This window comes from Medicago sativa, chromosome 5, assembly GCF_051527215.1.
Source record: "Medicago sativa cultivar Bolivia chromosome 5, Bolivia_mono, whole genome shotgun sequence".
In the NCBI taxonomy this organism is placed as follows: Eukaryota; Viridiplantae; Streptophyta; class Magnoliopsida; order Fabales; family Fabaceae; genus Medicago; species Medicago sativa.
The window spans coordinates 17,091,436-17,216,776 of NC_140753.1; the positions used below are offsets into that span (position 1 = coordinate 17,091,436).

The 125,341-nt window shown below is 32.5% G+C and overlaps 7 protein-coding genes, 1 long non-coding RNA gene and 2 pseudogenes across 13 annotated transcripts; 6 read left to right on the forward strand and 4 right to left on the reverse strand.

The window, feature by feature from the left end:
- Positions 1-6,479: 6,479 nt before the first annotated feature.
- Positions 6,480-12,174, reverse strand: LOC146920612 (DEAD-box ATP-dependent RNA helicase 5-like). Its single transcript, XM_085714035.1, has 12 exons — positions 11,619-12,174; positions 10,514-10,641; positions 9,239-9,346; positions 8,994-9,074; positions 8,604-8,682; positions 8,365-8,450; positions 8,170-8,294; positions 8,010-8,078; positions 7,776-7,869; positions 7,153-7,317; positions 6,932-7,024; positions 6,480-6,812 (listed from the first exon to the last, which is right to left on the reverse strand). Exons 1-12 carry the CDS (start codon positions 12,067-12,069, stop codon positions 6,717-6,719), a joined length of 1,575 nt encoding a protein of 524 aa, XP_085570161.1. The 5' UTR covers positions 12,070-12,174; the 3' UTR covers positions 6,480-6,716.
- A 3,692-nt stretch (positions 12,175-15,866) lies between these two features.
- LOC146920613 (DEAD-box ATP-dependent RNA helicase 5-like) lies at positions 15,867-21,561 on the reverse strand. The gene is made up of 12 exons (XM_085714011.1): positions 21,006-21,561; positions 19,901-20,028; positions 18,626-18,733; positions 18,381-18,461; positions 17,991-18,069; positions 17,752-17,837; positions 17,557-17,681; positions 17,397-17,465; positions 17,163-17,256; positions 16,540-16,704; positions 16,319-16,411; positions 15,867-16,199 (listed from the first exon to the last, which is right to left on the reverse strand). Exons 1-12 carry the CDS (start codon positions 21,454-21,456, stop codon positions 16,104-16,106), a joined length of 1,575 nt encoding a protein of 524 aa, XP_085570137.1. The 5' UTR covers positions 21,457-21,561; the 3' UTR covers positions 15,867-16,103.
- Positions 21,562-21,844: 283 nt separating this feature from the next.
- Positions 21,845-22,841, forward strand: LOC146920614 (uncharacterized). Its single transcript, XR_015010727.1, has 2 exons — positions 21,845-21,978; positions 22,414-22,841. It is a non-coding gene; the product is annotated as an uncharacterized LOC146920614 (long non-coding RNA).
- A 16,422-nt stretch (positions 22,842-39,263) lies between these two features.
- On the forward strand, positions 39,264-44,441 carry LOC146920615 (disease resistance protein RPM1-like; annotated as a pseudogene). Its single transcript, XR_015011101.1, has 4 exons — positions 39,264-39,856; positions 40,293-41,242; positions 42,591-44,008; positions 44,399-44,441. The product of XR_015011101.1 is annotated as a disease resistance protein RPM1-like (transcript).
- Positions 44,442-54,787: 10,346 nt separating this feature from the next.
- LOC146920616 (disease resistance protein RPM1-like) lies at positions 54,788-58,415 on the forward strand. 2 transcript variants are annotated; one of them, XM_085714012.1, is made up of 2 exons: positions 54,788-55,304; positions 55,831-58,415. In XM_085714012.1, the coding sequence occupies exons 1-2, from the start codon at positions 54,875-54,877 to the stop codon at positions 58,242-58,244; spliced, it is 2,844 nt and encodes a 947-aa protein (XP_085570138.1). In that variant the 5' UTR covers positions 54,788-54,874; the 3' UTR covers positions 58,245-58,415. The 2 variants fall into 2 exon arrangements, with proteins under 2 accessions (XP_085570138.1, XP_085570139.1); XM_085714013.1 differs by having other exon boundaries at positions 55,834-58,415.
- A 7,311-nt stretch (positions 58,416-65,726) lies between these two features.
- On the reverse strand, positions 65,727-70,503 carry LOC146920617 (uncharacterized). The gene is made up of 5 exons (XM_085714014.1): positions 70,051-70,503; positions 67,356-67,744; positions 67,144-67,267; positions 66,522-66,818; positions 65,727-66,441 (listed from the first exon to the last, which is right to left on the reverse strand). Exons 2-4 carry the CDS (start codon positions 67,742-67,744, stop codon positions 66,642-66,644), a joined length of 690 nt encoding a protein of 229 aa, XP_085570140.1. The 5' UTR covers positions 70,051-70,503; the 3' UTR covers positions 65,727-66,441; positions 66,522-66,641.
- Positions 70,504-90,597: 20,094 nt separating this feature from the next.
- LOC146920618 (F-box protein SKIP19-like) lies at positions 90,598-92,143 on the forward strand (annotated as a pseudogene).
- Positions 92,144-97,043: 4,900 nt separating this feature from the next.
- LOC146920619 (disease resistance protein RPM1-like) lies at positions 97,044-100,683 on the forward strand. The gene is made up of 2 exons (XM_085714037.1): positions 97,044-97,594; positions 98,118-100,683. The coding sequence occupies exons 1-2, from the start codon at positions 97,153-97,155 to the stop codon at positions 100,496-100,498; spliced, it is 2,823 nt and encodes a 940-aa protein (XP_085570163.1). The 5' UTR covers positions 97,044-97,152; the 3' UTR covers positions 100,499-100,683.
- Positions 100,684-108,057: 7,374 nt separating this feature from the next.
- Positions 108,058-112,070, forward strand: LOC146920620 (disease resistance protein RPM1-like). Its single transcript, XM_085714036.1, has 3 exons — positions 108,058-108,619; positions 109,352-109,730; positions 109,854-112,070. The coding sequence occupies exons 1-3, from the start codon at positions 108,187-108,189 to the stop codon at positions 111,892-111,894; spliced, it is 2,853 nt and encodes a 950-aa protein (XP_085570162.1). The 5' UTR covers positions 108,058-108,186; the 3' UTR covers positions 111,895-112,070.
- Positions 112,071-114,056: 1,986 nt separating this feature from the next.
- Positions 114,057-122,421, reverse strand: SUV2 (protein dimerization). Of its 4 annotated transcripts, none has more exons than XM_085714041.1 (12): positions 122,019-122,421; positions 120,936-120,980; positions 120,701-120,819; positions 120,003-120,082; positions 119,531-119,904; positions 119,151-119,219; positions 117,930-118,012; positions 116,341-116,619; positions 116,139-116,245; positions 115,361-115,515; positions 114,855-115,057; positions 114,057-114,734 (listed from the first exon to the last, which is right to left on the reverse strand). In XM_085714041.1, the coding sequence occupies exons 1-12, from the start codon at positions 122,319-122,321 to the stop codon at positions 114,467-114,469; spliced, it is 2,085 nt and encodes a 694-aa protein (XP_085570167.1). In that variant the 5' UTR covers positions 122,322-122,421; the 3' UTR covers positions 114,057-114,466. The 4 variants fall into 4 exon arrangements, with proteins under 4 accessions (XP_085570167.1, XP_085570165.1, XP_085570166.1 ...); XM_085714039.1 differs by having other exon boundaries at positions 120,003-120,088; XM_085714040.1 differs by having other exon boundaries at positions 120,936-120,983.
- Positions 122,422-125,341: the final 2,920 nt, after the last annotated feature.

Here is a 125,341-nt window from a genome sequence, read left to right on the forward strand (position 1 = left end):
ATTAAGTAAACGTTTAGTTTTTAAATTTATTCAATAACCATCTTTCAAAAAAAAGAAGATTTATTTAATAACTATTGTATTTGTATTATGAAGCAAATATTTTAATTGTTGAATGAATCTAAAAAATAAACTTTTGTTTATAATTGAGATCGGAAGGAGTAACGTCGATCTCAATGAAACATCAAATGCAGCCTTTGAATTAAATTGGTATATCCTATAATTATTTTGAATTAAATTGGTTAAGCTCACTGTATAAAAATCTAGCCACTAGTTTCTGTCTTTTTTTCCACAGAAGAAGTTTCTATGTGCATCTTCAATTTCTTTGTACAGAAGTTTCCATGTGTCTTCCAAGTGGTTACTTCGTAAGTCCCTAATTGATACATATCTTCTATTTATAAGATTTTGTTGACTAAAGAAAATAATGTAGTATTAAATTTGTTAATAATTTGTATTATTTTCTAATTCTAATTCTAATTATTATTTATTATTTATTCTTTGTTACAAATATATATATATATATATATATATATATATATATATATATATGATTTTTTTTTGGCAATATTTAGAAAATTCATTGCAACTTACTCCCAATCACAATTGTAGTCCCACACTAACATGTAAGTGACATTACCTTCCAATTTTGTAATGTTCCCCCAACTTGCAATTTGTTCTAGAGCAGTGATATTTTTGGCGAAACAATTGCTTTGAAGCATCAAGATCTTATAATGGAGGAAAACATGCATGTGTAGATTTGATCGAAGTTTTTCAACTAATAAGATTTGGATCAAGATTTTTATTGTAGGATAGATAGCCCTCAAAGTTGTTTCAAGGAAAGTGGTCAAAAATGAAAAAGTGTGTTTTGACAATCAATATGTTTCTATAATATTGTTAACACTTAACTTCCTAACACCAAAGGTTGTAGATATTCTACAAAGAGTTCAAAGGGTAGCATAACAATGTTGTATCTCCCAGTTCCATTAATGTAGTTTTCAATAAGATTGATTTTATCCTTCAAAAAAGATTAACGGCGTAGCTTGTTTTCCGTTTGTCTTTCACTCATGTTACAAGACACCTTCATAAAAAGTAGTGTGGTGTCTTTTATCAAGTCACACCTCAAGGTGTGATTTTCACTTTTTTAGTTATAACTTTGATAAAAGACACCTTCATAAAAAGTAGTTGGTGTCTTTTAACAAATGCTCATAGAGTAACTTGATAAAAGACACCTTCACAAAAGGTGTCTTCTATCATAACCCATATATATATATATATATATATATTGTGTGAGTTTCTTAATTACAATCCATTGTTGTTTTTAGCATTTTCATTTGCTCTGAAGTATTTTCCAAATAATCTCCTTCTCCAAATTATAGATTTGACAAAATTATAGTGTAATAGTTAAAAGGAAATTAAATACTAACAACTGTCTTTGAGGCACGATAAGAAGTTTAAAGTATAAATTCTATCTTAAAATTTGTGTATTCAATAATTTAAAAAATAAAAAAATATTTTTTCTACATGAAAATTATCAATTATTTCTATTTTTAAATCCTTAAAAAAATGTTTCTAGAACATTTGTTAACAAGACATTAGTTAAAAATCATACGAAAAATACTTTAACAAAATCACCTAAATTTTGTAACACACAAAAATTTATGTGCATTGCGTGTTTTTGCATGCTGAGTTGAGCCGCCACCTTGAAATGTTCCTTTCTAGTTCCTCCCCACCAAGCTTTGGAACAAGTCATGCTGATAAGTAGGCAAATTAAACTCACACGCAAAGCAAGCATGGGTTGAGATGTTGACCTCATATAAGTTATCTATATGACTATATCTCAGATAACCACACACACAATGAAGGGTAGCATCAACTATCAAGGGCTCTTCTTAAATTTATAATCTATATCTTATTTGAATTTAATTTAATCGATACGTAATACATAATCTAATTTGAGCTAAGCTCACGAGGACGTCATATTAGTCTATTAATTTATTATCTTAGTTTCTAAATATTTTTTTGATCAATTAATGTATCAAATATATTTTACAATGATAGTGCATATCAAGTAAACTCATCTTATTTTATTTTTCATGTAATGAAGTGCACATATACAAATTTATTAGTTATACTCCCTCCGGTCACTATTATAAGCAAATTTTGACTTTTTAGATTCATTCAATAAATGATGTATGTGGTCTACAATATAGACCACATACATCATTTATTGAATGAATCTAAAAAGTAGAAATTTGCTTATAATAGTGACCGGAGGGAGTATGTTGCTTGCCGTATCTATAATACACCCCTCACTCAAGTGGTAAAAGTAAGTCCCTACCAATACAGAACTACGTAGTTCTGATTCCCTAAGATCTTTAGGGATACGTAGGACTAGGAAAATCTCTATCAAGCTCACGTTTAAATCATCTCCTTTATGTTAATGTACTTTCTGCATGTACAAGACCTAAATAACACCAACTATATGTAGATGTAGATACCATGAGGAGGCAATTAAGAGGTTTTGTTTTGGTTGTTTTTGTAGCAAGGAGCTAATTAAGAGTCGAAGACTTTAGTTATGGTATTTTAGCATAAATTAGTTAAAAAGTAAGATAACTTTATGTTTAAACAAAATATTACATTAAAATTAATAATTTTAACTTAGAAATAAGTATAACTAATAAATTTGTATATGTGCACTTCATTACATGAAAAATAAAATACTTCATTAAGAGTATTTTTCTATTGTTAATGGAGCTTTTTTCTCATGTATCTCTTTTGTTTGTTACATGAGTTAGTGTGGTCATTCTTATCTGATAGATCGTGGCAAGTTGGTTTATTCATAACTAACAATTGGAGACGAGCTCATCACCCTTTTATGGATATATTCGTTATGTCGATCTATAACCCCTCAAACATGAGGCATGTAAGGGCAAACTGATTTTAATTATGGCAAGCTTCATCTGGCTTGGTCGCCACTTATGACTATATTTCTATGAAGATCCACAACCCCCCAAGTATGATGCCTATAAGGATGACTTTATTTTATTGGGGAGAATTACATTACCAAAATAGTGTTGGTCCAAGTTGCCTCAGCCCTAGGTTTCCTAAATACGACATTGATGTTGCATGTTTAGTAGCAAAATTGCACTAGTTACAACCTCATTCTTAGAGATGAGCCTGGCATTTCTTGGAGGCCAAAATAAGTTGAATTGAACTTTGTGTCCGATTTATGAGTTAAGATCCTCTCTATTTTCTATTGTTCCTATTTGCTCAGTAATAGTTTTGGAAAATAAATACAAAAGTGTGATATCAAATGAGGTCAAATCCTTTTTATACACCCCAAAACATTTTAAAATTATAATAATGAAGAAGGAAAATAGAGATGATCTTAACTCCCGAATAATTGTGTGACACATTAGCTCTTCTTGAAACGCTAGCTATCTTTTCACATAGAACCCCCAATTTTATATTTTGAAATATGGAGATGATTCCAACCCCACTCATACAATCATCTTTGTATAACACAAGTTAGAAGCATTTAAAATAAGCGTTTATTCCTTCAATTTTGCTTCTCGATTGTAGTTTTCTAAAATAAATTAGAGAAAATTAAATGGATGCCCAAAATTAAAATATCAAGTAAATTTAAAATTACACTCAGTTTCTCTCGCGTTCAAATATGTTGGCTCTTTCATCTTGAAAAGTTTAATGTATTTCAATACAGTAAAAAAGCTATATTTTTTCTCTATTTTTAATTGTTTTTTCTTTTTTGATAGACAAATGTTAGTAATGTTAGTAGTTAGAAATGTTATTTTTCGAGGATTCAAACTCCTTCAATGTAGTTTAACTCACCAATAAAGAATATATTAAAATTTTGAACAGTTCAAAAATTGGTAGGAAAAAAAGCTTCAAAACACTATTAATTCTTTAATATACATAAGAGAAAATATGAGAATAATTCGATGTTTCCTGAATTAACAGGTTTTGGGAATGGCATTTGCATTAAAGATATTTTTTTCTTCTCTGAAGGGCCATTAGAGAGATAATCATGTTCATTTCATATTATTGGGCAAATTAGAATGGTTCCCTCCTTTGTGTTGGGTAGATGAAGACAAACTAGATTTTTGCTCTTCGTCCAGCAAGTTTCGCTCCCACCCAGCCAAACTGACCAAAATACCTCTGCGTTAGTTAACTAACGCAAGTGTAAAATAAACACAACCCCCAAATTATGTTTTTTTATACATGCGTGACTTAAGTCACGCCGCATGAGTTAACTCACGCAGGTGTTATACCCCGCGTGAGTTGTTAACTCACGCCAGTGCTAAACTTGTTTTTTCTCTCTTTCTTTGAAATTATCTCCTACAATTGTGTCAACTATGGTATCATAGTTGAACTACAATATACTGCATCCACCTTGATGGTAATCCCATCACACCTCTAATCATCATGAGAGAGTATTATACTCAACTTGGGGTTGGATTATAATCATTGGTGATGTTATTTGAGTCTTGAGATACTTAATAAATTATGCTGAGCTGTTTTCGTGAATTCTTGAGAGGTTCCCAAGCGAGCACATTAGATCTCTGTGTGACAAGTAATTAATTAGAATAGTATAGTAATATAATGAAATTAACCACAACCAACTAAAGAAATGATATTTTTGCAGCAGAATTTTAAAATTGATAGGAAAAAGGTCAACCAGGGAGTTCCTATCCAATGAAATATCATAAAAGCCATATATTGCAGCCAAGTCAGCACACACTATCCGTATGAAAGAAATGAGTGGCTCAGCATTTCAATCCAAACTGTACATTTCAAAACTGTACTAGCGTGAGTTAACTCACGCGGAGTATAACACCCGCGTGAGTTAACTCATGCGGCGTGACTTAAGTCACGCATGTGTAAAAAAAATGAAATTTTAAGTCATGTTAATTTTTACACTTGCGTTAGTTAACTAGCGCATGGGTATTTTGGGCAAGGCTGCAGGGCGCGAGCGAAATGTCATGGGGAAAGAGCAGTAATCAACAAACTAGCCTAGCAGACTAGCAGTTGCTTACTTGCTATGAAATGGGTGTGTAATTGGTTGTGTGGTGGGGAAAATTAATTTTGATAGAATTGATTTTGGTTAAAACTAATTTTGATTAAAAGTAATTTGTGTTTGAATATATTTATGTAAAATTGAGTTGAACTATATAAATTTGTGTGGGAAAATCAATTCCATAATCAAAATGTACAAATCTTAGCTTTAAATATAATCAATTCTGGATGCATAATCAATTTTACTAGATAGCAACCAAATATATCAGAATTAATTATACATCTCCAAGATCAATTTTAACCCCACTAAAAGTAGAACCAAACATATGTCAAGTGTGTTGTTAATTTCAACAATCACAATGAAGATGTCTAGTTTCAACAATATAAATGAAAATGGCAGACATTTATACTACCCTTATTTTTTAAGAGAAATGATATTTATAAACAATTTTATGACAACTTTCTCTTATACTCACAATGTGTAATTACTCTCTCATCCTTTTTTTTGTTCTTACTGTTTTTTACCGATAAAAGAAGACAAAAATAAGGTTGTCTCAAAAACCCGTCACAAAATGATTGTTCAAATATCATTAATCATTTTTCAAACTCTCATGTTCCACTAATTGGTAGCAAACAAATCAGTGAAACAGCTAAAGTTTTAGCAAAAGCAGCCACGTCCTTAGCTAGTGTACATTTTTATTGATAGCAACATGTATATTTTTTTTATGATACGCTATAAACTTTTTTCTGTACAAAAAAAAAAAAAGACCTGGTAATAAATTATGGGGGAAATGTAATAGTGAGTGTTGACAATTTTTTGACTCTCTTTTCCATATTTTACTATCATTAAGTAAAAAACTAAAAACCAAGGCCTCAATCTAGCAAAACTAACATCAGCAAACAAAATTAGATGAAGTTGAAGTGGACGACAATTTCAAAACAAAATCGAATCATTCATACTTCATAGTTGCTCCAAGCTTGGTCGACCAATCTGCATAGAAACCACTTTCCCTCAAGGTGGGAGTCACAGAAAGTGACCAATCATGAGTAACAAACTTCTGGATATGCAGGTTGGACAATGGATGATTCCATTTTGCTTTGAAATAGTTTTGGGATGGACACCTCGTAAATTCCATGGTCCTCAACTAGCTTGAGAGCGTTATCAATACTAATTCTCAAGCAAGTTGACGACCTCTAAGAATAAGAGCTAATTCAGCTTTCTGGATGGTATCCAACCCACTAAAACCTGAAAACCCAGCAAGCCAAAAAAAAAAAACATGCATTTTCCATTCATTTTCACTTCTCTCCTACATTTCACCCTATTTCTTTCCTCACTAATTCTTTTTCATCTAAACAAAGGACAAGGTTACAAGTGTGACAGAAAGTAACTAGATCAATCAATCAAAACTACAAAACCTCAAATGTTTTTGAAAACTTAAAATCATACATAGGGGCTAAAGATATATGATAACTCGATTATCAACTTGAGTTGCAGAACAAGAATAAAAGCTCCCAATTACAAGCCGATACATGGTACAACAAAAATGGACTAGCTAATCTACTTTTAACTTCAACCATTATCTTATTTCCTTTTTGAAGAAATAAATAACGAGACAAAAAAAAAAACAATAAATAACCACTTTCAAATATTCATCCAACCAAAAATAAATGTAAGTCACCAGTATTTAGTCTTCATCATCAGAGTTGTCAAATGTTATTTTTTTAGACTTTGGAGCATCAACAGGAATTTCCTTGAAGTGAGCCCCATAAAGCTTGGACTCCTATATTAAAGCAGAAAGTTATATTTTAACAGTAAAAAACAAACAGAAGTTCATCTTAGTAGCTTCATGGAAAAAATCGAAACTGGTACATAGACAAAAGTAGATAAAATAAAACAAACCTTTTTCTTAACATGTGTGCCAAATTTCAAAAGATCGTCTGGCACAACTTGTCCTGCTTCTCTCAAAACGTTCACAAGCTCCCCAGCAAGTCCCTGAAATATTCCCATTCATTCATATGAGAGAGGATAAAGAAGACAAACACCACTTATATATAACAGAAATAAAGGACAAAGGAGAACTAAAGAACTATAATATATTCAGAAGAGAATCGGTATTCTACCTTATTCAAATGTGTGAAGAATGTATGGGCAACACCTTTCTTACCAGCTCGTCCAGTCCGCCCAATTCTATGAACATAATCTTCTAGAGTTAGAGGAAAACTAAAGTTGATCACTACTTCAACATCTGGAATATCCAATCCTCGTGCAGCCACATCAGTAGCAATCTGCCCATTAGATTGAGAAAACAAATAAATAACTAAATAAAGTGACAATGACAATGAGTGGAGAATAATTGAGTGATTATGTTAAATCATGAGAATAATATCCTAATAGTCACTAGTCTGTCCATTGTTTGTTAAGGACCAAGGGGAATAAAAAAGTGGATTTGAATTCATCTAGGATGAATAATGTAAAGCTATAACTTCAAAAGGGAGAAGGAAATAAGAACAGAAGTATCTGGATAAAAAACATCATCTTAGGAGGATAACTAGTAGAGAAATTAATTGCAAAAAGATAGCAACGAAACAATAAGAAAATAACAATTATCCAACATGGCCAAAGTATTGCAGAGAAAACAATCAAAAGTTGATGGGACACAACAATAAACCAGTTCATACATAGTTTTTGGCTTCCAGGGCAGCAAACTGATATGATTTAACAATAACAATATAAAATAGCATACCATCAAAGGACAGCTTCCATTCTTGAATAATGATAGTGCCTTTGTGCGCTCATGCTGTGATTTGTCACCACTTATAGACACTGCTTTCCAACCCCTGAAGACATTATTTAACTTATCATTAGTAGCTATTAAAATTATATCAGCAATAACTTGTAACCAGGTACTTTCACCAGGTATATATTATTATATTATCAAAAAAAATGGAAACATATTGCAACAATAGTAGCATAGTACCCTTGTTGAAGCATTTTCTCCACCCGTGTGGTTTCCCATTTGTACAAAACAAAAACCAATACTCGATTCCTGAGAAAGATACAAGATTTTAGCAAAAAGAGGAAGTTGACAACCGTAAAAAGAGGCAACTGAATGAACACAGAATCAAAGGTAGGCATACTTTTGAGATTTGTGGTATTTTTCTAGTAAAGCAAGCAGGCGCTTATCACGTAAACGCTCATCCAATACCTCAACTATTTGCATGACATCATGATTGGCAGATAAATCCTCTGAGCCTACAACAACCTGTCACAAGTTTAAATATCTTTCAACATATAAAGACAATTCAAAGCTTTTAGAAAATGAAGATACATACTTTTACAGGGTTGGGATCCATAAATTCCTGAGCTAAGTGATGAACTGCTAACGGCCATGTAGCACTGAACATAACCATTTGACGAGCTGTTGAAAATTACACTCACTTCAGTGAAACAAAAAATAAGCTGGGATATAATTGTTGAAACAAAATATATCTATGCTCAGAAGAAATTAGAAGGAAGGAGTTATTAAACAGAAAAAAGAGATAATAGCTGATAAAAATGTCTCATCTCATACCAGAACATGTCTGACCAAGTATAGAGCGGACTATTTGTTCAAAACCCATGTCAAGCATCCGATCTGCTTCATCAAGGACCTAGAACAAAAAATGGTAATGCACAAGGCTCGTTATACGTGTTATAAGCAGGCATCTAATTCACAAACAAAATAGAATTGAAGTAGCACAAACGACTATAAAATAGACATGTGGCAACTGTCTATCCAGGATCAAAGAAAATTCAGTAGAAATGCAAATGGTATATAAATTCAAGATCCAGTATATTGCAACACTAGCGTATTAGCAAATGTATTGGCTGTCACCCAGTGAGCCAACCAAATAAAATATATTCATTGAATAACGACTTAAGAGAGAACAAAACAGAATTCTGACATTCGGTTATCGCTTACCACAAAAGATACTTCTTGTAGGCGACAGATACCCATTTCAACCAGATCTTGAATACGACCGGGAGTTCCAATGACAATATCCTGGATGAAAAAAAGGAAGGAAGAAACAAACTAATTTAATTGTCTATAAAATAGGACGGAGAGAAAAAAGCTCCATAAATATGGAAGTAAACCAGAATGTAACCATAACTTGTATCTGACAGAATACAAACCAACAAAAGGAAAGGAAGAACTTGATGACTTACAATGCCAGATTTTAGTGCAGTGATTTGTGGTTGTTTGTTGGTTCCACCATACAAACAAACTGATTCCACACCACAAGATTTACCAGCATCACACAATACATCTGATATCTGTAGTTGAATTAAAGAAAACTATTAGCTACATTTTATAATTTTGTGAAGCAGCAACAGTATCTAATACTCACAGCTACATTTTATCATTTGGTGAATCAATAAATGGATCTAGTACCCAGTTGGAAATTTAAGACAGTCACCAGAAATAACATTCTACTGTATTAAAAAAAGTAACATCCTCTCTATTGGGTTGGGAGAGTTAATTGTAGAACCCAATTTACAAGTACTATCAAAATGAAAAACTATTAAGATCATTCTGAAATATCTGCAACCAAATTTTGGTTATAACATTCCATTGGAGGGAGAGGTATAACTTGTAAGTTAAAACAATGTAATGAGGCATCAATATTAGCTTCTTACAAGATTTAAGTGACCAATAGCAGGCGCGAGCACAAGTATGATAAAAGGTTTGATGTTCTATTGTATTGTATGTATACTTATCAAAAGAAAAGCAACCTTTTGTATCAAGGGAAGGCTACTAACATAACTACTGAATTTGAAAGACCAGTTATCCACGAAGAAAAAAAATATTTGGTAACTTGAGAAAAAACACAAAATTATCTCACCCATTGTCAAGATAGAAACAGGTGAAAACAGATGAGAAATGAATCAAACTTACATATCATGTGAAAATACCATGCCACTATGAAAGAAAAAAAAAGTTTGAAAATTCTCTCACCCATTTTCCCCTTTCCAATTTTCATTCCTACGAAGCAGACCAAAATTAACCCTTTGTTTTAAAAAAAAAAAAAAAAAAACTAAAATACAAGGGACGAAAGCACAAAAGATAGAAAAGAAATGAAAATTAGTAATTTCCCACTCATAATATCAGGATCCCTTAACAATTTCCAACTCATTCCCGTGTCGTTTGTTTCCCAATCAAAAACAATTTTCCACTCATTCCCTTGCCATTTTCTTCCCAATCAAAAGCTAGATGTTTCAACAAAAAAAAAAAAAAAAATAATATCCAAAGAGAAAGGCCAAGTTCATAGAAGTAAAGGATCAACGAAAGTTAGCCATAAATGATGCAATATTGCTATTTCACTTTGCACCAAACAAATAAAAATTAAACGTGAAAGATAAAACTAATAAATAAAATAGGAGTTAAAATTGAAATTTAAAAAAAAAAAAAATGAACAATTCAGTGTATTAACAGAAACATACTTGTTGAGCTAGCTCCCTCGTAGGAGAGAGCATAAGGCAAAGAGGATTCCGACCCTTGGAAGAACCCTTGCTCTTCCGCTTATTCATAACATGCATAATAGCTGGTATTCCAAAAGCAAGTGTCTTCCCTAGTTACAAAAAGAAAAGATATTTAGAAATCCACACTTAGGATTGTACAAGTTCATTCAATTTTTACAAATGCATAGTTGCATTTTTATATAATGTTAAATAACATATTGCAAACTAAATAGCAATAACATGAACATAATGCATAAAGACTTTTTTACACTCTCACAACAGTTGGATCACTACAAATATTTGACTTTAATCATATCTAACTCAAAATTCATGCAAATGATGATTTTGTGATAGATTGACAATATAAAAAGTTTTATATCTCTGTACCGAGGCCCTATTTGGATAAACAACTTAATTTGCAGCTTATAGCATTAACACTTAGTATAAGCTTTATAACAAAAGATAAAATAAAGTAAATTTACTTACGTATAAGCTGTTTTCATAAGATATCCTTGAGAGCTTATGGACATAAGCTGAAAACAGCATATGAACATGGGCCTATTTGGATTGGTTTATTTGAGCTTATCTACTAACATAAACACTTTGAGAATGTTTTAGAATATTATGATTTATGAAAACAACTTATGACATGTTCATTAGCTGTTTTCAGCTTATTTTCATCAGCTCTCCAAGATAGATTATGAAAACAAGTTATAAATTATACAACAACAATGTAACTTTATTTTATCTTTTGGTACAGAAATAGCTTATACTTAAACTGCAAATGAAGTTATTTATCCAAACAGGGCTATATCATATGGTTGTAAGTAAATAAGCTCACAAGTGCTATAAAAAAACTTCATTTTTTCACAGATTCTTCCAAACAGTCTCACAAGTGCTTATGTAAGTAAAATAAGCTCAAATAAACCAATTCAAACAGACCCTAATACTAAAGATTAATATTACAAAGTAACAAATATCAATTATAATTAAAACATATTAAACAGTAAAATAATAGAAAAATCATAATCCAATTCAACCATTTCAATAATACAAACACATGAACAAACCAAAGTACCAAACTAACCTGACCCAGTTGCCGCAATTCCAATCAAATCACGACCATCCAACAAAAACGGCCAAGCACGTGATTGAATCGGAGAAGGTTTCTCAAAACCCTTACAACACTCAAGCACATTCTCAGGTAGCCCTGAATCCTCAAACCTCTTCACCGCCGTGTATTTCTCATCTCCGGCATTCTTTCCAGTCACCACAATCGGTTCATCCGAGGCCGAAACCAACACATCACCGCCGTTGTAATTTTCCTCCGATTTGTTGTGCTTTTTCTTCTTCTTACTTTTCTTCTCTGATTCGGCGTCGTTTTGAAGATTGGTTTCGCCGTTTTCGTGTTTTCTTTTGGGAGTGTTTTCTTCGTGTTTGTTCTTTTTGTTCTTCTTCTTCGAAGATTTGAGTTCGTTGTTGTTGTTAAGGGTTTGTTCTGGTTCGGTGGATAAAACGGCGTCGTTTTTGCGACCCATGGTTGGAAATGAAGATGGAAGTGAAGCAGCTCGAACCAGAGGCGTAAAGCTGAGGAGGTGGTAATAGAGATTTTATGATTTTTAGGGTTTTGACGTTTGACTCTCCTATTTAGGGTAGTGGGAGATGTTTTGCTCTCTAGGTGGGAATAGACCAGACCAACCGTTTGTAAGCTGGTCCCGCCTACTTAAAATTTGATGCGGTCTAGTTCATTTATTAAATAGGTTAGTATTAAGTTTTTTAAAAAATTTATTAATTTAAATTGGTCAAGTTAAGGTTAACAAAAAAATCTCTTAGGTCGGTTCATATACGTGTAATTAAATACATTCCATTATATAATACACGCTTATTAGCCTCTACAAAATGGAGTTATTGGCTCTACAAGATAGTGTTGGTCCAAGTTGCCTCAGCCCTAGGTTTCCTAAATACGACATTGATGTTGCATGTTTAGTAGCAAAATTGCACTAGTTACAACCTCATTCTTAGAGATGAGCCTGGCATTTCTTGGAGGCCAAAATAAGTTGAATTGAACTTTGTGTCCGATTTATGAGTTAAGATCCTCTCTATTTTCTATTGTTCCTATTTGCTCAGTAATAGTTTTGGAAAATAAATACAAAAGTGTGATATCAAATGAGGTCAAATCCTTTTTATACACCCCAAAACATTTTAAAATTATAATAATGAAGAAGGAAAATAGAGATGATCTTAACTCCCGAATAATTGTGTGACACATTAGCTCTTCTTGAAACGCTAGCTATCTTTTCACATAGAACCCCCAATTTTATATTTTGAAATATGGAGATGATTCCAACCCCACTCATACAATCATCTTTGTATAACACAAGTTAGAAGCATTTAAAATAAGCGTTTATTCCTTCAATTTTGCTTCTCGATTGTAGTTTTCTAAAATAAATTAGAGAAAATTAAATGGATGCCCAAAATTAAAATATCAAGTAAATTTAAAATTACACTCAGTTTCTCTCGCGTTCAAATATGTTGGCTCTTTCATCTTGAAAAGTTTAATGTATTTCAATACAGTAAAAAAGCTATATTTTTTCTCTATTTTTAATTGTTTTTTCTTTTTTGATAGACAAATGTTAGTAATGTTAGTAGTTAGAAATGTTATTTTTCGAGGATTCAAACTCCTTCAATGTAGTTTAACTCACCAATAAAGAATATATTAAAATTTTGAACAGTTCAAAAATTGGTAGGAAAAAAAGCTTCAAAACACTATTAATTCTTTAATATACATAAGAGAAAATATGAGAATAATTCGATGTTTCCTGAATTAACAGGTTTTGGGAATGGCATTTGCATTAAAGATATTTTTTTCTTCTCTGAAGGGCCATTAGAGAGATAATCATGTTCATTTCATATTATTGGGCAAATTAGAATGGTTCCCTCCTTTGTGTTGGGTAGATGAAGACAAACTAGATTTTTGCTCTTCGTCCAGCAAGTTTCGCTCCCACCCAGCCAAACTGACCAAAATACCTCTGCGTTAGTTAACTAACGCAAGTGTAAAATAAACACAACCCCCAAATTATGTTTTTTTATACATGCGTGACTTAAGTCACGCCGCATGAGTTAACTCACGCAGGTGTTATACCCCGCGTGAGTTGTTAACTCACGCCAGTGCTAAACTTGTTTTTTCTCTCTTTCTTTGAAATTATCTCCTACAATTGTGTCAACTATGGTATCATAGTTGAACTACAATATACTGCATCCACCTTGATGGTAATCCCATCACACCTCTAATCATCATGAGAGAGTATTATACTCAACTTGGGGTTGGATTATAATCATTGGTGATGTTATTTGAGTCTTGAGATACTTAATAAATTATGCTGAGCTGTTTTCGTGAATTCTTGAGAGGTTCCCAAGCGAGCACATTAGATCTCTGTGTGACAAGTAATTAATTAGAATAGTATAGTAATATAATGAAATTAACCACAACCAACTAAAGAAATGATATTTTTGCAGCAGAATTTTAAAATTGATAGGAAAAAGGTCAACCAGGGAGTTCCTATCCAATGAAATATCATAAAAGCCATATATTGCAGCCAAGTCAGCACACACTATCCGTATGAAAGAAATGAGTGGCTCAGCATTTCAATCCAAACTGTACATTTCAAAACTGTACTAGCGTGAGTTAACTCACGCGGAGTATAACACCCGCGTGAGTTAACTCATGCGGCGTGACTTAAGTCACGCATGTGTAAAAAAAATGAAATTTTAAGTCATGTTAATTTTTACACTTGCGTTAGTTAACTAGCGCATGGGTATTTTGGGCAAGGCTGCAGGGCGCGAGCGAAATGTCATGGGGAAAGAGCAGTAATCAACAAACTAGCCTAGCAGACTAGCAGTTGCTTACTTGCTATGAAATGGGTGTGTAATTGGTTGTGTGGTGGGGAAAATTAATTTTGATAGAATTGATTTTGGTTAAAACTAATTTTGATTAAAAGTAATTTGTGTTTGAATATATTTATGTAAAATTGAGTTGAACTATATAAATTTGTGTGGGAAAATCAATTCCATAATCAAAATGTACAAATCTTAGCTTTAAATATAATCAATTCTGGATGCATAATCAATTTTACTAGATAGCAACCAAATATATCAGAATTAATTATACATCTCCAAGATCAATTTTAACCCCACTAAAAGTAGAACCAAACATATGTCAAGTGTGTTGTTAATTTCAACAATCACAATGAAGATGTCTAGTTTCAACAATATAAATGAAAATGGCAGACATTTATACTACCCTTATTTTTTAAGAGAAATGATATTTATAAACAATTTTATGACAACTTTCTCTTATACTCACAATGTGTAATTACTCTCTCATCCTTTTTTTTGTTCTTACTGTTTTTTACCGATAAAAGAAGACAAAAATAAGGTTGTCTCAAAAACCCGTCACAAAATGATTGTTCAAATATCATTAATCATTTTTCAAACTCTCATGTTCCACTAATTGGTAGCAAACAAATCAGTGAAACAGCTAAAGTTTTAGCAAAAGCAGCCACGTCCTTAGCTAGTGTACATTTTTATTGATAGCAACATGTATATTTTTTTTATGATACGCTATAAACTTTTTTCTGTACAAAAAAAAAAAAAGACCTGGTAATAAATTATGGGGGAAATGTAATAGTGAGTGTTGACAATTTTTTGACTCTCTTTTCCATATTTTACTATCATTAAGTAAAAAACTAAAAACCAAGGCCTCAATCTAGCAAAACTAACATCAGCAAACAAAATTAGATGAAGTTGAAGTGGACGACAATTTCAAAACAAAATCGAATCATTCATACTTCATAGTTGCTCCAAGCTTGGTCGACCAATCTGCATAGAAACCACTTTCCCTCAAGGTGGGAGTCACAGAAAGTGACCAATCATGAGTAACAAACTTCTGGATATGCAGGTTGGACAATGGATGATTCCATTTTGCTTTGAAATAGTTTTGGGATGGACACCTCGTAAATTCCATGGTCCTCAACTAGCTTGAGAGCGTTATCAATACTAATTCTCAAGCAAGTTGACGACCTCTAAGAATAAGAGCTAATTCAGCTTTCTGGATGGTATCCAACCCACTAAAACCTGAAAACCCAGCAAGCCAAAAAAAAAAAACATGCATTTTCCATTCATTTTCACTTCTCTCCTACATTTCACCCTATTTCTTTCCTCACTAATTCTTTTTCATCTAAACAAAGGACAAGGTTACAAGTGTGACAGAAAGTAACTAGATCAATCAATCAAAACTACAAAACCTCAAATGTTTTTGAAAACTTAAAATCATACATAGGGGCTAAAGATATATGATAACTCGATTATCAACTTGAGTTGCAGAACAAGAATAAAAGCTCCCAATTACAAGCCGATACATGGTACAACAAAAATGGACTAGCTAATCTACTTTTAACTTCAACCATTATCTTATTTCCTTTTTGAAGAAATAAATAACGAGACAAAAAAAAAAACAATAAATAACCACTTTCAAATATTCATCCAACCAAAAATAAATGTAAGTCACCAGTATTTAGTCTTCATCATCAGAGTTGTCAAATGTTATTTTTTTAGACTTTGGAGCATCAACAGGAATTTCCTTGAAGTGAGCCCCATAAAGCTTGGACTCCTATATTAAAGCAGAAAGTTATATTTTAACAGTAAAAAACAAACAGAAGTTCATCTTAGTAGCTTCATGGAAAAAATCGAAACTGGTACATAGACAAAAGTAGATAAAATAAAACAAACCTTTTTCTTAACATGTGTGCCAAATTTCAAAAGATCGTCTGGCACAACTTGTCCTGCTTCTCTCAAAACGTTCACAAGCTCCCCAGCAAGTCCCTGAAATATTCCCATTCATTCATATGAGAGAGGATAAAGAAGACAAACACCACTTATATATAACAGAAATAAAGGACAAAGGAGAACTAAAGAACTATAATATATTCAGAAGAGAATCGGTATTCTACCTTATTCAAATGTGTGAAGAATGTATGGGCAACACCTTTCTTACCAGCTCGTCCAGTCCGCCCAATTCTATGAACATAATCTTCTAGAGTTAGAGGAAAACTAAAGTTGATCACTACTTCAACATCTGGAATATCCAATCCTCGTGCAGCCACATCAGTAGCAATCTGCCCATTAGATTGAGAAAACAAATAAATAACTAAATAAAGTGACAATGACAATGAGTGGAGAATAATTGAGTGATTATGTTAAATCATGAGAATAATATCCTAATAGTCACTAGTCTGTCCATTGTTTGTTAAGGACCAAGGGGAATAAAAAAGTGGATTTGAATTCATCTAGGATGAATAATGTAAAGCTATAACTTCAAAAGGGAGAAGGAAATAAGAACAGAAGTATCTGGATAAAAAACATCATCTTAGGAGGATAACTAGTAGAGAAATTAATTGCAAAAAGATAGCAACGAAACAATAAGAAAATAACAATTATCCAACATGGCCAAAGTATTGCAGAGAAAACAATCAAAAGTTGATGGGACACAACAATAAACCAGTTCATACATAGTTTTTGGCTTCCAGGGCAGCAAACTGATATGATTTAACAATAACAATATAAAATAGCATACCATCAAAGGACAGCTTCCATTCTTGAATAATGATAGTGCCTTTGTGCGCTCATGCTGTGATTTGTCACCACTTATAGACACTGCTTTCCAACCCCTGAAGACATTATTTAACTTATCATTAGTAGCTATTAAAATTATATCAGCAATAACTTGTAACCAGGTACTTTCACCAGGTATATATTATTATATTATCAAAAAAAATGGAAACATATTGCAACAATAGTAGCATAGTACCCTTGTTGAAGCATTTTCTCCACCCGTGTGGTTTCCCATTTGTACAAAACAAAAACCAATACTCGATTCCTGAGAAAGATACAAGATTTTAGCAAAAAGAGGAAGTTGACAACCGTAAAAAGAGGCAACTGAATGAACACAGAATCAAAGGTAGGCATACTTTTGAGATTTGTGGTATTTTTCTAGTAAAGCAAGCAGGCGCTTATCACGTAAACGCTCATCCAATACCTCAACTATTTGCATGACATCATGATTGGCAGATAAATCCTCTGAGCCTACAACAACCTGTCACAAGTTTAAATATCTTTCAACATATAAAGACAATTCAAAGCTTTTAGAAAATGAAGATACATACTTTTACAGGGTTGGGATCCATAAATTCCTGAGCTAAGTGATGAACTGCTAACGGCCATGTAGCACTGAACATAACCATTTGACGAGCTGTTGAAAATTACACTCACTTCAGTGAAACAAAAAATAAGCTGGGATATAATTGTTGAAACAAAATATATCTATGCTCAGAAGAAATTAGAAGGAAGGAGTTATTAAACAGAAAAAAGAGATAATAGCTGATAAAAATGTCTCATCTCATACCAGAACATGTCTGACCAAGTATAGAGCGGACTATTTGTTCAAAACCCATGTCAAGCATCCGATCTGCTTCATCAAGGACCTAGAACAAAAAATGGTAATGCACAAGGCTCGTTATACGTGTTATAAGCAGGCATCTAATTCACAAACAAAATAGAATTGAAGTAGCACAAACGACTATAAAATAGACATGTGGCAACTGTCTATCCAGGATCAAAGAAAATTCAGTAGAAATGCAAATGGTATATAAATTCAAGATCCAGTATATTGCAACACTAGCGTATTAGCAAATGTATTGGCTGTCACCCAGTGAGCCAACCAAATAAAATATATTCATTGAATAACGACTTAAGAGAGAACAAAACAGAATTCTGACATTCGGTTATCGCTTACCACAAAAGATACTTCTTGTAGGCGACAGATACCCATTTCAACCAGATCTTGAATACGACCGGGAGTTCCAATGACAATATCCTGGATGAAAAAAAGGAAGGAAGAAACAAACTAATTTAATTGTCTATAAAATAGGACGGAGAGAAAAAAGCTCCATAAATATGGAAGTAAACCAGAATGTAACCATAACTTGTATCTGACAGAATACAAACCAACAAAAGGAAAGGAAGAACTTGATGACTTACAATGCCAGATTTTAGTGCAGTGATTTGTGGTTGTTTGTTGGTTCCACCATACAAACAAACTGATTCCACACCACAAGATTTACCAGCATCACACAATACATCTGATATCTGTAGTTGAATTAAAGAAAACTATTAGCTACATTTTATAATTTTGTGAAGCAGCAACAGTATCTAATACTCACAGCTACATTTTATCATTTGGTGAATCAATAAATGGATCTAGTACCCAGTTGGAAATTTAAGACAGTCACCAGAAATAACATTCTACTGTATTAAAAAAAGTAACATCCTCTCTATTGGGTTGGGAGAGTTAATTGTAGAACCCAATTTACAAGTACTATCAAAATGAAAAACTATTAAGATCATTCTGAAATATCTGCAACCAAATTTTGGTTATAACATTCCATTGGAGGGAGAGGTATAACTTGTAAGTTAAAACAATGTAATGAGGCATCAATATTAGCTTCTTACAAGATTTAAGTGACCAATAGCAGGCGCGAGCACAAGTATGATAAAAGGTTTGATGTTCTATTGTATTGTATGTATACTTATCAAAAGAAAAGCAACCTTTTGTATCAAGGGAAGGCTACTAACATAACTACTGAATTTGAAAGACCAGTTATCCACGAAGAAAAAAAATATTTGGTAACTTGAGAAAAAACACAAAATTATCTCACCCATTGTCAAGATAGAAACAGGTGAAAACAGATGAGAAATGAATCAAACTTACATATCATGTGAAAATACCATGCCACTATGAAAGAAAAAAAAAGTTTGAAAATTCTCTCACCCATTTTCCCCTTTCCAATTTTCATTCCTACGAAGCAGACCAAAATTAACCCTTTGTTTTAAAAAAAAAAAAAAAAAAACTAAAATACAAGGGACGAAAGCACAAAAGATAGAAAAGAAATGAAAATTAGTAATTTCCCACTCATAATATCAGGATCCCTTAACAATTTCCAACTCATTCCCGTGTCGTTTGTTTCCCAATCAAAAACAATTTTCCACTCATTCCCTTGCCATTTTCTTCCCAATCAAAAGCTAGATGTTTCAACAAAAAAAAAAAAAAAAATAATATCCAAAGAGAAAGGCCAAGTTCATAGAAGTAAAGGATCAACGAAAGTTAGCCATAAATGATGCAATATTGCTATTTCACTTTGCACCAAACAAATAAAAATTAAACGTGAAAGATAAAACTAATAAATAAAATAGGAGTTAAAATTGAAATTTAAAAAAAAAAAAAATGAACAATTCAGTGTATTAACAGAAACATACTTGTTGAGCTAGCTCCCTCGTAGGAGAGAGCATAAGGCAAAGAGGATTCCGACCCTTGGAAGAACCCTTGCTCTTCCGCTTATTCATAACATGCATAATAGCTGGTATTCCAAAAGCAAGTGTCTTCCCTAGTTACAAAAAGAAAAGATATTTAGAAATCCACACTTAGGATTGTACAAGTTCATTCAATTTTTACAAATGCATAGTTGCATTTTTATATAATGTTAAATAACATATTGCAAACTAAATAGCAATAACATGAACATAATGCATAAAGACTTTTTTACACTCTCACAACAGTTGGATCACTACAAATATTTGACTTTAATCATATCTAACTCAAAATTCATGCAAATGATGATTTTGTGATAGATTGACAATATAAAAAGTTTTATATCTCTGTACCGAGGCCCTATTTGGATAAACAACTTAATTTGCAGCTTATAGCATTAACACTTAGTATAAGCTTTATAACAAAAGATAAAATAAAGTAAATTTACTTACGTATAAGCTGTTTTCATAAGATATCCTTGAGAGCTTATGGACATAAGCTGAAAACAGCATATGAACATGGGCCTATTTGGATTGGTTTATTTGAGCTTATCTACTAACATAAACACTTTGAGAATGTTTTAGAATATTATGATTTATGAAAACAACTTATGACATGTTCATTAGCTGTTTTCAGCTTATTTTCATCAGCTCTCCAAGATAGATTATGAAAACAAGTTATAAATTATACAACAACAATGTAACTTTATTTTATCTTTTGGTACAGAAATAGCTTATACTTAAACTGCAAATGAAGTTATTTATCCAAACAGGGCTATATCATATGGTTGTAAGTAAATAAGCTCACAAGTGCTATAAAAAAACTTCATTTTTTCACAGATTCTTCCAAACAGTCTCACAAGTGCTTATGTAAGTAAAATAAGCTCAAATAAACCAATTCAAACAGACCCTAATACTAAAGATTAATATTACAAAGTAACAAATATCAATTATAATTAAAACATATTAAACAGTAAAATAATAGAAAAATCATAATCCAATTCAACCATTTCAATAATACAAACACATGAACAAACCAAAGTACCAAACTAACCTGACCCAGTTGCCGCAATTCCAATCAAATCACGACCATCCAACAAAAACGGCCAAGCACGTGATTGAATCGGAGAAGGTTTCTCAAAACCCTTACAACACTCAAGCACATTCTCAGGTAGCCCTGAATCCTCAAACCTCTTCACCGCCGTGTATTTCTCATCTCCGGCATTCTTTCCAGTCACCACAATCGGTTCATCCGAGGCCGAAACCAACACATCACCGCCGTTGTAATTTTCCTCCGATTTGTTGTGCTTTTTCTTCTTCTTACTTTTCTTCTCTGATTCGGCGTCGTTTTGAAGATTGGTTTCGCCGTTTTCGTGTTTTCTTTTGGGAGTGTTTTCTTCGTGTTTGTTCTTTTTGTTCTTCTTCTTCGAAGATTTGAGTTCGTTGTTGTTGTTAAGGGTTTGTTCTGGTTCGGTGGATAAAACGGCGTCGTTTTTGCGACCCATGGTTGGAAATGAAGATGGAAGTGAAGCAGCTCGAACCAGAGGCGTAAAGCTGAGGAGGTGGTAATAGAGATTTTATGATTTTTAGGGTTTTGACGTTTGACTCTCCTATTTAGGGTAGTGGGAGATGTTTTGCTCTCTAGGTGGGAATAGACCAGACCAACCGTTTGTAAGCTGGTCCCGCCTACTTAAAATTTGATGCGGTCTAGTTCATTTATTAAATGAGTAAATAGGCAATTTCCCCCCTGAAATTGCAAGGTTTGTCAAATACCCCCCTGTAGTTAACGAAACATCAATTACCCCCCTGAAATTGCATAACGTTAATCAATTTACCCCCTCCGTCAATTTTTCTGTTAACTGTTTACGGTTATGTTTTTCTGTTAACTGTTTATGGCATGGCAGACAACAACAATCCAATGGAAATTGACATTGGAGCGAATGACAATATGCATTCCAATTCCTACTGATATAGAGCACAAACAAAATGGGATTGAATTCAACCAGGAGGGGATTAATGCCGATCAAGTAAATGATAATGTTTCCTTGATTGAATTGTTCACACATGATCAAATAACTGAACAAGTCTGAAAAAGCAATTTGTTTAGATTAGTATTCCACCTTCCTGAAAAATTTATGTTGTGTTTTCAATTACCTTGATCTGTTTAGGCATTGCCCGTTCTTCATAACATTCTGCTCTACATCTATTATGTCTCCCATTTTCATATTATTTCAAATAGCAAGTAGTATGAATTGAGTTTTAAGATAGTTTTCTTTGACTGTGATATTTCATTTAGAGAACATTGTTTGCCGATTCAGTCCCATCTGAGAGAAAGAAGTGTCTCCATGGGATATCAAATCAATATACGTTATGTGATGACGATGATGTACATATCCTAATAAATATTGGGAGTTGGTCCTTTGGAGATGCTAATTTTATAGAAAATTATGTTTTTGTTTCAGGTAAAACTTATTCAGAAGACAATGGAATAGAAAGTTGTCTGTGGTTAGTGAGACAAAAGCTTTGAGGTTGACTGGTGCGGTTTTTGGACGGCAGACTGCTGTCTGTGGTTCAACTGTGTTGGCAGTGGTTATGTGCTGCAATTTGATACCTATGGTTTTCCTTTTTTAGCTTTGGGAGGGACTGTTGCATGGGACTTTGGTTTTGTTAGTGAGCAGATTTTCTGCCTGGGCTTTACGGTTATCAGTACTGTGGGGAGCCTTTCTAGCATGCTTTGTGTTTCTCTCACAAGCTTAGCTTAATAAATCAATTAAGTTATGTACTATTAATGCACTACTTGATTATTATTGGGACCTAAGTCACCGTATTTTCATGTCATTGCAAATATGGACGAAATCCATCCATATTTTAAGCATTTTGTTATGATCAATTGTGTTTGGCATTTGTTCACCATTATTAATCGCCGTATTTAGTTATTGTAATTATTCACATGCAATATTGACAAGTTGTGTATCCAATTTCGTGGCTTAATATACGTAGTTATTGAATGTACGTTAAATATACCGTATTAGCTTCTCAATAAATATATACGGTTATGTTAAATATATCGTGTTACCTTCACAATAAACACTTCAAATAGCGGATGATTATTTATTTCTTCAAGTAATAGTGTTCTCAACTATATATGACCCGTGCGGTAGCACGGGTGAAAAGACTAGTTTAGGGTAGTGGGAGATGTTTTGCTCTCTAGGTGGGAATAGACCAGACCAACCGTTTGTAAGCTGGTCCCGCCTACTTAAAATTTGATGCGGTCTAGTTCATTTATTAAATGAGTAAATAGGCAATTTCCCCCCTGAAATTGCAAGGTTTGTCAAATACCCCCCTGTAGTTAACGAAACATCAATTACCCCCCTGAAATTGCATAACGTTAATCAATTTACCCCCTCCGTCAATTTTTCTGTTAACTGTTTACGGTTATGATCAATTACCCCCCTGAAATTTTACACTTATGTGCAAAATGCCCCCTGAAATAAAAAAAATCTGGAAAAATATTAAAAAAAAATTAAAAAATTCTGGAAAAATGAAAAATCAATAAAAAAAATTGAAAAAAATTATTAAAAAATTCTGGAAATTGAAAAATTAATAAAAATAAAAAAAACTGGAAAAATTAATAAAAATAAAATAATCTAATAAAATGAAAAATAATGAAAAAATTAAAAAAGATTAAAAAATTCTGGAAAAAAATAAAATTTCTAAATTTCTAAAAATATTAAAATTCTGGAAAAATGAAATTTTTGAAATTTTAAATTTTAATGAAATTCTGGAAAATAAAAATTCTGGAAATTCTCGAAAATAAAAATTCTGGAAAATAAATTTTAATGAAATTTTAAATTTTCGAAAATAAAAATGAAATTCTGGAAAAATGAAATTTTAATGAAAAATTTTCGAAATTTTTGAAATTTTCATTAGTATTTCTCAAAAAATTTCCGGGAATTTTTGTGTATTTATAAACCGAGAATAAGGAAAAAATATGTGTATTTATAAACCGAGCTTAGGTTTTTTATGTATTTTTCGAAATTTCGAAATTTTCATTAGTATTTTTTCCGGGATTTTTTTTGTATTTATAAACCGGGAACTTTTTGTGTATTTATAAACCGAGAATAAGGGAAAAAATACACTGAAAAAACCTAAGCTCGACATATATACTAATCAAAATTTCGAAATTTCGAAAAATACATTTTTTCCAGAATTTCGAAATTTCGACATATATACTAATCAGAATATTTTTTATTTTCCAGAATTTTTTCATTATTTTTCATTTTATTAGATTATTTTATTTTTTTAATCATTTTTTATTTTTATTAATTTTTTCAGAATTTTTAAATTTTTTCAGATTTTTTTTTAATTTTCCAGAATTTTTTAATTTTTTCAGATTTTTTTCATTTTTATTAATTTTTCAATTTTCCAAAATTTTTTAATATTTTTTTTCAATTTTTTTATTGATTTTTCATTTTTCCAGAATTTTTTAATTTTTTTTTAATATTTTTCCAGATTTTTTTTATTTCAGGGGGCATTTTGCACATAAGTGTAAAATTTCAGGGGGGTAATTGATCATAACCGTAAACAGTTAACAGAAAAATTGACGGAGGGGGTAAATTGATTAACGTTATGCAATTTCAGGGGGGTAATTGATGTTTCGTTAACTACAGGGGGGTATTTGACAAACCTTGCAATTTCGGGGGGGAAATTGCCTGTTTACTCTTTATTAAATAGGTTAGTATTAAGTTTTTTAAAAAATTTATTAATTTAAATTGGTCAAGTTAAGGTTAACAAAAAAATCTCTTAGGTCGGTTCATATACGTGTAATTAAATACATTCCATTATATAATACACGCTTATTAGCCTCTACAAAATGGAGTTATTGGCTCTACAAAATTTTGTTGGATATACATGTAATATATGCTATAAGGTGGAGGAAAATGGATGTACATGCTTTACAAAATTTTATTTGACATAAAATATAATTTTATTTGACATATTAGCCTTTTAAAATATAGGGTTAAATATGTTTTTAGTCCCTATAAATATGTCAACTTTTCGTTTTAGTCCCTCTAAAATTTTCCTTCGACTTTTGGTCCCTATAAAATTTTCAATCTTCACTTTTGGTCCCTCTTTTAAAGTAAACTCATATGTAGATTTCATATTTTTTAATAAAATTTTCCAGAAAAATTCAAAATATTATAAGAATCACTCAAAAAAAATTTAGAATTTTTTAACAAAACATAAATTTAATATGAATTTTTGTATTTTTTACGGTTAAAAATTCATATTTAATTTGTGTTTTGTTAAAAAATTCTAATTTTCTTTGGGAATTTTTTTTTAGAATATTTTACACATTTCTGCACAATTTTATTAAAAAAATACAAAAATTAAATTAAAAATAGGGACCAAAAGTAGTGATTGAAAATTTTATAGGGATTAAAAGTTGAAGGAAAATTTTAGAGGGACTAAAACGAAAAGTTGACATATTTATAGGGACCAAAAACATATTTAACCCTAAAATATATATGATCATAATCCTCTTTATAATTAGGTTAAAATTTTCTATTTAAAATTGTTAGTGCAAATTAGCCTTTTAGACATGCGAATAGGTCAGAGGCAGATTTTTAAAAAGGTCAGGTCATGCTTAAAGTAAAGATTTTAACAGGCTAATAGGTCAGGCTTAGGTTTTAATTTTTTCAACTAGGTCTGACCTATTTAAGCAAAGTCCGGCTCGACACGACCTATTCACACGTCTATCTACGAGATAGTAAAAGCACCTCCAAATAGACCAACTAGCTCATAATGTGACTTTTAAGAGTATTAAGGGCATCCACAATAAAGACATATATTTTTTAGTATTTTAGCGGATCTCGCGTATACACATCACAAATTAATATTTTTTTTAATAATAATTCCCTCAAAAAAAATTGTATAGAATACTTTTAATAAATATTATTTGGTTTGTATTTTAATATAATTTTACCTATGTTTAAGAGTGTGTTTGGATGAGGGAATGTTTTGCGTTAATGTCATATTTTGAGGAAATTCAAATATTTTTAGGTGAAATTCATTGTTTGGATGATAATTTAGAAAAAAAATTCAAAATGATGGAAATATATGAAGTATTTTGTTCAACTTAAATTTAGAAAATTTCAAATGACACCTAAGAGTTAAGAATTTCAAATTTTTTCATTCTTATAATTTTTCATAGTTTGCATAATGGTCCTCACATGTTCCAAAATTTTCAAAACGACCCCAATAAATTTATAAATTGACCTTTAAAATTTGAAAAAAATGCAAATTGACCCCTAATTTCAATTTTCAAATTTGACCCAAAAAATTAAAATTTATAAAAGTTGCTCAAAAATGATGACAAAATTTTTATTACTCCATACAACCAAGAGTATCTAGAAATGAAGGCAATTTAATTGAATCATTTGAATTATGTAGAATTCTAAATTCTTTAAAAATTTCTCAATTACATTATCCAAACACACTCTAATTAATATTGAAGAGTCCTGAAAGATTATTTATGTATTTTTTAATTTCTTAAGTTTAATATTTTAAGGACTAATAAGAAAAAAACTCGTAAGACCGTTGTGCAAATCATGTGAATTTGATGTTCATCAACCATCAAGTCAACAATAGTGCACAATTTATCTCAACACTTATGTCTGTATCTATTAGGCAAAGCAATAAAGGTGACATTTTGCAATTAGTTGGACGTGCGTCTAACGATTTTAAATATGATGATACAACTAACAACTCCAACCAACAATGTTTTTGTCAGGAAGAAGTTCTTCATCGATTATTAATTAAACTTTTTTTCTTTTCTTTTTTGTGATTTATAAATTCATTAAGGGTTTTTAGAAATCACAAAAATGAGAATGAAAGAAGTTCTACTTGATAATCGATGATTGCTTGACCCCAACAAGAAAAAAAATTAACTTGGAATTGTTAACTATTTCACCAAATTAATTACAAACGTAATACTCGTATTTAACTAAATAGACAAACAAGTTATCGCTTTTTTAACTTTGCCTAATGAACTAGAACATAAATAACGAGAGAAATTTTGCACTGTTTTGATGAAGATTAATGGACTTAACTCAAGCCTTATGTGATGTTTTTCTTCGGTAAAACTAATATACTTAATGATGCATTCTTTTTTTTTTTTCTTCTAGTAACTTCCTCGGTGATCTCCTTAGAGTTTGATACTGATGTTTATCACATATGTGATTACACCTCACTATCAAAACTTTCTTAAATGCTGACGTTTTTATATGGTTTCTGGTTGGAGACAAACTCGTGAAGGAGTAAAGGAAGTCGAGTAGGGGTTTAAGGGAGTTTTGGGTGTCTTTTGGAATAAGTATAAGTTATATCGCACAAGAGAAGCCCATCAGAGGGTGTCACCCCAAGTTGTTATTTCAAAAGTAGAATTCTTTCCCAACCTAGCCAGAAAATCTATACATACACTGCCTTCACAGAGCACATGTTTGAACACCAAACCTGGGATATGATCCAACAGACTTGTAATTTTAGCTAGCAAAGAAGCATAACCATGGAAGAAGTGATATTGCATGTTCATAAGTAGGTTTATGATCTCAGTGGAGTCTGTCTCACACTTAACATGCAACACTAAATTGTATTTCAAAAGGACCAAACTGTTATAAATTCCAAACAACTCAGCAATAAATGCATCACCACAACCATCATAAGATGATAATCTTACCACCCAATTTCCCGCAGCGTCTCGAATCAATCCTCCCGAACTGATGGCACCAGTTTGGTAACAACTTCTATCCACATTTAGTTTAAATATACCCAATAGGGGAGCTTTCCGTTTGACCTTGCTTCTATTATTAGCAGCACCTAAAAGAGTTGTAGACAACAAAGTCATATATATCCTCAAACATGAAATTAGTTTGTCAGATCATGTCATTGACTTTCCAAGTTTTATCACCAAAAAAAATGTTATTCCTCGAGCTCCATATCCACCATATAACAATAATAAACTTTAAATTTGTTGGGTCATTAGCCATGTGTTTTAGCTAAGTATGGGAGTTTGATAACTTAAGAACCCAAGAGCCTCAAGCAACTGAAAGTTTGCATAAACATAATGATAGTCTGGACAGTCCCTTAAACAATGCATGACATCCTCATCTTTTTCTGAACATCGTTGACATGTGGTAGATTTAGCCATGTTGCAACAGTGCCTTAGCCAATTGGTTGGGATGGCTTCATGCACGCAATCCCAAATGAAATGTTGAATTTTTCTAAGAATTTTCAACTTCCATATCCAATTATAATTACTATCATTTGTATCCCAACTCCTATGTTGCACCAAAAGCCAATCATAAACCGACAAGCAATAATAAATTCACTACTTTGAAACTCCCCATATCCATTTGTCAGGAACCGCACAATTGAAGACTAAAGGCGATGTGTGTTGGTTTACCAAAATTTGGACATTATTAGGAACCATACTCATCATCTTGTTCCAATCCTATGAATCAAAACTACTTGCATCCTTAATACATAGAACGATATCTGAAATGTTGACAAGATCAACCAAGTGACATAGAACCCCCAATCCTGCCCAATTATGATACCATAATGAAAAGGAACCGTCACCAATAATGAATTGGAAACCATTTTTCAAAGCTTCCAATGCCTTGTAATATTAGACCTTGAAAATATTAAACTTGAGTTTTTTTTTTTTTTGCAAATGAACATTCAAACTTACAAATATTAGTATGGCCATTAAAGATCATAAACATTGTTAAAATAGATTCAAATACAAACTAAAATGATATTTATAAAAATCATTCTAAAAAATTAATTTGGCTCATTTGAAATTTTCAAAGACTAAAATGATATTATCGTTTCTTGACCAAGGAGATGTTTATATTTTTTAGCTAGAGCAATTTAATTATAAAAATGTTATGGGTTAAATGAAAAGAAAATATAAATTTTAATTATTGAGTTTGACAAGAGTGGTCTCTTGTCACTGCATATCTTCTGGTGGTGACAGACAATTCAAAGATAATAGCTAGAACAAATTGGTGTCTTGGTTGATCTCTTGTCACTGCATATCTTCTGGTGTGACAGACAATTCAAAGATAATAGCTAGAACAAATTGGTGTCTTGGTTGATTAAAGAAAAACAATTGTGTTGCAATTAGTTTGATAAATTATTTAGCTTTTATTGAGCAATAAAAAAGATTAACTTGATTTTGTCAACAAAAAAATATTAACTTGATAAAAAAGAAATCGTTAATTGATTTGATAAAAAAAAACATGTTGAGTGCATGAAATTGACGGCGATGATTGAGTTTGATTATTGATTCAAATTTGATAGAAAGATTTTAAGATCAGAAAGTTGATGTAACTCCGGTGTCTCAAACTAGAATTAAGAAGATATCTCATCTCAACCAATTCTATCTTCTATTAATGGATCACTATGACCACAATACCAATCTGCATGTTTTGCCAGTAAGAATGGATTTGTAGAGGTAAAAATGGAATAGAGGGCCTACGCTTTTGATTGCTTGCATTATTGGTGAAATATTTAAACCATATTTTGTAAATAAAGACTGGAGAAAAGAGGTTAGGGCAATGAATGTACTGAGAGCTCAAAACGGAGAAAAGAAAAAACAACTAGTAAAGAGAAGTTTGAATGATAGGTTAATTTTAGTTTGGACCAGTGAATGTTGGGGTTCAACTTGGACCAGTTGAATTCTGACCTTTGATATAATATTAATCAATATACATGGTTGTGATTGAATATCCACTACCTGATGTCTAAGTTAGATACATCCAAGCCTACTCTAAGAGTGCTTGCAGAGTAGTAATTTTGTCATCATGTGAAATTGGTTTCCTGGGCTAAGATTAAAACATAACATCAAAACCTTCATTCTCATTTTCATTTTCACCGGTGTTCATTTCCCTTATTCTAACATTCCATCTCCCTCGTTCCGATGCAGCAACCTTCATTCACCATTTAATCATTCTATTGATTTTGCATTTCGGGACAAGAAACATTTATTATCCATGGTTGATCTTCATGTTCTTCTACATCTCCTTCCCACCGGTCTCTTCATTCTCAGTCGCAGATCTAGCATCGAACCATTTCAAAATGCACCGAATCATTCAGTTTATTACAATTCGTTTATGATGGGATTTTCCTTTCAAACTATAATTGATGATTAAAAGACTAATTGTTTAATCTAACATTTAGTAAACTTTTTTTATGCCATTAAAATAAAACCCTTTTTTATTATGACATTATTGTTGAATGAATCGATGCGAAAATTAAGATTTGAGAGGAGAGTCTTTGTATTGGCTAGGCCATGAAGTAATCAATGAGTTAGACTTAGTAGTTTATGAATTCATGTCAATTTACGTGAACAAATAAAAGTGGGTTGGAGAGTTGTTACTTTATACTAAAGTATTGAGAAACACATGAATATGTAGATTGATTAGTCTTAGTTTTGGGTAATGGAAAGAATATATGAGGTTTTTAGAGTGGAAAAATTGGGGATCTGGAAAATTGGGGATCTGGAGAGTTGTTTTTGTGCATCCTTAAACAAAACACATGAAGTTGAGGGCAAGCGTAGCAACTGGCAAGGTTGGATCTGGAAAATTTGTCCAAAAAATTGTCTCTGTCTTACTAAACATTCAATTTAAGTTTGTAGTTGGTTAATAGATCTGAAAAAAATAATAATAACTTTGTAAATTATTTGGTTGCAAAGGGTTATTACTGTGCATTCCTATAATAGGGTGTATGGTATGGGTTAACTTAAACACAACCTGCAATATTAAGTCATTTAACTGGTCTAAGTTGGACCAAAACATACACTGGTCCAAACTAAAGGGATCCTGAATGATATTGTAAAAAGGGGGATCCGATGGAGTGTGATGCTAACATATCCACTGTTTCTTTAGTTTTTACTTTTCTTCTTCTCATTTTTATGAATTTATCACTTTTGTAAATTAATTTTTTTATAGTTAAGAGATTATCAATACAAATGAAGGTTTTCTCTCAAAAAAAAAAATACAAATGAAGGTTTTTTTTTTATTTTTTAGATTTTACGAGGAGAGGAAAACATGGTAAAAATCAACACAAGATTACCAATTTTTTAGAATTTTTTTATTGGCTGAACAAAATTAGAATACTGTAAATCAATTCTTATTTTTTTGCAAAACAACACAAAAATATATATACTATATGGTGAAGATTAGTCCAGAAGTAAATTTTAGCTTCTAAGCTGTAGTGTATTATATAATTGTGGGGTGTCGATTGGATGACCTCTTTATTATTGAAATTTTTCTCTACTTTCCCTAAACCAACTAGTCCACACCCAGTAACCACTCACTCTTAATACAGATATCAACTTAATAACTCAATGTGGACATTAAATAATTAAAGGAACAAGTTTATACTTGAAAATACTTTAGAAGTAACTTTTCAACCAGCAAAGGTTTGAGTTTTTTACTCAATTATTTTTTTCTCGCTAATATTACAAAGACTCATAAAATCGTCTAGTAAATCATGTGAATTACAATTGAAGAATGCATCATAAAGTATCTTGAAATAAAACATCACACAAGGCTTAATTTTAGCATATTAATGTTCATCAACAATAGTGCACATTTTCTCTTGACACTCTACTTTGTTAGGCAAAGCGAAATGTGACATTTTGCTAATATTAAGTTGAAGTTGAGTCTTACAACTACAATTTTGATGAAATAGATAATAACCTAGTTAACAACTTTTATTGTTGGATAAGAAGATCGTAAATTAATAGTTAGACTTTTTTATTTTTTTGTGATTTCTAAAGTTTGTGAGTTTTTAGAAATCACAAAATACGTGATAAAATAAAGTCTACTTGATAATCTAAGATCGCCTACATATCCAACAAAAAAAGATTGCTAACTTAGGCTTTGTTTGGGAGTTTGGAGGGGAGGGGAGGGTTTTGGAAAAAAGGAAGGAGCAAGTGGAAGAAATAGAAGACATTGGGAGGAGAGGGTTTTGGAGGTTAATTTTTTACTCATAATAAAAAAACCCCCCTCATTTGGGGGAACTCAAAAATTGCATTGGGGGAGGGTTTTGGGGGGTTATGGAGGGTTTATATGAATTTTTCAAATTCAATCTATATTGTTATAATATTCTTAAAATTAAAAGTATATTAATCATAAGTATTAGTTTATCATTCTCTAAAAAACTGTTCTTTCAAAAAATGTGAATTTTTTGTCCATTTTTCTATATATTTCCAACCCCCCAAAGCCCTCCCCTCCCCTCCCCTCCAAACTCCCAAACAAAGCCTTAGAGTTGTTATCCATCCCACCAAATTAATTTATAGTTGAGACTAATGTCCTAAATACATAAACAAGTATCGTCTTTCTTACTTTGCCTAACAAACAATAAATGTAGAGAGATGTGGTAAGAAAATAAGGCTTTGTTTGCGAGTTTTGAGGGGAAGGAAATGAAAGGCTTAGGAGGGGAAGGGAAGGAAAGGGAGGGAAGGGAGAAAGGAGGGAAAACATTCCCCTTGTTTGGGAGTTAAAAAACCAACAAGGAAAGGAAATGGAGGGCTTATGTTATAATTTTACTATTTTACCCTTTTTTCTCTTAAAAACAATACATTGTGTTATACTTTGTAATTTATCTTGAAATTTATTCAAAGCAACTTATCTCATAAAAAGTAAATTATTACGATCTATTTTTAAAAAACAGCTTATTTATAAAAAAAAAGCTTATTACGATCTCTTTTTTAAAAAACAGCTTATTCAAAACAACTTATTTATACAAAACAACTTATTATGATATCTTTTTCAAAAAACAACTTATTCAAAACAACATATTTGTCCAAAACAACTTATTACGATCTCTTTTCAAAAAACAACTTATTCAAAACAACTTATTTATGCAAAACAACTTATTACGACCTCTTTTTCAAAAACAAATTATTCAAAACAACTTATTTATCCAAAACAGCTTATTACGATCTCTTTTTTAAAAACAACTTATTTAAAACAGCTTATTTATACAAATCAGCTTAATACTATATGTTTTTCAAAAACAACTTATTCAAAACAGCTTATTTATACAAAACTGCTTAATACGATCTCTTTTTCAAAAACAACTCATTCAAAACAACTTATTTATCTAAAACAGCTTATTACAACCTCTTTTCAAAAAACAGCTTATTCAAAACAGCTTATTTATGCAAAACAGCTTATTACCACGTCTTTATCAAAAACAGCTTATTTATCCAAAACAGTTTATTACAACCTCTTTTCAAAAAACAGCTTATTCAAAACAGCTTATTTATGCAAATCAGCTTTTAACGACCTCTTTTTCAAAATCAGCTTACTGAAAACAACTTATTTATACAAAACAGCTTAATACAACCTCTTTTTCAAAAACAGCTTATTGAAAACAGCTTATTCATCCAATAAGCTGTTTTGCATAAATAAGTTGTTTTGAATAAGTTGTTTTTGAAAAAGAGATTGTAATAAGCTGTTTTGGATGAATAAGCTGTTTTTGAAAAAGAGGTCATCATAAGCTGTTTTGTATGAATAAGCTGTTTTGAACAAGCTGATTTTGAAAAAGAGGTCGTTAAAAGTTGATTTGCATAAATAAGCGGTTTTGAATAAGCTGTTTTTGAAAAAGAGATCGTATTAAGCTAATTTGCATAAATAAGTTGTTTTTGAAAAATAGATCGTATTAAGCTGTTTTGTATAAATAAGTTGTTTTGAATAAGTTGTTTTTGAAAAAGAGATCATAATAAGCTGTTTTGGATGAATAAGCTGTTTTCAATAAGTTGTTTTTGAAAAAATGGTCGTAATAAGCTGTTTTTGATGAATAAGTTGTTTTGAATAAGCTGATTTTGAAAAAGAAGTCGTTAAAAGCTGATTTGCATAAATAAGCTGTTTTGAATAAGCTGTTTTTGAAAAAGACGTGGTAATAAGATGTTTTGCATAAATAAGCTGTTTTGAATAAGTTGTTTTTTGAAAAGAGGTCGTAATAAGCTATTTTGGATAAATAAGCTGTTTTGAATAAGTTGTTTCTGAAAAAGAGATTGTAATAAGCTGTTTTGGATGAATAAGCTGTTTTCAATAAGTTGTTTTTGAAAAAGAGGTCGTAATAAGCTGTTTTTGATGAATAAGCTGTTTTGAATAAGCTGATTTTGAAAAAGAGGTCGTTAAAAGCTGATTTGCATAAATAAGTTGTTTTGAATAAGCTGTTTTTTGAAAAGAGGTTGTAATAAGTTGTTTTGAATAAGCTGTTTTTGAAAAAGACGTGGTAATAAGATGTTTTGCATAAATAAGTTGTTTTGAATAAGCTGTTTTTGGAAAAGAGGTCGTAATAAGCTATTTTGGATAAATAAGCTGTTTTGAATAAGTTGTTTTTGAAAAAGAGATTGTAATAAGCTGTTTTGGATGAATAAGCTGTTTTCAATAAGTTTTTTTGAAAAAGAGGTCGTAATAAGCTGTTTTTGATGAATAAGCTGTTTTGAATAAGCTGATTTTGAAAAAGAGGTCGTTAAAAGCTGATTTGCATAAATAAGCTGTTTTGAATAAGTTGTTTTTTGAAAAGAGGTTGTAATAAGCTGTTTTGGTTAAATAAGTTGTTTTGAATAAGCTGTTTTTGAAAAAGACGTGGTAATAAGATGTTTTGCATAAATAAGCTGTTTTTTGAAAAGAGGTCGTAATAAGCTATTTTGGATAAATAAGCTGTTTTGAATAAGTTGTTTTTGAAAAAGAGATTGTAATAAGCTGTTTTGGATGAATAAGCTGTTTTCAATAAATTGTTTTTGAAAAAGAGGTCGTAATAAGCTGTTTTTGATGAATAAGCTGTTTTGAATAAGCTGATTTTGAAAACGAGGTCGTTAAAAGCTAATTTGCATAAATAAGTTGTTTTTTGAAAAGATGTTGTAATAAGCTGTTTTTGATAAATAAGCTGTTTAGAAAAAGTTGTTTTGATAAGAGATCGTAATAATTAGGTTATATCTAAAATTGTCAGTTTGAATTATTATGAGGGAAAAATTGTCAATTTGTATGCTTAACCCTCCAAAACCCCCCAATTTGGGGGAACTTTAAAATTGAACAATTGAAGCCCTTCTAAACCCCCCAAAACATTTCCTTTGTTTTTTAAAACTCGCAAACAAGGGTTTACCTCTCCATAAGCCTTTCCTTCCCCTCCCTTCCCCTCCAAAACCCAACTCGCAAACAAGGCCTAAGGAAAAAACGAGAGAGATATAGGACTTAGATATTTTTATTGGATATTTATTGAAATGAGGTTGAGTAGATTTAAGAGTTTGGATAGCTATTGTGAGGTGTGGTTGAAGGAGATGATGAGTTTCATGAAAATCATATGATGAAAATGGAGTTGGTGATGAATATGGCTCTCTACATTTTCTCCTCTTTTATTTTCTCTCTGTTTTTTTTGTTCAGTTCTAACCCCTTCTTACTATTAGTTTTCTTTTGTCTATTCAATTTATAGACTCGAATTTCTTCTATTAATGTATCAAATATCAATATGACCACAATACCAATATATATATTTTGTTTTGCATGTTTTGCCGGTAAAAATGGAATAGAGGGCTTACACTTTTGATTGCTTGCATATTTCTTCTATTAATGTATCAAATATCAATATGACCACAATACCAATATATATATTTTGTTTTGCATGTTTTGCCGGTAAAAATGGAATAGAGGGCTTACACTTTTGATTGCTTGCATTATTGTTGAAAGATTTAAACCATATTTAGTAAATAAAGAGGAGTACAAGCAAGTGAAGACATAAGAGGTTAGGGCAATGTATGTACTGAGAGCTTAAAATGGAGAAAAGGAAAAGCAACTAGTAAAGAGAAGTTTGAATGATATTGAAAAAAGGGGGATCCGAATGGAGTATGATGCTACCATAACCACTGTTTCTTTAGTTTTTTTTTTTTTTCCTTCTCATTTTTATGAATTTATCACTTCTTTTGTAGTTAGAGATTATCAATACAAATGAAGGTTTTTTTTAGATTTTATGAGGAGAGGAAAACATGGCAAAAATTAACACAAGATTACCAATTTTTTAGAACTTTTGTTTTGGCCAAACAAAACTAGGTACTACAAAGAAATTCTTATTGTTTTTGAAAAATAACCTAAAAAAGAGCATTGTTACCATATTATAAGCACAACAAAATTCACTATACCATACGTACGCACACCATTACAAACAACTAATTGTCCATATTACAAACATAAAAAATCAACACCATAGCCCTTGAGTGGATGGTCATCAAAGATTTGTCGACAGATAATCAAAGTTATATGTGGAGAAGGAGGTTGTGGTTTCTTCTTTTTTCATTGATCTTGGTCATTTACATGAGCACTACAAGGTTTATGGGTGATAATGAGCTAATCGAGCATATTATCATCATCAAAATCTTAGGTGGCTAATTCAATTTGAGAAATTTAAAGACTAGGGAATAAAGCTGTCAAATATAAAATATGGGACGAAAATCCTATATATACGACATAAAATAAGGTGAGCAAACCTACAATTAAGAGGACATAGATTCTCACTGATGAGGTTTTGACCGGAGGGATTTCAATGCACATTGTTTATTTTCTTTTTAATTATTGAAACTTCAATTAATAGAAAAAGACGAGTTGCTGAAATTCAACTGGACAAATTATTTTGAATGTCAAATGTAGTAGTAATCTCCTCAAAGTCCAAAGTTACATATGCATGCATTTAAGTCTAAGTATTGTGATTGTTTAAAAGAATTATATGGTGAAGATTAACTTAGTCCAAAAAATTTAGCTTCTAAATTGTTAGTGTATTATATGAATGTGTGTGGGGGTTGGATGACCTCTTTATTGTTGAAAATTTTATCTAGCTTCCCTCCAACTAGTCCACCCTGTACCCCTTACTCTTAATATAGAATATCACCTTGATAACTCAATGTGGGCACAAAATAATTAAAGGAACAAGTTTAGTTATACTTGAAAAGTTTAAAATGCTTTAGAAGTAACTTTTCAACCCGCAAAGGTTTGAGTTTAAGAAATAAAATTTTTAATTTGAAAGTGAGTAGTTTAATTTAAAAATGTTATGTATTTTTTTTCATACAAAGTAGTGAGATACTCTCCCTCTAATTTATAGTGTCCTATTTAATTTTTAATATTGTTATTTTTTTAAAGTAGAATGTTTTTTTTTTGACAAAATTAAAGTAGAATGTTGTTGCCTGTATTTATTGGCATTTCAATCTGTCAAATATCCTTTACTCATTAAAAAAAAAAATCTGTACTACAATATTTACGAGTAGTTGCCTACTTGTCCGCATGACTTGCTGTGAAGGAAGGAATATTTTGGGTATAGGTTTTGTTCCTTTTTATTTTATCGTCATCATTTTCATTTTCATATTGAATCATTGATTTTTAATGAAATGAAATTTATTTTGTAAAAAATAATAATATCAACAGTTCACTATACTTGGGGATGAATTAATTAGGAAATGAGGAAGTAACTACCTAGAAAATACATATTCCTTAAAAAAAAACCTAGAAAATACATATATTTAGGGATGATTTAATTAGGAAATCAGGAAGTAACTACCTAGAAAATACATAGAAAAAGAGAGAATCGTAGTCAGATTTCTATACCGTAAACTTGACCAGTTCAATTCAACATAGGTTACGCAATTATCCTCCCTTTGTGAAAGGTTGCATCCATGTTCTAATGTTCTATTGATATTACAAGGCTACGAGAGTGGAGGAGATACAATTACATTGAAGCATTTTTTAAAGAGGACCATGTTACTCTTGGACTCTAGGAGTCTGTTTTAGTTCTTTTTTTTTAATGAGGCACGAATATTTTTCGAGGTGTAGAATTGATTTTGATATGTTCAGATGTTTTATACTATTATTTGTTTCCAAACATAAATCGTTTTATATTCAATTAGTTTTTTTTTGAAGGAATTCGATTTTAATTAGAATCAATTTTTACATAATTGATTCATTCAAAATCAGTTTGTCCATAAGATTGAAAATAAGTTAGCCCAAACTAACTAATGCCTACGATAGACCCAGAGCAGGTCGTATATATTTTTTTAAATAGAAGACTAAGACCATTTATTATACTTGTTTCCTTAACTAGTGTCATCGGAAACTGATTATAATTCTTCCTACACTATTTTGCCCTGTTCTTGTAATGTCGGAGGACATGTTTGAATATTCACTCTTTTTTTTTACAAGATGAAACTTATAGCATTTCATTCATAATAACAGTAGAGATACAAGATGGACTTCTAATATAAATATGGAAACTAGCATGACGTGAAGCCACCCTAGCAAAACTATAAGCAACTTCGTTGGCTTATCTCTGAATAAACCTAACATCAGATATTGTTAAATCAGAAGCTAACATGCATCTATAGTCATTGATTAACATGCATCTATAGTCATTGATTACTGCACTATAATTAGAGATGTCACTTTTACTATCATAAAGACTATCCACCACAGGTTTGGAATCAAGCTCAAAATCCACAATACCCAGATGCAGATCACGCACCCAATACATTCAACTCTCTTGTTTACCTTAAATTGCATTACCAATTTCCATTCAACTCTTTTTTCTTCTTCTTTTTTTTAGTAAAAACAAAAGTTTAATTAACTAAAATGGAGATAATAAATATATATTGCGTTCGAATCAAAGCATGCTTGTTTAGCAAGCAAAAAAAAAAAAATCAAAGTATGCTTCTTGACTAAAAACTTTTGTTGAGCAAAAACTTTTTTTTTAATAGATTGCTTCTTTCACCAAAAGTCTAAAACAAGCTTTTTCAATTTGTTATCTGGATTGTTCCTGAGGTTGTTATCTTAGATTCAAATGACTTCACTAATCATTACTCAATTTTCTATGCAAGATCGATTTTCTACATCATTGCTTACACTCCACTCCTTAGTCTGTACGTAGCAAATCGATCTTGTAAATCCAATGAAAGTAATATCTATGCAAGATTATTTTGTTTTAAATATGCTAGTCCTCCCCCAAGTAAAGAAATCAAATATTGAATATATTACAGGTACCTAAAATAAAACAACATGGAAAGAATAATGTGTTATATTTAGAGGGACTTAAAACAAACAAAAAAAATTGTCAAACAAAAAACGAAGACTATATTATATAATGATGGTTGACAATTTCCTTGAAAGGCATGCAAATAGTTTATATAAGCACACCAGCAAAACAAGAAAAAGAATCCATAAATCTCAGCACTCATTTGCAATTGCAACTAGTCATAAAAAAAAAAGTCATAGAAAAAGAGAGAGAAAAATACTCAGAATTCTCATCATCAAGTTCTTGAAACTTTTCTCATCTAGAGAGCAAAAAAACTGTTGACAATAAAGGCAAAAAGGTCTAAAAAAGTGAAAAGAAAATAAAAATGGCAGATAGCTCAGTATCATTTTTGTTGGAGAAGCTAACATGGTTACTTCAAGAAGAGGTAAATCTACAAAGAGGCGTCCGTGAAGATGTTCAATACATCAAAGACGAACTCGAACACCACAAAGCCATCTTGATGGTAGCTGATTCAATAGAAGACAAAGACCCTGAACTCAAAGTATGGGTTAAAAGGGTAAGAGTTATTGCTCAAGACATGGAAGATGCTATAGATGAATATATACTATCTTCGCCTTGTCGATCATCAACAAGGAAAAATTAGTTCTTTTTTTCACAAGATTCTTTTCGGCATTAAGACCATGAAAGCTAGACACAAAATAGCTTTAAATATACAAGGAATCAAATCAAAAGTTGAAGTTATCTTGCATAGGCGTCCAATCATACCTGATGTAGCTTCAAGCTCAAGTCAAAGGTTTTCATCAAGGCTTGATAGTCAAGGTGATGTTGAAATTAATTTTGATAATAACTAATTGCATACAAGACATCTTTAATACACAAATTAGAACTATAATCATACTTTAGTACGGTAGTCAAATAAATATAGGAACATGTATATAAACAACCTTAGGATCTTCGACATGTTGATTTATCAAAGATATTAAGAGTCTCTCAGCAGCAATCCAAAAAATACTTAATGAACACCTATGGTTTGTGCTTCTCCCTCAACTGGTACTCCTTATGCCTGTTGAGATTTTGTTATTCTGAGACATGACATTAGTAAATATTCACTCATAATTTAGTCCATATAAAGAATTATTTTATTTATTATCAAATTAGAAATATAATTAACTTTATTACATAATTTGATAACTAATCAATTAAAAATTTCTGATTGATAAATAACTAATATATTTTTAAACATACATTCCAACAGGTGATGCCCTTTTGCTAGAGGAAGCTGATTTAGTTGGAATTGAACAACCAAAGAAACAGCTGTGTGATTTGCTTTTCAAAGATGAATTAAATAGAGAAGTGATTACAATTTATGGTATGGGAGGTTTAGGGAAGACTACAATAGCGAAACAAGTCTATGATGATCCTAAAGTCAAGAAACGTTTCAGGATGCATGCTTGGGTGAATCTCTCTCAATCTTTCAATATGGAAGAGTTACTGAAAGACCTTGTTGAACAGATTCATATTCTCATTGGAAAACCAGTTCCAGAAGCAGTTGAAAGGATGAAAAGTGACAAGCTAAAAGAGTTGATAAAGAATTTGCTTCAGAGAAGCAGGTATTTAATTGTTCTTGATGATGTATGGGATGTGAAAGTATGGGATGCCGTGAAGCGTTCCTTGCCTAATAACAACAGCGGAAGTAGAGTGATGCTTACGACGCGCAAAAAAGATATAACTCGTGCTGAATTAGGTAAGGATTTTCACCTTGCATTCTTACCTGAGCAAGAAGCCTGGTCTCTTTTTTGTAGGAAGACATTTCAAGGTAATAATAACTCATGTCCTCCACATCTTGAAGAAGTTTGTAGAAATATCTTGAAATTGTGTGGAGGGTTACCACTAGCAATTGTGGCAATAAGTGGTGCTTTGGCTACAAGAGGAAGATCAAATATAGAAGAGTGGCAGATAGTTTGCAGAAGTTTTGGTTCTGAAATTGAAGGCAATGACAAACTCGAAGATATGAAAAAAGTACTTTCCTTAAGTTTCAATGAATTGCCTTACCATCTTAAAAGATGTTTGTTGTATTTAAGCATCTTTCCAGAATTTCACGCTATCGAGCGTATGAGATTGATTCGATTGTGGATAGCTGAAGGATTTGTAAATGGTGAAGATGGTAAGACGCTAGAGGAAGTTGCAGATCGTTACCTGATAAGTGCCAAGAAGTGTTAATTTCATGTTATATTTCATGCACTTTTTGTTACTTGTTTTACAAGTTATTGAAGGAAAAGCCGAGAAATAAGTGTTAAATGCCTTATTACGCTTTATATATCTTACTCTATCCTTTTATGCAGGAATTAGCCTCAAGACACTGATCAAAGACCAAACATCATGAAAAAGTACTATTTGGGCAGAAGCTGATCCAAGAGGCATGCAACTCACACTCAAACTCGCAACTGCGAGTGCCAATGCGAGCAGCTCGCAACTGCGAGCTCCCTTACTCGCAGATGCGAGTTAGGGCGGTTTGACCTCCTCATTTATGACGTGGCAGCATCTCATTGGACTAGAAGAATCACTCGCATCTGCGAGTGATGCTGCTCGCATCTGCGAGCTCAAGCAGAACAGAGGCTATTAAATGCCCACTTGCTATTCCTTGAAATTATTATGTTGGGATCTTCTTAGATATTTTTAGGATCCTTTTCTCTTAGTTTTTCATAGCTTTTAACTTGTAATTTTATAGAGAGAAGTAAGGTAGATCATATAGAGTGAGAGTGGTTTTGGAAGTTGGATCTTTATTCCTTTGTTGAGACATCACAAGTGTAATGGTTCCTTCCTTTTCAATCCATCCTTGCAAGGCTTCCATGATGATGTGTAGCTAAATACCCTTTGTTGGGATGAGAGGTACTTGATCCTTGCTAAACATGTAATCTTTTGATCTTGCAATATATGGTTCTAGCAATTTATATTCAATATTGTTGTTATTCTTGTGTTAATGCTTTCAATGAGATTCAAGATGCTTTGGACACAAACTCTTGAATCTAGAGCTAGAGTAGCAATATATTTTAGGTTAACTTACTTGACATCTTTGTTAATCTTGTGATAATCACCATAATCAAGAGTTAAATGCTTTCGGATACCTAATCAGGCTGGACACGGTCGATTAGGTTATTTGATCGACTTTGTTATCGTTTAAGGGATTTGGACACGAATGTTTAAACGATACCTTAGAGTTAATTATATCACTTTGGACACGAAGGATAGTTTAGAATTGATTGTGATAATGTTGTTTACAAAGCTAGAATTCGTATGGATCATTAGGTTACGTGTGACACTTGGTTAAGGAACTCTACTCCTAACAAGTTTCAATCCTTGTTTATCTCAACTTTTACTTTTTGAAATTAGTTTAGCTAGTTACATTTCAATTCAAACAAACAAGTACTCTTAATACTTGGAATGATAATTGATGTTAAACTGTCCTTGATAACGCACTATTCCCTGTGGAGACGATACACAAATACTTATCTTGTTTGATGCTAAAAACGACTTTCATCATTACCTTAAGGAGCTTTTGAACAGAAGTTTGCTCCAAGTGGTAGAAAAAACTAGTGATGGAAGGATGAAGACTTGTCGAATGCATGACCTTCTAAGGGAGATTGTTAATTTCAAGTCCAGGGATCAGAACTTTGCAACAATAGCCAAAGAACAAGATATGGTATGGCCGGAACGAGTTCGTCGTTTATCGGTCATAAATTCATCACACAATGTACTTAAACAAAATAAGACCATATTCAAACTTAGGTCTCTGCTAATGTTTGCATTATCAGATTCAATCAATCATTTTTCTATCCATGAATTATGCTCCTTGACTGGTGTTAAGTTGCTCAATGTGTTAGACTTGCAGGATGCACCTTTGGAGGCTTTTCCTGTTGAAATTGTCAACCTTTACCTTCTGAAGCATCTAAGTTTGAAGAATACAAAGGTGAAAAACATTCCAAGTTCAATTAAGAAGCTGAAATACTTGTAAACATTGGATCTTAAACACACTTATGTCACGGAATTGCCTGTTGAAGTTGCAGAGCTGAAACGGTTACGCCATCTCCTGGTGTATCGCTACGAAATTGAATCCTATGCTCATTTTCACTCAAGGCATGGCTTCAAGGTGGCTGCACCTATAGGAAACATGCTATCATTGCAGAAGCTTTGTTTCATAGAGGTAGATCAAGGAAGTGCAACCTTGATGGTTGAGCTAGGAAAACTTACTCAACTTAGGAGGCTAGGCATAAGAAAAATGAGGAAAGAAGATGGTGCTGCTTTGTGTTCATCCATTGAGAAGATGATCCATCTTAGATCACTTAACATAACTGCAATAAAAGATGACGAGATAATCGATATTCACAACATTTTGAAGCCTCCTCAGTATCTTCAGCAGCTATACTTGAGCGGCCGTTTAGAGAAGTTTCCTCAATGGATAACTTCTCTCAAGAGTTTGGTCAAAGTTTTCTTAAAATGGAGCAGGTTAAAGGAGGATCCTCGTGTGTATCTTCAAGATTTGCCAAATCTTCGACATCTTGAGTTTCTTCAAGTTTATGTTGGTGATACACTGAATTTCAATGCAAAAGGGTTTCCAAGTCTAAAGGTTTTAGGCCTTGATGATTTAGAAGGACTCAAATATATGATAATTGAAGAAAGAGCAATGCAAGGTCTTAAGAAGTTGGTCATGCAACAATGTGGTTCATTCATGAATGTACCATTAGGCATTGAACACTTAACTAAGCTAAAAACAATCGAGTTCTTCGATATGCCTGATGAATTGATTATGGCACTCCGTCCAAATGTAGGGGCAGATTATTGGAGAGTACAAAATGTTCCAACAGTTTATTCTACTTATTGGAGGGATGGTGGTTGGGATGTTTATTCATTAGAGACTTTTGGGGAAAGAGAGAGTGATTCCAATCACAGTAGCGCAAAGAGGACTCATGAGCTGTTGGAATATTTTATTATTTTATTATATTCCAATATCATTATGTGGGCAAATATCGTAATAATAATTATATTAGTTATTTATCAATTGTGAGCCTTAGTTGATTAGTGATCAAATTAAGTAATAAGGCTATTAGATTTCTATTTAGAATATTAATTAATTAATTAATGGATATGGACTCAATATGAGTGGATGTCTGGATGGCCCATTAACGGAATAATGGGAAACCCTAATGGTCATCCAATATAAAATAGGCTATGGTCCCCAATATACCGTACACGGCAAAACTCTCTCTTCTCCCCATCTGAAGAGAATTTGAGGCATAAAGGTACCGGTTGAGGAAGAACCAAATCAGCCGCCGCTAACCGTGTTGATGTTGATGTTTGTTTCAGATCACCTTCTCTCCTTATTGCCGTTGTCGAGAGGGCTACATGAAAGCTTTATCCAGGTATTCCTAATACCCTAATTCTTAATATCCTTGATAAATCAAACATGTCGTAGATACGATCATAATCATGTTCAATGTTTTCTTTGCTTCCGCTGTTTGATTCGAAATTGTTGAACATGTTTTATGAAATCTGTTTTTATTAAGACCTAAATTTCCAACAAGTGGTATCAGAGCGGGTCTTCATGTTTGATTTATTGGAATTGTTTGAATTGAATTACATTGGGTGTTAAGTTTTACCCTATTTTTTATGAACCCTAATTTTAAATTTGGGGTTTTGTTTGATTTCGATATGATGTACATGATATGTGGCATGTTATATGCATTCGGTAAAAAGCGTATAACATTTTTTTTTTCTTTCTTTTCGATTGTACCTGAATTTTCCTTTCCATAAACTTTGCTTTCCATTTCCTTAAAGATTACTGGCTGAAATATGTGTTTGGAAATATTATTTTTATTTTCAAAATTGAATGGTGATATGTGATTATCATTTTTGGTTTAAATAATAAATTAAGCTTGACTTGTTTCTTTAATTTTGAAACAAATCTTTATGTTTATTTGTTTTGATTACCGGAGATCACAATCGGTGTATTGGAATTCAGTTTGCTCCATATACACTCTTATTCAATTTCTGGTGTTTCTCTTTTAGGCTTCAAATTTCGCTCATTATTTTTTCAGTCGGTTAAAGAAATAAGGGTTGATATGTCGTATGCAAGTCCTTAGCCAATTATTTCGTTCAAAATCTAGTAGTGTGTTTTCCATGAACTTTGGATCCTTATAAGTTTTTTTTTATGTATGTAGTTGTTTAATGTTTTGATTTGATTTATTCATTACACAATTATTTTGGATCCAGAAGGTGATAATTTTGTATTTGCAAATTTTTATGGAAATTAAATTATCACGTGTGGGGATGGGTTTGTTACCTAAGATAAGGATTATCAACGTGTTTATGTGTCCGGATTCAGTTGCAATTTTTTTTTGTTTGAGGATAGTATGACATCCTTTTAAATATATCTTTTTTTGCTTATTAAAGAGTTTTATAAAGCAATTATTGTGTTTCGGGATCAATGCGTGAAATCACCAAATAAGAATTTTGATCTGGCTTATTTTTGTTCATCATCACATATTTCGTTTTTGAATTTTGGTTCACATGGAGTTTATATTCTGAACATAATTTTGAGAAATAGACAAACAAAGTTAATATATATTTGGTTCTCATATACTCCCTCCGTTTCAAAATGAGTGTCGTTTTAGGTGTTTACACACATATTAAGATATGCAATGATTAAGAGAAAGAGAATGGTTATTTTACCAAATTATCCTTATTGACTATTGGTTAGTTTTAAAAGTAATACTTTGGAAGTAGTGTGCAAAGTATTAATTGGAGGGTACAATTGAAAAGAAAAAGTTATTATTGCATTGGAAACTGAAAGCGACACTCATTTTGAAACAAATTTTTTTGGCTAAAGCGACACTCATTTTGAAACGGAGGGAGTATTATTTATAAAATTTATTGTCTCTTTTGAATAGTGTTTAACAACACATCTCAAAATATTATGAAGAAATTGTATTACATGATTTAAAGATTTGATTCTTCTAACTTTGGAAAATATGGAGTCTAGAGCTGTTTGTTTATTTTTTAAGCATATAAAGATTTGTTTTCTTTATGTTGGAAATAACTGGTTCTAGAATTATTTGTTCCTTTATTTAAAGAATCATTAAGTGTATATGTGAATCAATTATGACATGAATATTTTTGGCATAAAAGATTCAATTTTCTTTTGACTTAAAATTGAATATTTGGTTATAGCATGATTATCATATTTGAGTTTATGGTTATTAAGTTTTCTACAATAATACTTTGTCTTTATCATGCATTTTGGATATATTTCATGCTATGTTTGTTGTTGTCACTTTATGCGATAATTGTAAATGCATTGTCATACACACATTGGTGTGATTTTGGGACTTGCATCTTCTTTTCAATTATTGTGAATTTGTCTTCACACTTAAGAGTTGCTGAGTGGCCTTATGGTTATTTAGCGACATAAATCATAATGAACTAATTCGGCCTACATTAAGTCGGTAGTGCCTTGTAAATTTAAGACATTTCCCATTTGGCTTGTAAAGTTAAGATCATTCCCACTTAAATTCATTTATTGAATTGTCTAGTAATTTTGGTTGAGTTGGTTGAAACAACAAGTTGCAAAAGTAACCTCTGTTGCGTAGATTTGATTCAGTTAGAATTACAAAAGATGTAGTATGTAATTGTTCATGCGAGCTGTTTTAGTCGGCCAAAAGGAAGGCGCAGTTTGGCCGGATAATTACATACCTGCGATGGTAAATATGCGGTAATTATTAAGTTTTTCCATGTAGATAATGAGGATGTCAAAAGACACTCATTATCTGACCGGACTTCTTAAGTTTTATCCATGTGGATAATGAGGATGTCAAAAGGCACCCATTATCTGACAGGACTTATTACCATATTTGATCATTGCATTGAGATTACCGTTTGCAGTTAATTCTTAGCATTCAAAAGATTGTGTTTTAATGGTGCTTTGGTATCTTGTTTTTGGTCTTTTAATTTACAACTTGTGATGATAAATATGTGGTAATTCTTAAATTTTTCATGTGGGTAATGAGGATGTCAAAAGACACCCATTATCTGACAAGACTTTTAAGTTTTTCCATGTGGGTAATGAGGATGTCAAAAGGCACCCATTATCTGGCAGGACTTATTACCAATATTTGATCATTGCATTGAGAGTACTGCTTGCAATTAATTCTTAGCAATCAAAAGATTGTGTTTTAATGGTGCGCTTGGTATCTTGTTTTTGTCTTTTAATTTACAAATAAAGATCAATTGTGCATGTCTTACAATTAATTAATTTTGACATGTCTACTAATGTTGTGTGAATGTAAACTCATTCAAGTATTTAAGAGTTTACATCTACACTTGTGATGGTAAACACACGACAATTATAAGAATTTATTCTGTCATAGTAAATTGTCATTGTTTGATCATTGTTATAGAATACCACTAGCAATTGATATTATTGTTTAAAGACTTGATATTGATGATGCACTATGTAATTTAGTGAGTGCTTTTGCTACTCTTGTTCTCTCTAAACTAATATAGTTTATGTATCTGCTAATTTGAGTTAAATTCTTTAACTCTTAAAATTCTAATTTAGGATTTAAAGAAGAACATTGATATTGTTCTTGGATCAAGACCTTAGATAAGGATGGTGAAACTCACATTCTCTCACAAATTCAGTACCTAATGTGAGAATCAAGTTTGACAAGTGAGTATAAACCAAATTCCATAGGTCACGTGTGATCATAAAGCTAAAATATCATATATATTAGAGGTATTGTTTAAGATGACAAATTTTTTTTTTTTTTGTCATATTTTCTTTGCTTAAACTAAGGTGGTTTCAAAAGCAATATAGAGAAAGACAAGCTCTCGTTGGAGAGTAAGTATTTCATTAAGATTATTAGGCAAAGAAAATGTTAGGAGCACATTATGTAAATATTTAATCTTGCTAAGACACTATAATTTCGACTATCTATGACTTGTTCGAAAATTCAGTAATTTCGACTATCATATGACTTGTTCGAGAATTCAGTATTTAGTATTCTCTTTGCACAATTAAGTTTATAACTATTTCAGTTAGAAATGATCATTTAAATGATCAATTCATAAAGTGTGCAAATAAGGAAAAGTTGAAGCAAGAGAAAATAAAATAGTGCTCATTCAGAAAATACCTCAAAAAGATAAGGGCAAATAAAGAAAAGTAGTCTTGATTGACTTATGTCTGATGATGTTGAAAGATATATCAATTTAGAATGGACAAAGTCGATAAAGATTGCTTTATTTATTTTTTGAACTATTTTTCGATTGTCATTAATGGATTATTTTTTGTATTTAAAAGACTATTTGGTGAATCATTGCTTGGATTTATTTATTTTTTTGTTTTAATTTCTCTCTTTGAATGAATCAAGATATTTTAAGTTTTTTATTTTATGATGATTCAATGTGTCTTTTAAGTTCAATTATTAGAGACAATTCAGTTATGACTTGTGACATTCTATATTGTTTAAGGTTTTAAATACTATAAGTTTTCGTCCCACAAATTAAGAAAATTTTGAGACATAAATTGTTAAGTTTTCTTGAGGATATTGAGTTTGGGGGAGAGATATGGTAATAGAACAAAATTAAATGAGGAAGAATTAGTTCTAAACTAATTCATATAGTTACTATTATTATAGTATATTTGGATCCTCGTGAGGACATTATTGTTCTTCCTCTCAATCAAGTTAAGAAATTATTTCATATAGATCAAACTCAACACCCTCAAGAACTAGGGATTCTAGTGTCATTAAGAATTGACTGAAAAGAGAAATTCTATTTAGTATATTTGAAAGACTCTATTAAGAAAGTCATGATACTAGTTTGCTTATTATAATTATGGAGCTGCATAAGATGGATTTAAATATAGTGTTTCTTAATGGTGACATTAATGATAGAATATGGTGCAGCCGAATAAAACTTTTGTGTCAATTGATACAGAGTAAATGATTTGCAAAGTCATGATCCACTTATATGTTAAGAAATTTGTCTCTTTAGTGTTACCACAAATTCTCATAAAGTAATTGTCTCATTTGGTTTTGAGATAATATTATGGAGAATTGTGGATTTAGCAAGTTCAGTGGGAGTAAGTTTATATTCCTAGTTTAATATGTCAATTTTATTTTATTTGGTCAACTATGATATATGTTTGTTATGTGAAACCAAGGAAATCTCTAACAAAAGTTAGTGATGAAAGATCCTGGAGACACCTCTTTTGTATTAGGCATTTCAATACTTAGAGATTCTTCTCAAGGTATTATTCGGATATCACAAAAGAGTTATATCAATAAAGTTGAAAATGAAATGACATAATTTTTGGATGACCTCAATCACCGAGAGAGACTTTTCAGTCTCAAATATTGCCCATTAGGAAGTATATGAATTCAGAAATTTAAGTATTTTCCTAAGCTTTGCCTATAGGATTCTTATATATGATTTTATTATACGCATTTGGAAATAGCGGATATAATAAGATTGTTTGGCAGATACTTGAGCAATTCAAAGTTTGAATTGTTAAAAAGGCAACCATAAGGATTATTAAAGAGAACAAGAGAGCTTATGCTCACATTAGAAATCTGACAATTTGGAGATCATTAGTATGTCAGACTCTGGCTTTTGGATGTCTGTATATAATACACATCCTGATTCAGGAAATTACTGTAAGTATTTATGTCACTTGGTTGCATATTGTTAAAGGTATTGAAAGACCACTCAAGTTATATAATGACATAATTCAGTCTTATAGTTATTCAACAACCTTTATAAAGTTTATTGCCTTATAGATTATTGTTGTTGAATGATAGAACATGCATGTAGAGACAAACTTTATGCTAGCTATACCACTAATCAAAGACATGACACCACCTAAGGTCTTTTCATATGGTTGTTGTCATTAAGGATGTCTTGGATTAGTGGGAGTCTCCTTTATTTTATGTTCTATACTTTTGTTTTGGTATTGATACAGACTTTATGCTATGATTTTCTGCAGAAGTAAAGTTCATGAGGTTATGTTTATTATAACCATTACTGTATCATTTTGTGCAAATATTAAATTTGCAAACTTCAGTTTGATCTCACGAAATTTTTAAGTTGGATCAGTTGGAAATAGACATGATTTAGAGATCACATTACATGAAATTTCCATGTCACTCATCCATATCGATCTATGTCATCAAGTGCATTGATATGGTGGTCGTCGGGGTTCCGTCACGTTATACGTCAGTGACGACAGCCGCGGTGGTCCCATTATTAATGTATGAGGTGGACCAGATTGTAAAGTTGAAATCTAAAGATAAATAGCATTCGGATGCGCGCCTAAAGAATTCTGATATAATTATTAAGATATGTAGCCCAAGTGGGAGATTGTTGGAATATTTTATTATTTTATTATATTCCAATATCATTATGTGGGCAAATATCGTAATAATAATTATATTAGTTATTTATCAATTGTGAGCCTTAGTTGATTAGTGATCAAATTAAGTAATAAGGCTATTAGATTTCTATTTAGAATATTAATTAATTAATTAATGGATATGGACTCAATATGAGTGGATGTCTGGATGGCCCATTAACGGAATAATGGGAAACCCTAATGGTCATCCAATATAAAATAGGCTATGGTCCCCAATATACCGTACACGGCAAAACTCTCTCTTCTCCCCATCTGAAGAGAATTTGAGGCATAAAGGTACCGGTTGAGGAAGAACCAAATCAGCCGCCGCTAACCGTGTTGATGTTGATGTTTGTTTCAGATCACCTTCTCTCCTTATTGCCGTTGTCGAGAGGGCTACATGAAAGCTTTATCCAGGTATTCCTAATACCCTAATTCTTAATATCCTTGATAAATCAAACATGTCGTAGATACGATCATAATCATGTTCAATGTTTTCTTTGCTTCCGCTGTTTGATTCGAAATTGTTGAACATGTTTTATGAAATCTGTTTTTATTAAGACCTAAATTTCCAACATGAGCTTCCTACTCTTTGGAAGGTTTAACTTTGGTGTTTGATTTATTTATTCTTTTAAATATTGCAATCATGTTGTATGCTTAACAGATGGAATTTTTTTAGTTTTCCATTATGTAGTATGCACAAGTGACATCAAATTTATGTTAAGTTTCAACCAAATAAATCAGGGAGCGTAATCTGTTTTTGTGAACTCTTTGAGATTTCAGAATAAAAATGTATGTTCAATTTATGGTTCTTTTGTAGCTGTCGGTTTCCATGACTAGTACTTCATAATTGCTTGGCTGGTTGTGTTTTTTCTTTATCATATAATATAGTTCTTATAGGTACAAGAAATCATTAACAAAAATAATGGAACAGTACAACAGTAGCTTGGGATTCACATTGACAACAAAAGTTTATAACAGTAAGACTACAAGAGAAATAAAATACTATGATCTTGTGCAGAAAGGATATTGTTGGCAGAAGAGGAAGAGATTAAACTTTAAAGGGAATGGTTGGGGTGGGGGAGGGTTCAAGTAAAGGTATGTGACGGTGATCTAGGCCGTGACATAATGGTATTTGTGATTGTCAAAACCACAACACGGATGCTATTGAGGTGCATCGGCCATTTTTTACCACAATTTTCTGCAGCATTTGAGATGCAATCACAACTGTCACTGCAAATACTATTTAAAACCTTGGGATAAGGATGATTTTAGGAAGAAAGACATTTTGTTTAAAAAAAAAAAAGTTTCATGAAAGGAAAATTGTAAGGGGAGGTAGTAGCTCCCTTGATATTAGCTTCATGTGATGGGCTTGTAATCTTTCTTATTTCAAACTCAGCAAGCTTCTTGGGCTTAATCAGCTCCGACTCCGAGATAGTTTCTGAAAGCTACTCAGTAGGCCCTCAAAATGCTCACAGTTTCCTCGAATTTCCAAAAAAAAAACCGTCTTGAGTCCTAACTCCCGATCGCTTTAGTTTGATAGTTAAAACCCAATCTACCCTCAATTTCATTTAACTAGGTTCGGAGTTAGGATCTGAACCTGGTTCGGATCCTAATTCCTGAACCATTCAACACACCGATTCTATTATTTTCATTGCAATGTCAATAACAATTACACATGCAATTACCAATTTGAGGATATCTAGAGCATGCATTGGTAGAATCTAAACACATATGCAAGCATCATTTTCATCCCCCTCTGAATCAACCCAAATCTAAAATTTACAGTTTATCATTACCCAAGCATACAAAGTGATCATGCAAGGAAGTTGAGAGATAATATAAAGATGAAATGAATTATAAATCACATAAAAGAAATGCCTCAAACCAAGTTTAGAATAATGTTTTATAGCCACGTAGTAGAGAAAAATAGCACAATTGTAAGAACATTAATTAATTATTATATCTTCATAGCATTGGAAATGGATGAAAACATCAGCAGAAATTTCAAAAATCAGTAGGAGAACAACAGTATGAAGTCAAACAACGTTTGAAGGCATTGAAAATCATAAAGTAGTAGAAAAAGTACTAGTTAACATGACCTTTAGTTTTAATGGTGAGACCTCACATTAAATTTCAACTTGTGAGGATACAAATTTGTTGATTATGTCAATTTTGGATAAAGGAGTGTTATATATAGGATCTAATAGGTAGACAAGAGCAATGATGGGTTCTACACTTCGATTTCTGATTGGATAGTTCAGGATTTTATTAGACAAATCATTTGGATAGATTTGTTATATCATTTTTCTAAAGCTAATTATTAATTAGATCTCATAATTTAAATATATACACGTCCCTTCCATTGATAATTGAATTTCAATATGAGGAGGAGAACCAGATCCCATATTTTGGATATGCAATATACCTTACCAAACCATGTTATGGCAACTTTGTAAAGAAATTATGGGTTCAATAAGTGACTCCTGTTGTTCAATAAGTGGCTAATACTTTTACCAAGTCAATGACCAATTTGAGTTTCTTGTTAATAAAAAACCCACGAAAAGAACTAACTCAATCTAATTACAGTTTACATAGTCCAATATATCTCATACTTTTTATAGAGGATTATATCTCAACATAGCTTGTTAATATGGATAATGTTTGAAAACAGCGTTTCATTATATCTAATAGAGGCCATTTCTTCCCACGCAAGGCAAACATTTTTTTCTCTTATGTAAATTACATCGAAGGTCGGTCCATAAGTCCCCTTACATAATACAAGCGACTAAACTGCCTTTGAACATCATCCATAGTTTGTCTATTTATAATATTAATAATAAGTCCCTTTACAATTACAGTAGGGGTTCCTTCTAAGTTTATCATTCTTCACTCAATTTGACCATTACAATCAACATGGTATAGTTATGATCAATGAACAATATTCTTATTAATGTCAAATATATAACTCATCATGTCCTCACAATGGCACCATGTCAAAGCTTACGGTTTAAAAGCGACGAATAATGCGAGTGTATCCATAATATGCTCAATATTTTAATATGCAAGTAATTTTGCTAGTTCAACACATTCAGTTTCTATGTATGCATATTTCTATTTCTAAACGTGTAATATATTGTGAGCCGATTTTTCAACAAGCCTGCAAAGATTCTTGCTTCTTCTACAATTCAGCATATACCTTGGCATACGCAAGCAAATAGTTCCATATCCTTTCCCAAAATCTTTTTTGATTTATTTTAATACCGCTAGTACACTTTTTTATTCACTAAAGTGTAGTAAAACAAATTGGCCCGTAGAAAATATATTTTTTCTTGATCAACTAGTTTAGTAACTAGAATTTCACCCCTTAAAATGAATAAATAGCGAATCCCGAGTTCGATCATCAACTATGTCCCTTGCATATTACAGTGTGTTCATGAGGATTGGTTTTGTCATCCAAAAAGGTCTAGCGGCGCAGCTTGTTGCCCGCTTGCCTTCTATTCAAGTGTAAATAATGGTTTATATATATATTGAGGGTCTTGTTAACCAGTGCCCCCGGGACACTAGTTAAGAAACTAAAAGTAGAAAGAAAAGTCAAGTTTTGTATTGAAAAAAACACTTTTTTAACTTTCAAAAAGTAGAATACACAATTTTCAAGACAAAAATTCCTTTATAATTCCTTAACCAGTGCCCCCGGGGCACTGGTTAACATTATATATTGAAAAGAAAAAGTTGACAAACTTCACGCGCTTCTTTTTATTCTATAAACAATTCCTGTTTTTAGCTTCATAAACAATAGTAGTAGTTTAAGATTCCTTCTCTTTTAAACTTTAAGATTACTTTTACCCTATCTAACATCGGCACTTTAGATTGAAGACGTGCTCACTCTCTAACATGTATTAATGTCAGTGTAATTACATTCGATCACTTTTTTATCAAATTAATATTGGTATCTACGTGTTTGTGTCAGTGTTATTGTTTCATAGCTTTTGGTTGAACGCACAAACTCTTGCAGCATATTATGTTTCATTTCTTTATAGAAAATTAGTTATCTACTTATGTGATGACCTCATATCAATTTCAGGTAATGAGAAAAGTCGTGCATCTTTATCTTATTTCTTTACTTGTAAAATGAAGTGAAAAACCTCATTTCTTGGGTAGCCAATTGGAGTGTACCAGACATTGCATTCCTGAGGAAGAATATTCGTTATTATTATACTATATTATAATATAATAACCACCAAATAGAGTTTTATGGCTATGAGAAAGCTATTATAAAGCAAAGCTTTTCATGTAGATAATAACAGTCTAAAATCTGGTTAGCATATCAAACTTTGTCTCTATTAGAAACCTAGTGTTCGGTCACTGAGGGTATTTTGACTAATCTAGAGATCATGGAAGAGGCTGTGAATTTTCTTCTCCAAAGGCTTGTACCTGTATTCGAGAATGAGGTGAATTTGCTCACAGGGGTTGAAGCAGAAGCGGTGCATTTGAAAGAAAAATTGGAGCTCATAAGAGCCTTCTTAAAGGTTGCCGATGCGTTAGAAGAGAGTGATGAGGAACTCAAAGTTTGGGTTAAGCAAGTCAGAGATGTTGCTCATGAGACTGAAGATATTCTTGATGAATTGGAACTTCTTGTCCAAGCGCGTAATCATACAAACAGATTCTTTGATTTTTTACGCATCAGGAATATGAAAGCTCGTTATCGGATTGCTCATGAGTTGAAAAACATCAACTCTCGCATGACAACTATTTTTTCAATCCACAAAAGATTCCTCAGAAAACTAGACTTTGCTTCAGATGCTTCAAATTCCATTTATACAGGTACTGCTAACCGCAAATACTCTTTCCAGATAAAGTTAAAGTAATATTGAGGCTATTATCTGTAAGTACTTTTATTAGAACTCCCTGAGCTTTGAGGCTTGCCCTGGCCTTGGTGAGTCCCAGGATCCAAATCACCTAAATCTATGTTACCAAAAAAAAAAAAGTCGGAAAATTTTAATTACACCATATTTTGCTTTTTCTATTATTTCTTGTTACTATTAGAAGAAAAAATATTTAAAAGAAGAACGAAAAAATGTGTGATCAGTGTTTTCTACACACTTATCACACCGTTTCTTGTTACTTGCGTGTGTAGTGCCTGACACCGACTGACACTATGTGATAATATTCAATCACTTCTATTTTATTAAATCATTAATGGTCATACGTGGCGGTGTTGTGTTCGGTGTATATGTATTAGGAGTGTTTCATAGTGAACAAATAGTCATATAACAAGGGAAATGTATTTGTTTCTCTATAACAAAACTCTCACTTATCAGACTAATACAATACCAAACATGTTCTCTAGCAGGTAAAATATGGCATGATCAACGAGGAGATGCTCTTCTTTTGGACAACACTGATCTAGTGGGCATAGACAGACATAAAAATCGGTTGGTTAGGTGGTTGATTAAAGGTTCTTGGGGACGCAAAGTAATTTCCGTTACCGGAATGGGAGGGATGGGAAAAACCACTTTGGTGAAAAAAGTATATGATGATCCAAAGGTGATAAAACACTTTGATGCCTGCGCTTGGGTTACTGTTTCTCAATCTTGTGCAATTGAGGAGCTACTCAGAGACTTGGCCCAAAAGCTTTTTTCTGAAATAAGACGAAAAGTTCCAAAAGGCCTGGAAAGCATGCATAGAGACAAGTTGAAGATGATTATCAAAAAGTTGTTGCAGAGAAGGAAGTACCTGGTTGTATTTGATGATGTGTGGCATAGGCATGAATGGGAAGCTGTCAGATATGCACTTCCAAAAAACAATTATGGTAGCAGGATCATGATCACGACACGCAAATCTAACTTAGCCATTATTTCCAGCAAAGAATCCAAAGGTAAGGTGTATAACCTGCAACCCTTGAAAGAAGATGAAGCATGGGATCTATTTTGCAAAAAGACTTTCCAAGGTCACCGATGCCCTTCATATTTAATTAACATATGTAGTTATATCTTAAGAAAATGTGAGGGCCTTCCTCTTGCGATTGTAGCAATGAGTGGTGTCCTTGCTACAAAAGACAAACACAGGATAGATGAGTGGGATAGGATTTGCCGTAGTCTTGGAGCTGAAATTCAAATCAACGGAAAACTTGATAATCTGAAAACAGTACTTTGCCTCAGTTTTAATGATTTGCCTCACTACTTAAAGTATTGTTTCTTGTACTTAAGCATGTTTCCTGAGGACTATCTGATTCAGCGCATGAGGTTGATTCGGTTATGGATAGCAGAAGGATTTATCAAAGCCGAAGAAGGAAAAACAATGGAAGATATTGCAGAGGATTACCTGAAGAAGCTCCTAAACAGAAACTTGTTGCAAGTAGCAGAGCGAACATCTGATGGAAGAGTCAAAACTTTGAGGATCCATGATCTTTTGAGAGAGATTATTATTTTGAAGTCCAAGGACCAAAACTTTGCAACAATTGTCAAAGAACAGACTGTGATACGGGCTGAAAAGATTCGACGACTTTCACTTCAAGGTACACTACCAATTCCAAATGGACAGCAACATATATCTGTCTCTCAACTCCGTTCTCTCTTAATGTTTGGAGTGAATGAAAGTTTATCCCTAGGAAAACTGTTTCCAGGTGGATTCAAACTCCTCAGTGTTTTAGATTATCAAGATTCACCTTTGAAGAAGTTTCCAGCAGTGGTTGTGGACCAATATCATTTAACATATCTGAGCTTGAGAAACACACAGGTGAAAACGATTCCAAATTGTGTACTAGGAAAGTTGCAAAATCTAGAAACACTGGATCTCAAGAATACTTGTGTTACAGAATTGCCTGCAGATATAGTAAAGGCCAAGAAATTACGCCATCTTCTTGTATACCAGTCTAAAGTTGAAGGTTACGCACAATTTCACTCCAAATATGGGTTTAAAGCCCCCCTTGAAATAGGAAATTTACAGTCACTGCAAAAGCTTTGTTTTGTAGAGGCAAACAAAGGATGCGGAATGATAATAAGACAGTTAAAGGAGCTAAGCCAACTAAGAAGGTTGGGCATCATGAGACTCAGAGAGGAAGATGGGAAGGATTTTTGTTTCTGCATTGAAAAATTAGTCAGTCTTTCTGCACTCTCTGTTACTTCTGAGGGTGAGAATAAAGTTATTGATTTGACCTCTCTTTCTACACCCCCTCCATTTCTTCAACGATTGTATTTGTCAGGGAGGCTAAAAGAGTTACCATGCTGGATACCTTCACTTCATAACCTGGCAAGGTTGTTTCTGAAATGGAGCTGTTTGAAACATGATCCACTAGTATATCTGCAGGATTTGCCAAACCTTGCACATCTTGAACTACTTCAAGTTTATGATGGTGACACATTGCATTTCAAGTGTGGGAAGTTCAATAAGCTCAAGGTTTTAGGCCTCGACAAATTTGAAGGACTCAGTCAGGTGATAGTGGGGAAAGGTGCAATGCCTTGCCTTGAAACACTGAGCATTGGGCGTTGTGAGTCATTGAAGAAGGTGCCATCAGGCATTGAAAACCTGACTAAACTTCAAGTTCTAGAGTTTTTCGATATGCCAGATGAACTCATGATGACAATATGCCAACATGGTCCAGGAGAAGATTACTGGAAAGTATCACATATACCAGAGGTTTATTCTACCTATTGGAGAGAGGGCGGCTGGGATGTCTATGCACTAGACAGTCTCAGAGATTGTTCTCCCCGATCTGGCACAGTCAAGAGAAGCCATGAATGCCGGAATCAGTGGAAGGTGTAGCATTAAATTAGGGAATTATAGCAAAAATATATAGAATAAGTTGTGTATATTGTATATTAGCAAACTGAGCAGATTTGTTTCATGTATATATGTCAGCACTCAAAATAAAGGTGTAGGTTTTATTTCAACTTTGTGTAAATTTGATCATTAATATATATAATTCTTCCAATATATATAATCAAATCTCATTATTTCCGCACCCTAACGTATCAAATGTCTCTGCAGCCTTTTTACCTTATGAGTTGTACTTACAGGACCGTAGACACTCAACTTTAACCAAGTCTAACAACTAACTCTTAACTGAATCACAATCAACTCTACTGACAGTTTATAGTTTTATTCTATATAATTGTTAGGAGAGTTAATAACTCAATTAGATTTTGTTAGTGAGTTAATTAGATAGTTAGTTGGTTAATACTTAAATAACTTGCTCCCTAAATAAAGCACATCTTTATATAATACAAAAGCTTACTTCTATGGGCAAAAGTACATGTGGCATCTTCACATTCTTCATCACATTTAATGTTTTCTTATCATCCAATCAAATTGAATTATGACTCATTTATTTTTTTATTAGCCAATCAAGATGGACAATGACTCATTTAGTTTTCATCAACCAATCAAAATTGATCATGCCATGATTTTTTTCCCTATATATAGACAATTTGTTTTTCATTATTTTCATGTGTCTCTTCCCCCCATAAAAAATTTCGTTAAAACAAGTATTTTATGTGTTTTGAAATCATATAAGTTTAATCACTTGGTCGTAGATTATGGGGTTGATTTTCTTTTTTATTTGTATCTAATTGTTAATTGATAATGTTACTTTCCCAGGATCTCATTGGAGAGCATGTGTCTATATTCTACGACTTCAAGATGTTCAACATCAACAATATAATTTTTAGTCAAGACAATGTCTTGCATTTGATATAGAATCAAGATGTTAGAGACATCAACCAATATAATTTTTAGTCAAGACAATGTTTTGTATTTGATATAGAATCAAGATGTTAGATTTTAGATACCTTAGATTTATTGAATATTATTTAATGAATTTATATGTCGATAAATTAATCTCAATAAATTGATTTAGCCTTTATCTATATCTATTTTATGAATTTTTATCTTGCACAAAAACGTATATTACACATGAACTCTTATTTAATGAATCCTACACATGAACTCTTATTTGATGAATCCTAATTGATGATTTTAAACACATCTCTGGACATGTTAAACGTCATCCTAAAGGTTGCATACAATTGGTTCACATCATCTAATTTGGACAAACCGTTTCTAATAAGAAGACATCTTAAATTCATCATGTTTTACAATGACGACTTTTCACTTATCGTACTTTCTTCAATAGAATGTATCAAAAGCTTCAATCAGCCATTGAGCAATATACATGGTTTCTTTTTTTATTTCTTTTGACCATATATGAGATAATACACAATCCTTTAAGTGTCATTTCATCTTATTTATTTGACAATCAATATATGACTTTTTTCTCCTTTAATTTGTCAATTAGATAGTTACTATTAAATAATTTTTTTTGTGGGGACTATTAAATAATATTGTTAATTTTGTTATCTACCCTTTATTATAAATATCATCCATTTGCAAGCAATTCCACCCACCATTTCAATCAAAAATTGTATTATTTTCAATCTTTTGTCTCAATATCATGCCTTTTTTCTTTTTGTTTTCTTTTTTTTCCTTTCTAAGTTTCACGTATTTGGTATTTTTAACAAGCCAAAATGATTTTTTTTTTGAGCAAAAAAAAAATCCATTCAATATAGTTCTCAAATATAACACAAAATGAATTATTATAACACAAAATTTTCATGTATTTTTGTATACTTAATAATTTAATATAGTTCTCAAATATAGTTATTTTCGCATTTATTAAGGATAATATAATGATAAAGCAATTTAAGAGTAATTAATATGTCATTTAAATTAGAATGATTATATAAAGGTTAAAATGTGTCATTTAATTATTTAGAATGAAAATGCCTCATTTGATGGATCAGATAAGAAATAGAAAAGAAAATTAAATGATAGCGTTAATTATAACCCTTAATTAAAGGAAACAACTAAACACTACCAAAAAAAGAAAACAACTAAACCAAAAAAAAAAGATGAAAACAAACAAATATTGAAGTAGTATATTATAACAAATAAATGGAAGACATTTAAAATTCAAATAGTTCGATTTTCCTATCTGTATAAAAAAACTGAATTATTTGAATCTTTTAACCTTTTAATTAATGTTTCCTATCTGTGTAAATTAATGTTTTAATTTACATAAAAAAGTTTTTGACAAATTCACAAAAAAAATTCATTAAATCTATATTTTTTTGAATGGATTAAATATTGAAATTTATATTTTTATAATTTAAAATAATTATATTTTATGTGTCATTTTAATTGGGTTGATCCAATAAATATTAAATTGTGTCGTTTAATAGGTCAGACAAATAATAGACTAAAACATAAAAGGTTCTTTAAACAATAGTCATTAATGTGGTAATTCAAATTAAAATGATTATGTTAAATGTCTCATTTATTTAGTCAGATGAAAAAATGTTATTTAAATGATATCATGTTTTGATTCACTATTTTTGCTACTAATACTTAGGGGTGTTCAAAACCGCATTTGGTTCGGATGTATTCGGATCATTTTTTTTTTTACCTAACCACATGGTTTGGCTCGGTTTGCGGTTTTGATTTTACCAACCGAACCAAACCAAACCAAACCACAATATAAGAAAAAAACTAATTAAATATATATCATCTAGATCAATACTCATAGAAATTCAATGGAAACTTTAATAAAAGAACATATTTTTTCTCTTATTAAGTTTCTACTTTGCTTTTTCTATCAAAAATGTATTTATGTGCTACTTGAACTCTTAGAGAATGATTAAAATTTTAGTCTTTTGTATTTCTTACAAAATAGGATTACTTTTTGTCCACGTTTTAATTTGGTCTACGTAGTTGAAAACATTGTTGGATGAAAATAAAATTATAATGTTTGATGAAATTTAAAACATTGCTGAAAATATGTTGTGTTTTAGCTTTTTAATTTGATTTTAAAGTTGAAAACAAAAAAAATATTATTGTCTAAAAAAACCGCACCAACCGATCTAATCCAAACCGGATTGGTTTGGTTTGGATTTTATTTTAAAAGTCAACCGAACCAAACCAAACCGCGTACTTATTTATCTTGCGGTTCAGATGACTTTTACCCTTAAAACCGAACCAAACCGCACCGCGAACACACCTACTACTACTAATAATAGCATTCCTAATCAAGATTGGTTTTGCTAATAATGAGTTGACTCAATTTCAAGGGTGTGGATTCAATCTCCGCTATTAGCGTGAAGATCTCTGTGACAAGGGATCTCTAAAAATTTTGTAAGTGCTTATTGATTCATGAGACATGTCCTAACCTTGATGTGTCCTCAATTTTTTTTATGTAAAATTAAAGTCTATTTGCCAGATTCTAAAGGAATTTTTTTTGTGAAATAATAATAACAAAGATAATTTAAAAGGAGAATTGAATAATATCTAAAATTAAATTTTACCAATAACTCGGTAATTTTTCAAATTTCAATTTTATGAATTTCCTACAATGTTTATCTTGATTTTTTTTTTAAAATTATGTCATATCTTTTAATAACAAATGCACGTAATTGTCAAAAAAAAAATAACAAATGCACGTAAATGTGTTTTAATATATAAAAAAAAAAACTTTCTCTATTATAAAGATTTGGCTTCAGAAAATGCAAAAGTACACGTGTACATATATGGTGCTTAAGCTCATTAAATGTTATCAAACTAATCCACATCAGCATGTACATTTTCAATTTTTAGTGAGAAAGGAATGCATTAATATGATATTCAAGATTAGACATTTATCATTTCATTAGTCAACTATGCATTTATCCTATAAGATATCCATACATTGATCATATCACAAAATTAAAGGGGTAATTGATGTTTTTCTTTTTTGAGGGGAAGGGGGTAATTGAGGTTATTTAATTGATTTTTATTTTATAAAATATTGTTTCTAACTTTCAACATTTTCACACTGTTTCAAAATTCAATGTTCATTCTAAAATTTGAAATTCTTCTCGAATTCTCAAATCCCTTTTTCGTTGAGTGGAGAGTTTGGTTTTCGATTGTGTCCTCCTTCAATATACGTACGTTGACATCTAATTGTAAATTTTACATATCATATTTGTAATTTTTTTCTAAATTAAAAGCACAATTTAAAGAGAATATATGACGTCTCAACTAGACTTTATTCATTTCTGCTTATATATATTATATTATTAAAAAAAGGGGGTGATACAAATACAAATTAGGGGGACATAAATCTAACCCAGTAAATCCACGCAAAAGTGTAGGTCGACCCTAAACGGATAATACAAAAAATTAAAACAACACAAGTGGGTCAGCTTCTAATTAATCCTAAAACTAATCAAAGGTTTTGCGTATATATGTAACTCATCAAATTATTTCCCTAATTTATCTATCATATATTTTTTTTAATAAGCATGTATTTTGTCAACTCAAAATATCACATTAGCGTTTTTTCCATTTTTAGATTCCTCCAAAGACCAAAAATGAAGGAATTTAAAATAACGCAAAAAAATAAAATGATTTTTTTATATTTAATATAAAAAATTAAGCTAATGATATTAAAAAACTAACAAAATATTTCATCATAATGTTTGAAGTTATGAGGGACTCTTCAATGGGTTGGATCTTCATATTTGGCTAAGAGAAACCCCACAAATGAGATTGACACACCCCTAAAAAAAAAGAAATGAGATTGACACCACATCTCACTTATATGTTGCTCAATATGTACTTTTGCATCTAATGTGTAGAAGTTTAACTCACACACGACACATTAACATCTCTCCCTTAAGCGAGACTCTTTGTATCTATGATATGGTGAAATAACCAAATAAGGCCATTTCGTAGAGAGATGTTTACACTCATTTATTTCATGAGAAGAGAAAAAATAAAGTAGAAAAAGAAATCAGATGAAAAAAGAATTTGAACATGAGAGAAAAAGTAAGGGAGTGAATTGTTGGTAATTTTATAGGTTTGCTACGTTGAAGAAAATTGAGATAATTTAGTAATTATGCTATCAAAGTATCAAACTCATTAAAAAGTCGACATCAATTTAAAATGTCTAATAAACATCTACAATTTTCCTTTTTCAGATTCCACCAAAGACCAATATAGTGAAGCAATTTGAAATAATAGATGTTGAATAAAAATATATATTGCCTTGACAAAAAAAAATTGCATGAAAATGAATGACGTCCAACATCTAAATGTTAAGATTAAAAAAATTAAAAAAAATAACACGTAAAAACTAACAAAACAAATTATCATAATGTTGGAATTCCCGGTGTAGCCTACATTAGGTTATATCGTAACATTATGCTAAGAGAAACCACAAAAATTAGATTGATACCACATTTTCATACAATTTTTTTAGTTCATGTCACTTATAAGTTATTCAACATCTTCTCTTTTCTCTATTATAATTTTAACTCACATTTGACATATTAACATCTCTCTCTCTCAAGTGTGCGAGTCTGCACGTCTGTAATTATGTGACATAGGCAAATAAGGTCAAATGAAGGCACAACATGGTCATAAAGATGGGATGGTAGTAATTAAATAGAAGGAGGTTTATATTTCTTACTTTTATGAGAAGAGAGAAAGGAAATTGAAAAAGAAAGAAGATGAAAAATAAATTTGAGATTGAGATAAACGATACAGGTAAAAAAAAAAAAAATTTGTGTGTTTGTCGATGAGGTTATACACTACTAAAAAAAGGTCATTTTCGGACAAAATTTCGGACGGTTTTGGGACGGAATTTACGGAAAATTCCCACGGAATTCGGACGGAAATGTGTTTTCGGACGAAATTCGGACAGATAGGGCGTTGTCCGAAAAAGCCGCGTCGCAAATTGTATTTTCGTCCCAAATTCCGTCCGAAATATATTTCAGACGGATTTCGCACAGTTTTCGCACAAACACAGTTGTGGGATATTGGACTAAACTTCAAACGGATTTCGGACGAAATTGAATTTATTTTCCTACGGTTTTCAGACGGAATTTAATTGAATTTCCTACGAATTTCGGACGGAATTGTTTTAAAATTTCCTACGGATTTCAGACGGAATTGAATTTAATTTCCTACGAATTTCAGACGGAATTGAGTTAAAATTTCCTACGGTTTTCAGACGGATTTAAGATAAATTTTCCAACAATTTTCGGACGGATTTAAACTGCTTTAAAATATTTTCCACGCTTTTCAGTCGTGGTTATAATTTTTTTTATTTTAGAGAATTGCCACAATTCATATTTTTAATGAATTTGGGATAAATTCCAATATGTAAAATTTATATTCAATAATATATACTAAATCAAATAAAAATAAATAATAATTCAAAAGTAAACAAATGTTCATTGTCTGAAACAAAATTATATAAACTAGATTCATATAAGTGCTCAATGTTCTAACACAATATATCACAAACTAACATGACTAAATTGTTCATTAGTTGGTACTCAACAATAAAAGTAACACAATCAAGTGCACTAGCAGGGATAGGGGAGACAACAACTGCCCTCAAAAAGTAAATAGCCAAAAAAACAAGGTAAAGAGGTTTGGAAACATAACTCCAACCAAAAGGAACTCCCATGACAAAGCCAAATACAAGACAGCAGCAGTCAAACACATAATTCATCAAAAAAAAAGAGAAATTGGCAGCAACAACCACAAAACAGTAGAACAACATAAAACTAGTTGGGCCAAACTTATCAATCAAATCTAAAATTATCATCATTGTTTGCATTAGAGGCTTCAGCAACATCATTTGGTTCATCTTGAATAGGTGTCGCACAAGCAAAGTTTGGAGGCAATGGCATATTCAACTTTTCAAATAAAGCTGCAAGCATGCTTTTATTTGACTCAATTCTTTTTTGTTGCTGCTCCAATTTTTGTTTTTGCTCTTGGTTTATACGTTCTTGCTCTTTTGCCTTTTCTTTCCATTTTAAGAGCTCTTGTTCCATGTTTTTTTCCTTAAAGATATTTGAGCATGAACCAATAGTATACTTCGAAGCATTTGTTCCTATAGAACCTAAACCATATAGTTTTCCTTTTTTACCTTTGGGAGCTACTTCCTTCCAAATAGTCAAGTCATCTGGCATATTATGATGGCTTTCAGAAGACAATCCTTCTTCCTCTTGATTTTGAGACATAGATATTTCCAAAAGCTCTCCTTTTCTCTTCTTAAAAGCTCCCTGCAATTTTGAATTATGTTAGTCATTTGACTTACAACCAATTAAAATCTGTAATTTTAGTAAAATCATAGATGAATTATGGTCGTGGCTGTTTTGGTTAGGCTAGTTGCCGTGCGCAGACAGCTGTCCAAACGCAGTTACCTGTGATGGCAGCCACTCAATAAAAAAAACCCTTATCAAGGAAAACAAAGGGATACAACAAAAAAAATCAATCCCAAAGAAAAACTCCCAAAGAAACCAAACGGCTAAGCCTTCCACACACCACCTGCTAACAACACAGACACTAACCACTGCCAAACCTGAAGCCTGAAATCCACTAACACCAACCAAAAAACCAAGGCTGCACAAACACCAGCGCACCCCACCCAAAAACCAGCAGCTGGCCAAATCAGTCCCTGCAGAAAAACAGTAAAAACCAGCTCCCTAACCAAGCTACAGAAGCAGGAAAACAACACCAATAAAAACAGCAGCGCCACACCAGCAGGGAAAACAAAAAAGCCAGTCATCTATTCAAGCATTCCCGGGGATTCCAACACCACTCGTAGTACATACAAGTCGGAATATTAAAACTTCCTAACAACCACCTCCACGACATAACCTTTACCTCCTCCACCAAGTCATCCCACCTAGCAATCTAATTATTAAAAATGCACCCATTTCTAATCTTCCAAATCACCCAAATTGCTACCTCCCATATCAATATTATCATAACTAAATTATATATAAATATGTAATGTTAAATAGATACTTACATAAGCATGCTCAGCTCTACTATCAACCCATTTCTTATCCTTTCGAATGTGGCAAAGAGCAAATACCTCCTCCACTGCAGGCGTGGCTCCTGTTTCATTCTCCTACATTTTTTCCATAACTTCAATGAGAAAATTTCCAATATGTTGTTCACAAATTAATGAGAAAATATCACGTGTCTTACCATCCTACGTCCCTTCTCACCCATAGATATAGAACCAGCAGTATGAATGGAGCTACCTTGAGTTGAAGCACGATTTGCAATGTTTGCCACTGATAAATTCTTAAAATTTTTATCGGATGCTCAATAATGTATTAATTGATTCCATATTGGCTCAGAGATGTACTTTGGCCTGTATTCGGAATTATTTGCATAGTTTTTCCTCTCTTGCCACATCATACCTCTGAATCTAGCTTCTCCCTTGATTTCAAAAATTTGGCGAATCTTAGCATCATATTTAGGATGCCATGTACAATACTTCTACAAAAGTGCACCCAATTAACATGTTAGCAATTCAAAAATTTCAAGAATCTTTAATTGTTCAGTAAATTACATTTAACTAATGAAAAAAAAGAACACTTAGATAAAGTACTTTGTGCACTGTTTGTACTGTTCTACACTAATATTCATCTTAACTACCAAAAACTTACATCAACAAAGGCATTTTGTATCATTAAAACAAAGTCGTTTAGCAAAATTTATGTTAAGAACAACTGAACTTTATATAAAGCATTGTAGCTAAGTATTCTTCTTAAAGAAATATATTACTAATTAACTATAAAATTACTAATTATATAACTATTACCTTAAATTCAGTAAACCATAACAACTTCTGGTCAAGAGATGCATGTCCCCATGTAGGAATAAACCAATCAAATTTGCTCTTAATGGATTTCGTCAAGAAACGAATAGCAGTTGATGGATTGAACCTGTTAATACAAATTGTTAATATACATGCATCAATTATTTTCTACAAAAAAAAAAGTTAATTTCTCAAAAGTATAATATTTAACTTACTCATTTCCATACGGCTCTATTTCGTCAAGGCCTTCTTGATCAATTCCTTCATCATCATCAGGTTCAATGGCAGATGATTGAGTGTGTGGCAAAGTTTGTTCAGAATTTTGAGGTATGGTAGTTGATGCGTTCGGAGTTGGATTTTGAGGTATAGTAGCTGATGGGGTTGGAGTTGGTGTTGGGGTTGGAGTTGGTGACGGTGATGATGATGGCATAGTGTTTATGTGTGGTGATGGCGTAAGTTGTGCATGTGATAATGATTGATTTAGAGGTACCTGTGGAGATGGTATAGTAGGTGTAACTTGTACAACAATTCTCCCTCTGCCAGTTGAGTGTCGGCCTCGTGAGGATAAAGTCCTTCCACCTCTGTTAGTACCTCTTCCAGACATCTAAAACAACAATTTGATTAACTACCTAAATAACTACATCAAAATTAAACAAATGGCATACTGCACACATCAAGGCTGAGCATAGTAAGACATCAAGGCTGAACATAGTAAAAAAAAATCATTAGAAATATTAAAATACACAACACCAAGGTCATAATTTGTATAAGGAGCATTGTAGCATCTGGCTAGAGCTAAATTGTATAGTACCAGTAACTTCTTAAATCCCTTCACAACACCATTGGAAAAAATTGCTCTAGTTTTCCCTATTTTGTGCCACAACTGTCAAGACGAAAGTTGGTCCGAAAACACAATACAACACCCCATCGCAAAAGCTTACAGGGCAGACCAAAACAGAAAAAAAAAACAGCAGCACAAAAACACTAATTGCACCTAGAAAGAACAACCACCTAGAAAAAAAACAGCAGCACAAACACACTAGATGCACCTAGAAACAGCAGCAGCAAAGCAGCGCCCCATACATAGCTGCTAAAGGCACCAAAACTAGCTAAAAAAAGAAAGAAAACTCAGCACTAAAACAACCACAACAGCAGCACTCTAACAACAATGCCAAAAATAACCACCGGATAGCTATCTAAGTAAGCATTCCCGAGGGTTCCATATCTAACCATATGAGTTCCTTTACAAATTCTTCTTCATTTCTAAAATAATCGTTGTTAATGTCATAGTTAATGAATAAATAAAAGAATATTGCATTTTTACAAAAATGTCTTTATTAACTATGAGAAGGAATTGAAACAAGGTGGCACAAAACAAGGAAAACTAGAGCAATTTTTTCTAATGGTGTTGTGAAGAGATTTAAGAAGATACTGGTACTCTACACCAACTATTGCAAAGAAGGAAAACCAGAGAAAATTGAGTCTTTAACAAAATTGGGTATGCAATAAGCAGGTGGTTTATGATCCAATGTTGTTAAACAAAGAAACTTCACATGTAGACCAGGTGGTTTCAAGTTTTACTCTATTTAATGTATGGTTTCAAGTTGTTTAACTACACATAAACTACACATATAAGAAATTAAAAAACTCAGCCATAAAGCACTAAAACTTTTACTCTATTTAATGAAATTGAACAAAGAGATCGCGAAAGTGATTACAATGGCGATAAAAATTTAAAGGTTAGGTGTGCTTTAAAACTATTAAGGAAGTAAAGGTTTAGGATTACCCTGGTACTGTTAAGGATGTGGAAGCTAGTCAGATTCAACTAACTTCGTCTAAAGTCAATTAGGACAGTTTTCCATCTGTTAGCAGTAGATGTAACTTAGTAGTTAGTTAGCTAGCTATTGTGATTTGTGAGCCGCATATATAGCTCAAACACTTGTTTTTTTCAGCAGTCTATGCAATATGAGATTTCTCTCAATTCTCTATACTTAAAACACAACTAATAAAAATTGCATTGCAATGACATTTAACCGCGATATCAATAATTGCTTTGTGATCGCAACCACAAACAGTTTATTTCTTACTAGCATCTTAAAAAAGTGGCTGCATTTATCCGCATTATCAATGATCAAAACATAATTGAAACCGTAACTGTAACTCTATAACCACAATTCAGAACTTAAAAGTGAATCCAAGTCTTTCAACAGCAAAAAGTGAACAAAGAAATAAACCCACAATTATTTTCAACACAAAACCCACAATTAACATGATGCCTAAGAATATATGCAAACGACATTAATCTATCTTTAAAGAAAAATATATATGAAATTTATCATTATAAACAAAAAAATTCCTAGCACAATCCAGCATTTAAGTCTAAGAAACTCTCCCTCAAAAAACAAAAAAAAAAAGTCTACGAGACTCAATTGCATTCATCTAGTTTTTTTAATGTTCAATTTAACCCTCCTAATGTCTAACTGGATGCAGTTTAGTCCTATCGAAGAAGAGAGTAAATTACGTTAAATTGGAACTCAGAAGAAAAAGATGGGAAAATAACAATACTCAAGAAACAAAAAATGAAATTTTTATAAACTACAGTAACTAAAAGAGATTCAAATCCTTTTCGATTTTGACAACGAAATTAATCTTCAAATTAGTAAAAGTAAGTACCACAAATTACTATTCAATCACAATTATTTTCAACACCAAACGTGAATCCAAGTGTAGGTAGTTAAGCACACTAAAAACCTTAATAAGTAAAACAAAATAAACCCTAAAATTGAACCAAGAATCAGGTACAAGTTTATGGGAACATGCTTGATTTGTTGAAGAAAACACTGAGAAATTAAAAAAAAAAAATACAGACAATCCACAGATCTGGAGAGAAGAGAAGAGAATCTTGGATACCTTGAAAGATTGATTGACCAGCTTGAGAAGTTTTTGGAAGAAATTGATTGAAGAGCAGCACAGGAGAAGCTGATTGAAGAGCACCACACTGAGAAATTGATTTTGAAGTTGGTTTTAGGGTTATGAAAGAGGGAGATGAAATTTTAGGGTTATGAGAGAAGCACACGAGGGAAATTTTGTGAGATAAGCGGGAGATGAAATTTTCCCAATTAAAACCCTCAAAAATATTAGCCGTCCGAAATCCGTCTCAATATTTCACACGGTTTTGGGACGGAATTGTTTTTTTAAATAAATCCGTGCGAAATCCGTGGGAAAAAACCCTGTTTGAACATGTGCTAAAATTTTCACACAATTTTGGGACGGATTTGAGACGAAAATTCCGCTCCGTTAAAACCGTCCCAAATCCGTCCGAAAAATTCAGACAAATTCGTATCCGTCCGAAAATTCCGTCCGAAACCACTATTTTTTTAGTAGTGATAAGAAATAAAGTGAGTTGCTGGTAATTTTATAGGTCTATTGAAGAAGTTTGATATTTTTGGGTAATTAATTTGCCAAAAAATTATACCTAATTAAAAAACACCACAACATTTAAATCTTTTTAATAAGCACGAATTATGTCAACTCAACATTCTACGTGAGAATTTTTCTATAGTTAAATCCAACCAATGATCAAAAGTGAAGAAATTTGAAATAATAGAGATTGATTAAAAAATAGTGCATGAAAATGAATAACATCCAAAAACTTATATTTAATATAAAAATAAATGACATCAAAAAAACTAATAAAATAGTTAATCATAATGTTCGGAGTTTTGAAGAAGACTAAAATAGGTTAGAACAACACATTAAGCTAAGTGCGACTATAAAAGTGAGATTGACACCACATCATCACCAAAATCTTAACACATTAGTTATATTGATCATCTCACGTATCTGTTTCTTAACAATTGACACATTAACATATCTTCGTTAAATGTGAGACTCTCTTCGTTTGAGATCTGGTGACATAGCCAAATAAAGCTAGACGAAGGCAAAACATAGTAAAAAAGGTTGGTTGATGGTGGTTTCATGGAAGGAGATTTATGTTTCCACATTTAATGAAAAAGAGAGAAAGAAAAATATAAAAAGAAATAATATGAAAAAGAAATTTGAACATGAGAGAAATGATAACGGAAAAAAAGTAGTATGTTTTGTCCGTGGAAATATTCAGAAAAGAGTGTGTTAGTGATAATTTGATGGGTTATTTGAAGGAGTAAGAGATTTATGAGTAATTATTTCACAAAAAAATAGACTCAATAAAAAAATTCCACATCATTTTAAAATGTCTAATAAACATGTACACATGTACTTTATCAACTCATCATAACATATATGTAGTTTTCTATTGTTCAATCTCATCAAAGATCAAAAGTGAAAATATTTGAAATATAGAGGTTGGATAAAAAATTGAATGAAATCGAACGACATCCAAAAATATATATTGAATATTAAAAAATTAAGATATTATATTAAAAAAATAAAAATAAATAAATAATTCATCATAATATTTGTAGTTATAAGGGAGCCTACAATGAATTGAATCATCACATTTGACTAATAAAACTCCAGAAGTGAGATTGACGCCACATCTTCACCTAAAACCTCAAGACATTAGACATATTATCAACTCATATGTTGCTCAATATATATTATTGCATCCAAAATAGAAGTTTAACTCATATGACACATTAACATATCTCCCTTAAGGGTAGGAATCTTTGTGTATGTGATATAGTGAGATAGCGAAATCAGATCAAAGATACAACATCATAAAAAATTTGGTTTGTGGTGGTTTCATAGAGGAGTGTTTTTGTTTGTTTCTTTCATGCGAAGAAAGAAAGTAAATTACAAGGGAACAAACTAAGGAAAGTATGTTTTACCCATGAGAGTATAGGTAATATAGTGAGTTGCTGATAGTTTATGGATTTGTTGAAGACGTTGGCGATTGCTGGTAATTATGCTACCAAAATATTAGAACCATTAAAAAAATACCACATCAATTTAAACTGTCTAATAAACATGTATTTTGTGGCCTAACACATCTATATTTTCCACTATGATTCCACCAAACACCAAAAGTAAAGAAATTTATAGTAACAAAGGTTGAATAAAAAAAATTGCATGAAAGCGAATGACATCTAAAAATTAAAATTTAAGGCTAAAAATTCAACAAATGACAGCCAAAAACTAAAACAAAAATATCATCATAATATTATGTCTTCTGTGGAAGCCTACAATGAGTTGTATCATCACATTAGACTAAGACCAATCATATAAGTGAAATTGATATTGCACCAATCGTAAGATATTAGATATATGAGTCACCGTACTTATATGTTGCTCAACATCTATTCTTGCATATAATTTGAAATTGTTACTCACAGTTGACAAATTAACATCTCTCCACTAAGTATCATATGTTGGAACAAAATGTGTTTAACAATGAACCTTAAAGAGTTTTGATGATAACAAGGTATTAAAAATTGTAAATTGGACTAGCTAATATTTGTTCAAGTGTACAGGACCATAATTATAAAGTTACATCATCATTGGTTCTGAATGAGCAAATAAAGAGCAAAGGAAACAACAAAAATTTGAAGCTTGGACGCTCCTGAAGGCAACTTGTTACTGAAGAGAAAAGGCGCTCCTGAAGTTAAGTCGCTTCTGAAGTAAGGATAGTGCTCCTGAAGTTAAGACGCTTCTGAAGTAAGAATAGTGCTACTGAAGACAAGAAGTCCAGAAGTCATATCATCAGAAGCTGCATCATCAGAAGCTGCAGAAGTCATATCATCAGAAGCTGCATCATCAGAAGCTGCCTCATCAGAAGCTATTTCACCAGAAGCTGAATCTCAACTGGATTTGCAAAAGATTCAAGAATTGAAGAATTATCAATGCAAAAGCTGTCTATTGGATTCGAAAACACAAACAAAGGATTAGTGGAATTTTGCAACGGTCATTTCAAAGGTGTTTGAAGGCTTGTGCTTGCAATTTGGACGAAAGCGTTGACATTGTACTTTGTACGAATTGTACAACCACGTTCTCCACTACTCTGTTTTGTGTCCACGCTACAAGACAAGAAAACAGCTCCAGAATAAGGTTTCGCCTGCATATATGTTCCTTTGGATAAGGAATGGATTTCAAATTGGTTCTTCATAGGACAACAACCAAATCAGGCAAAAGATCATTGGTGAAAGATCAAGCTTCAACAACGACTCTTTGGTGTGCTGGCAATTTCACAACGTCTCTTTCACACCTCTATATAAAGAAGTGAAGACTTAGAGTTTTGGCAATGCAAGAACGCTGAACGAAAGACTCACAAGATTTTCACAAGTACCAAAACTCTGCTGAAATTGTTCTGCATTCACTTAGAATTTCTGTGTCTCAAAGTCATATCTTAGAAATTCTTAAGTCCATTGAGTCTGTATCTGATTTGTATTGTGAGCACCTCTGATTGTATATCAAGTGTTCAAACTTAAACAATTTTCTGTGTAATTTTGTTTAGTTAGGAAGTCTCTTGCTTGTGTGCTTGAGCATTGGAAGTCTCTTGCTTGTGTGCTTGAGCATTGGAAGTCTCTTGCTTGTGTGCTTGAGAAAATTGTAATCAGATATTACTCTTAGTGAAATCTCCTTGGAAGTGCAAGGGGGACTGGACTACTTCCGGATTGTGGAAGGAACCAGTATAATTGCTTTGTGTCGTTCTTCTTCTCTCTCTCTGTTTTTTCCGCTGCATTTAGATTCTGATCATCACTTCAGAAGCTGTCTCACTTAGCTTCTGATCAGTGTATTCAGTTGTTTAGGAGAAACGAAGAATTTTTCAAAACACAATTCAACCCCCCCTTCTTGTGTTTTTCTCACCTTCAATTGGTATCTAGAGCCTTGGTCTGTTGTGTAACACTTAACCGTGCAACAGTCAAAGATCTGAGAAAAACATGACTCCTCCTCCTCCTAATGGTTCTAGTGATACTAGCTATAAAAATGTCTCACATGATTATAGTGATAGTAAGAAAACCAGTGTTGGAAAAGTTCCAAAGTTCAATGGAGATGCTGAAGAGTTCTCTTGGTGGAAGACCAATTTTTACAGTTACATCATGAGCCTAGATGAAGAATTATGGGATATTCTGGAAGATGGTGTTGGTGATTTAGTCCTTGATGAAGAAGGAGCTGCTGTGGATAGAAAGAAACATACTCTAGAACTGAGGAAACTCTACAAGAAGCATCATATTATCAGAGGAGCTCTTGTCACTGCCATACCCAAAGCAGAGTACATGAAAATGAGTGACAAATCCACTGCTAAAGCTATGTTTGCTTCTCTCTGTTCTAATTATGAAGGGAGCAAGAAGGTCAAAGAAGCAAAGGCTCTTCTGCTTGTACATCAGTATGAGTTATTCAAGATGAAGGATGATGAAACTATTGAGGAGATGTACTCAAGGTTTCAAACCTTAGTTTCTGGGCTACAGATTCTAAAGAAGAGCTATGTTGCTTTTGATCATGTAAGCAAGATTCTCAGAAGCTTACCTGCCAGATGGAGACCGAAGGTGACTGCCATTGAGGAAGATAAAGATTTAAACACTTTAAGTGTCGAAGATCTTGTTAGTTCTCTCAAAGTTCATGAGTTAAGTCTTAATGAACATGAGTCTACTAAGAAGAGTAAATCAATAGCTCTTCCATCCAAAGGCAAGTCATCAAAAGCTCTCAGAGTGGTTGAATCTGAAGAGGAAGAACAGTCTAGTTCAGATTCTGAACCAGATGCTGCTGAAATGGCCATGCTCTCAAACAGACTTCAATATCTGGCCAAGAAGAACAGAAAGTTTCTCGCCAAAAGGGGTAACTCCAGAAGCTCAAGGAAAGAAGATCAGAAGGGATGCTTCAACTGTAAGAAGCCTGGACACTTCATTGCTGAATGCCCTGATCTTCAAAGAGAAAAGTCAAAGGACAAATCAAAGAGGTCTACATTCAAACCAAGCAAATTCAAGAAGCAGATTAAGCAGAGTTTAATGGCAACCTGGGATGATTTGGGTAGTGAATCTGGATCTGATAAAGAGGAAGCTGATGAAGATGCAAAGGTAGCTGTTGGGTTGGTAGCAACAGCAACTTCAGAAGCTGGATCAGATTCAGACTCAGAAGATGAAAACGAGGTATATTCCAAAATTCCCAGAGATGAACTTGTTGAGTCACTTAAAGAACTTCTTACACATTTTGAAGTAAGAACCAATGAGTTGAAGGATTTAAAAGAAAAATATGCTGATTTGGTACAACAGCAAAAATCAACTCTATTGGATCTGAAAGCTTCTGAACAAGGACTTAGGGGTTTTGACTTCATGTGTAAAACATATGAAGATCAGCTCAGGTTCTTATGTCAGAAGCTACAAGAAAAGTGTAATGAAAAACCTTTAAGTAATCATGAAATTGCTCTTGAAGATTTCATTATATCTGGCATTGACAGAAGCAGAGTAGCTTCAATGATTTATAGCATTTACAAGAACAATGGCAGAGGAATTGGTTTTCCAGAGGTGAAACTTGAGAAAACCAATCTAAAGTCTTGTTGTGAATGCATCAAGGAAGGTCTGAAAACATTCTTTGTACCAGAAGGGGCTGAGTTGGAAACTGTTGTTCAATCAGAACCTGAAGCTTCTAGTTCTAAGGCTAAGATTATTTCAAAGCCAAAGAACTCTAAGTCAAGGGCTATGATCAAATCTGATTCCAAGACTTCAAAGGTTAGGATCCTGAAAAGATCAGAACCTATTCCTCAGAGTCTGGTGAAACCAAAATCTGGGGTTCTGAAGTCTAAGTTTCAGAAGAAGACAGTTACTGCTTCTGAAGTACCAAAACCTAAGGTGATGGTTAATCAGAAGCAACCCAACTCACAGCACAAGGTACAAGAAGTGAAGAGTAAAGCCTTAAGTACTAACCTTCCAGGATCCATAGAACAATGGGTACCTAAAACTAAAAATGTCAATGATGCAGGTATGTCTAAGAGCAGTGCCAAAGCAAAGATCATGGTACCTAGGCAGCGGTTGCTCAAGACACATGACAGGAGACAAGTCCATGTTCCTCAGCCTAACAATGAAAGAGGGAGGAAATGTGAAATTTGGAGGCAACCAGTCAGGCAAGATCATAGGTACAGGAACTATTGGTAATTCCTCTACCTCAATTAATAATGTATGGTTGGTAGATGGTCTTGAACATAACCTTTTGAGCATTAGTCAATTTTGTGATAATGGTTATGATGTGCTTTTTGAAAAACCCAACTGTACAGTAATCAACAAGGAAGACAAATCCATTGTGTTCAAGGGAAAGAGAGTTGACAATGTCTATAAAATCAATTTTTCTGAACTGGCTGATCCGAAGGTGATTTGCCTACTATCAGTGAATGATAAGAAATGGATGTGGCACAGAAGGTTGGGACATGCTAACTGGAGGTTAATCTCTAAGCTTAGTAAGTTACAACTTGTGAAAGGGCTACCAGACATTGACTATCATTCAGATGCACTCTGTGGTGCATGTCAGAGAGGGAAAATTGTGAAATCATCTTTTAAAACCAAAGACATTGTCTCAACCTCAAGACCTTTAGAATTACTCCATATTGATTTATTTGGACCAGTGAGTACTGCATCCTTATATGGAAGTAGATATGGATTAGTCATTGTTGATGATTACAGCAGATGGACTTGGGTGAAATTCATAAAGAGTAAAGATGTTGCGTGTGATGTATTCAGTAGCTTCTGCACTCAAATTCAATCTGAAAAAGAATCAAAAATTTTGAAAATCAGAAGTGATCATGGTGGAGAATTTGAAAATGAGCTATTTGAAGCTTTTTGTGAAAAACATGGAATTTTCCATGAATTCTCTTCTCCTAGAACACCACAACAAAATGGGGTTGTAGAGAGAAAGAATAGAACTTTACAAAAAATGGCCAGAACCATGATTCATGAAAACAATTTACCAAAACATTTTTGGGCAGAAGCAGTGAATACAGCATGCTATGTTCAAAACAGGATCTATATTAGACCTATTTTGGAGAAAACAGCATATGAACTCTTTAAAGGAAGAAAACCCAATATCTCTTACTTTCATCAATTTGAATGTACATGTTACATTCTGAACAACAAGCTCTACCTAAAGAAATTTGATGCCAATGCCCAAAGAGGAATCTTTTTAGGTTACTCTGAAAGGTCAAAGGCATACAGAGTGTATAATTCAGAAACACTTTGTGTTGAAGAATCTATGCACGTTAAATTTGATGACAAGGAGCTTGAAGATAAAACTTCAAAGCAAGGTGAAAGTTCTGCAGAGATACAGGTTCCTGAAGCTACTCCAGAACCTGATCAGATAGCTGAATCTGAAGATAGTCCAGAAGCTGAACCCACATCAGAAGCGCAAGATGAAACTGCTTCTGATGAAGCACAAGATGGCTCACATCAAGAAGATCCTCCCAGAAACACATTCAAACACAAGTCTTCACATCCTGAGGAGCTAATCATTGGAAACAAAGATAGTCCAAGAAGAACAAGATCACATTTCAGACAAGAAGAGTCAATGATTGGACTAATCTCAATGATTGAACCTACAACAGTTGATGAAGAACTTTCAGATGATGGATGGATCCTAGCTATGCAAGAAGAGTTGAATCAATTTCAAAGAAATGATGTGTGGGATCTGGTACCCAAACCTCAGCACAAGAACATTATTGGAACAAAATGGGTATTCAGAAACAAGCTGAATGAGCAAGGTGAAGTAACAAGAAACAAAGCCAGACTTGTTGCACAAGGGTATAGTCAACAAGAAGGCATTGATTACACTGAAACGTTTGCTCCAGTTGCAAGATTGGAAGCAATCAGGTTACTTCTTTCCTATGCAGTTAATCATGGCATAATATTATATCAAATGGATGTCAAGAGTGCATTTCTAAATGGTGTCATAGAAGAAGAAGTGTATGTCAAGCAACCTCCTGGATTTGAGGATATTAAATATCCTGACCATGTTTTTAAACTGAAGAAATCACTATATGGCTTGAAACAAGCTCCCAGAGCTTGGTATGATAGACTAAGTAATTTCTTAATCAAAAATGATTTTAAAAGAGGACAGGTTGATACTACACTCTTCAGAAGGACCCTTGAGAAAGATATTCTTGTTGTGCAAATATATGTTGATGATATAATATTTGGTTCTACTAATGCATCTCTTTGCAAGGAATTTTCTGAGTTAATGCAGGATGAATTTGAAATGAGCATGATGGGAGAGCTGAAGTTCTTTCTTGGCATTCAAATCAATCAATGCAAAGATGGAGTCTATGTTCATCAATCAAAGTACACAAAGGAGCTTCTGAAGAAGTTCAAACTTGAAGATTGTAAAGTGATGAACACTCCAATGCACCCTACGTGCAACTTAAGCAAAGAAGATGAAGGAGCAAAAGTAGATCAGAAGCTGTATAGAGGTATGATTGGTTCTTTGTTATACCTCACTGCATCTAGGCCAGATATTTTATTCAGTGTATGCTTGTGTGCAAGATTTCAATCAGATCCTAGAGAATCTCATATGACTGCTGTCAAGAGAATCTTCAGGTATTTGAAAGGAACAACTAATCTTGGACTCCTTTATAGGAAATCCTTAGATTATAAGCTAATTGGATTCTGTGACGCTGATTATGCTGGTGATAGGATTGAAAGAAAGTCAACCAGTGGCAATTGTCAATTTCTGGGTGATAATCTTATATCCTGGGCTAGCAAAAGACAAACAACTATTGCTATGTCTACAGCAGAAGCAGAATACATTTCAGCTGCAAGTTGTTGTACACAACTACTTTGGATGAAACATCAGTTGGAAGATTATCAGATAACTGCTAACAGTATTCCCATTTATTGTGATAATACTACTGCTATTTGTTTGTCTAAAAATCCAATTTTGCATTCAAGAGCTAAGCACATTGAAATCAAACACCATTTTATCAGAGATTATGTTCAAAAAGGAATTTTAGATATACAATTCATTGATACTGAAAATCAATGGGCTGATATATTTACTAAGCCTTTAACTGTTGAAAGATTTGATTTTATAAAGAAAAATTTGAACATGCACTTTGTATCTGATTAAATGCTTGCTTGCTCCTGAATAGGGTTTTAGGTTCTGAAGTCAGTTCAGAAGCGGTAGTCCATCAGAAGCTCTTTATTGAGGTTCTGAGGAAAACTCGCTTCTGATGATGACGTCAGCATCTGAAGTCCAGAAGCTGGATTTGTTGCTTCTGAATAGTTGAATTAGTGGAAACGTTGGAAGTTACCTTTTAAAAAAGTAACTTCTGGCCCACTAACTTGGTAGTTACTCTGTGAACTTCTTACGTGGCCTGTATGTGTTGGTGTATAACTAAAAGGGCAATGATGATTTAATAGCTTTGAAAGTACTTTTCACGCGCCCCCAATTTTGTCATTAATGTTATGTTTGTTTGTCTCTTTTGAATTGCAATCGTTTTACTTTTAACACTTTGACAATTCACACACTACTCACTCACAACAAACACATTTGCTCTCAAACCTCTTGCGAAGTAAGCGCATTCTCTCAACCTTAGAACCCTAAAATCTTCATCTTCTTCAAATCTTCGTCAATCATCAAATGGCATCATCAAGTTCGCAACGAGAAGTTTCAGTATCTACTTCACGAATGGTCCCTGAATATGACTACAGAGGAAGAAGCATGAAATTGGAAGAATGGGATTTACAAGTTCAGATAGAGAATCCAGTGGATTTTGATTCTCTGGATTTTCATAAGTGTTGGATCAGAAGCTACTTTGAAGAGCAAGGACTCATGCATTACTTCAAAATGTTGAATGGACCAACATACGAAGCTCTGGTTAGACACTTCTGGGTAAGAGCAAAATTTTACAACAGAACAGCATCCCTAGCTGAGGAAAGTCAGATGGTGTTAATGTATCCTGAATTAGAAGGGAAAACAAGAGAAGAAATGGGTCTTGCGCCGTTTGTTGAGGATGAAATCAGATCAAGTATTTGCGGTATTCCAGTAAGAATTACTCAATGGCAGATAGAAGCTGTTCTTAAGGTGGAAGCGTCTGGATATTACTCTGGAATTGATCTTTCGAGTGCTGCTGAACAACGCATTTGGAAGGAAAAAGCTAATTTGGTTATATACAATTCTGAAAAGGAGAAGAAATATGCTGAATTAAACATGGAAACCAAGATGCTTCTGAAGATTCAGAATGAAGATTTGTTTCCATGTGGTGATAATGAGAAACCAAATTTGGCTCAGAAGGTCTTTCTCCAGCACCTCATCAAGAAGGAAAAGGTGAATGTGCCCAAATACATGTTCAAGTACTTGGTAGAGTGTCTGAAACAGAGTCAGCTGCAGGATAAACCAAGGCCCTGGGTTCCTTATGGAAGACTCTTATCAGAGATATTCTATCAAGGAGGTGTCTTGGACAGCTCAAGGCTACACAGATCAGATGCTGGATACAAAAACTGGAGCATTCATAAATGCTCAAACTCTCAAGAATATGAAGCTGATCAGCAAGGTCACCAAACTTAAGACTGATCTAAGTGAATCCCATGTCGTGTCTGATCTTATGAGGGATTTTCCACCCATCTGCAAACAGGATCCTATTGAAGTACAGATGAGGTACATCAAGGAACACTATGTGGCAACCAAAGAGGTCATCAGGTTGGATGAGGTACCTGAGGAAATGTATGGTGGTACTGTGCCTCTGGCAAAAAGCAGAAGTGTTAAGAGGAAAATGACCAAGGAAGAGTATCTGAAGGTTGAAGAATCTGCTAAGAAGGCAAGACCTGCTTCTGTCAAGCTTAAGATTGGTGGTTCTGCAATACCATCAATTGAAGAGGTAGCTGAAGACAACAACTCTTGTGCAGTCCTAAGTTCTGGTATTGCCCCTATACAACCAGCTATACCAAAGAGGAAGAGGAAGCCAGCTTTGAGGAGGACCAAAGATTTTCCTCATATCTCTTTGACAGCTCAAGCTGCTTCTGATTTGGAGTTAAAGGAGTTAAAAGGGAAGAAGGCAGCAGCTGAAAAAATCTTGGAAATTGCTGATGAGCTACAAGAGTCTGTAGTTTCAGAAGCCAAGCAACTGTTGCTGATGACCAGTGAGTCTGCTAAAGAGGATTCTGATCCTGAACCAGAGAAGGTAATTAATATATCATCAGATTCCGCATCCACACCATTATCAGATTCTGATGATTCTGATGATGATATACCCTTAGCTCAACTTTTTCAAAAACCATTAAAAAGCCAGTCAACATCAACCAAAACCAACAAAAAGCCCTCTCAGTCAACTACTTATGAACCAGTTGGTCACATAATTAATGAGAAGTTGGCTGAACTGGCTGAGCAGAGAGAAAGAGTCATTGATACTATCTTTCGCCTTAACCCTCAACCCCTTAACATTCAACCTCTCAACATGATTCCTCCAGAAAATGTTGAGTTTACCTCAGAAAAGGCCTCTGAAACAACTCCAGAAGCAGCTGCTTCTGAAAATGTTGTTTCAGAAAACCCCCATCTACACACACCTGAATCACATAAACCCACAACACCCCCACAATCACCAATAGCTACCATTGACCCCCAACTCAACACTCAAACATCAACTTCACCACAACAACCACCAACTGAAATTGAACACTCCCCAGAACCAACTCCTATGGATGTTGACAACTCTCAAGTCAATGTTCAAGCCTCAACCTCTACCACACACATTGCTTCTGACCAGCCTTCATCTTCAAACACACAAACACACTTTACCATTCCAGTTCCTAACCCTGTTCAAGATCTGGAAATCAGTGATTCTGATCTTGAAACCCTTGAACAACCACCCACAAACATCCTGGAATCTGGATATATCAATGTTGAGCTTCTCACAATCCTGAGTCAAATGCATAATCTGGTGGATCAAAGAAGGACAATTGATCTCACAAGTGCATATGAAGATTCATGGGCATCACTTCAGAACCGGGCAGCTGGGCTTATTGAAGATATCAAGGCTAAATGCATCAGAGTCAAGCAAGCTTCAGTCAGAAGGCTAATGAAAAATTTGAATCAGAGTCTCAGAGTAAGAAGTTCTACACTGCTCCAGGCAAACCAGCCTTTCTTCTCAGAAAAGGATTACTTGACCAGAGAAGCAAGGTTGTGTAAGCTTCTAAAGAAACAGATGGCACAGCAGCAGCAAGAAGCTAGAGAAAGGGAACAGGCTCTTCTCTAGAGGCAACAACAGCTTGAAGAACTGTTGCAGAAGAAAATTGAAGAAATGGAGAAGATGAAGAAACAACAACAAACCAACCCTTAGTTGCACACCTTTGTGTTATTTTTTTGTTTGTTGTTTGTTTTAAATTCTTAGTCCTTGCTTCTGAAACCATCTTGTTTTATTTATCTGTGCTTCTGAATGCTTACTGCTTCTGACTGCTTAGCTGCTTCTGATAATTGGATATTCATGCTCATATACTTTGGTCTGATTTATTTAATTAATTTCTTGTATACTCTCTCTTGTTTGAGTTTTTCTCAAATCTTTTTGTCTTTTATGCTTACTTTTATCTCTTTTTTTTGATAATGACAAAAGGGGGAGTATATGTGACAAGTATTTAAAAGGCTCTGAGCCCCATTAATGGCATTTGAAATTTTTTAAAAACTTCTATCATTTTTTTTACCTTATTGGTATAAGCTATGAACGAACGAAGAAGTATCAAAATTCAAGTAAAATTAATTGAACCATTCTTCTTATCTATAAGTTAATTCTTTCATTGATTCAATTTTTTTTAAAAAAAGCTCTGATAATTTTAATTGTGCGAAAAATGAATTTAATTAACCTGGATAGAACTTAGGGGGAGCTTACAAACCTCACCTTAAAGACTATCAGACTCAGGGGGAGTTTGAGCTTACAAACCTCAGACTCTGAGCTTACAAACCTCAGAACCCCAAAAGTCAACTTGTTAATTAGATTAACAACAATTGATCAATTTTAAATACTTTTGTTTGTCATCATCAAAAAGGGGGAGATTGTTGGAACAAAATGTGTTTAACAATGAACCTTAAAGAGTTTTGATGATAACAAGGTATTAAAAATTGTAAATTGGACTAGCTAATATTTGTTCAAGTGTACAGGACCATAATTATAAAGTTACATCATCATTGGTTCTGAATGAGCAAATAAAGAGCAAAGGAAACAACAAAAATTTGAAGCTTGGACGCTCCTGAAGGCAACTTGTTACTGAAGAGAAAAAGCGCTCCTGAAGTTAAGTCGCTTCTGAAGTAAGGATAGTGCTCCTGAAGTTAAGACGCTTCTGAAGTAAGAATAGTGCTACTGAAGACAAGAAGTCCAGAAGTCATATCATCAGAAGCTGCATCATCAGAAGCTGCAGAAGTCATATCATCAGAAGCTGCATCATCAGAAGCTGCCTCATCAGAAGCTATTTCACCAGAAGCTGAATCTCAACTGGATTTGCAAAAGATTCAAGAATTGAAGAATTATCAATGCAAAAGCTGTCTATTGGTTTGTGGTGGTTTCATAGAGGAGTGTTTTTGTTTGTTTCTTTCATGCGAAGAAAGAAAGTAAATTACAAGGGAACAAACTAAGGAAAGTATGTTTTACCCATGAGAGTATAGGTAATATAGTGAGTTGCTGATAGTTTATGGATTTGTTGAAGACGTTGGCGATTGCTGGTAATTATGCTACCAAAATATTAGAACCATTAAAAAAATACCACATCAATTTAAACTGTCTAATAAACATGTATTTTGTGGCCTAACACATCTATATTTTCCACTATGATTCCACCAAACACCAAAAGTAAAGAAATTTATAGTAACAAAGGTTGAATAAAAAAAATTGCATGAAAGCGAATGACATCTAAAAATTAAAATTTAAGGCTAAAAATTCAACAAATGACAGCCAAAAACTAAAACAAAAAAATCATCATAATATTATGTCTTCTGTGGAAGCCTACAATGAGTTGTATCATCACATTAGACTAAGACCAATCATATAAGTGAAATTGATATTACACCAATCGTAAGATATTAGATATATGAGTCACCGTACTTATATGTTGCTCAACATCTATTCTTGCATATAATTTGAAATTGTTACTCACAGTTGACAAATTAACATCTCTCCACTAAGTATCATATGTTGGAACAAAATGTGTTTAACAATGAACCTTAAAGAGTTTTGATGATAACAAGGTATTAAAAATTGTAAATTGGACTAGCTAATATTTGTTCAAGTGTACAGGACCATAATTATAAAGTTACATCATCATTGGTTCTGAATGAGCAAATAAAGAGCAAAGGAAACAACAAAAATTTGAAGCTTGGACGCTCCTGAAGGCAACTTGTTACTGAAGAGAAAAAGCGCTCCTGAAGTTAAGTCGCTTCTGAAGTAAGGATAGTGCTCCTGAAGTTAAGACGCTTCTGAAGTAAGAATAGTGCTACTGAAGACAAGAAGTCCAGAAGTCATATCATCAGAAGCTGCATCATCAGAAGCTGCAGAAGTCATATCATCAGAAGCTGCATCATCAGAAGCTGCCTCATCAGAAGCTATTTCACCAGAAGCTGAATCTCAACTGGATTTGCAAAAGATTCAAGAATTGAAGAATTATCAATGCAAAAGCTGTCTATTGGATTCGAAAACACAAACAAAGGATTAGTGGAATTTTGCAACGGTCATTTCAAAGGTGTTTGAAGGCTTGTGCTTGCAATTTGGACGAAAGCGTTGACATTGTACTTTGTACGAATTGTACAACCACGTTCTCCACTACTCTGTTTTGTGTCCACGCTACAAGACAAGAAAACAGCTCCAGAATAAGGTTTCGCCTGCATATATGTTCCTTTGGATAAGGAATGGATTTCAAATTGGTTCTTCATAGGACAACAACCAAATCAGGCAAAAGATCATTGGTGAAAGATCAAGCTTCAACAACGACTCTTTGGTGTGCTGGCAATTTCACAACGTCTCTTTCACACCTCTATATAAAGAAGTGAAGACTTAGAGTTTTGGCAATGCAAGAACGCTGAACGAAAGACTCACAAGATTTTCACAAGTACCAAAACTCTGCTGAAATTGTTCTGCATTCACTTAGAATTTCTGTGTCTCAAAGTCATATCTTAGAAATTCTTAAGTCCATTGAGTCTGTATCTGATTTGTATTGTGAGCACCTCTGATTGTATATCAAGTGTTCAAACTTAAACAATTTTCTGTGTAATTTTGTTTAGTTAGGAAGTCTCTTGCTTGTGTGCTTGAGCATTGGAAGTCTCTTGCTTGTGTGCTTGAGCATTGGAAGTCTCTTGCTTGTGTGCTTGAGCAATTGTAATCAGATATTACTCTTAGTGAAATCTCCTTGGAAGTGCAAGGGGGACTGGACTACTTCCGGATTGTGGAAGGAACCAGTATAATTGCTTTGTGTCGTTCTTCTTCTCTCTCTCTGTTTTTTCCGCTACATTTAGATTCTGATCATCACTTCAGAAGCTGTCTCACTTAGCTTCTGATTAGTGTATTCAGTTGTTTAGGAGAAACGAAGAATTTTTCAAAACACAATTCAACCCCCCCTTCTTGTGTTTTTCTCACCTTCATCATAGTCTCTGTATACGTGATCCACCACCAAGAACCGCTCCCCCACAATGTTGAACCGGGATATGATACTGTCGTTGGACCTTCAAGGGGAGACATCACTGGTGTGGATTGGCACATTGGAGAAAGAACAACCACACAAGTGAGAATGATACCACATCTTCATTCAAAACTTTAAGGTTTAAGTATGAGTTTTTTTTTTCTTCCATTTGTTTGTTGTTCAACCTCCACTATTTTATCAAATCTTTAGCTTTAATCGATACATGATACGTAATAATATTCTCTACGTCAAGTATAACCAAATTCTAGCCCGTACTTGGCACGGGTGTCCAAACTAGTTGTACTCATTTCAATATCAACTTTAATCATGATACCTTTTGAATTTAATCAATGATAGATAAGCTATTACAAGATGCAAATAAGAGCAATAATATAAATGTAGTTAACAGTGAATGTTAAAAATATATAGAAGTTACCTGAATCAAGTTATTATGAATTCCTGCATAATAGCAAACACGAAATAAACAAACATTACAGAATTCTCAAACAAGAAATTAAATTCGGAAACTAACTATATTTTTTAATTGTATCGAAATTGAAAAGCTATTATTAGAAAATTGATTGATTGATCCAACCCCAATGTCGTTACCATTAGCCTATGGAAGCTTGTTTTCCCACCCCCAACCCCAATGTTCATTAATACCTCAATTCTCTTTTTTCTTTTTTTGACAAAATTACTCTTCTTTTCAAGTATACTTGCAGATGGAATTTGTGTGAAAGTATATTTTTGAACATCTTTTTATTTTATTTTTGGTGTAAATCGGATATCCTCCGCACGCAACTTACAGAGACTAATAATACCTCGAGTCTTACAAGACCCAAATGGATGACGCGCAACTGGCAAAGACTAATACCTCGAGTCTTACAGATCTCAAAGGCAAAGATGTGAAAGAGATCAAATCTAGTGAAGTGGTGAAGACGGTCATGGTTGCATGGGAGGATATTGCGAATTCTGATACAGAGCAAACATATATTGATAATTGCAACCGGTTCAAAGTTGTATGCGACAAGTTTGTTAAGTTTTTGGAATATGTTGAAAATACAATTTTGGGTCCGGTGAAGGAGAAGGTTGTGAGGTTTTGGGTCAATAAAGTCATTCATTTGGGGAATAGTACAACAAACAGAGCAGAATGTGTACAGAGCCGGTTGAAAAAGTATTTGACTAGTAGTATGAGTGATTTAAGTACAAACCGGAACTTCGTTCACAACATGTTAGAATCACAACATACACGCATCATTCTAGACGAACATGATCATGCTTGAGCATATGTTCAAAGGAAAGTTATTGTGATCTATGTTGATTAGAAGCATATCAAGGAACACTTTGCATTATCTCGCAAACGAGGTTGATCGAGCAGTTGTGTGTGATACAGATAAATCTAAGTGTGGTTGTTTAATTTTCATCACTTATGGATTGTCGTGCGATTGTACGATTGCATTGAAGATCAAGAACAACACCCCTCATCTGTTTGGATGAAATCCACACTCACTGGAAGATGTTGCGGTTCGAGTATGATGGTGATCCTAAGGCTAGAGAGGAAGACTTCTCTCTGTTACCATAATGGGATTTGCTTCAGGTACTTTTTCCTTAAAACTCTGTTTATTTCTGCCCAATTTTTATACATTCAGTTTTGTACTAGTATGTTTCAGATTATATAATCGGAACTACACTATGTATTTCAGATTATATAATCCAAAAAGGTCGCATTTAAGGCTCCAAGCAAGCGTACCTGAGATGGATGATTTGGGGTGCTTGAAGGTTTTTGAATTATATAATCTAAAATGTGTCTTTCAATTTCAGATTATATAATCTGAAACCTCACAGACTCAGAAGTGAATGCAGTTTTTTTCGCAGTTTTCTACAACATTCCACCTAACAGTTTTTTTTACACATTGTAGGCCCAGTTCAATGAGGCTGGTTACAAAATGAAGGTCAATATCAAATACAATTTAAAAAGTTTGTTTTCTCATAAACAACCTCTATACGTCCACCGCCAAAAAATGTCACATCTAAAGGAACTCCAAAGAAAGATAAACATATCATTCGGTCGACAAAGCAACTATCTTCGCTCTGAGAGCATGTTGACTCCCAGGATCCACAGACACAGGCTTCACAGACGCATTTAACAGGGACAAGTAAAAAATGTGACTTGGGCAAGCACTAATACTGCCATTTTTTTAGAGGACAACTTTATACAGAATTAGAGGACTACCTTATACAAATTTGTCATAGATTGAGTTATCTAACCGAGTCAACTGGTTTTATCCGATTCAGTCATGGGGTTCAACTAGTGATCTTGTGGTTGGACCAATGAACCCTTGAACCAATTACCTTGTTGGTTTGATGTCTGGTCTAGTATTTAAAACAGTCCTATTAACTTTTATTATTTTTTGGAGAATGTTAAACAATGCCCTTAAGGTATTGGTTAAACACCAAAATAAGTAAGTTTTTATTAAAAAGTAATGTAATTATTATTTGATGAAAAATGACAATTTATATTTTCTAAGACAAATTTTATTTTTAGATTTCTTAACTAATGCTCTGGAGCAATGTTCTGCAAATCGAGTGTTAACTCTCCGAGTTTACGTTTTTAGGCACCAAAATCGTGTTAACTCATAGGTAAACTCGATTTCTAGTAAAATTGGAAGGTTTGACGAGTTTGACCGAGTTAACACTCGCTAAACTCGTGTAAACTCGACCGAGTTTACCGACTTTACATCTAAAAAAAAATTGGCACTTTTTTGGGCCCATTTTTTTCAAAACCCAATTCCTTTTCTACCTTTACAGTAACACGTTGTTCCTGAAATGAAATGTTTCTTTTTCTTTTTTCTCAGAGTTCTGAAACTATGAACAGGTGAGCACATGCCAGTTAGGGTTGCGATTTCGATGGTGGAAATTCAGTTTTCGATGCCATGAGACGCCGGTTAGGGTTGCGGTGGTGGTGTTTGTTGACCTTTTGAAGAAATTAACTACTTTATTTTTTGAGTAAATTACACTCCCCTCCCCTCAAAGATGCTTGAATTACACTCCCCTCCCCTCTTATGTTAAAATATACACTACCCTCCCTTGAAAAGATAAATTTATACTCCCCTCCCCTATAAGATGCTTGAATCACAACCCCTTCCCTTAATAATTAAATATGCACTACACTTTAATCTATTTTAATATAAATAATTATTTTTATGATATATAAAAAATTTGAACAGCCATTAATAAAAATAAATTCATTTCTTTATAATTCAAATGTCAATGCTAATTAAATTTAAATATTTTCCTATTAATTTTATAATTTAGAGTATAAAATTTACCTTAAATAACCATACTTTATTGTCTTTAGTAATTTTTCACATATTTTAATTTTATTTTAGGTTATTTCATATTTTATAATAGGGTTTAAAACTAAATGTTAATGCAATTGTGAATAAAAAATAGGGAAAATATGTATTCAAATAGACCCGCAATACTATTTTTTTTAAGTGTGTTAGATTATTAATTTTTTTGCTAGATTATTAGAAATAAATAAAAAATTGAGGGAGTAAAGTGTAGGTTTAAACATAAGAGAGGAGGGGAATGTAATTCAAGCTTCTCTTAGGGGAGGGGAGTGAAATATTTTATAATATGTTTTAAATAAGAGGGGAGGGGGGTGTATATTTTAACATAAGAAGGGAGGGGAGTGTAATTCAAGCATCTTTGAGGGGAGGGGAGTGTAATTTACTCTTATTTTTTAGATAGTTTTATCAACAACTTTATGAACTAGTGAAACTTGCTTTTTTGGATGGTTTATGGCTTAAGTTTAGAGACTAATGAAACTTATGATTTTGTGCGTTGATTTTTGTATTTTTATGTTAAGTTGAGCATAATGTTTTATTATGGTAGTTTGATATAATTTGCCTTAGTAATGAAGTCATATTTTACATTATTGACCTATTTACAATATTATATTAGCGTTTATATTTCATGCATATAATAAATTTTATATAATTTTAATATTAGGTAAACTCGTACGAGTTCTCGAGTACCTATACAAAACGAGTTGAGGTAAACTTTAGAGTTGCAAAACTTTGCTCTGGAGGCACCTATTAACAAGATGTTACTCCATCTAGTCACTATTATAAGCAAAACTCAACTTTTTAGATACATTGAATAATTAATGTATCTAGTCTTTGTTATAGGTTGGATACATTAATTATTCAATGTATCTAAAAAGTAGAGTTTTGCTTATAATAGTGACCGGATGGAGTATTTTTTTCACTAAACAAAAAGTTTCTTGTTCTTTTAAGTACCTACTGCCTTTCCTTTTCCTTTCCCAGTTTTTTTTTTTTTGGTAATTTTAATTGGTTAACTGTAATCATGGGAATGATCATTTAACATTGGAGTGTTCACGAGAGCGGGTGTGTTTTCAAGATAGTACTAGTAATTTGGTACTCCTTTTTCAAGCAAATTAAAAAAGGGAAATGTTAACTTGTGCCCTCAAGGCACAAGTTAATGATTCAAAATAGAAATATTCTATTGTAATTAATGCATTTGACTTTAACTTTTTTACTTTTCAATAATTGAATGCACAAAATTTAAGAAAATGTTTCCATTTTTGGATTGCTTAACATGCGCCCTAAGGGCACAAGTTAACATGACCCATTAAAAAAATATTTATTGGAAACAGAGAGCAGCTTTTATAATCATTGGAAACAACCGTTTTTGTTAAGGGAAATAGCCTATCACAATTCTCTCTTTCATCGTTTAGGTACCCCTTTATATTTATCGAGGCAAACACATAATAATCTTTTTCAAATTTTATTTATTGGAAACGTTTTGTTTCCACAAGCAGTGTATATAAAAGGTTATAATTCGATAGCATCTTGTTCAATGTGACGAAATGGCTTCTTGTTCAATCTCTGCAAGGGAAACAGCAAGCGAGAGCACAACAGTACCAAATTGGCTTGAACTTCCGACAGACATCATAAGAAACTTTCTTCAGAGGCTTGATACCATTGATATAGTAGAAAAGGCATGTATAGTTTGTCCTCTATGGTGGAACATATGCAAGGATCCTCTCATGTGGCGCACCATTCGGATGATAGGTGAAGGCAGTTACTTTAATGTAAATTTGCCAAAGATTTGTCATTATGCTGTTGAACGAAGCTGCGGTCATTTAGAAGAGATTTCTATTGAGTATTTTGCCACAGATGAGCTCCTTGAATGCATAGTTGAGAAGTAATAACTGATAAAAGAAATCTTTTCTCTTGTATACATTTCGATTGCGTATATTATTTTATCATCCATGATTTATTTTCTCAACTGTTATATATGCTGCTTAATGATGGTATGTTTTTAATTCAAATTTTGCAGTGGCACTAACCTGAGATGCATGCGGCTTGTAGAGTGCCAATACATTTCAAATGAAGGATTTTGCGAAGCTGTGAGAAAACTTTTGCAGTTAGAGGAGTTAGAGATTTCATTATGCAGCATATCGAAGGAGTCTCTTGAAGTCCTTGGTCAATCTTGCCCTCTTTTAAAATCTCTCATATTTTCGAGAGAGTGGGATACACCAGTTGCCGATGATGGTGATGCTTTAATTATTTCAGAAACAATGTCTAGACTTTGCCGTCTTCGTATTGAAGGAAATAGGCTCACTGATGTTGGGCTTCTTGCCATTCTAAATGGATGTCCTCTTCTTGAGTCACTTGACATTGGAGGATGTTATCATCTTGAATTGAGTCAAGGATTGGAAGAAAGGTGCCTTGAGCAGATCAGAGATCTACGATTGCCATTTACGGTTGACTATCAAGACTTCTTTTAAGATGGTCATGTTTCTTGCCTAGGGTCACATTTTGATGAATGATTAAAATTTAGGTTATTATCATCATCAATATCTTTGCGTTGTATCTGTCCATCTCCAAGTTGAAATTTCGATTGTTATTCAAGAGACTCAGAAACTTATGATATTAATTTAGAGCAAATTTGTTGAAGGCAATGGACGACATGATTTTATATTTTTAACCATCGTTATTTATTTTCATTACTATATTTGACATACTTTATCAATCTGATGGATATTTTCTGGTTTAATTGTTGTCAATTTTGTTTTTGAGGATTGCATGTTTTCCTATAATATTGTTGAATGACTGCTACGGTGGATTTGGTATGAAACTTCTTTGTTCAGAAGTAGATGAATATATTAGAAAAATCACAATTGATATATCATTAATTTAAAAACAATTAGTGTATTGTTTTAGTTCAACCCCCATATAATTCAAAGCCCACAATCCAAAACAATTTGTGAATATGAACGCAATTCATCAGTCATGGAGAAAGAGCAAACACCGAACAAAATGAAAGAGGGAATGATTGAGAACTAAAGCCACACAATAAAACAAGAGTCAGATTTAGTTATTTTCAATACTTGGAGTATGAAACGATAGGAAATAACAAGGGTAAAAATGAATTTTAAATAAATTAATAAGGTTAAATGTGAAATAAAAAATGATAAGTTATAAACTACAAGCTCAAATGCTTTTTGAAACAACGTCTAAAAAATAAGTCATAAGTTTATGAATAATGATGAAACGATGATTATCAAACAAGACTTTTATAATCCTACGAGCTAATATGCTATAACTCATTTTTTTTGGCTTACCAAAGAGAAACATAAGCTACTCATGAGTCATGATTATACCAATTCATTCTTCCAAACAAATTCATCTTGAATCAAATTCATCTTTTCGCACGGTAAATAAAATATAAAAAGCTCCTGAAGGAAAGGTGGACGAGAGCGTAATAATAAAAAATTTAATACCAAGGAAGCTTCGAATCATGAAATGTTAGGAAAAAATTGAGCATCAATTCTTTTGATTGATAAAAGCAAAGAATGTTAATTTTGTTTTTTTTTTATCATAGTTTGTTTGGGTATTGCCTGGGTATCGAGTTGGTAATCATTTACAATTTACCGACAATACGTTGTTATTTGGACGTAAAAGCTGAACAAATGTTAGAGCCTTATGTACTGTTTTGTATTTGTTTGAGGCAATGTCAGATTTAAAAGTGAACTTTCATAAGAGTTTGTTGGTTGGTGTTAATGTTGATGATTTTTGGTTAACTGAGGCGACTTCGGTGTTGAATGCAAAATTGGGAAGTTACCTTTTGTTTTTTGGGTATCGAGGTAGTAATCTTGATTCTCTAGCTATTTCTCATTTACAATTTGCCGACGATACGTTGTTATTTGGGAGTGAAAGTTGAACGAATGTTAGAGCTTTGTGTGCTGTTTTGTATTTGTTTGAGGCAATGTCTAGTTTAACTGTTTAAGAGTGAACTTTCATAAAGTTTGTTGATTGGTGTTAATGTTAATGATTCTTGTTAACTGATGCGGCTTCGGTGTTGCCTTCATTGTGTGTTGATAATACTGCTTTCATTGTATGAGTTGTTGCCTACTTGTCTGCATACTTGCTGCGGAGGAAGGAATATTTTGGGAGTAAATAGGCAATTTCCCCCCTGAAATTGCAAGGTTTGTCAAATACCCCCCTGTAGTTAACGAAACATCAATTACCCCCCTGAAATTGCATAACGTTAATCAATTTACCCCCTCCGTCAATTTTTCTGTTAACTGTTTACGGTTATGATCAATTACCCCCCTGAAATTTTACACTTATGTGCAAAATGCCCCCTGAACTTGAAAAATTAAAAAAAATTGAAAAAATTCTGGAAAAATATTTAAAAAAAATTAAAAAATTCTGGAAAAATGAAAAATCAATAAAAAAATTGAAAAAAAATATTAAAAAATTCTGGAAAAATTAATAAAAATAAAAAAAAATCTGAAAAAATTTAAAAAATCTGGAAAAATTAATAAAAATAAAATAATCTAATAAAATGAAAAATAATGAAAAAATTCTGAAAAAATTAAAAAAGATTAAAAAATTCTGGAAAAAAATAAAATTTCAAAATTTCTAAAAAAATTAAAATTCTGGAAAAATGAAATTTTCGAAATTTTAAATTTTAATGAAATTCTGGAAAATAAAAATTCTGGAAATTCTCGAAAATAAAAATTCTGGAAAATAAATTTTAATGAAAAATTTTCGAAATTTTCATTAGTATTTCTCAAAAAATTTCCGGGAACTTTTGTGTATTTATAAACCGAGAATAAGGGAAAAAATATGTGTATTTATAAACCGAGCTTAGGTTTTTTATGTATTTTTCGAAATTTCGAAATTTTCATTAGTATTTTTTCCGGGAATTTTTGTGTATTTATAAACCGAGAATAAGGGAAAAAATACACTGAAAAAACCTAAGCTCGACATATATACTAATCAAAATTTTGGAATTTCGAAAAATACATTTTTTCCAGAATTTCGAAATTTCGACATATATACTAATCAGAATATTTTTTATTTTCCAGAATTTTTTCATTATTTTTCATTTTATTAGATTATTTTATTTTTTTAATCATTTTTTATTTTTATTAATTTTTTCAGAATTTTTAAATTTTTTCAGATTTTTTTTATTTTTATTAATTTTTCCAGATTTTTTTAATTTTTTCCGTTTTTTTTCATTTTTATTAATTTTTCAATTTTCCAGAATTTTTTAATATTTTTTTCAATTTTTTTTATTGATTTTTCATTTTTCCAGAATTTTTTAATTTTTTTTTAATATTTTTCCAGAATTTTTTTTAATTTTTCAAGTTCAGGGGGCATTTTGCACATAAGTGTAAAATTTCAGGGGGGTAATTGATCATAACCGTAAACAGTTAACAGAAAAATTGACGGAGGGGGTAAATTGATTAACGTTATGCAATTTCAGGGGGGTAATTGATGTTTCGTTAACTACAGGGGGGTATTTGACAAACCTTGCAATTTCGGGGGGGAAATTGCCTATTTACTCAATATTTTGGGTATAGGTTTTGTTCCTTTTTTTATTTTATCGTCATCATGTTCATCTTCGTATTGAATAATTGATTTTAATGAAATGAAGTTTATTTTGTAAAAACAAAATAATAATAATAATAATAATAATAATAATAATAATAATAATAATAATAATAATAATAATAATAATAATAATAATAATAATAATAATAATAATAATAATAATAATAATATCAACAGTGCACTATACTTAGGGATGAATTAATTAGGAAATGAGGAAGTAACTACCTAGAAAATACATATACTTAGGGATGAATAATTAGGAAATTACGAAGTAACTACCTAGAAAATACATAGAAAAAGAAAGAATGGTAGTCAGATTTCTATACCGTAAACTTGACCAGTCAATTCAAAGGATGTTCTAATGTTCTATTGATTTACAAGACTACGAGAGTGAAGAAGATTAAACTGTGTTGGAGCATTTTTTAAAGATGATCATGTTACTAGAGGAGTATGTTTTAGTTCATTTTTGAATGAGTCAAAATTGTTTTTAAAGTTGTAAAATTGATTTTGATATGTTTGGATGTTTTATAATATTATTTGACTTTGTTTAAAGAATCTTGACTTTGTCTTAAGAATGGATTCTAACTCGAATTTGTAGTTTTCGACTTATATAAAAGAATTTTTATTGTTGAATTAATTTTTTAAATCACTTTTACATGAATGTTTCCAAACAAATTATTAGTTTATCTTCATCAATAGTTTTTTATATAATTAAAATGGAGATAGTAAATATCTATTGCCGTCGAATCAAAACATGCTTCTTGACTAACACTTTTGTTGAGTAAAACTTTTTTTTTTAGTAGATTGCTTCTTCACCAAAACTCTAAAACAACCTTTCTCAATTTGTTACCTGAATTATTCTCTAGGTTGTTATCTGTATTATATTCAAATGACTTCACTAATCATTAATCAAATTTCTTTACATCATTGCTTACACTCCACTCCTTAGTCTGTACGTAGCAAATCGATCTTGTAAATCCAATGAAAATAATATCTATGCAAGATTATTTTGTTTTGAATATGCTAGTCCTCCCCCAAGTAAAGAAAGCAAATATTTAATATATTAAAGGTACCTAAAATAAAACAACATGGAAAAAAAAGTGTTATATTTGGAGGGACTTAAAACAAAAACAAAAATTATATTTGTAGGAATGAAAAATATTTAAACCCAAGATTTTATTTATATAAAACAAATGATGTAGCACGATGGAGACGGACGTATAAATTAAATTTGTCATTCATCGTGAATATTTCGACTATCCTTAAAAAAAAAAATGAATATTTCGACTAGTTAATTTCATAAATGGTCTTGCCATAGTCTTCGTTTTTTGTTTGTTAAAGTCAAATATTCGGCTATTAAATTGGTCCAACGACGTCTTTTTCATCGTGGGAAAATATGGTTATATAATGGTAGTTGACAATTTCCTTGAAAGGCATGCATATGCACACCAGCAAAGCAAGGAAAGGAATCCATAAATCTCATCACTCCTTTGCAATTGCAACTAGTCTTGGACCACCACCTTTAACTTAAACTACTTCGCCTTGTCTCAAGACTCGTGTTTGGGATTGTGGACCGCCAATATTCATACAAGGGCTCGCTGGCCCTGTACAAGGGCGCCTGATAAATTAACAAGGGCACGTCCCTTATCCCAAAACCGTCATTCCCGTGTCTTGGAGATAAATATTCGGCTACAATATCCAGATTCAGGAGAATATACACGTTCTCCCTTATCACCTGTGACTTATGGATTAAGTCATGGGAAAGGAGGCCCAAATGGCTATAAATAACACATTTGGGATCATTCCAAGACATTACCTAATCAGATACAAAAACTTTAGTTTCGATATTGTACTCACCACAAGTATAAGTGCTATAAAAAAAAGTCATAGAGAAAAAAGAAAGAGAAAAATACTCAGAATCCTCATCATCAAGTTCTTGAAACTTTCTCATCTAGAGAGCCAAAAAACAATATTGAAAATAAAGGCAAAAAGGTCTAGAAAAATGAAAGAAAACGAGAGATACGCAATATGGCATATGACACACGAAGATCAACATGCAATTTACCTCATAAAAAGAAAATCAAATACTGTAAAGGTCAAAACCCAAAACTCTAAAGCAGTGTACTAGTTACTGGAAGACAAATATGAAATTTACCATTTTTTGTTTTTAGTCTTTATTGTTTTGTTTTAATCTTTGCAAACTACTTCAAGAGAATTCCTATTTACGAATATATATAATATGTCATTGATCATGATTAAGACTAGTTAATTCCAAAAATATTTTTGCAAGTCATCGTTTTTTATTTGTTGAAGTATATATTATGGTAATATAATGGTAGTTGACAATTTCCTCGAAAGGCATGCAAATAGTTTATATAAACACACCAGCAAAGCAAGAAAAGGAATCTACAAATTAAATCATCAACTGTTTGCAACTCTTAACATTTCGAAAGCAAAAAAAACAAGATTGAGAATAAAGGCAAAAACTTCCTAAAAAGTGGAAGAAAATAAAAATGGCAGACAGTTCAGTATCATTTTTACTGGACAAGCTAACATGGTTACTTCAAGAAGAAGTAAATCTACAAAGAGGGGTCCGTGAAGATGTTCAATACATCAAAAACGAACTCGAACGCCACAAGGCCATCTTGATGTTAGCTGATTCATTGGAAGACAAAGACCCTGAACTCAAAGTATGGGTTAAAAGGGTAAGAGATATTGCTCAAGACATGGAAGATGCTATAGATGAATACTATCTTCACCTTGTCGATCATCAACAAGGAAAAATCAGATCTACTTTTCACAAGATTCTTTTTGGCATTAAGACCATGAAAGGTAGACACAAAATAGCTTCAAATATACAAAGAATCAAATCCAAAGTTGAAGTTATCTCGCACAGGCGTCCAATCATACCTTCAAGCTCAAGTCAAAGGCTTTCATCAAGGCTTGATAGTCAAGGTAATGTTGGAATTAATTTTTATTATAATAATTAATTGCATACAGGACATGCTCAAATCAGAACTATAATCATACTCTAGTACAGAAGTCAAATAAATATATGAACAACCTTAGGATCTACATCATGTTGATTTATCAAAGATATTAAGAATAACTAATTTCATTGATAATAGTCTCTTGGCAGTAATCCTAAAATACAAAGAGTTGCTGGTACCGAGTACCTATTGATTTGTGTTTATCCCTCAAATGGTACTCCTTATGCCTTAGATGTTCTTCAGATGGGGATAAGAGGCAAGGAGCATTATATCATAGCCTGTATGTAAAGTGATGGTCAATTGAAGTTCTGTTATTCTGAGAAATGACATTAGTCGTATTCGCTCATATTTGAGTCCATATAAATTAATTATTTAATTTATCATCAAATTAGAAATATAATTACCTTTATTGCATAACTTGATAACTAATCAATTAAAGCTCCTAATTGATAAATAGCTAATATATATTTAAATATATATTCCAACAGGTGATGCCCTTTTGCTAGAGGAAGCTGATTTAGTTGGAATTGATCAACCAAAGAAGCAGCTGTGTGATTTGCTTTTCAAAGATGAATCAAATAGAGCAGTAATTTCAATTTATGGTATGGGAGGTTTAGGGAAGACTACAATAGCTAAACAAGTCTATGATGATCCAAAAGTCAAGAAGCGTTTCAGGATTCATGCTTGGGTTAATCTTTCTCAATCTTTCAAAATGGAAGAGTTACTAAAAGACCTTGTTGAACAGATTCATATTCTCATTGGAAAACCAGTTCCAGAAGCAGTTGAAAGGATGAAAAGTGACAAGCTGAAAGAGTTGATTAAGGATTTGCTTCAGAGAAGCAGGTACCTAATCGTGCTTGATGATGTGTGGCATGTGAATGTATGGGATGCTGTGAAGCTTGCTTTGCCTAATAACAACCGCGGAAGTAGAGTGATGCTTACGACGCGCAAGAAAGATATAGCTTCGTATGCTTGTGCTGAATTAGGTAAGGATTTTCACCTTGAATTCTTACCTGAGCAAGAAGCTTGGTCTCTTTTTTGTAGGAAGACATTTCAAGGTAATAATAACTTGTGTCCTCCCCATCTTGAAGAAGTTTGTAGAAATATCTTGAAATTGTGCGGAGGGTTACCACTAGCAATTGTGGCAATAAGTGGTGCTTTGGCTACAAAAGGAAGATCAAACATAGAAGAGTGGCATATAGTTTGCAAAAGTTTTGGTTCTGAGATTGAAGGCAATGACAAATTGGAAGATATGAAGAAAGTACTTTCCTTAAGTTTCAATGAGTTACCTTACCATCTTAAATCATGCTTGTTGTATTTAAGCGTCTTTCCAGAATTTCATGCTATCGAGCATATGAGATTGATTCGATTGTGGATAGCTGAAGGATTTGTAAATGGTGAAGATGGTAAGACACTAGAGGAAGTTGCGGATCGTTACCTTAAGGAGCTTTTGAACAGAAGTTTGCTCCAAGTGGTAGAAAAAACCAGTGATGGAAGGATGAAGACTTGTCGAATGCATGACCTTCTAAGAGAAATTGTTAATTTCAAGTCAAGGGATCAGAACTTTGCAACAGTAGCCAAAGAACAAGATATGGTATGGCCGGAACGAGTTCGTCGTTTATCGGTCATAAATTCATCACATAATGTACTTAAACAGAACAAGACCATATTCAAACTTAGGTCTCTGCTAATGTTTGCAATATCAGATTCAGTCAATCATTTTTCTATCCATGAATTATGCTCCTCCACTGGTGTTAAGTTGCTCAATGTACTAGACTTGCAGGATGCACCTTTGGAAGAATTTCCTGTTGAAATTGTCAACCTTTACCTTCTGAAGCATCTAAGTTTGAAGAATACAAAGGTGAAAAACATTCCAAGTTCAATTAAGAAGCTCCAATACTTGGAAACATTGGATCTTAAACATACTTGTGTCTCGGAATTACCTTTTGAAATTGCAGAGCTGAAACGGTTACGCCACCTCCTGGTGTATCGCTACAAGATTGAGTCCTATGCTCATTTCCATTCAAAGAATGGCTTCAAAGTGGCTGCACCTATAGGAAACATGCAATCTTTGCAAAAGCTTTGTTTCATGGATGTAGATGAAGGAAGTGGAGCATTGATGGTAGAGTTAGGAAGACTCACTCAACTTAGAAAGCTAGGCATTAGAAAAATGAGGAAAGAAGATGGTGCTGCTTTGTGTTCATCTATTGAGAAGATGATCAATCTTAGATCACTTTCCATAACTGCAATAGAAGAAGATGAGGTAATCGATATTCATGACATTTCCAACCCTCCTCGCTATCTTCAGCAGTTGTATTTGAGCGGACGTTTAGAGAAGTTTCCACAATGGATAAATTCTTGCAAGAACTTGGTTAGAGTTTTCTTAAAGTGGAGCACGTTAGAGGAGGATCCTCTTGTGTATCTTCAAGGTTTGCCAAATCTTCGACATCTTGAATTTCTTCAAGTATATGTTGGTGAATTGTTGCATTTCAATGCAAAAGGGTTTCCAAGTCTAAAGGTGTTAGGCCTTGATGATTTAGCAGGACTCAAATGTATGATAATTGAAGAAGGAGCAATGAAAGGTCTTAAGAAGTTGGTCATGCAACGATGTGGTTCATTCAAGAATGTACCATTAGGCATTGAGCACTTAACTAAGCTAAAAACAGTTGAGTTCTTTGATATGCCTGATGAGTTGATTAAGACTCTGCGTCCAAATGTAGGCAAAGATTATTGGAGAGTACAAAATGTTCCCACAGTTTATTCTACTTACTGGAGGGATGGTGGTTGGGATGTTTATTCATTAGAGACTTTTGGGGAGAGAGAGAGTGCAAAGAGGACTCGTGAGCTTCCTACACTTTGGAAGGTTTAACTTTGATGTTTGATTTATTTATTCTTTTAACATATTGCAGTCATGTTGTATACTTTAGATATGGAAATATTTTAGTTTTCCATTAAGTAGTATGCATAAGTGACATCAAATTTATGTAAGTTTTAACTAAAGAAATCAGGGAGCATAACTCTGAGATTTCAGAATAAAAATGTATGTTCAATTTATGTTTCTTTGTAGCTGTCAATTTCCATGGCTAGTATTTCACAATTATTTGGCTTGTGGTGGCTATGTTTTATCATATAATATTATAGTCTTATAGTACAACAAATCATTAACACAAATAATGAAACAAAAATTGCTAGCTTATGTTATGAGATTCACATTGACAAGAAAAGTTTAACAAGACTACAAGAGAAATAAAATACTGTGATCTTGGGCTGAAAGGAACAAATATGCATCGGAGGTGAGAATACTTTTGAGCGAAGGAGAGATTTATGGAGATGGTGGGAATGAGATGAGGCAAAGGTCTGTGATTACGATATAGACTGCAACATAATTGTTTTTGATATTGTTGAAGCTGCAAAGCAACAGTTATTTAGGCTGCATCGACCATATTTGATTGTCATTCTCTGCAATATGAAAGATCACAATGTGACCGCAAGTGTTAACACGACTGCTATTTAAACCCTAGGGAGGCAGTAGTTCCCTTGATATTAGCTTCATATGATGGGCTTGCAATCTTTCTTATTTAGAACTCTGCAAGCTTTTTGGATAGTACGTTTTCTTAGAGTTTCTTTTTACAACCTTTTCGTCTGGTTTAGATTATCATATCCGAAATGTTTCAGGGTGTTGAGGGTGTTTTTAACGTGTTTTTAAACTCTGCTCTAGTTATTTCAGACCTCAAACGCTTGACGCAAAACACATGATTTTATCTCTCTCTTTGGTTTCATAGCAAATTTATGTGTTGTGTCAGAAATGGATTGAATGTAAGTGCAGTCGAGTATTCAGCTGCTCACAGTTGTCTGATCAAAATCAGACGGCTCTGATTTTAATAAAAACTTTTTTTTAAATATATAAATTTTGATCGCTTAGTCCCAATCCAGCTGAGTGCATGCGGGTCATGGGTGCACCCAGTCTAGATATGTGTCTTGTTTAACAAATAACCCTTCCATTGAATATTGAATTTCAATATGAGGAGAACCACAAATCCCATAATCAACATATGTTTTTCTTCTTGTCAAAAAAAAAAAAAAAAAATATGTTTTGCTTAACAATCTAGAAATTGCCGTACCATTGTCTTTCCAATTAATTATCTTATTAGTTTGGATATGCAAGGCACATAACCAAGCCAAGTTATGGATACTTTAAAAAAAATGTGGTTCAATTCAATAAATGACTCATATTGTTCAATAAGTCAATGGCCAATTAGAGATTCATATTTAAAAAAACAACCTAAAAGAAAAACAAACTAATTCTAATTATAATTTACATAGTCTAATATGATCGTGTATAAAGCTTGTTCACTGTTCAATTGGCTTTGTTAGTTTTTTATATTCGTGACAAAGCATTTCATTAAAATTAAACAAATGACCCTTTTCTTACTATGGATGTATAGGTATATAATATGCACGTAGTTTAGCTTGTCCAACACGTACATGCATATATGTGTCTATATACATACATGTATGTGTTTTTCTATTTCTAAATAAATGTGTAATCTAATGCCTGCAAAGATTCTTGCTCCTTTTACAACTCTTTTTTTTTTAAGCTAACAAATATCTCAGACACACTTGTTCAGATTTCAAATTTAAAAATATCTTTTTTTAAAATGTAGTCAATACTATAAAATTATTTTTAGTTTTTCAATACATAACTTTGCTTTTATTTCTCTCTCTAGTTCCTTTACAATTACCTCAAGCAAGAACCTTTTTTAATACCACTAGAACAGATTTTTATTATGTAAAGCGTAAACAAATTGTCCCGTCCAAAATGCTTACTACTATATCTTATCTCCATCAACCAAATTTTCTATATGCATTAATCATGAAACGTAAGTTTTGACCAACTTCACACGCTTATTTCTATTTTATAAATAAACAACTATTTCTTTTATCTTTAGTCACACCCAAAAAAATAATATTGTTTTTAGCTACATTGATGGTTTGAGATTTCTTTTACTATCTAACATAGACAATTCATATTGAATGGGTGTTTATCGTCTAATATGTATCAATGTCCGTGTAGTCAAAGGTGTCGTCGGGGTGGCCTAATAGTGCCATGGTCACCCCCAAAATTTTCAATTTCATTCATTGTTTTATGATTTCTAAGTTTAAAAGGAAACTTGTCGTTTTTTAGCTAGTGGTTTTATTTGCTTTAGTGAGAAATGATAACGTGCATGATTTGTATCTCGTGATTCCAGAAGAAAGTAAATAGAAAGAAAGAAAGAATTGAACTAACACTCCTTTTCTAAAATGACTAGGATGATTAATTTCTATAATAAAAAAAAATGGTTGCCCCCATTATTCATGTTACCTAGAAAAGACTTCAGTGTCATATTTTATTTAGTCAACAAGTGTAAATTTATTTAAAAATATCAAAGTAATATATAATATACTAAGCACCATCTTTTATAGAAAAAAACGCCCCACTTTCATTTTTTTTTCCTAAAAATTATAAATTTTAGCAATAAATATATTTTGTTGTTAACCTTCGGTTCTAAAAAAAAGATCCTTGGTAATTCGAAGTTCGGTCGAAAAATAAAATAAATTTTCCCATCAATCATTTTGAATCAAATTACTTGGTTATCGAATAATATATTAATATTTAAATCTCATCTCAAAAAAAAAAAATATTTCCATTCTATTTTTAGACCTCTAAATCAACTTCTAGCTTCGCCTATTCAATCACTTTTATTTTCTCAAATTCATATTAGGATCCTATATGTTGGTGCGACTGTATTAGCTTTTAGTTGCACGTAATGTTTCGTTTACAAATAGACAACTAGTTATCTACTTGTGATGCTTACCTGTTTCAATTTTTGGTGATGATGAAAGTCATGCATCTTTAAGAACAATGATGTGATATGTCCACCGTTGGAACTAAGCACACCCATTTTTAATACGGATTATGTTTGAAAATAACAATATAGAGGCCATTTCTTCCTACTCAAGGCATAACCATATTTACTTGGTAAGTTACATGGACAAGTAAGTACATAAGTTCTCTTACATCATATGCGACTTAACTGTCTTTGAATTTAATTTTGAACACCAACCAATATAGTACGGTTACTTCTAACTTTGTCTTTCTTCAATGAATTGACCATAAAATGAACATGGTATATTTGTGATCGATGAACAATTTCCTTATTAACAAATAAATAGCTCATTATGTCCTCACCATGTCAACATGTCAAAGCCCACTATTTCAAAGCAAAGAATAATGTGAATTCAACTATAGAATGCATCTATGTTTAATTGTCTAAAAATACTTTCTTCAAAAAAAATTGTCTAAAAATACTACATTTTTACATGCATTAGAAATTATATTTGTGCAACTTATGCTAACTTTTTTTTTTTTTTGAGGGATCTTTTATGCTAACTTTTAAGATAACTCTTTTTATTATATTCATATTTTATTTTTACTTTGTCTCTCCCTCTCTCTCCATGATTTTTGTCTTAAAAAACAAAAAAAGTGGTTGTTCCGAAAGTTATCCTAAAAATAGTTATACTAATATCATTCTTATTGTTCTATGTATAAATATTTTAAGGGTCATTCCATGTGAACATTTTTTCAAAGAATTCCATGCATACATATTCCTCGTACATGTATATTTCTATTTCTAAATATGTAACATGATGTGAGCCAATTTTTCCAAAAGTCTGCGAAGATTCTTGCTTCTTTTACAATTCAGCATATTCTTTGGAATACGCTAGCAAACGGTTTCGATTCCTTTCCCAAAATACCTTTTTATTTTTTAATATTACTATACTTTTTTCAGTGGTGTAAAAAAAACAAATAAATGGTCCCTCCAAAATATTCATGGAAAATGTTAACATAATTTTTTGTCAGACTTTATATATATTTCGACAGTACTTCTTTCTTTTAAAAATCGAAGGTAAATACTATAAAAAATATATATTAAATATATCTTAAAATGTGTGTAGTCAATGTTTTAAATCTTATAAATGATATTTCTAAAAAAAAAAAAATTCCTTTTTCTTTTTATTTTTTAAAAGGCACTTGTTGCACCTATTAGCGTGACGCAATATCTCCATCTAGCAAATTTCTTTTAATGCAGTAATCAAAGAAACTTAAAATTTGACCAACTTCACGCGTTCTTTCTGATTTTATAAACAATTATTGTTTTTAGCTTCATAAATAGTTTGAGATTAGTTGTATTTTGGCTTCACTTCTAGAGAGACCATAATTGATTTTGGTGGTGTATAATTGATTTTGACATGTTTGATTGCTATCGAGTAGAATTTACTATGCATTTAAAGTTGATTCTACTTGAAGCTGAGATTTGTACATTTGATTGTAGAATTGATTTTCACACACAAACGTATAGTTCAACTCACTTTCACATTAATGCATTCAAATTTAAACACAACTCACTTTTAATCAAAATCACTTCTTATGAAAATCAATTCTCTCCACCACACAACCAACCACATGCTTAGAAATATATCATGTGGTATGCGTGAACTTGTTCAAAAGGAAACTTTTGTCTGTTGTTTTTTAGCTATTGGAGATATTTGTTTTAGGGAGAAATAATAACACATAATTTGAATCTCGTCATGTAAGAAGAAAGAAAATAAAAAAAAAGAATTGAACTAACACTCTTTGTCTGGAATGACTAGGATTATTAATTTCTAGAATAAAAAAATGGTGGCCCCATTATTCATGTTACCTAGAAAATACTTCAGTTTCATATTTTATTTAGTCAAACAAGTGTAAATTATATAATAGGCTTAAATATGGTATTGGTCCCTGCAAAATAAGCCAGTTTTGATTTTAGTCCCTGCAAAAATTTTTTATAGTTTTTGGTCCCTGCAAAAATAGGTCAGTTTTGGTTTTAGTCCCTGCAAATTTTTTTTATAGTTTTTGATCCCTGCAAAAATAGGTCAGTTTTGGTTTTAGTCCCTGCAAATTTTTTTTTTATAGTTTTTGGTCCCTGCAAAAATTCTGGAAAAATGAAAAATTAATAAAAAAACTAAAAAAATTTTAAAAAATTCTGGAAAAATGAAAAATTAATAAAAAATTGAAAAAAATATTAAAAAATTCTGGAAAATTGAAAAATTAATAAAAAAATTAAAAAATTCTGGAAAAATGAAAAATTAATAAAAAAATTGAAAAAAATATTAAAAAATTCTGGAAAATTGAAAAATTAATAAAAAATTAAAAAATTCTGGAAAAATAAAAAATTAATAAAAAAATTGAAAAAAATGATAAAAAATTCTGGAAAATTGAAAAATTAATAAAAATGGAAAAAAATTTAAAAAATACGGAAAAAAATTAAAAATTCTGGAAAAATTAATAAAATAAAAAACGATTAAAAAAATAAAATAATCTAATAAAATGAAAAATAATGCTAAATTCTGAAAAAATAAAAAGATTAAAAAATTCTGAAAAAATAAAATTTTGAAATTTTCTAAAAAAAATTAAAATTCTGGAAAAATTAAATTTTCGAAATTTTAATAAAAATTCTGGAAAAATTCTAAATAAAATTTTAATGAAAAATAAAAATTCTGGAAAATATCTAAAAAATTTCGAAATTTTCGAAAAAAATTAAAAAGATTAATCATTTTTAAAAAAAATGGAATTTTTGAAATTTTCATTAGTATTTTTCGAAATTTTGATTAGTATATATTCGAAGTTTCCCTTATTCTCGATTTATAAATACACAAAAGTTCCCGGTTTATAAATACACAAAAATTCCTGGAAAAAAATACTAATGAAAATTTCGAAATTTCGAAAAATACACAAAAAACCGAAGCTCGGTTTATAAATACACATATTTTTTCCCTTATTCTCGGTTTATAAATACACAAAATTCCCGGAAATTTTTTTGGAAATAAATACACTGAAAAAACTTAAGCTCGACATATATACTAATTAAATTTTCCAAAATTTTTATTAAAATTTCGAAATTTCATTTTTCCAGAATTTTTAATTTTAATTTTTTCCAAAAAATTTCGAATTTTTTTTTTCAGAATTTTATAATCTTTTTTATTTTTTTCAGAATTTATCATTATTTTTCATTTTATTAGATTATTTTATTTTTTTAATCATTTTTTATTTTTATTAATTTTTCCAGAATTTTTAAATTTTTTCTTATTTTTTTTCATTTTTATTAATTTTTCAATTTTCCAGAATTTTTTCAATTTTTTATTAATTTTTCATTTTTCCAGAATTTTTTAAATTTTTTATTAATTTTTCAATTTTCCAGAATTTTTTAATATTTTTTTCAATTTTTTTATTAATTTTTCATTTTTCCAGAATTTTTTAATTTTTTTATTAATTTTTCATTTTTCCATAATTTTTTATTAATTTTTCATTTTTCCAGAATTTTTTAATATTTTTTTATTACATAACTGGGGTTAGGGACTATTTCCAAAAACAAAAATTTTGCAGGGACTAAAACCAAAACTGACCTATTTTTGCAGGGACCAAAAACTATAAAAAAAAAATTTCAGGGACTAAAACCAAAACTAGCCTATTTTGTAGGGACCAATACCATATTTAAGCCTATATAATAATATACACCATCTTTTTATAGAAAAAATGCCCCACTTTCATATTTGGTTTTTTCAAACAATTATATATTTATTGAGTAATATATTAATATTTAAGTCTTATCTCATATAAATACAATTTTAAATATATCCATTCTATTTTTGACACCACTAAATCAACTTCTAGCTCTGCCTTACGTGTAGTTACATTCAATCACTTTTATTTTCTCAAATTTATATTGATATCTATGTGTTTGCATGTCGGTATTGGTGCTTCATAGCTTTTAATTGAACGTAATATTTCTTTAAAATAAAAAAATTGAACATAATATTTTGTTTCCTAATAGATAATTACTCCCTCCGTCCATATATGTAACCACCATATCCCTCTAATAAAAGGGCGTTTACCTATAGAGACGGAGGGAGTAGTTATCTACTACTTGTGATGCTGACCTGTTTCAATTTTTGGTGATGAGGAAAGTCGTTCATCTCTATCTCCTGCCTTTACTTGTAAAATGGGGTGAATATTAGTTATTATTATATAAGCACCAAAGAGTGTTTTTTTTTTTTACAAAAATAAGCACCAAAGAGTGTTATATTTAGCGTTTAATTTTGATACACCAATAGTGTAAATTTGTATTTTTTTTTTTGGTCTAGTGTAAAGTTGTTTTATACATGCATACAACATGTCAATTTATGAATATGATAACTCGTGTGTTTTTAACCACATTAAATGTTGTGGCAACATGTTATTAGAAGCATGCCTAAAATAACTTTACACTTATAGAATATACTAATTATATCCTTTATTTTAAGGCTATGAAAAACTATAAAGCAAAGCACTTGATATAGCTAATAAGTCTCCCTCTCAAAAAAAAAAAAAAGGCTAACAAGTCTAAAATCTGTTTAGCATATCATAGTGTGTCTAAGCTAACTAGTCTGCTATACACTTGCATAGAGTATTGTGACTAATCCAGAAATCAAGAGAACATGGCAGAGAATGCAGTTAGTTTTCTTCTGCAAAGGCTTGTGCCTGTATTTGAGAATAAGATGAATTTGCTCACTGGCGTTGAAGACGAAGTGGTGTATCTGAAAGGACAGTTGGAACTCATAGGAGCCTTCTTAAAGGTTGCTGATGCGTTAGAAGAGAGTGATGAGGAACTCAAAGTTTGGGTTAAGCAAGTCAGAGATGTTGCTCATGAGACTGAGGATATTCTTGATGAATTGGAACTTCTTGTCCAAGCGCGTAATCATACAAACAGATTCTTTGATTTTTTACACATCAGGAATATGAAAGCTCGTTATCGGATTGCTCATGAGTTGAAAAGCATCAACTCTCGCATGACAACTATTTTTTCAATTCATAAGAGATTCCTCAAGAAACTTGACACTCCTTCAGAGGCTTCGAATTCCAATTATACAGGTACTACTGACTGCAAATACTTTTCCAATATAAAGTAGTAGTGAGTTCCCTAATGGTCATGGACATGGGAGCCACTCAATTATGATATATTTGTACTCTTTTCCTTTGCTCTAGTTAGATAAATAGAAATAGTTATTATTGTTTGCAGTAGTAAATTACTGCCGGTCTAATCAAAGAATCTTGCCTGCAAACTGAGTTTGGTTCAGTTGGTAAGGAGTTGACTCATACTCTACAAGGACGTAGGTTCAACTCACGCTGCCGGCATGAGGACCTCGTTGGTGGACAATTTGTAAATACTTTTATTAGTGCTCTTTGAACTTTGAGGTCTGCCCTGACCTTGGTGAGTCCTAGGGTCCAACTCACCTAAATTAAGTTAGAGAAGAAAAGTCAAAGAATCTTACCGAACTTATCACACCACTTTTTGCTTTTTCTTCTTCTTTTTTTTTTTTGGTAGGAAAAAAAAATGAAGAAAAGATGTGACCGGTGTTTTATCAACCATTTCTAGTTACTTGCGTCTGTAGTGTCTAACAACGATGGCCGACACTATGTGATAACATTCAACCACTCTCCTTTTATCAAACCATTATTGGTGCGTACGTGTCAGTGTTGTGTCCGGTGTATATATCTGTAGCAGCGTTTCTTAGTGAACAAATAGATATTAACAGGGGAAGTGTATTATAACAAAACGCTCACTTGTCAGACTAATACAACACAAAATATGTTCTCAAGCAGGTAAAACAAGGCATGATCAACGAGGAGATGCTCTTCTCCTAGACAACACTGATCTAGTGGGAATAGACAGACATAAAAATCGGCTGATTGGGTGGTTGATTAAAGCTTGTCCTGGACGCAAAGTAATTTCCGTTACGGGAATGGGAGGGATGGGAAAAACTACTTTAGTGAAGAAAGTATATGATGATCCAGAGGTGATAAAACACTTCAAAGCCTGTGCTTGGGTTACCGTTTCGCAATCTTGTGGCATTGAGGAGCTACTCAGAGACTTGGCCGAAAAACTTTTTTCTGAAATAAGACAAAAAGTTCCAGAAGGCTTGGAAAACATGCACAGTGACAAGTTGAAGATGATTATCAAAGAGCTCTTGCAGAGAAGGAGGTACTGATAGAAAATTGATAAATTTAGAAGAAAATAACAATTTTATTATATTGATAAATACTAAAAACATAACTGTCGCAATTTATCTCCTCTTATATTGTTCTCTAACAAGAGGTCTAACAGGTACCTAGTTGTATTTGATGATGTTTGGCATATGCATGAATGGGAAGCGGTCAAATATGCACTTCCAAAAAACAATTGCGGTAGCAGGATCATGATCACCACACGCAAATCTGACATAGCCTCTATTTCCAGCATAGAATCCAAAGGTAAGGTGTATAACCTACAACCATTGAAAGAAGATGAAGCGTGGGATCTATTTTGTAGAAAGACTTTCCAAGGTCATTCATGTCCTTCATACTTAATTGACATTTGTAGTTATATCTTAAGAAAATGTGAGGGCCTTCCCCTTGCAATTGTAGCAATGAGTGGAGTCCTTGCTACAAAAGACAAACACAGGATAGACGAATGGGACATGATTTGCCGTAGTCTTGGAGCTGAAATTCAAGTCAATGGGAAACTTGATAATCTGAAAACAGTACTTTGCCTCAGTTTTAATGATTTGCCTTACTATTTAAAGTACTGTTTCTTGTATTTAAGCATGTTTCCTGAGGACTATCTGATTCAGCGCATGAGATTGATTCGGTTATGGATAGCAGAAGGATTTATCGAAGCCAAAAGCGGAAAAACAATGGAAGATGTTGCAGAGGATTACCTCAAGGAACTCATAAACAGAAACTTATTACGAGTAGCAGAGACAACATCTGATGGAAGAGTCAAAACTTTGAGAATACATGATCTTCTGCGAGAGATTATCATTTCGAAGTGCAAGGATCAAAATTTTGCAACAATTGTCAAAGAACAAAATGTGGTGTTGCCTGAAAAGATTCGGCGCCTTGCGCAGCACGGCCCGACACTATCAAATCCAAATGGACAGCAACATAGATCTGTTTCACAACTTCGTTCACTCTTAATGTTTGGAGTGACTGAAAGTTTATCTCTTGGAAAACTGTTTCCAGGTGGATTCAAACTCCTCAGTGTTTTAGATTATCAAGATGCACCTTTGAGGAAGTTTCCAAAAGCAGTTGTTGACCTGTATCATTTAACATATCTGAGCTTGAAAAACACACAGGTGAAAGTGCTTCCAAAATGTGTTCTAGGAAAGTTGCAAAATCTAGAAACACTTGATCTTAAAAATACTCGTGTTACAGAATTGCCTGCAGATATAGTGAAGGTTAAAAAGCTTCGCCATCTCCTTGTATATCAGTCTAAAGTAGAAGGTTATGCACAATTCCACTCCAAATATGGTTTTAAGGCACCTCTTGAAATAGGAAAATTACAGTCACTACAAAAGCTTTGTTTTGTAGAGGCAAACCAAGGTTGTGGCATGATAATAAGACAGTTACAGAAGTTAAGCCAGCTAAGAAGATTAGGCATCATGAGACTCAGAGAGGAAGATGGGAAGGATTTTTGCTGTTGCATCGAAAAATTGACTAGTCTGTGTGCCTTAGCTGTTACTTCTGAGGGTGAGGATAAATTTATTGATTTGACATCGCTTTGTACACCCCCACCATTTCTTCAAAGATTGTATTTATCAGGGAGACTACAAGAGTTACCAAGTTGGATACCTTCCCTTCATAACTTGGCCAGGTTATTTCTGAAATGGAGCTGTTTCAAACATGATCCATTGGTATATCTGCAGGATTTGCCAAACCTTGCACATCTTGAACTACTTCAGGTTTATGATGGTGGTGAAAACACGTTGCATTTCAAGTGTGGGAAGTTCAATAAGCTCAAGGTTTTAGGCCTTGACAAATTTGAAGGACTCGACCAGGTGATAGTGGAAAAGGGTGCAATGCCTTTCCTTGAAACACTGAGCATTGGGCGTTGTGAGTCGTTGAAGAAGGTGCCATCAGGCATTGAAAACCTGGCTAAACTTCAAGTTCTAGAGTTTTTCGATATGCCAGATGAACTCATGCTGACAATATGCCAACATGGTCCAGGAGAAGATTACTGGAAAGTATCACATATACCAGAGGTTTATTCTACCTACTGGAGAGATGGTGGCTGGGATGTATATGCGCTAGACAGTCGCAGAGATTGCTCTCCCCGATCTGGCACACTCAGGAGAAGTCATGAAAGCCGGAATCAGTGGAAGGTGTAGCTTTAAATTATGGATTAATAACAAAAATGTGTATAACAAGTTGTGTATATTGTATATTAACAAACTGAGCTGACTTGTTTCATGTATATATGTCAGCACACAAAATAAAGGTGTAGGTTTTAATTCACCTTTGTTTAAATTTGATCATCAATATATATAATTCTTACAATATTTCATATCCATGTCCCTTTTTTTCCGTGTTTAAAATGATTATATAAACAACGAATTATCTCAGTCAATGGCTCGATGTTTCAAAAACTGAACCGGACTAGGGGAATCGAAAAAGGGAAGGAAGCTTTGAAAGAGAATCCAACTCAAATGGTATGATACTATTGGAAACGGATCCTCTCCCGTTAAAATTTTCAGCAGTAGAATCTCAGTCACTCATCTATATCTACTTCAAACGATCAAAGTCATTAAGAGGAAATGGAAGAGGATTCTGATAAAAGTCTAAGCGCTTTGAGAATCCTCTCTTAAAAGCTAGCTATCGAGGGACAAGAACCAAGCTAGTTAAACACACCACCGAGCATCCCATACTACTTGATGTCGGACTTGGGCACCTCATAATCCCCAAGTTTCTATTGGGTTCATCCCCCATATTATCATCGATATACGGGAATGGATTATCTCCAATGACACTGTTGTCAAATAGCAGATATAGCGTAGCAAAATTTGAACAAATCATTATTGTTCCCTGATACGCTATTTAATACAAAGTGTTGTCAAATAGCAACCGTAGCATAGCGGAATTTGAACAAACCGTTATTTTCAAACAATCCGTCATTGAATGAAATTACAGTCATGTGAAATCTAGACCCTTAAAAAATAAAAGAGTAAGATGGTTTTATAATGCAGAAAAACGAGATTATAACGTTCAAATGGTAGAGATCAGTCCAATGTTGAAAACATGAGATATTTTCAATGGACTTGATAGAGTTGTATTTATAGACACTCCACTCTAACCACCAAGTCAAACAACTAACTCTATCTGAATCACAACCAACTCTATGTACTAACAGTTTATTTCTCTATTATTGTTAAGAGAGTAAATAACTCTATTGGAGTTTGCTAGTGAGACAGTCATTTCACACACATGACACAACAGATGAGAAATGAGAAATGCGGGTTCGAACCTGCGCTCCAGCATATCAAATGTCTATGCAGCTACAATCTGAATTGTACTTACGGAACTGTTGGTGAGTTAGTTGGATATAGTAGTTAGTTGGTTAATACTCTAATAAGCTAAAACTGTAGAAATTACCAATTTTAATCAAAATATAGAAATTACCTAGATTGGCTCCAAAAAAATAAAAAATTACCTCAATTGGAAACTACGTTTTCAGTTGATGATTGATCAAGGCAAAATGCAATTGGGGGAAAGTTTTTGATCGAAATTGAAAAGCTGTTGCAAAATTGATTTTTGAAGGATGTTTCGGAACGTTATTAAAAAGTTACAACTGTAGCGCTCCTTAACAAATTATTAACAAAACTTATTCTTTTTTTTTTTTTACAATTACTATAACATTATTAAAAAAAAAACAACCATAACTATCGACTAATATAAATTTAGACTATGGTATTCTTATTTAATATTTGTTTTTTTAGTTAATTAATTGATAGTTTTTAACTCATAAACAAATCATACATCGACAGTGTAAAACTTGTTTACACGTGCATCCAAAACATCGTATAATTTGGGAGGGATAGAGTATGTTTGAATAGACCAAGTAAAAATAGAGGCATATTTCTAGAAATCAATTGAAAGTCATACTTTTCAAGCCAAGAGAGGCTCGAATAACAATAGAGGCTCAAGTCAAGTCATACTATTTAACACAACTGTGAAGACTTGTTTTATTGAGTAGTTTTTACTCTTTTTTTATGTATAGTTTTTTACTCCATTAAATTAACTAATTGTATAGATAATGTTCATACCAAAACCATAAGGTTAAAAAATTGGAAATATTCGTAAAAAATATAGTATGAATCTCATAGTGTAATGTTATTGTTTGTTTTTTGAAACTTCTTAACATGTAAAGATTTACCTAGAGACTCACTTGTACCACAAGTCATTAGTTTAATTTTCTGACCAAGTTGTCAACAATAGCATTGGACTTAACCCATTAAAAGAAAGGAAGCATAGCGTTTTGAACTTGCTTAATGACTTTAAGCCAAATGACAAAAGGTGAATCATTAAATGAAGTATTCCAATTATACAAAAATCTGAATGGGAGATATATGATATATCTATCATACCAACCAAAATTCCCCCAACCTCAGCGCGGGTTCCTAAACCAGTCAAAATTTGAAGTGTATGCATTCCTCCAAAAATGAAAGAAATCCCCTTCATTTTTCAAAAGAAACGAAGTTCTTCATTATTATAGTTTTAAACGTATATAAAACACACCTAAAACTATAGTAACGAAGAACTTTATTTCTTTATCTCGACTCTCCAAAGACTAACATGCCTATCTGCTTCTCACCATTTAGGCACCAGTTCCTACCGGCGTAGAATAATACATGCATGCATGCATATATGTACAGAAAAAGAAAACAAGGGAATTGGAAGGAGACTTCATCCCAAGTGATCTGGTATGTGCGTCTCTACCCTATTCTTGAATTGGCAAGCAAGGTCAACGATTTCAGTTCGTCTTATTTGCTTCACCATGCTGTCCTCCTGCTGCTCGTTTTCATTTCCTTTCCGAGACAAGTTGGTTGCGACCTCAAATGTCAAAGTAGCCATTACCCTCTTTTCTGTTAAATCGCGTATAACGATGGCAGAATATGATGGACTGGATACTAGTCTATTAAGTAATATCAATATCTCCCGCATAAGAAATGTCCTGAATGCAAATTGTTCAGGATGAGTTAAAGAAATCAAAGAGACTTGCTTTAATCACAATGCTAAGATGAGAAGATGTAAAGAACTTTCATGATAGTATTCAGTCAATCAAGTTTATTACCTCTCCCTAAAAATTTCTGGCAGCTCATTGTCTGCTTTGGCTTCAAAGAGATTCTCAGATAACAGTAATTGCAAAATTGACATAAGATAGTTTACACTTATTGCAATAGAGAGCCTATGGCCCATAAAGATTTCAAAACCAGGTTGTCCTGATGATGCAAGGAAGGACAGCACAAGAATAGCCTTTCTGCTTATTTTCAACTCCTGAAATTACAATGACATAAACTTTAAAACAGACTGAAGTGGCTTGGCGCATCCCTATCATTAAAGAGAATAAGAAAGAAGCTTTTTATTTCAGATGAAAAAATATATATCAACATACGTAAAAGAAAATAACGATAAAAATTTAAGATAACTACATAGCATTTTAAAACAAAAGGGTTTGCAGAAATTTTAAAAACCCTCCGAAGTCTTTCTTTACTCATTTCTTGTAAGTTCCTCTAAATTGCATATTTTTACATTCAAACAAGATAGGAGCATTTCCAAACGAAGCCTTAACAAACTTACCAGTAAACCACATCTAATGAAAGATAGACAATCAGCCAATCCTAGAAGGATGTCTTCAAAATTTTCGAAATCTGGCGCAGATGCATTGTCATCCGTTCCGCTACTACTGTCTCCCTCTTTGCAACCACAGCAGAAAGTGGCCAATAGTTTTGGACCTTCAACAAATGAAAATAAAATTCAAAAAGAATACTGTAAATAGTTAGCATCAGATGCATAGAATGCACAGCAGATGATACAAACTGGCATTGACTCTCAACTCTAAAACTAGAGCTGCTCAGCAGCACACAAGCAACCAGCTAAGAATGACAGTCTAAATTATACCATCTCAAGACCATAAAGTATATGGAGGTTCAAGGCATGCTAAAGCTGAAGACCTAGAATTTTCAATTCAACAAGCATCATGGAACAGGATTTAAATAATTCCACGATCTACTACTCAATATACGAGCTTTTTTAAAGGTGGTCACCGGGCAAGAACTGAACTAATTAAGATTGTATGAGTACACGTGTTTATGGTAATTAAAAAAGAAAGTCATCGTAATAAAAAATTCATGAACTGAGTCACATATTCTAAAATGCAGGACATGATGAAACAATCAAAAGAGGTAACTATGAAACAAATAACAATCCCATCCAAACCCAAATGATGAGGTCTGCTTTTTATTTTTTGATGTTGTCAAAGTCTTGGTTCAATTGAAATGAAAGGTGGCAGGAATCAGATTATGTAGCATTCAATGAAAAAAAAAAATTGATGAATTGGTTATTGGAGAACACTTACAATTTAGTACTAGGTACAGAAGTCTTAGAGTTTTCTCTTTTACACGTAGCCCAGCATCCTTCTTGAGCAATTCCGAAATAATTTTGAAAACTGTGTTCTGACTAAACCTGTATTCAAGCAAATTTCTCATGGCATTACTATAATATAATATCTATCTTCAGAACCAAACATTTGAACAGAAAAGACGAACACAAAAACTTACTTCTCCCTCTCAAAGTAAGCACTACTTCTTAGGAAAAGCAGAATCATGATGGAAACTGTCTCTAGTCTCACGTTTTCTTCTGTGATCTTCATGGAAATTTGGTGCATTATGTCAAAAATATTAGACCAATTCACATGAGGTTGTAAGGCACTTGGATAGTTGCACGCTTTTCTGCTTAGCATTTCTTCATTGAAGAGCTTCCCATCTTTCACACCGTCCAACCCGTCAAAATCCAAAAGGTCCTTCCCAATGCAAATTCCATCAATGAAGACACTGTCCCTGAGCAGAGTGCACTGGAAAGATCAAATCATAAGTTGATAAGAACATGAACAGCAGAAATGAAAGAAAGAAAAAGTCACTTAACATACAATTAAGCCTATTCTACAGCAGTCTTCGCGAAGGGGAAAAAAGGTTCAAAACACTAAAAAATAGTTTTAGTCCCAGAATAAATAATTTTGTTTTTGCTATATTTACAATATTATGTCCCAGAATGTTTCAGTGATAAAATAAGCACAGAAATAACTGTATGTGGTAGGTCAATTATCCAAACACAACATGTCCATCCAGAGTAAGTGGCAAGTGCATAATAAATATGAGTTTCGTGTTCCTCGTATTATGTATAAGCAAGCAAAAACATACATATGCACACATTTAATTATAGGGTATGACTTTTCTTGTCTTTTATCATAGTTATCAAACTCAGACAAGACATCAACCATCAGGATCATGGTTCACAAGGTCAACCAGAGGGCAAATGGTTACATCATAGATGTATAAAAAAGGGCAGCCCAGTGAACTAAAGCTCCCGCATGTGCAAGGTTCGGGAAGGTGTCCCACCATTTTTGTGTATTGTATGCAGCCTTACACAATTTTACACAAGAGGTTGTTTCCAGGACTTGAACCCGTGACAACAACTTTACCATTGCGCCGCCAAGGCTCACCCTTCAGATTTTAGATGTATAAATTGAAATATAAATATAGAGCCCGTTGTTACAGCTTTATTTAAAAACGATTTTTAAAGTATTGCATCTATTTGTTATATCTATTTTAAAAGAGAATTTAGAAAGGGGAAAAGAAAAAAAAAAAAAAAAAAAAAAAAAAAAGGCTTCAAATTTAAAATTGGTTTAAAAAGCTTCTCATAAAAAATCATTTTAAGTATTCCATCATTTTGCTATGACTTTTTTGGATAATATAATTTTAAAAAAATGCTTGAAATGAGAAGTTATTTTGATACCTTTCATAAAAATCATTTTCGAGAGATATTTTTCTGAAAAAATGTGATTTTTATTATGTTAAAACCCTAACAATGAATATCTAATTCACTAAATATCAAAATTACTCTTTTAATTTATAGCAAATAAGCTCGAAATAGTTTCTACATTTTCGAGTAAGTTCTCATAAAAATCAATTTTGGAAATATAAAGTTAAAATCACTTTTTTTAATCTATAACAAACGAACCCATAATGACTTCAGAAGAAGTAAGGAACAAACTTAAATTGTAACCTTGAGAATGGACAATACAGACACAAATTCAATAAAAATATAAGGTTGTTAAAAACAACAGAAAATGTCACTAAGTATTGCATACCTTCTTTTGAAATCCTTTTCCGATTCCAGTAGGAGCTTCAGAACAGTATGCAGTATACATAGAGAGCTATGGACAAAAGCAACCTATGTAGAAGGGAAAAATATGTCACCAGAGACTATAATATAAAAAACAAGAGAAAAATAACACTTGATAAAATTATTGTCTTGACTTTAAGAGACCAATATGTAAACTTTCATGTGCATGGATATTTTCAAATAAAAATATCACCAAAGCATTAATTACACGAGCCAATATTCACCCATATGCTTTTGCTCAAATTTTAAATAAAAAAAAAAAAAAATATATATATATATATATATATCATTTTGGAGATAAAAAAAATATATATATATATATCATTTTGGAGATATCATAATTCTCAAGTAATCAGGTACTTAAGCCAAGAAAACTGCAGAGAAGATGTCCATCTTATAATTTACTACGAATTTTAGTACAGTCCAAACTCAATCTTAGAGACTAGATATATCAGAAGTCTCATCTATACTGTATCTACAAAGTTTAAGGCTCAAATGTTTTGAATTTCTACTAAGGGAAGAGTCTTTGAGACAAGGGATGGTTAACACTTACACTATCCAATATTCTCAACTCATCGTATGCTCAATATGCACCATTCAAATTTTTAGTCCAATCAGTTAAGGATAAGTGTGAGATCAAAAACCAAAATAACTTCAACATAATTTATGTTAGATATCAATTACTTTTTGAAAAAGGGGCTTAAATGTCTTAAATGAGGTGCAGCTGCAACAATCGATATTTTGGCTGCTATAGCAGCTGCTACGGCTGCTACACTAAACTGCTCCGCTACTGCATGTCCTGTGGAGGCCTCTGCTACACCACAATAGCGCACTATTGACAGAAATTTTAAATTCAATGTCACTTTAAAGGAAGCTATATGCACATGTGTGCATGTACACACATATATATTACAATTTACAAGTACTCATAGCCGTTAATGTAGATTGGCTATCACCAGAAATGCAAAAACACACTTGGTATAGCGAAATGAAAGGAGTCACGTTGCCTTAAAGTATGCTAGTTTATTACTTTAATTGAAGAGAAAGAAGTGGGGGACCCTTGAGAACAAGTAGCTACTGCTTATGAAGAAAATTTGATTACCCACAGATAACAGTTGTATAATCTCGCAAGGAATTTGAAAAAAAAAATAACATTTCTTCACAAATTTAGAATAAAAGTACTCACATTTTCCATACTACATAGATCAAGCAACGGTGGTATCAAAGTTTCCAATACATCTGTTTCATGAGCTATCTGCAAAACATACCATTAACTGGATCATTTGCAACCTCGACTAACATGATTGAACAATAGACCCAGCTCAATAACAAGAGTATCTACTATGTAACCAGGAAAAGCAATCAAACTCACTCGGCCCATTCAAGATTTTTACGCCGTGTTATTTAGAGGAAAAAATAAGAATCAACAATGAGGGATTGAAGGCACTCAACTTTTAAGCCAAGCTACTATTTCATGTCAGGAATATCCCCATTGGATCAGAAATATGCAACTTCAGATATGAATTCTAAAGGAAAATATACACCAATTCATGGTGGAACTAATACCTTTGTCAATGCATTGTAGAGATGTGACACCTTTGTTGCTTCGGGAGTATGGACTTTGGGAGTATGGAAACAATCATTGAGGTAATGCAAAGGTACTCTTGAAGAGCTTACATCTAAAATGGGTTTTGGTGTTATTTCAGAAGGTGAACTCGTGCTCATGTAGCCAAAAAGATAATGAATTTCTTTTTGACAACTGGCAAACAATTTGGATATAACATCACTTCGAAGCATTTTGTTACTTGGTGACCCCCATACTGCCAGCAAATTCTGGGAGAGGTCAAGATAAGCCGAAAGGTCATCGTTTGGAAGATCTTGAGCTACTTGATGAGTAACTATTTCAGTTTCAACCCCTTTATCTTTAGCAGTTGTCTCACCTGGCACGTAACAAAAACATGTCAAGGGTGTACCACCGTGTTAGAAGCAAACAGAAAATTCTTTTAAATGAGGAAGAGGGATTATTCGCATGCCTCACCAGTCGGATAGTTTGAAGATACTCCACTTTGAAATTTTGAAGAGGCTTTAGGATGGTCAGGAGCACGAATTCCAAAATCCCTGCCACTATGGTCCCTTATTAATAATAGATTTATGCCACATGTAGTGCAACAAAACAACAGAGAGAGAATAAAAAAACCATGAGAAGGAATATAAAATACAATCTCACGGCTGTTATATTAGACACTTCTAAGTTATTCCTCATGGCCAACCCCAAGCTAATAGAATAAAAACCTCTCAGCTGATGGGATTAACTAACTTAAACTGCTTTATTTCAGCTGAACCATGAGCATTTAGATTAGTAAAGACCATTTGTCAAGACCCAATTGGTAACAAGGTTGTCTACAATAAGAACCGGTTACTTTTACCACTGGCCATTTATACATATACATGATAATATGATATACAGAAAGGTACATGTTTACTCATAGATATACTAAAAAGCTACACATTTTATTGTTCAATTCATAGCACTATAAAAAGAAACTCGAAGGCCTCTTTTTATTTTTTTCAGTTCATTTTCAAAGTTTCTGCCTATATACCACAGCATTTAAGATATGTAAGCATATGACTTAAAGCTGCAAGATATAGGAGACCTAAACTGAAATCTTTCTAGTTCGCTAATTCTGAGGTGCATCAAAGGTGTAAAACAAAACAAATAAATGAAAAATGACTTACTTCTCTACGCTTTTTGAACGTTTGGCACGAGAATTATCTTCTTCATTCTCAGAAGACACGAATTTGGGCTGATCCTCTTTCTTGCCTCTGTCTTTCTTTAACTTGAGGCACTCCTTTTCCTGAAAGCATGCAAATAAGTTGTAAGAGGCATGCCATTGCTAGCATTTCACTGACTATCAGAATCTTCTAGCCAGCCAATTCAAATAAACAAATATGTATAATTGCACTAGCATACCAGATTCACAATCTGTTTTGAAGCATGTCTTGGCTCCCTATGTTCCTGCTATCAACCAATTTAAACAAACCAGTATAAGGATTGTGGGATTCAAGGTGGAAAGTGTCAAAATTGATAATACCATGTGTCAAACATGATATTCCCAACAATATACAATATACAAAATTGATAATACCGTGTGCCAGACATGCAGAAAACTTTGCATATTTACATCAAACTAGCTTTGAGAGTAAAAACATTCAAACAATAAGCACTTCATTTCAAACTCGGCAACTTTACAAATCAAATTCATTTAAAATCATGTTTATCCAACACATGCAGAAATACACTAAAATGTGCATCTTTGTCCTTACTCAACCTAATTTAAAAGTCCATGCATGTGGGCTGTTTAACATTTATCGTAACATGTTTAAAAAAAAAAAAAAAATTCTCGTAACACATCAGCATAGAAAAGGCCATCTTCATCCCTCATCATTTCCAACACACACACCCCAACACAACAAGAAAGGTCACTACAAATAGAAACCTCAATGTTTCACAATTACAATGTCTATAGAAACATTCCTAAAACTTTTTAAAGTAAAACCACAAGATTACATCGATTAAACTTGATTATCGATGTGCATATATGGTTCCTCTATGTTTACCCTCAACTTCCAATACACTTGAATTGCTCTTTTTTTGAAAAACTAGTATCCGGCACAATGACAGACTAATCAGGGGGACCAATCCCACCGTCAACTAACAGAATCTCAATTGAACTAGAGCAAAGCCATATGTGGACGGGACCAACACAGGAATTGTTAGCACCTGCACGATTCGAACTCCTAAGTCCCAAGCCTACACCACTAGGCCAACATCTTTATTACTTAACTCAAGAAATCAATAATCATAATCATGCTGTTTCTTTTCCTTTATAACTACTAATAATAATTTTTCTTATTTGAGACAAACAACAGCATAAAACAGAGAATGAAAAATGACCCATTTTCCCAAATAAGCAAGAACAATAAAAAAGCAAGAACTTTAACAAAACCCATATAACAAAAACAAAAATTCATCAAAACCCATTTCACGAATTACCTTAAATGGCTCAAATTCAATGTCTTTATCATCAGAATCGAAAACGGTAGGAGCAGGTCTTTGAGAAAGCTCTCGAGGAGGTGAGAAACCACCAGAAACAAACGGTTTCGGCGGTTGTTGTTGTTGGAATTGATGTTGGTTAGAGAATGAAGTGGAAGAAGAAGAAGAAGGGTTTGTAGGGTGGGGTTTGAAAGTGGAAGAGACAGCGACGGTTTCAGCTTCAATAGCTCTGTTGAGAAAATCTTCGTCCCATTCATCGCCTAAGATATCATCGTTGTTGTTGTTGTCGTTGTTGTTCATCATCTTCTTCTTCGTCGACCTTGGATTCGACTAGTTAGGTTTTCTTCTCTGTTTCTTTGCTTTATTTGAATTTCATTTGAATGGAACGTTTTTTTCTGCTTCTGTCAGAATAAAATAACAGATACTATATATATTTTTAATAAAAAATGTTATAAGAAAAAGGATTTAAAAACATTAAAAAAAAAAATCTACAAAACCGAGTTATTTTTTTACAAACTGATTCAACTTTTTTTATTAACAAAATTTATTTTTAAGTTGACGGCATAGTTTTAAAAACCGGACCGGCCATCGACTCGGTGAGGGTACTGGGTCACCGGGTCATTGGTTGAACCACTGAGTCATTGGTCGAACCGCATGAAAGAATCGGATGACTCGGTCATTTCACTCGGTCTGATCTTTGTATTAAACAAGTTGACTCGGACTAAACAAATAAAAATAACACTAATAAATATTAAAGAAATCATCAAATAAATTAAGATAATTTCTCAAATTTGTTCTTCAAATTTAAGTCTATCAACTATAACATGATTATCTGATCAAACACATAAATTAATTATAATATAGTTATTAGTATAATAAATTAAAAACACTTATTTTTACTATATATTATCAAGATAAAATTAAATTGAAATAAAAAAAGTGAGAAAATATACATGTTAAAATTTGAATTGAAGCATATATAATATAATCATAATGTCAAAAAAGAAAAATAAAAGCATATATAATCACAACATTTGGTATTTTAAATATACAGTAGAAACTCTTTAATTTAATACTAGGTAAATTAATAAACTCTCTAAAATAATAGATTTATCCGGTCCCGACCTGGGCCAATGTAAAAAATTGAAAAACTTGATAAAATAATAAGATAATAATTTTTTGGGAGATCCCTTTATAATTTTCGGTCCCAAGAAAATCATAAATTAATAATTCATAGAAACTGAAAAAAAAAATATGAAGAATACATTGAACACATTTGATCCTCTTGTTTACATTTACTATACTTCAAAAGTCATTATTGATTTCCAATGCATATGAACACAGTAGTTACTAATTTACGTTGAGTCCCAAGGTTCACTGCAACGTAATTCTTTTTTTTTTGGTAAATACAGTATAATTACTTAAAAACTCTTTAAATTAATAATTATTAATTTATCGATAAATTAATAACTCTCTAAATTAATAAATTTCTCCGGTCCTGACATTATTAATTTATAGAGTTTTAACCGTATATAATTAGTAACATCCAAAAATTACCACAACTACGCAAATGCTTCAGTGGTGAATAATAGAAGCACATGATTGAATAATAATAATAGAAGCATATGATTAATTTAATAATAGAAGCACATGATATGTGCATGTCTCCTGTATAGAAGCACATGATATGTGCATGTCTCCTGTTCGATCCGTGGCAAGGACTGTTTTCTCTTTTATAGAAGCACATGATATGTGCATGTCTCCTGTTCGATCCATGGCAAGGACTGTTTTCTCTTTTTTAATATATAAAAATAGCTGTTCATTCCAATAAAAAAACACTGACCCGGTCCGCTCATAAATTCGCCGGTTTTTAACCGGTTTGGCCGATTCCCGCCGGTTCGCACCGGTTCAATAACATGACCGATCCAACTTGACAAACTAACCGGTTACCCTTCCGGTTCACGGTCGGACCGGCCGGTCCGGTCCGGGTTTCAAAACTATAGTTGACGGTCAAGGTTGGTTCGATTGATATGTAGTTGATCCATAGTATTTTGATATGTAGTTGATCCATAGTATTTTGATATGGCGTAACTACGGTAAGGATTTTTGGATAATTTGTAGAGAAATTTTATAGACTTGTCAATTGTCTTGACTTTTTTAATGTATGTGTTCAATTCACTTAAATTTTTGTTATAAAAAAATAAGTTCTTTCTTAGTTTAAAATATTTTTACAAAGTTTCAAATAATTAACTAATTTGTATTTCGGAAATGTTAACTAGTGCCCCCGGGGCACTGGTTAAGCACTTTAAATGGTAACTTTTTATAAAAGTTTGTGTAATAAAGTGGATTGGAAGTTGAACACTTTGACATTTTTAAAGAAATATTGTTGAGAACAAAATCTTCATCCTATGTTTTAATTATAACAAACACATTTATTTTAATTGTTATCTACTAATACTTTTTGTGAGATTGTTTCATGAGAACATTTATGAGAACATTCTGACCTCACAATGATAACAAGATATCTTCATCAAAGCAACAAACAATGCAAGGGACAAATATGAGCTTTTGAGCTAAAAGTCAAGACTTGCACAATTAAGCTAAAGAATAAATGTCATTCTCTTTGTCCCACCAAGAATAATCATAAAGCATCTATATGATTAAAAAGGCTTTAAATGGCAAAAAGGATATATTAATTGCACATGGGCCATAAGAAGACAAATCTGCCAAAAGCCCAAAGAAGAAGAATTTCGATCCATTAAGGAAAGAAATGAAGGAATCTTTGGAAAAGTGAAAACCTTGGATGTAAAGCATGTGACATCATCAAGATGACATCATCATGATCACACCAGGTCTAATCAACTTGCTGGAAGAAATTATCAACTCTCAACAGCTCATTACAGCTAAGCAAAAGCGTGTGAAATTTCTGCCAAGTACCACTGAATGCAGAGAACGTTCTGCAGAACGTTCTGCAAGTGCAAAATTTCATACTTTCTCTCCAAGCTTCATTTTGGAGCGCAAATCACATTTGAATTAAAACATTACAGCTGTTTTATGAAGTGGGGATCAAGTCTCTCTATCCCTATAAATACAGGAAGGCTGTGAAGAAGGAAAGCAAGAGTTTTGATAAAAGCTTTGATATATATCTCTCTCTCTCAAAGCTAAAGAAATCAATCTCTTCAAAATCTCTTTCAACAAACACAAAGCAAACTCCATAATCTTTCACTATATTTATCATCTTTATCTCATTCATTGAGATCATCTTTTTGGGTTTGTATTTGTAAAAGGATAGTTTGTTTGAGACACAGAGATCCAAACAACAT

Bases quoted from the DNA above. Each gene is read 5' to 3' on its own strand.
- LOC146920612 (XM_085714035.1), bottom strand. From the start codon at position 12,069: ATGGGTCGCAAAAACGACGCCGTTTTATCCACCGAACCAGAACAAACC. The intron at 8,451-8,603 runs GTATGAGATGAG...AATTTTCAACAG, and splicing joins ACTTGGTCAGACATGTTCTG to CTCGTCAAATGGTTATGTTC. The intron at 7,025-7,152 runs GTAGAATACCGA...GGAATATTTCAG, and splicing joins TCTTCACACATTTGAATAAG to GGACTTGCTGGGGAGCTTGT.
- LOC146920613 (XM_085714011.1), bottom strand. From the start codon at position 21,456: ATGGGTCGCAAAAACGACGCCGTTTTATCCACCGAACCAGAACAAACC. The intron at 17,838-17,990 runs GTATGAGATGAG...AATTTTCAACAG, and splicing joins ACTTGGTCAGACATGTTCTG to CTCGTCAAATGGTTATGTTC. The intron at 17,257-17,396 runs GTACTATGCTAC...TAATGTCTTCAG, and splicing joins GAGAAAATGCTTCAACAAGG to GGGTTGGAAAGCAGTGTCTA.
- LOC146920616 (XM_085714012.1), top strand. From the start codon at position 54,875: ATGGAAGAGGCTGTGAATTTTCTTCTCCAAAGGCTTGTACCTGTATTC. The intron at 55,305-55,830 runs GTACTGCTAACC...CATGTTCTCTAG, and splicing joins TTCAAATTCCATTTATACAG to CAGGTAAAATATGGCATGAT.
- LOC146920617 (XM_085714014.1), bottom strand. From the start codon at position 67,744: ATGTCTGGAAGAGGTACTAACAGAGGTGGAAGGACTTTATCCTCACGA. The intron at 67,268-67,355 runs GTAAGTTAAATA...TTGTATTAACAG, and splicing joins ATAGAGCCGTATGGAAATGA to GTTCAATCCATCAACTGCTA. The intron at 66,819-67,143 runs GTAATAGTTATA...GCACTTTTGTAG, and splicing joins TATGGTTTACTGAATTTAAG to AAGTATTGTACATGGCATCC.
- LOC146920619 (XM_085714037.1), top strand. From the start codon at position 97,153: ATGGCAGACAGTTCAGTATCATTTTTACTGGACAAGCTAACATGGTTA. The intron at 97,595-98,117 runs GTAATGTTGGAA...ATATTCCAACAG, and splicing joins ATCAAGGCTTGATAGTCAAG to GTGATGCCCTTTTGCTAGAG.
- LOC146920620 (XM_085714036.1), top strand. From the start codon at position 108,187: ATGGCAGAGAATGCAGTTAGTTTTCTTCTGCAAAGGCTTGTGCCTGTA. The intron at 108,620-109,351 runs GTACTACTGACT...GTTCTCAAGCAG, and splicing joins TTCGAATTCCAATTATACAG to GTAAAACAAGGCATGATCAA. The intron at 109,731-109,853 runs GTACTGATAGAA...GAGGTCTAACAG, and splicing joins GAGCTCTTGCAGAGAAGGAG to GTACCTAGTTGTATTTGATG.
- SUV2 (XM_085714038.1), bottom strand. From the start codon at position 122,321: ATGATGAACAACAACGACAACAACAACAACGATGATATCTTAGGCGAT. The intron at 119,220-119,530 runs GTATTAGTTCCA...TATGTTTTGCAG, and splicing joins TCTACAATGCATTGACAAAG to ATAGCTCATGAAACAGATGT. The intron at 116,246-116,340 runs GTAAGTTTTTGT...GCTTGAATACAG, and splicing joins GCTTACTTTGAGAGGGAGAA to GTTTAGTCAGAACACAGTTT.